General features: G+C 44.5%; 4 protein-coding genes across 4 annotated transcripts in view; 2 read left to right on the top strand and 2 right to left on the bottom strand.

Annotated features, from left to right (window-relative positions):
* The window catches only part of LOC104349772 (polypeptide N-acetylgalactosaminyltransferase 14), a 137,048-nt gene extending 124,146 nt beyond the window's left edge, over window positions 1-12,902 (bottom strand). The window contains exons 1-10 of the mRNA XM_086460667.1: window positions 12,672-12,902; window positions 10,156-10,225; window positions 9,084-9,202; window positions 8,330-8,466; window positions 7,097-7,271; window positions 6,324-6,389; window positions 4,827-4,912; window positions 3,477-3,551; window positions 2,654-2,817; window positions 1,954-2,117 (exon numbers count right to left, since the gene is read on the bottom strand). Of these exons, the coding sequence (XP_086316793.1) occupies window positions 1,954-2,117; window positions 2,654-2,817; window positions 3,477-3,551; window positions 4,827-4,912; window positions 6,324-6,389; window positions 7,097-7,271; window positions 8,330-8,466; window positions 9,084-9,202; window positions 10,156-10,225; window positions 12,672-12,902 (1,287 nt within the window). The remainder of the gene's footprint in view (window positions 1-1,953; window positions 2,118-2,653; window positions 2,818-3,476; window positions 3,552-4,826; window positions 4,913-6,323; window positions 6,390-7,096; window positions 7,272-8,329; window positions 8,467-9,083; window positions 9,203-10,155; window positions 10,226-12,671) is intronic.
* Window positions 12,903-21,259: 8,357 nt separating this feature from the next.
* Window positions 21,260-51,117, top strand: EHD3 (EH domain containing 3). The gene is made up of 6 exons (XM_009958069.2): window positions 21,260-21,507; window positions 28,380-28,556; window positions 33,498-33,595; window positions 46,077-46,489; window positions 47,364-47,528; window positions 49,035-51,117. The coding sequence occupies exons 1-6, from the start codon at window positions 21,281-21,283 to the stop codon at window positions 49,560-49,562; spliced, it is 1,608 nt and encodes a 535-aa protein (XP_009956371.1). The 5' UTR covers window positions 21,260-21,280; the 3' UTR covers window positions 49,563-51,117.
* A 25,418-nt stretch (window positions 51,118-76,535) lies between these two features.
* LOC147415928 (carbohydrate sulfotransferase 9-like) lies at window positions 76,536-78,936 on the top strand. Its single transcript, XM_086461675.1, has 2 exons — window positions 76,536-76,635; window positions 78,128-78,936. The coding sequence occupies exons 1-2, from the start codon at window positions 76,536-76,538 to the stop codon at window positions 78,934-78,936; spliced, it is 909 nt and encodes a 302-aa protein (XP_086317801.1).
* Window positions 78,937-83,482: 4,546 nt separating this feature from the next.
* XDH (xanthine dehydrogenase) lies at window positions 83,483-135,595 on the bottom strand. The gene is made up of 37 exons (XM_086460666.1): window positions 135,542-135,595; window positions 128,729-128,786; window positions 126,243-126,339; window positions 124,921-125,029; window positions 123,730-123,856; window positions 122,821-122,882; window positions 120,527-120,595; window positions 119,635-119,703; window positions 118,386-118,472; window positions 116,919-117,060; window positions 116,029-116,121; window positions 114,155-114,306; window positions 113,156-113,249; window positions 112,230-112,339; window positions 108,333-108,517; window positions 107,664-107,838; window positions 107,148-107,237; window positions 106,373-106,542; window positions 103,692-103,815; window positions 103,162-103,281; window positions 101,414-101,510; window positions 99,442-99,566; window positions 98,620-98,753; window positions 97,060-97,147; window positions 96,349-96,435; window positions 94,742-94,933; window positions 94,107-94,252; window positions 93,434-93,515; window positions 92,737-92,832; window positions 91,886-92,014; window positions 90,806-90,880; window positions 89,900-89,952; window positions 88,619-88,733; window positions 87,892-87,957; window positions 85,941-86,129; window positions 84,511-84,678; window positions 83,483-83,533 (listed from the first exon to the last, which is right to left on the bottom strand). The coding sequence occupies exons 1-37, from the start codon at window positions 135,593-135,595 to the stop codon at window positions 83,483-83,485; spliced, it is 4,080 nt and encodes a 1,359-aa protein (XP_086316792.1).
* Between the last annotated feature and the right edge of the window lie 8,237 nt (window positions 135,596-143,832).

The raw sequence follows: 143,832 nt of genomic DNA, 5'->3' as shown, positions 1-143,832 counted from the left end.
GCAGCCTCATAGTGGAAATGCTATTCCTCTTCCTTTGCCAGTATTTTTCTTACTAATAGAGCAATCTTTCTTCTGAAGGGTTCAGGGTTACTCCTCCTCATGCCCCTTATGTTAAATTCAGAGTTTTTATATTCCAGTCAATACTTTGTTGACTGTAGTTCCAATACCTCAGATGCTCTTGGCTTGCCATCTCTCTGTATTGATCCTGGCAACTGCTACAAACCTGAAATTAAAGTCCTTGCTGCCACCATACCCCTTCGGGTGCAGCACAGCAGCGTGCTAGGGCCACACTCAGACCCTCTCTGCCAGGAAGTTTAACTCACTTGTAACCCTGGCAGTGCCCAAAATATTTAAGTCAGGAAGGAGTGGCATCTTACCTCACTGTCACCATGCTGGAAATACAGTAACTGGGAACACAATTACGCTGTCCTGACCATACACCCAAACTGGTTCTTTGCCAGCCCAGATTCAAAAGGACTCTCATTTAAGAAGTGTTCTGAGTAGTAACAGAGTGGAAGATATGCCCTTTCAAGATAAAAGGACCTCAACCTGTCCCTGTTTTAAATAGACTTCTGAGGTCAGGGCCAAAATTGGGACCTACCTCAGGGTTTAACTTTCAGGGCCCTTCCCCAGGTCCCAGAGGCTCCTGGCTAAAGAAAATGCCAGAAACACAGCTGGCCTGAAGAAGTTGAAAACACCTGTAGCATCAGCTCCAGAGCATCCCCAGCCAGGAAAGAACATGAGCTCCCCAGGAGATGCCTAACTTACACGGGACATAGGCTCTGTTCCCACCTCATCCCAAGACTGGGAGGCAGCACAAAGGCAGCTCTGGCTCCCCCGAGAGCCGCAGTGAGTTCAGTTTAGACACAGCCAAGAACTGGGGCACTGTCCCACAGCTGCAGGAGGGACAAAGTGCCGATTGGGTAAACACTGATGCCACTTCTAATACTTTTGAAGACCCAGTGCAGAAGCTGAACAACTAATGCCCCCTTTTAAGGCCACTGAGCACTCCCGATATGGCTGTTTTTCAGAAAAGTCAGCAGATAACTCTGCATTAATAGTGACTTACTGTGGTGCCTCACTGAACCCAAGTACACATCTGGCAGCCAAGGAAAAATGGCAAATACAAGATGTTCAATGTTGTCATAACAGCTGCACCAGCCCAGGTCCCCCAGCAAACAGCCAGCAGTGGTGACAAGGAACTCACCTGTAGGTCCACCTGCAGGAAGAAAAGAAACAGAGCATCTGTCAGACAGGGACCTCTGGTTCTCACACAACATAGCCATATCATTGCTGGGAAGCAGCTATGTATGTCCAGCTGGGGTCCTTGCCTTCAGAAACCTCAGCCCCTCCACTACAGTCGCCTCTCCTTAACTGTGCAAACTCACAGCAACAACAAGAGCTGTGGCTCTGTTCAAGGGAGGAGAGTGGCTCTGCAAGGCACTCAGGTAAGCAGAGAATAGAGGGAAGGAAACTCTCATTCCTAGTCATGTCCACTTACCCCTGGACACACAAGGAACTAGCAGTATTCACACATGGGCAGCTGCCACGCCATGCTAGGAACACTTCTCAAGCACAATTTCATCATGGTTAGACATAACCTGAGGTCAGCAGTCTCCCTGCCCCAAAGTAAGGGGACTCCTGGCACCCTCTCCCAGCTCTTGTGCATACTCTCAGAGAGGTCAAATTAAATCCCAGTCTGCTCTGAAACAAGAGGCATTTCTCCTGCTTTGCAGGCTAACACACAGCATGCCAGAGAGGCAGCAAGCAGGGGGCACAGAGCCTGAGGGAGCCTAGCCCTGATGTGCAAGGAGACTGGGCACAGGCAAGGAGAAAAGAGCACAGATCACCCTGCACACAACAAAACTCTTGGTCTGCAAAGCTCTACAATTTACAGGGGCTGGAAGTTTTCCTGTTATTTGGTGAAAGCAAAGGCAAAGAAATTCTTCACACCTTGTAGAGTGAAAATCCAATGAAGAGGTGAGGAGTTCGGTTCCGGTGTTTGCTGCTGTGTTTCTGCATCAGGGATATAACCACATTGCAGGAACCCAGGCTTTTCTTACTGTCTTCAACTGGTAAAACATTCAGCCAGTACTGAGGGTTCATCCAAAAGGCACCTAAGCAAAAAAAAGAAAAACATTTTTATGTAATTTTTCCATCACAAAATTGGTTGCCTGCTTCCCACATGACACTCATCAAACTGAATAGGTCACAGGTTGTCTGGACCTCCAGACCCCTCAAGGATTTGATCTTAGGGTGCAGTTTACAAGTGCAACCACTACGTAAGACAGGAGGAAGGCCCAGGAACAAGGAATTACTTTTCCGCTCACCTGCAACTAAGACCTCATTTTGTTTATAAATGTATCACTATTCCCCTGTCACCTCTGGTGTATGGACTAGCTGACTTCAATTGATCCTAGGAACCTGCAGCTCATTTCATGCCATAACCAGCCCACTATGTTTGCAAGTGATGCAGCTTCTGTGATAGCAGAAGCTAGTCAAAGTCCTTCAGCTGCTTATTTCTGATGTTCGTGTGGAAGGTTAAGCAGGAAGAGCACGTTTCTGTTGTCAATTTTTTGTTAACCGGTATGAGGTGCTGGTAACTGAGTCGGCGAGCAATGTTACACCAGTCATCCAAAAGAGCACTCCTTACCATTACAGAATCCCAGACTTCCTCCTGATGTACTTCCTTTAACCCATCTCCCACTCTTCAGGGAGTACATCCACTTCTTCCCATCTTCCTGGCTCATCAGGTCTGGAGTTAATTTACAGATCATCAGATCTACAAAATGAATCTTAAAATCTCGCAGAGACATCCTGGGAAAAGAGTGCCAAGAGACATCTTGTCAGCAGTTTAGTTTAGTCCATATGGCTTATAAAAAGAAAATGGAACGGAGCAGGGAACTTCGAAGCTGCACCATTCTGTGTTACATGTGGTAATGCTCATATTTTATTAGGCAGTAAAGAAGAGAGCGTGTGCTCCAACAGCAGCATCTAGGAGCTGCAAATGCACGACTAAAATTTCAGCAAAGGATAGCAGCACAGAGATTAAATAGTATTGCCACCAAAGGGACCGCAGTGAAATGACACAGGCGACAACACTGCCACCTCGTGGCAGAAGCTGTGGAGAAACCACGAACAAATAAGGCAAGCAAGAGCTTCCCAAAGCTATCCTAAAAATAAAAGGCAGGACAAAAGCTCCTGAAAACTGCCCATGTCTCTAGCATCCCTCCGAGTCCTGGTAGCATACTGCTTCTCCCTCACTCCTGCCATTGATGAACTGTGCATCTCTTCCGTGTCAGCAGAGCTGCTGCTTCTCACATTATTGAGTGGAGGAGGAGAGTAAGAAAGCAAGCATGGGCTGTTATAAAGCAGATCACATATGGCCTCGACTTAAGTGGCAATGAGCTGCTTCATCTTCAGACACAGACCCAGAGCTACTGGCAGAGAGAGGAGAAGTGAGACTGTGCCATTACCAGAATTCTCCATCCTCCTTCTTTTTCCTCAGCAAAATCTTCTCCTTCGGGCTTAGCAGCTCCCATTTGTAAGAGCTGAGGGCAAAAACATGAGGTAACTAACCAAATGTGGCCTCAAACTGAAGGCAGAGTACATAGCTTTCCTCTATAAAAAGAGGACAAATCCCTGTCCCCACACATCTCCACATTTATCCCCCAGTAAACACAGACCCCCTATGCCTTCAGCCATGGGAGACTCTCCACAAGCACTCTGGGTCCCATGAAACGTAGCTAACCGGCTCCCATTTTCTTCATCAGAAGCCAGAAATGCTCCATTTCCATCAGCTAGTCCATTCACTTGCACACGCAGCTTCCAAGTACTTAAAAAATAAAAATCTAGACCTGTTTTGTTGGTTAATTTTCTGTCAAAGGAGACATAACAGGAAGAGTGTTTGGCGTAATGAATGAATGACTAGGACAGCACAAGAGGCAGCTGGGAGTCGTTTAAAAGGCAGGCCTACAGTATGTTGCTCATTATGCTATTCAACAGGAACAGCTGGTATGTTGTCATTATGTGACAGACACGCATCAGAGAAGTTACTGCTCTGCAGACAAGGTGAAAGTCACTCACATTCCCAACACTTCCCTATGTTCTTCCCTCCTCCCTACCCCCGAGCCTCAGCAAACAGGGTCTGTGCAGGGAATGAAGTGAAGCTCGGAAGGAAGGAACATGCTCCGCTTCAAAGAGGAACAGAACACAAGTCTACAGTTGCCTGTGGACTAGAATGCAAACGACTGTCTTTCATGGATCCCAATCAAAAAAATCAGGTAGATGCAAAGATAGAGCCCATTTGCCTCACTAGTTGCTTCCTCTGATCTCATACCAAATCGTATTCTCCCAACCAGCCAGGACAGAGGACTCCTTTGCAGCCACCCAACTCCAACATTTTGCAGCCTGTGGAGGACTTTGGACGGTCCCTCCTGTGATAAAGGGCTGCGTGCCCTGAAACATGCTGTTTGTTTAGAGCCTCCTGCGCAGCTATCTGTCACTTTGCATGCCATCCAGATCACAGTAATGTGGTCAGCGTCTCATGTTCATATTATCTTTCCTCTGGCATTCAGTGAACGGAAAAGTAAAACTGAGCTTGTTGAAGCAGCATGTGTGAAGTGAGCCCAGCTACGTGAGCACTATCTGATGGAGAAATACAAATCTATTGAGTCATTGCTTTGACACCAGAAGGTCTGTGCAAGCAACTGTTACTTATCTTAATGCTGCTCTCAGCACTAATTCATGCCTGAAGATGGCAGCATCTTTCCTCCGAGAAAACTTTCCTCCCACTCAGCATCAGACCTTCCCCTCTTTAAACTCACCTGTCACTCCAGTCTCCTTTCCATTCAATTTTTCCCCATGGATTTCTCAGTCTCACCAGGTTTTCTGGTCCATATTGACTGGTCACCTGCAGAAAACAGTAACATTGTGCTTACCAAGGTCTCAGCAGTTCGCATCTGGTTTATATCCCTATGTCAGATATTAACAAAGATTTTGTTTGTTCTCATAGATGCCAGCAAGTGTGATGACAAAAATCTATGAACGTGCAACTCAATGCCAGCACAAAGATATTAAGATGCTTTATCTTACCTTATATAACTGAAACCAGAGACCTCACAGATTCCTAATTTAGAGGCTTGACGACCGTAAATTCCTCTTCCTTTCCAACATCGTCTCATTCTGTGCTTACGTTGGGGGCAGGACTGTACTACTACTGTACTTACCTAGTGAAAGCTAAGTCCTACCCCACTGCAACGGCACAGCACTGTGCAGCCCATGGGGTGACCACACAGATCAGTGCCTCCTGAACTCAGATGCCATGGTGGGAGAAGAGGGAGCCAGGCTGACTACGGGCTTTGCTGGCAGCGTAGAGCAGAACAGATGACTTCACATCAGCTCTACATGCTTGGTCAGTCCCTTACTCCTGCCTGGCTCTTCATCCCATCAGAGGAGCTAGAGTGACATACATGTTGCTGATCCTAAGTCGCACACCTAAACCCCTCCTGCTCTGTGTGGGAGACACAGGCATGCATCATCCAGCTCATAGCATCTCTTCCAGCCTTCCTTGTATCTCTTCCGGCCTTCCTTGTATCTCCTGCTAGAGGTACTGAATGTGCTTTCACCCACATCTATATCACGTGTCCAAAGCCCCACAAAGTCCTTTGCCATCCTTGTCAACCTCCTTTTGAGGCTGGACAAGATAGTCATCTGTCAATCCAAGAGGAGAAAGCTCAAGCTTTCTCCCACTCTTTGGGACCTATTATTTTACTGTCCCTTACTCTAGACAAATATCTCTAGGGAAGTCCAAACGATACTTCTGCAGATCAGTGGGGCCCACCTGGTATTGTCTGCACAGGAGCCCAGTTCGGTTCCCCCACTTTAGCCTTGACTCATATTTTTCATGTTTTGGCCCTTATATTCAATTACCTTTACTTCTCTACGGCCTCTCCTTTGACTTCAAAGGAAGTGAGTGGCTTTCAGCACATCCTCCCAACATCCCCAAATGCCAGTCCTTTCGTCCTTAGGAGCTAAGATGCATTTGTAGGTGATGTTCTCAGCAGAGCCCTGTGAATCATTCCCACCCTTAGAGATATGCTGATCTATAACCAATGTCCTTTACATCAAGGTCACGATACTAAAACAGACACATTTGAATGTGAATCTCTAAAGCACACGGTCTTTTTTAGCCTTAGACCAAGAGAAGAGTATTGGAGGAAGAGATACCGTAGTTGCCCTGATTAAGGGTCAAACCCATGACTGCAATAAAAGCTGCAGTAACTCAAACAAACCTTGACCCAGGACAGTAGGGCTAGTCTTACCTTTCTAATACCAGTTACTGTGTAAGCATGGCCAGCAACGAGCCCATTCTTCAGGACCTTTGTTGCCTGTATACAAGGAAGAGAAACAGAAGGAAAAGAAACCTTTTGTTCTATCCCTACTTAGACAGCAGTCTCATACCAACACCAGAGACCTGTACCTGTGTAAGCAATGACTCTCAAAGCAAATACAGAATGGTTGGAACTGAAAAAAAAAAAAAAAAAAGTCTAAGCTCCTAACAGACATATTTTGCAGTATGTTTGGAATTGAAAGGTTGATTGAGACGGTCCCCGCCTAAAATGTGGCTCTTTAGATAGAGACCATCTCACTTTTTAAAAGTCCAAGAGGTCAGGTTTGGATTTTGAGAACAGTAGGGTTTCCCAACAGCCAAAGTGTTAGCCTTGGAAGTCACAATTTGCATTCATGTTCTGAACTACACACTTCTCTATCTTAGCTATAAGCTTATTCCATGTATCTCTGTGCTTCAGTGCACCATCTGTAAAAATGGAAAATTTGTTTAACAAAAATGGGAAAATGCAGTAGGTCCTTATTTAATAGAGGTTCTTTGATAGATAAAGCAGTTCCTAAATGTAACAACAGGGGACAGAGAGCAGTAGGGAATCAATCTATGCGTAAACTTTAAGAATGTGATTTCTACAGAAAGTCATGTGTAGCAGCTTTGATACTTTTTGAGTCACAACAACTAGCTGAGCAGAGGGAAACAGGTCTGGAAAGTCTTAACTGTGAAGCCATTTGATGTCACCCCAAATCTCACCCCTAAATGTGTCTGACAGCCCATTAGAGATCTACTGTAGGTTGCTCTTGTCAGGATATCCCACAGATCAGGAGGAGCTGCTGCAAGATCGATCCTTATATTAACACCACCTGTAAAATCCACCAAGGCTTCTGAAACTTGCCCAATCTGCAGATCTTCATAGGAGCCGTAGAGTCTAGCAAAAAAGACATCAATATATTCTTGGGGTTATGGTCACAGTGATAGGTTGAGGAAGGCTGTACCTCATGTTTATTTTCGGGGAATCTTTCTCATTTAGGAAGAGAGGAATCTAGCAAATTACCTCCAAGATTGGCCGTAGTCTGAAAGAGACTCTTCACTCACTATCATCCCAGTGTGAGAACAGTAGTGAGAACACGCCCATCACAACTTCTTTGGTAACTCTGCCTTAGCAAATGTCTGAATATATCACCAGACACTGATACAGTGCCTTGAGAGTTCAGTCTCCAATTTGATTTCCTTCACCACCACAGAGCAACTTTCTCCACTCTTTCTGTTCTAATGATAACTCCAAATGGAAAACACTGAACTTCTCTCCTTTGCTGTGATCTTTTTCTCACTGTTAAATAGGATTTTTTCTTGCTCTGCAGAGATTATTTCAGCACAAGATTAACAAACTCCATCAGTTATGCCTTGTTGCTTTCTTCTTAGTGCTGATAAATCACTCTAGACAAAACAGTCCGGAGAGAAGGCAGTATTCCTACAGTGCCATGTGACTTGTTGAATGCCTCAGCTTTGGGGGACCCCACAGCAGGAACTACTGTCAAAACCAAGGTACAATTTTTCAGCAGACACCCAAAATGAAACTCAGTGGAGGTTTCTCAATTTGATAATACATCAAAGGAGGCATCAGAAATCATTCACCTTTGAAAATCCCTATCTGTGGCCTTCTGCTCCTCTGCAGTATTTACAAGGAAGGCATGATCCTAGCCAATACATTCCAAACAATGACAACACTCAGAGGACAACTCCCCAAGATAGGTCTGTTTTCACAGCTACTCCTAAACCTTTGGATTTAAACTCAAGGGCCTGGATTGATAACAGCTACTGCAGGGGCAGCTTTTGCTGTGTAATAACAGAAAGATGAGAACCATTTACTACACTCCAAGTGTGGCAAGGACTAGGAGATGCATCTATAAACAAGAACAAACTGCGTAGGCACCAACCAACACATTTTAGAGAGACTATTTACATAACTTGGAATGAGTCACTTACTTAGCATATGCCTTCTCCAGAAGGGCTCCCCAGAATACATTCTTATAGACTGAGGAAACAAAGACCAGCTGCCCCGCCTCATTCACCGGCAAGCGATCATCAACCACCACGTCAACCCATTCACCGAAGTGCCAGAACTGTCAGGGGAAAGGAATAAGCTAATGTTTCCCTTGGAAGGGAGACAACCCCTTGAAACAACAAGAAAGGCAAGACAGCTTAGCTGTGGGCACAGGATGAACTGTCTTGGGGGGATGCTTTGGGTCAGTGAGATGTGCTCACTCACCCACAAAGCCTGACTCCTCAGCCCCACCCTGCCAGAGGGACAAACAAAGCATGTATCAGGTGTAAAAAGATTAAGCAGGGAAATTAGGCACAGAGAGGCTTCTGGGGAAGGAGTTCCTAACTGCAGTGTAGCAGAGTTGCAACAAGAGCTAGGTAAAGAGGCAGAAGGTTGGAGCAGATGTGCTCAAACTCTGCTGACTGTTGCCACTATGGAGGAAGACTTTTGTCTGGATTAAAATATAGGTAGGGCACAGCTTGCAAGAAGGGCCAAGCAGAGGTATATCTTCAGAGTGGCTTGTAGTTGATCCACTGCCTGCACTGCTTTGTGGGAGGGGTGATGGGCTACTCTCCAGGCCGGGATACTCTCTGGCCACTTGCTTCTGGGAAGATAATACAAACTATCTAAGGGTGTCACACAAAACGTGACTGAGGACTTCTGAAGACTGCCCGCACTCTGGGGGAGCAGGTGTACCCGGAAGTGGAAAATGCCAGCATATTTCCTCTCAAAGCTCTGGTTTTGTGGCACGACCGCAGACAAAATATCCTGGTGGAACGTCAGGGCTTCCAGGGCCGCCAGGAACCAGCAGTTCTCTGCGCCAAGACAAATGGACACATACAGTTGGCTGAAAAGTGAGAGTTGTCAGCCAAGTTCAGGAACATCACCAAGATCCCAGCAGAAGAGTTATTGTGCTGATGTCTTTGCGATTATAACAAATCATACACAGAAAATTAGATGATCCAGACGTGTGCTTTACTTAACCAAACCATGATTGGTTTACAATTGTTCTCTCATGATCTTTTCACTTGGATACTGTTTGGTTAAAAAATTTAGCAAGAAATAATTCTCAGTGGAAACATTCTGCTTTCTTACTGACATTGAATAGTTTTTTTCTTGTTCTCTGTAAAGGTGCACTATTTAAAAAAAAACAAAACTTTTCCATTTTTGTTTGAAAACATTAACTTTTCAGAACAGAAAAATAATTTCCAATGGATCTCACACGCAAGACTGTACTTATCAGACTTCGTGTTTAAGGACTTAAAGCACTTAATTAATCTAGTTGAGCCTCTACCTGTTTTGCAGATTACAATATATCCTTTTACTTTAGGTAACATGGGCATAAAAATTATTTTTCTAACTGCAAAGCTGGGAAGAGAACACACTCATACTAAGCTTCAGGTACAAAGATAGCAAAAGTCTCAGATTTTCCTTCTTCTGTGGTCTTGGTCCAATTGTCAAGCAACATTACAGTAAGAGCACAGGATCACTTCCTATGAAGTATTAGCATGCACAGAAGCAACACAGAAAGTGGCGATTTCAGCTTGTGGAGACACCTCTCACCTCTCAAATCCCACCTTGAAGCTTGCCACGTTTTTTACTGAGAACATCCCATCTTAATGGTTGCTTCAGCCACACCATGCCAAGTAAAGAAATAAGGATATGCACACCTTCTATTTCTATGCCAAGTTTTATACAGTCAAAATTCCACACAAAATGTTATCTAGTATATGAATACTTAGATATTTATACAAAGGTCCTTCCTTACCTACCAGTCCTTGGCAGAGATCAAGCTGCTTTCTGTTTGCAGTATAAAATACTGGACTTCTGTGCAAAGCCTGGGAAGCACACAACCAAAACCAGAGAGAGTCAAGTCAGTAACATGAGCTCATTTAGCTTGAAGCCAAGGACTTCCCATGTGCAGAGCTGCAATCTCATAAGATGGGAAATCCAGTGAGTTCCTAGTCTAGGGTGTAGAAACCTCATGGATGTGACACAAAACACTCTCTCCGCCTCTTCAAAGCTTTCAAAATTCTTAGGGTCACTTTGTCCCAGCAGACATTGTTCTGGTTCAGGTATAACCCTGGTGTTATCATGTGCTTTGGCTAACCTGACGCAAGCCTGGGCACACATCTGTGCTTGGTCTACACTGAATTTGGTCTACCAACATAAGCCACTGCTGCTCAGACGCATTGCCATGGGTCTCCACGAACACCTCACTGAGAAGACAACCCTTCAGACCTGCCAGTCCTGCTTCTCTGTAATTACTGAGAAGTTTCAGCCAAAAGAGGCTACAGTGACAGAGCATAACTATTCAAACTTTCAGCTAACTTGGCTGATGTCTTCACGATTTGACTGACTATCGAGCTACAGACTAACTGATGCCTGCTACAGAAGTTCCTGTTGCTGTGACAAGAGTAGGTCTGAATAATTGTTCAGAGAGAAATTATGTTCTTGTTTTTTTTCCTCTCACAAGTGCCTCTGGGGTTAAATTAATAACATAAGTGTCAAACTTATGTTTCACTCTAATGACCTACAAATTGCTCAAGCTAATTTTCACACTGTTGGCTTCCCCTGCAGGCAGCAGCAGAGAAACAGCAAACCCTCAGAAGGCAGTTACAGTGATTAGACACCAACCCCTATCCTTGCTGAATTTGGGTGTTCAGTTTGCGGGCCATCAGTCATAGATGCAGCAAGCTACAAGCCTGCAGGCTGAATGGCAGAATCTCAGCGTTTCCTCTGCAGCACAAGGACTGAAGGATACACAGCATCCATCTTCAGAGAGCCTTTGCTGGGCATTCAGAGCAAATAGGAGCCTGTTCCATGAAGCAGTTTTAGAGCAGCAGAATGGTGGACGGAGAGACAGAGGAGGTTTCAAGCCCATTCCAACATCTCTGGGGCTTTGTAGAGGCCAGGACTCATGTTGACCTTTCCCTCACAAATACCTCTCTGCTGATACAGCTGTCTCAGCTGCAGTGACCAGCACAACCCAGCTCAGGCCCCTAAGGACTGGCACTCCTCCTCCGCCTGCAGATCCTGACTTAACACAAACCACCTGCGAGACTGAATTACATATGAACCTCTGAGAACCAGGGCTGCTATTTCCAAGCCATCCTGCTTGCTTTGCAAAGGTGCTTCTACTTCCCTGGTGATTTTCATGAGTTTTGCAGAAACTCAGCCCTTCTAAGAAATTGGTTAATTCTCACAAAATATGACACTTACAAAACAACTTAGCTAGGAGATGTTATCTGTTATTACCCGGCAGAATTCCCTTACAGAAACGGTAACATAAGGAGTCAGTGCTGCTGAAATTCTCAGACAATTCTATACATTGCTTTCAGGAAGATCTAATTGTCAATATGTTGCTCAGTGGCTCAGTAAGAACAGAACTGCCATTGCAAATAACAGGCCTTATCTAACTGTGCCAGGCCCCTGTCCTGGCCTCCTAGACTTGTTATCTATCCATTTGTTATGAGAACTTGCACTGTGACCAGCCTCCTAGACTTGTTATCTATCCATTTGTTATGAGAACTTTCACTGTGACTAGCCCTTGCAACCAGGTGTCTCTTGTTGTGATATTCAGTTTAAGCACGGGGTACCAGCAAAGGCCTTGGAAATATGGGCACAAGCAGAAAACACAGGCCTCAGAACTGAAAACAACTCACTGACTGATGGTCAGTTACTGGTCATGGTAGAAGCTCAACCTTGAGAGCTTGGAAAAGACTGCTCTAAGTACAATAGACTAAATAGTTAGGCAGGAAAAAAACAGCCCAGCAAGAGGATAAGGCACCTGCTGCCGCCTGTGAAAGCAGCAGCCTCCAGCATCACAACAGTATGTGGTCCATGGGAGAGGGGTCAAAGGCTAAGAACTGTCTAGAAACTGATACCTTCTAAAAGGTCAAGATCTTGAATTTTGGGAGAAGGATCATTGCCATGAGAACTGTCATCATGGAATCACGGTGGGATTACCAGAGCTGTGAGCTCCGAGGACACCAGCTCCTCCTACTCCCTTCACCTGCTCTCCCTGCCTGTTCCGAGCATTACTGGGTATAAATCAAATGAGGCTGGTTATGATTTTGGGCAACAAATGCTTCAAAGGCAATTATTAAACTCCACGTTCCCCAGCTTTCCAAATGACAGCTGATACAGCAAGTGTAATCTCTGGAGGCATTAAAGCACACCTAAATTAAAGACTAAGAGTAGCCTGCTCAATGCTAAAACTATTTGATGGCTATCAGCTGTAATCATCCTCTTACACTACAGTATTCACTGAAAGTCACTTACATGTGGCCTCTTCCACTGTAAATTCTGGGGTAGTTTCTTCAGCAGTGCTCCTGTTCCAATAGAGCTGATGTGAGCAGGGAAGCTGTCATCTGTGAACAGACATTTGTTCTTCAAGCACGTCTCCAGCAAGGCCTGGTAGTTCTGCTGGATGGGTGCGGTGTGTTTTTGAAAGATACTCCTGGGTAAAGGCACAGGTGACTTCTTTTTTTTTAAGCATGGTAGAAAAGGCATGGCGATGTCCACAGTAATGCCAGGATAATTTTTTCCACTGAGGATTCTGCAGGGATCTTGCCCTGCACAGTCCTGCTGGTAATTCCTTGTTTCTTGGGATGAGGTGTGTCTTCTCCAGAAGAATTCCTGATCATTAAAATAAGTGTAAAAAGTCAATTTAACCATGGTTTTTAAAATTTTCTCTTTAGCTAGCGGGGGGTGGGGTGGGGTGTGTGTGGCACTCCCAGGAGAAGTGGGTGACCCATCCAATTCTAATCTAGAACATATCACTGCATTTTCAAGGCTTTGAAGCCACAGATACGGCTGTTCTCAGTCTCCCTCTAGACTATTTAGGCTTTCCAGGATATTTTCATAACATGCTGAAACATGAATGTCAGTCTTTATTCAATCACATTCTGGCATGTGGACATCTCCCTTCCCAAAAAAAAAGAAAAATAGCAAGATAAAGAAAAATGGAATACATTAGGTGTTACAAAGCCATCATTCACAACCCCCCAATGGTTATTTTGCACTTTTTGCCTCATTTTGGAGAACGTTACAATCTCCCCCAAGAGATCACATTCCATCTTGCTGATTACCACAGATCCACACATGAAATCTCATGCTGAGATATTTTTTCTTCTTCTAACATTCAAGACAGATGTTTCTCATCCCCAGCACTGAAAACAGCAAAGAGAGATTTCATAGCCCTTTTTTTTTAATATTAGCAACTATGCTAAACATTAGCAGCCATCACCTTTTGCTGCAAGAGGTGGGCTGCTGGGAGAAATCATTATTAAAATCTCAGCAGCCAAATCACACCCACCAGTGGTAACAAGGTGACCATAATCATAGCCATCTCATCACAGTGTGGACTGAAAAAATGGAACAGGATACATAGTTCAATAAATAAATCTCATGCCATAATGATACAGCATTTGGAAGGCTTCCCTGCAGAGGAGGCTCTATGAAACAAAAAGTCTCTGCCCCAGGCACCCTAGGAAACTGGTCTCAGTTAGGAACCAGTTGATTGTCACTGCATCGAAGCTGAAGGTCACTGGTGTTCCCTGTGAGAAACCATACAACTGCAGATTGTGCTGTCCTCCCACACAGAGCCCTCATTTGTTATAAAACCACTCTACTGATCCACAAGGCTTGATCCTCAAGGGCAACTAAGAGAAAACCTTAAAAATATAACCCTGGAAACTAAAATTCAATTTTCTATTGTACAGTAGACTTCAGACCTGAAAAAGGTTTTAAGTGCCTAACAACTTGCCTACTTTTTCTCCAGGTGAAAAATCTCTCCCTGCAAACCTTACCTTTTTACAGCCATTGACCTTCACGGCTAAAACAACACGAGGAACGGACAGAGAGATAGATTTAAGGGAAAAACAAGAGGAAGAAAACAGCCTGGAGACTGGCTGCACTTTATATAGACAGACAAAACACGTATGAAGAAGAATTTCTCATTTTGCTGCTCCCCAGGAAAAGAAGTGGTGAGCAACCGACATACTTTGAGCTACGTTGAAGAGCAAATACTTCAGACTTGATTTTTGGGTGTGCAGAGCATCCACAATGCCTGATAAAATCATTGTAACCTTTCACCAGTTCTCACCTCAGTCTGGCATTTATTTGAAAAAGAACTAAACTTCAGAGACAGGCCTTGAAACCCAAAGATAGTATGAAAAAAAATGCTCTCAAAAATGGAGGTTTAAATCACCTGAATACGTAGCCTTACTTTCCAGCAACTCAGCCAGCAGCCCCAACTGTAACAGTGTGTGTTGAGAGTCAATGATGCAGCTACTTCATGTGTTTTGAAAACCTCCCATCTGAACCTGCCTGTAGGTGTATTGTTTTAAACTCTTTTCCAAATTACCTGGATATCTTTGAACAAAAGATGTGATAAAGCATTTTATGTGTCATGAACAGTCACTACTTAGACAGCTACAAGGTGTTTCACCTCATGTTTTAACCTCCTGCTTGCTGCCTGGCTGCAGTCATGTGTACAAGCAGGTGCCAGACACAGCTGTATATGTCTAGCCAAGGTATACCTGGAAATCACTTGTACTCCACTCAGCAATGTTACTGAACAAGACTGAATCGGAGTGTCCCACCACGTCCTCCAGCACAGGTGGAGCAGTGTGTGCACATCTCTTCCAGCAATTAAAATTGCTAAGGGAAAGCAGCCAACTGTAGCAGACAGAGGTTAAAAGCTTTAGACTGAAGCTGTGAACAAGTAGGTTGGATGGGTTTGATTCTCTATTCTTTGCACGTTCCCCTGGTTAGTGTGTTTACCATCTGATGTAAGTCCTTCCACTGCATTAGCATCCTGTGATCTCCCCTGATCTTTCTCAACATCTTTGATGCCTCATCCTTAAGTCTTAAAATGAGAATCTGAAGAATCCACAGAAAATCCTTCACTTTTAGTATAAGTAATTGGACCACGAATTAATTCTCCGAGAGCCTCTTACTCTCTCTGCAAGAGGATTTATCTCAGGCAACGCTTGGGGCAGTGGGCAATTTGAGAGCTAAACCTGGAGCTCAGCCCAGCTCCTCTGATTTAACAAAGACAATCCGTATCTGGGCTGAGGAGTGGCTCCTGATCATGTGGAACAGAGCAAATGTTTGCATGCAAAATAATAAATTTTAGGGTGAGCAGAACAAATGATGCAGGACCATCTTTTACAACCATTCTTGTAATACAGCAGAACATTTGCTACAGAAATTAGCAGTCATTAGTCAAAATGGAAATAGGCCTGTATTAGGCTTTGTTAATCTTTATTAGTCTCTAAACACACAGTATGAAAACAGCACTTGCAGGTACAACCTCAAGTCTTTGATTAAACATAGTTGTGTATTTCAGAAATAAAAAACGAAAGCTGACTCCCACTCTTCCTGTGGGCTTTTTAGCAAATAGAAATATCCTGAAAAGAAGCATTGAACTGTGTTTTCTCACAAAATGAATGAATGTACAGGCAGGTGGACGACCTTGCCCTGAATTTCCTGTGCTTAGATTATTGGCCTAAAAATTGATGGCCACCTGGTGCTGAGATTTTCAAGGCCAAGCAGTGAACTTGCCCCAGAGTCTCCCACTGATGTTAATAAAAAGCAAAAATACTGGGATGGCTTTCAGAACTTCAAAAAATACCTCTCGGAGCAAAGATTCACTTTTCCAAGATAGTGGTTGAAAATTTAAAATACATACTCTTTGATGAGTAAATTGTCCAAGCTACATCAAAATCAGTGGAAATATGAAAATCCCATTTACTCAAGATCTGTCCTTTAGCATTTAAGTTTACAACATCGTATTCATTATCATCATCCTAATCATTAGAGATTCTGACTGCCCACAACTCCTGTTAAAGTCAGATGAAACATTTGATGTCTGCAGAATCCTTTGTGATCAAGTGTCAGCTAAACCACCCCTAAACAGCAAAACTGAGAGAATAAGGGTGCACAAAATCTGGGTTAACTAAAACACCAGCCTGTGTTCCCCACCATTTGGCAGGCAGAAGCTTTGGAGCTGTGACATGCAGGGCAGCTGACGCGGCTCATCTAGTTGCTTTACTTCACACCCATTCTCCTCATGTTTGCTGATAGGAACTTTTCCCCTTCCCCTTCAACACTTCCAGAGAAAAGTTCAGCAGCAGCTGCAGCATTCAGCATGCCCAGCAGCATCATGTAACTAATACATCTATTTGATCCTAGAGGACAGCTTCGTCTCAACACCATGCTGTGGTGACAGAGTCGCACTCCTTTCAAACCCCTGGAAAATCCTAACTCTGTGCTAGCCACAGATGACTGCTGAATGCCAGCACCAAGTCCCTCTACACAGCATTTGGCACCTGATGTCCTACCTTCTCCGGGGGTGTCCTCAGAGCGAAGGATAATTGTTCCACTGGCAGTGATGCCTGCTGCTTATAAGTAGCGTATATGTTATCTCTACCTATATGTGTATTGACGTGCGTGCTTGTATATATACGTCTTGCCTACATAACCCCGAGAGCTAGTCCTGACCTATCAAGCACTGGGGTAGACACAGGAGGCGGGGAAAAAAACCATATTGAGTAATGCCAGAAAAATTCTGAAAAGCCCAATGCAAAATATTCCACAGAAGACATGAAAGAACAGGTCAGCCCATCATACAGACTACCGTTTGACTCACCCATCGCTTCGGTGGACAGCAGCTTCCTTGTTTAGTTAGCCATTTGATTATTCAAAGCACAGAACTCTGTGTCTCCATATATAACCAACAGGGTAGAACAGGAAGATGTGTTCATCTGTGCCTTAATGCATTTTAACATGATTTCTGCTTTCAGGTAAGAAAAAGTTCAGAAAGGAAATACCCTCAAAATCCCCACATCTTCTCAGAACAGATGGGGCCATGACAGTCTCTCCACTTTGACAATCACTAAATCATAACAATTTCTAAAAAGAACATTTATTTAAGTTTGAGGGAAGTACACGTCCTATGACAGACAGTAAAAACCATCCAAGAGTTATAGAAGAAACCTCCATCCTTTGCAAGGATGGCAAAGAGCTCAGAGGATTTTTCTTTCCAGCACTATCACAGCCATCACATGGGTCAGGTACCCTACGTGTAATACAACATGCTTTCTTTGCCATACAAATTTAAGGAGTGAACTCTGGAGGCAAGCACGCTTCCCACTCACTGTATATACATTATCCAACCGCACATTCTCCATTTCTGGTGGCACTTCTGGGTTACAGCACCTTGTTCCACCCCAGGCAATGAGGAGGTAAGAGCTGCGTGGAGAGGGTAGAGAAAAGGATGGTGTGTGCATACCAAGCCACCTGAGAACAATGGTAGGAGAAACATAATGGGAAATATTTCAGAGGAATATGAAGGAGCAGTGAGGGCAGGAAAGGAAGGCAGCAGCTTGCTGAGTTGTAAAGGCAAAGCAATGAGTGAGGAAAGGGCTAGACTACGCTGGAGATGATTTTATTCCTAGGCCACATGGCAACAGCAGGTGGTCGAGAAGTTTGATCTAGCTGAATCAGAGGAAACTCTGCTTCCCTTACTTACCAAATTAGTGTATTTGGTTTAATTTTGGGGGCCTGCTGTGTCTTCCTCTCCCCTCATCCCTTTCCCACAAACCCAGTTATTCCCTGTTGAACCTATCACTACCTGAACTTTTGACACTGTCTATTTGGGTTTCTTACTTGGTAATGAACAAATAGTGACAGTAACTGCACTGGCAGGAAGTTAATCTTACTGGACTACTCTGCTCCCACAAGCTTCAAACTATCAAGGTGTTACGGTACTGACTGAGTCACCACCTTTTTTCAAACTTGGTGACCTGCTATTGTCCCCATCCTCAGATGATAGGAAGTAAACCTGTCCAACCTAAGACAGGAGATAAACAAACACACACGTCACCCTGACATGATTTCACATGAAACCAGTTATATAAAGTTGTGTTTCACCCCCTAAAATTTGGTTTCATTTTGGATACAAATACTGTCTGACTTAGTCCAGCCCCATTCACTTCCAGCAAAATAGAAATGAATCTCCTCTGGCAAAGTCTCTCTCTCCTGGTCAAGGCAAGCATTCTAGTAAGTGACTGCCAGCCATGTCACCACCAGCAGGGACATACTGAGAAACTACAGAGCTAAACGATTAATCCATCACAGCCTGAGAGAAAAAGACAAATTCTATAGTAGAAGGCAGTAGAAGACCCCCATCAGTATCAGATATGGGTATGTCCTGAGCACCTCAGTACGTTAGCTTCTGTGCAAGGCATTCAAGAGACAGATTTCACATTTGAACGGCTCAGAAACTTTCAGGAAAAACAGCCCTTCTTGCAGCAGTGACACTTTAAATGAAAAATCATTGTTTGGAAAAAAAAGATTTAATTGGTATTGTTCTTCTGTTTCAAAATTTAAAAAAATTTAAATTATTTTTCTAAAAAATATGCCTAAAGATTGCACCGTGAGACCAATCTGTCCAACAGAAAACCATCTATTAAAACATCCTTGTTTAAGAAACAAAAAGGAATAAACAATGAAAACATTAAAATTTTCATTTCAGATTCTGGCAAACAGAAAAACCTAATTATACTCTGAATTTCCTTTCCTAATTTTACTTCCTTTTGTTTTTTATAAGCTGTATAGTTCAAGGTAAAGAGAATCCTTGAGGAAGTCAGCCTTCCAGAGAAAAATGGCTAAGAAAACAGACTGAAAAAGAAATAAAATTGTGCAATGTTTTGTGAGTCACCTAAAGAAAGTCTATAACAGCTGTCAAGTTCAGTTGTGACCTGCTTCAGTGAAAAAGAACCCAAAGGGACTCTCTTCAGGCAAGACAAGGAAACATTCTTTTGGCCATCGGGTATGTACATTTATGATTAGTACTTAATGATTAATATATATACTCTTGTAAACGTGGGACAAGCGTGCCTCTGCCGTACCTGTAGCAGTTAGCTCCCGCAGCTTGCACAACAGAAACCTTGCTTTCCTCCCCCATTCACTGCATTCAGGAAGGGCATCAAGGTGGCCTGGGGAGATTTACAATCAAAGGCTTCCTGGCCTGACCTTTACTTGGCTCTGAGGATATCACAAGTAAGCACCAAAGAGACTCCATATATAGCTGTAGAAATACCAGAATGGAGCACAGCCCTTAAATGGCAGAACTGTCTAGAAGATGAAAGCGATTTTTTCCACAAAATGAGGAATTCTTGCCAAAACGTGTTGATTTCTACAGGGCCTTTCATTTTCAGGAGTTTTTGCTGGAAAGGAGTCATCAAATTTTTAAAGCCAAAAGTCTCTATTTATAATATAAACTAAAGAAACAAGGGAAATTAGTCTTAAGGAGGTTTCAAAACATTAATTCTACTTTCAGACTAGCTTTAGGCATTGGCAGGAAAGCAGAGAAGCCTGACCTTCAGAAGATATAGTCAGCTTGCTATTTTCTTCCACAAAAAGAAAACTGGTCCCTGGAGCCATCGCTCGCACCTCACGGGTCGGGCCATGCCACAGAGCGTGCAAGCGCATGGGATCACACAGCGGCCATAGCCAGGAAAATGGCTGCTCCTGCAGCCAGAGGCCTAGAAAGGGACCTGAATTGTTGTCCAGGCACGCGGGGCCCCAAGCGTCTCCGGGTATCCCCCCCCCTGCCATGAAAAACAACCCCCTTTAACTCTGCTTACGCAAGGCCCGGGTTCCTCCTGTCTGCAGATGGCTCACGGCTGGGAAAGGGCAGGAGCCTGCCACACGGTGGGACCGCTTCCAAAACTGCCTCTTGCCACATTTCTTGGACCCGCTGGACCAACTCAAGCAAAAAAGCTGTTTGGAGATATTTTAGGAAAAATTCCCTGCTCTGTCCCAGCTGCTCAATGGCGATGAGGAGAGCCCGGCAGTGGGGCATTAACAGCCGATGGCGGGCCCTGGGGACACACTGAGCCACGGGCTGCTGGAAAACCAGTGCAGCTTCAGCCTGAGCACTGCAGCCTTCACTCGGCAGCTGTCCTGTCAGCCCTAATTGCTGGAGGAATAAAGGAGTGGAGACAGCAGCTAATTTGCCTGCCTCATCTGCTTAAATGGTGCACTCTTCTGGGCACGACCAAGCCTCGTCTCTGTGAGCCCCCGAGAAGTGAGGGGTAGCAATTGTGCAACCGAGTCATGGGCTTGGGGAAGGGTTGTCACCCAGCTCGGGGTGGCAGCGTTCAGAAACAGCCGACTCCCTGTCAAATTTGCACATGCAGAGGTTTATTTTAAAGTGAGGTGAGAAGGGGACTAAAATGGCGGCTGGGCTGTAAATAGCCGCACCGGCCGCCAGGCGGCGCTGTGCCACGGCGCGCACCTCGGGGCGGGCACAGCCCCTCCCGCTTTTCCTCCCCGTCGCGCCCCGCCTCAACATGGCGCCGCCCGGCGCGGCTTCAACCCACCGTGGAGAACGGGCGGCGCCTGCCAGGAGCCGCCGACTTCCGCCGCCGGCCCATTTCCTGGAGGGCCGCCCTTAAACACCGCCCGCCGCCCTGGGAGAGCGCTGCCGCCGCCACCGCCCGCCGTTCCCGCCCTGCCTCCGCGGCATGCCCACGCCGGCAGCCGGCGGCGTGAAGGGAGGCGGCGTCCACCGTCGCCGCTCAGCTGAGGCTGCGAGGAGCAGCGGCTTTTTTAGCCTCCCGCGGGGACCGTTTTCCAACTGAAACCGCCGGCGCGGGTCGCCTGAGGGAAGGCGGCCCTCGCGGGTGGGCGCCGGAGGGGAGCGAGGCCTGCCAGGCCGTTCCCCGGGCCCCGCCGCCCGCCCGCCTGCCCGGCCTGAGGGGGTATGCGGGGGTAGCCCGCACCGGCAGCTAGCTAGCCAGCGGCGCTTCCCCTGCCTGCCGCCCCCCGCCCCAGCCTCGGTGGTCGCTGCGGAGCTGGCTTCAGGCGGCCCCAAGATGTTCAGCTGGCTGGGCACCGATGACCGCCGGAGGAAGGACCCCGAGGTGTTTCAGACGGTCAGCGAGGGCCTGAAAAAGCTCTACAAAACCAAGCTGCTCCCCTTGGAAGAGCACTACAAGTTCCACGAGTTCCACTCGCCGGCCCTGGAGGATGCCGACTTCGACAACAAGCCCATGGTGCTCCTTGTGGGGCAGTACTCTACTGGGAAGACCACCTTCATCAGGTAAAACCCGGCCATCTGCCTCCCTCCCTCCCGGGTGTGCCCACACCTTCGACGCCTGTGGGCCGCGGTGGGGCACAAGGAGCGTCTGCTACCTGTGCTATACCTGGATCCCTCCTCTGTTCCCGCCTCCGTGCCCCCGGTGCCCATCAACAATTGAAAAGCCACCTCAAGCTCTGAGAATGCTCCTTTGGAAGGACAGGGGGCTGTGAGGTGTCGTATGAAACAAACGTGGCAAAAGGTAGCCCAGGGCAGGGCTGAGGAGCGCAGGCAGGGCATTAGTGCAGAGACGTGAGTCACCCGGGGCCCTCTTGTCCGTTCAAAGTGCAGAGGCTTTGAGAAGCCTCCCGGAGGGTATCCCCGTGACTGCTTGGGTCAGAGTTGCCTCTCTGACAGCCATTCTTATAAATTTGATGTAGCTTTTGGCTGGTGGGACAACCAATGGCCTAGGGAACCTAGAAGTGGGTGCTTGGGTTTGTAATGGTCTGTTGTCTCAGCTTGTGTCTTTCTTCCTCTGCGCTGTGCCCAGAGGCAATGCTCAGAGCCTAGCCTGAGAAGCCTGTGTGCACAAGAGAGACCTGCCCATCTTCAGGGCTCCAAAAGTAAGCCTTGCTTTAACTGTCCTGCTCTGCTGAGATGCTCGGAACAGCAAGTTCGTTCCTAACTGTAAAAGAAAGGGCAGCTGCCAGCAGCAGGCTTGATGTGAAACTGTCAAAGAGAGGGTTAAACTTTTCCAGCTGGACTTGGTTGCAGGGATCTCCGTTCAGCCACGCTGCTAGTTCAACTTGCAGCAGCCTTTCTCTTGGGATCATAACCGAAGCTGCGCTGTCTGCGTTTCCTATGTGATTCATAAGCTTAGCGTTAAATTCCAGCCTTTTTCTGGTGTGGCTGTGTTGAAATCTGTGGAATTACCCCAGTGTAAATCTGGACTCAAGCCACAAGCAGCCAGCCCTTTGTTCTACCAGTATTTCTTGGTGGAGGAGAGAGCTGAGGAGAGTAGGGAGAGGTGAATTAAATTGACTGTACCTCTTAGGGAGTGACCTTGAGAAATGCAGGGGGTGCTTTTTGTGTGCTGTAATATTCCTGCTACTTAATGCCCCGGACAGGAGCCAAGAACAGAATGCGTTTCTCCTACCTTATTATGCACCTGGCAAACAAAGTTTAAGAGTAAAAAGGTTTTTCTTGTGTGAGCAGGTAAGATAGATGGTGAAGAGGAGTGGATGACCCTAAGAAGCATTTGGTACATGGTTGGAAAGGGACTTGCTCCTCTGAAAATTAGAGAGGCTAACTTGGATAGCATAGCTGTCTGGTTCCACCCCAGATCTTTGTTCTGTGACTTGGTACCAGACCTATTTGAAAGGCTTTTTCTGTACTCTGGGTTACTGACACTCGGAGCAGAACTTCCCCTGAATGCAAGGAGGTTGCTGAATATCCATTCCTGAGGTGGTTTGCTGTGTAACTAGAGCATCTCCTCCTAATGCTTCTCTGGAGTGCCAGCATTAATGTTTCCCTGCAGTCTCACCTGCATGCCTTTGTTAGAGACTTCCTGCCTTTGCGGCTTTCTGTTCAGTAAAGTCCCTTTTCTGTAAATGTGAGCTCCTTTTGCAGGAAGTTCAGATGCCTAAAGCATGTTTTGGGCAAAAGAAGATTGAGTCTCAGCCCATGTGGGCCTGCGGCAACCCCTTTGCTCTGCTGTCAGCAAGCTTATCTGAGCCTCTCTTTGACCACTGCATTTCATTCATGCTTGTGTTCTCCCAGCCTTTTCTGTGCACAGGGCTGGGATGAGCCTACCCAGAGACTATGGTCAAGCAGAAGTGACCAGAAGCTTCTGCTTTATAGGCGTACAGAATGGACCTGAGAAGGCCTTTCAAGAAGGCAGAGTCTTCTCTGTTTAAAATAGTGCATAAGAAGGTGAAAGTTGAGAACTCTTGGAGAACCCCAGGGCCTCTAATGGGAGGAGGAGTGTGAGGGTCTGTTACTCCAGTATGTTCCTGGAAATCCAAAGGCAGGAGATGCCAGAAAACTGAGCGTTGCTTGTGATAGGCTTTGCGAGCTTGCAGGCACTGGTCATTAGAGAGCTGGGATAAGCACCAGATTAGCATCCAGAGTTATTGTGGGAAGGCAAGTGGGAGCTAAAACTGAGAGCAGGGAGGAGTTAAAGGGGACTGGGGGAGGAAGTAGGAGGGGAGACAACCATTATCTCTCTTCAGTAGAGTGAAGCAAGAGAGAGCCTCTGGACATCTCTTCCATAATCTTCTCAGGATGGGGGATAATTAGCTTTATGTATCCATTCCACTCTTCTTGCATCATGCTTATACTGCCATGCAGCTTAGGAAGATGATGACTTCGTGCCAATAAACATTCATGTGGAATGAAGTTGGTCCCAGTTCACCTGGGTCCCAGTACACCATTTAAAAAAAAAAAAAGACCATAGTCACCTACCTGAGGTGGGTTTATCTCCCAAACATCATCTCTTGTTTGTGGGGAATCTGAGGTGAAACAAGGAAGAAGCGTAAGGCTCTGAAGTGCCTAAGCTGCAGCATCTTGCAGGCAGGCTGCTCTCTTGTCAGGAGCTGATGGCAGAAAGAAGGCAGTCAAGGTCAGCAGTGAGAAACATTCCTGGAGGCTGAGATGGGGGAGGAGGGAGGTGAGTTGTATAGGTCAAAGCCAGTGAAGTGAGACCAGAGCGCTAGCTTGTTTTCAGTGGAACCAGGCTGTTCACTGCTTCAGGGACTGAGAGAACGGAACCATATTTTGCTATGTGAAAAATGTAGTCTTGCTAACTGCAGCTTTTCCATTCCTGCTGTATCCTCTGCTGTTGCTCACTCCCATTTCTCCCCTCAGCATACATTTGGCTGAGACTGTGGGTCTGAAAGGCTGTGATGGTGAGGGCAAGGCAACACCTCTACCTGGGAATATCTGACAACCACAGCAGGATGTCACTGGAGCCTGCCTTTAACGTTATTACTTTTTATGTTTCCTGTAAGAGGGTGGGAGTGCTGGACAGAACATTACTCTCCTAATTAACTTGGATTGTGTGGTCTTCTCTAAAAATAATCCTGGCTTCTGTCCAGCTATCCTGCTAATAAAATAAACAAGCCTGCCAGAGTCCTACTAACTGTCAACATGGCTTGCTTTTCTGGTGTAGCCACCCCTTCCTCCTACAGCTAATCATTTACACGTCCTGGCCTCTCCAGACTGTTTGTCCCTGGCTACATGCAGAGCTCTGGTGTGACCTCCCCATGTGGCCCTGAACCTTTCATCTCTGCCTGCACCAAGCAGTTGTCACCATTTCCTCCTACTCTGCCCTTCTTCCCTTTCCTGCTCAGCATCACCTCTGCTGCCATACACAGCAGCATCCTGCACGGCTCCTGCATGACTCATCATGGGCGAACAGCCCCTTCCCCCACATCCTGCAGCACTCTTGTCCAGAGAGCCTGGGAGTTCCTTGCCTGGCTCCTATGCTGCTCCAAACCTGCCTGGGAAAGAGTACCCCAAGCCAGGCTGGCACTAATGCAGCTTTCGTGCCCTCATCCCTCACCTCCCCTCTTCACCAGAAGCAGGGACAAGCCTGAAATGGGGCAAACAGAATGATGCTCCCAGCTACATACCAACTCCAGACACGTCTCCAAAAAGCAGATTGATCATAAAAAACCCATTTACCTCTTGTCTGGTGCTCTCTGCAGGCTTCCCCAACCTGGCTGGAGGTCCCTCCCCCATGCCCTTGTAGGTGTTCAGCAACTCAGAGTAAGGTATGCTGCACTAGCAGGGGAAGTTGCTGATGGTCAGTTGGTGTTTCCCACAGCTATTGTTTGATCTTCTCTCAGAAATCCCCAAAAATGTGACAATTGCATGTGTTCTCTAGCTTACTTCTGTTAGCAGAGGCAGCCTGTGTCACTGCCTAGCAGAAGTGCCTTCCCGCTATCAGACAGTGTCAATAAATCCCCTTGTATTTGTCCTGTGCACAATGAGATTCTTGTGCTGCGGACACCCTGCTGCACAATGTACCCAAATCTCCCGGAGAAGCCTTGCTTAAAATAAATGCTATGACACTAGGCAGTGCAAATCTTCACCTATCTGATTTCATACCACTTGTTGCCTATTAAGTCAATTAACATTGGCTTGTAGCTACTTGTGTATGACAGTGCTTTTGTTGGGATTTTTGTGTGTGTCTTGTACAAGCAATAAACACAGAAATGCCTTGAAACATTAGCTGAGCGGAGCTGTGATAAAATTCTTTCAAGCAGCCTGGCTGGAGGAGGAGTGTTGCTATTATATGCAGGACTTCTGCTTAGATTTTTCTCAAAAGCTTTGTCTATAAATGACAAACCCCCAGGCTTTTTTTCCTTCTATTGCTCAAAAACTATCATATTACATGTACATCTCAAACCTGGAAAAAAAACAGGCATATTGTTATGGCAAGGCTGTGACCTGACTTTGGGAGTAAGTGGTGTTTCTCAAAAGCACTTCATTTGTTGCATTTGACAATTGTTATCGCTACTTGTTTCTTTTCCCTAGTATTTGCAAGGGGAGAACTCAAACATTTAGTTGTATGGGTTCAGTGAATACCCATCTGTATATCACTCTTAAATATCCTATGTCAGACCAAAAGCAAAATACAAAGTGGGAGCAGAGGAAAGCCAATAGCAGTGACTAGCTTCACAGCAACATCCATCAGGGGCTAACATTTTCAGATTGCCATCCAGGAGGCCTGAGCTTAGTTTCCAGAGCCTGACCAAGTGGCTTCTAACCTAGCAAATGGTTGTTTCAGTGTAAAGAGCTTTCCAGGGAATGGAGCCAAGAACATATGATAGTCTACAGAGCCCTTGGTGGGAGAACAGTGGCTCCTCCTTGTTCTCAGCTGCTTCAAGCTAGAGAGAAGTTACTGGAGCTGCCAGGAGAGGTATATTGTGATCACCAGCCAGGGAGGTGGCACACACCAGCCTTAGCTGCAGTTGCTTTTTTTTTTTTTTTAAGTAGTTACCTTCTTTTATAGGAAAGTTTGAGGGACCCCTGCATAGGCTTTAGGTAGATAGGACATATCCACCCCAGTATAGGAGTTCAGAGGGCTGTTCCCTTCCTATTATCATTCCTGGATAATTTCAATTTTTTGAGAACTGCTAAACAGCTGCTGTTTCACGTCAGAGTTGCTCCCATTAAGAGAAGTCGCTTCTCGTGGCATTCTGGTGAGAACAGGACTTTGAAATCACTTTGGATGAAAGATATAAGGAAATACATGATAAAATACCAATAAAGGAGGTGGTTAGCCCTTAAGGGAATTACGGATTTTCCTGTTGCAGCTGTTTGCTTCACTAATGTGTGCCAAGCCAGATAACTAGCACTGATTTGCAATATGTCCTGGGTGTACATTTGCCTGTTTTACCTCTAGGTCTAATTGATTTGGCCTTGCCCATTAGGAACTGAAGATGTATTTGCTGACATGGTGTCAATAAATAGCCCTACTGAACAATCACAACTTTTTTTATTCCTCAAACACTGGATGGTGACTACCTGTGTTGAAATGGTGGTGAAAGCAAGAACCTCCAAAATGTTATCACAGGCCTTCATGCCAGTGGTCCTCATGTAGGAACTTACCCTCTCTGATAAGACTCAGCAGAGTGAACCAATGCTGGTTGTTAAACACATTGTGAAAAATCCTTAGTACTTCACTTCTCCCATTTCCTTTTTCCCCATCCCTTGAATCTACTTTTAACATTGCAGCAATTCTATATTTATCCTTCTACTTTCTACCTACTAAAGATTAGGTCAAAACAGTGGAAGAGGAAGTGCCAGCTATCTGCTGGCAACAAGCAACATGGTATTATGCTAACTTCTATAACCTGGCAGTCATTATGGTCCTCATGTAGCAATCCAGAGCTTATCACCAGGTCAGGTGGTCTGACACCATCCCATACTGAGGGCTAAACCAGTTCCAGCTATCTTTTGCAAGCCATATGGACACAAAGGTCTTAGTTTTCAGCACAGGACCAGCAGGTGGGATGTTTTCTGCACCCACGGACCCTACCTCCATGATGGCATTTGGCTACTTCATGAGCCAAAGGGAACTGTCCCATGCACACCATTGACTCACCCTAAATTTGGCAGGGTAAGTCAGTATGTGCTGCCAGGGTCCTATTGAAAGTCCTACAGCCCCATGGGTGACTATCTTTCCCTGAAATTTGCCAAACCGTACTTTTGGAGAGGCTTCCAGAGGCTTAGGAAATAATAAGGGATGCTGTGCTTACTGTGCTATTTAGCTTGACGACAAACATTGGGGTATACTCTGCCACCCACGTGCTTAATGCTCAATATGCTTGAGCAGTTCGTATTGCAGGCCTGTAGCTGCATTGCAGAAGCACACAAGAAGGGAGACTTGAGCCTTCCAACAGTCAAATACAGGAGAAGTTGGCATTTGAGTGACTGATTTGAACTGGGGACTAAGCATATTAGTTGGATGAGTCTGCTGAAATGAGCAGCAGTGAAGTAATTGATATTGGCACCAAAGGCCAGTAAGGTTTCAGGATTAACTCTGTAATTGCAGTGAACTGCTGTTTTTACTTTGCTCTGCTAAATCTGTTCCAAATGTCTTGAGGATTAAAGTACACAGAATGATCAAACATGATGAGAGTCTCGTCCCAGCAGCTATAATCATCTCAATTTCTTAATCCACCTGAAATAAGAAAGCTTTAAATGTAGAGATCCTCAGTAGAAAAGCTACCACAACATTTATCAAACAATTCAGTGACAGTGCTAAAAATAGTCTCGGAAGGATCCATACTCCTGAGCCTCATAATTACACTGCAGTCTTCAGTACAACTCATTTAGGACTTAGGCAGCTCATGTCTCATGCCCACACCCTGTTTTTTTGCCTACAGGTACCTGCTGGAGCAGGATTTCCCAGGGATGAGGATTGGACCAGAGCCTACAACTGACTCCTTTATAGCAGTTATGCAAGGAGATGTGGAAGGAATCGTTCCTGGAAATGCATTGGTGGTTGATCCCAAAAAACCATTCAGGAAACTTAACGCCTTTGGCAATGCCTTTTTGAACAGGTCAGTATTCAAGAACTTAGTTGCTCTGGAGAATGAAGCTAGAACCTAATGAGCAGCATAGCAAACAGTTTAAAGGGATAAGGCATTAACCTTTTTTTCCCCATCCACATGGCTGATGCAAAGCCATTCCAGTCCTACCAGGTGCACATCAGTCACTCACTGAAGGACACATTGACAAATTTAAGTGGGACAAACCTTCATTTTACTTGAACAAACAAAACAAAAAACAGTGCAGCCTGTGAGGCTCACCCTGTAGGAGTCTAGAGATAAATCTCTTTATTACGCTTCACTCTCCCTTGCTTTTATATTCCTAGCTTCTTCCATTCTGCCATCAGTTCAGTTCCCTGAAATTAAGCAGTCCAGCCGGACACAGCCACCGAAGTTAGTAGAGAAGTGGAACTGGCACAATATGCATGTCTTTGCTTTCTTGCAATTTTAAACATTGCTTGGATATCTCCGTTGTAACAAAACCAGGGTCTCTCCATTCTGATGGCTTGTACATAGAAACTCAAGTGCAAGCTGATGACAGCACTGGTGTCTTTCCTGCAAAAAAAACTGTAGCAGGGGGTTTGGACAGTGGCTCTGTGACATGAGGAATGTCACCTTTCCATCCCCTAGCCATAGCCCAGCCATACTGAGTTTTGGATCGAGGCCTTGCAGGAAGCCAGCAGCACACACCCATATCCTAGATGAGCACAAACTGCGCTACAGCAAGCAGATGGGAACAAACTGTCTGACTACGCCCGATGTTGGCGCCTTCCCTGCTAACACAGTGTGGGAGATGCTGCAAACATGGCAGCTGCTCAGCCAAATAACCAAGAAAACTGGGCTTTGGCTCCCTTTCTAACATCCAAGCTTAGGGAGTGTCTGTCCAGAGAGTGCAGCATCTCCCACCAGCGCTGACCACAGGATTACTGTGTAGGCTGCAGCAAGACAGGGAAGCGACCTGCAGAGAAGCGTGGGGAGAAGCTCGATGAGAGAAGAGGGACGTAGCTGGAGTCACTGCTATGCAGAGAACCTCACAGTGCCTCTGAAAGCAATATCGGATCACTACACAGGCTCATCATTCAAATACATCAATCAATGTGGCCCTGCACCAGAGAGACTTCAAGACGTTTTCAATATTTCATAGGGCCCGGAACATCTGCACCTGGCCAGCAGTTAGGTCAAATGACTGCCCACTCCCTACAGCAGGGGAGGAAGGTGGTTTGCCCTAAGAAAATAACAGGTCTCCTGCCTGGAGTGTAGGGATAGTAGATGAAGAGAAAATCATCCAGAGCAGCATTGCTGTGAGAAGCAACATCAAGAGTAAGGAAGCCATGCGTGGAGGGCAAAAAAGCAAACACTCCTGAACTGGACTGGTCAATGTGACCTGAATGCAATTTGCTCCTAGTACAGCAAGGGCTCTCTGCGTCCGTTAGCCTAGTTCACTGTATCATGCTGCGCTCTTACTACTTTCCTGCTATTCTTCCTTCTCCTGTGAGGGAAGGAGTCAAGTATGTGCCTGTGAGGACAGCAGGGCAGAGGGGCACAGCAGTGATTCAGCAGCAGCAGAAGTGCGGTCCTCCTAGCAATGCAGGGAGTAGCCACAACAGCTAATTAACCCATTTTCTGCTGACAGATAAAAAAAAAAAGAATGATTTCTAAACTGACAGAGGAAGATGTACTAAGGGGGACTAGCTCAGCAGTGTGAGCATTGCAGTGCTGAAAATGCAGATGGTAATACCGAGCTAATTAGGAAATTAAGCACATGCAAGAATTGACTCAGAGGGCCAGAAGTTTAGCAGATGTAAGACAGGGTGCACCCACTGGACTGGATCAAGCCACCCACACTTACCCCTCTTACGAGCCTGGCTTCTTGGCAAGAGGCAATGCAGAGCGGTCTCTGCCTTGCACGTATCTTGCTGCTGCTCTGTGTATGCTAAAGCACTGACCTCAGCTAGGAGGCTGTGAGCAGGAAATTTGGAGAAGGGAGGTAATCTCCAGGAGCCACCCCTCTAAACTGCGATAAGAGAGTGATGGTGGGCAAGTCTGCTTTACCCGTGGGTGGTTAAAGGTAACGCTTGGCTATGGCCAGCAGTGGAAAGAAACAGAGCAGTACAAGGCAGTAGCATTTACACAGACCGTGCTGGTCTCAGCTGAAAGGTGGCAGCCCACAGCACTGTGTCCTGTGGGGTGCAGAGCCTGCTGCTCCAGGGGAGATAAGTGGGGGAGCAGAAGGAGTGTGCATCCAGCCTCAGCTGGTACTCCCTTTCCAGCAAAGACTGTGATCTGCTGCCTTCCAGGAAGCAAGGGAAGAGTGGTACAGTCAGGATTTGGCTCAGAGACAGCAGCTAATGGTGCTGCTGAGAGCCTGTCTCCTCCCTCCCTTCATTCCCAGGAGACAGAGCGCCTGCCTGTACCTTCCTGGCTAAGGGCAGAGGTAGGGCTGACAAGCTGCCTGGGGCTGAAAGGAGGATAGCAGCTCTGCCGTACCCTGTCTCTTGTCCACTTCTTACCCCAGGTGGTTCCTGGGTATTGAGAGAAGGGCTTGTTTTCCTCACTCCAGCTCTGCTGGCAGTACTCCAGCTTTGGAGGGATCCCAGCAGAGAGATTACAGGTTGAATGTCATTAGCAGGAGGACTTGTTTGGCACCAAGGCCCTGGAGCAAAATCAGGAATCTCAGCCATTACTTCCATATCACATTGGCTTGGTTGCAAGATTCCTCACATCCCCAAAGTCTGTCTTGGGAAGCTAAGGTGGAGTCAGTGCCACGTTTGTGTTGTCAATAGCGGGAGACATCATGGATAACATGTTCCTCCTTCACCCCCGTGCTCTGCCTGTAGAGGTAGTGGAAGTCTAGTTTGGCACCACATTCTTCCCTTCATATGGCCCCAGCCAGAATTAGGTCATGCTCCCTGAGGTCCTGCAGTTCTGCTGGGACAGCAGGAAGGCAGCAGCCTTGGCAACCTTGCCAACAGAGCCAGAATGCACTCACTCATGCTGGCCTCTGACCTTATATCTGAAATCTCCTGTGGAGTACTTTCCCTAGAGAAGCTGGTGGAAAATCCCCTTGCCTGAGCCATTTAATGTTAGACTGTAAGGAACGCTCAGGGCTGTAACAACGGAGAGCAAACCTGCATTGGCAGGACAAGGGAAGTAACACGACCTCAGCCTTTTGTTCTCAGCTGCTGTGCCTCGCATTCAACAGGAGAATCAAGCCAGTCCTCTGCTTCTATGGGAGGTGTACATGTTCAGAAACACTCCCTGTTGCCACCTGCCAAGCTGTGGATGTGGGAGAGCAAGGATGTAATATGTGGTCTGAAATAGCTGACAGCTTAGAAGGCACTCGTCTAACCCATGAGGGTTCATTGCTGTCGGAATCTTCTTGGGGTCATACAATTAGAAAAATTGGGGTGAGATTGTAGCATAGCCTGGAGGAGTTCATAGCTGCAGGGACTTCAGCAGAACCAGCCACTCATCATTGTGCTACAGGGCTCAACTGCATTTAGTGGCCCTTGTGCCAACCCCCGTGCTTTATGCGGTTCTGCTTCCTCCCACAGTAACACAGTTTTTATGCCTGGTTGTCACACCACCCTGTTAGTATGCACACATACATATATACACACATATTTATAGCTGCCTGGAATGCCATCACAAAAAGGCTATCTGTGAAATGCTACCGGGAGCCGTGCAAGTGGATAGGCTTTTACTGTCCTTTGCTGTTACCAGCAAATGAAATAGAGAAGCTGCAACCCACCAAGAATAAGCATAAGTTAACTCTTCTTAGGCAGTGATTTGCATAGATACAAGATGGGGAACAACTAGCTAAAGAGAAATTACACAGAAATAGAGCTGCAGAGGGGGGAGGAGTGAATTACAAACTGAATGTAAGTCCACAGTGTCGTACTGCTGTTAAAAAAGCAAACATCTTACTGAGATATATAAACAGGACTGTCATATATAAGAGGTCAGGAGCAATCCATCCACTCTGTTCACCACTGGCAAGGTCACAGCTGGAGTACCACATCAGCTTGGGGCATCACGCCTGAAGAAATATGTGGAGCTGTTTGAGAGGACCCAAAGGAAAGCTGCAGGGGTCTTCAAGGATTTAGAAATGAGCTGGAAAGGCAGCTAGAGAGAATTGAAAGAGATGGGGGGGAACAAACCATTTTCTTTAGCGGAAGGGCAACATGCCAATAGTATACATTGTGACAAGAGGGGAAAAATAAATACTTTTCCATGTCTACTGTGTTTGAGACTGAAAGGCATTGTAGCATGGGGGATTTAGACTAGACATTAAGAAAAAGAGGTTTTTGCCATAAGGATAATTAAGTAATGGAGTAGACTCCCAGCAAACGTTGGTGAGTCTGCGTCATTATGGATTTGAAGAACACCTTAGACAAACATCTGATTGATCCTGCCTTGAGGCAAGGAAGATAGACTAAGCAACGTCTTGTGATCTTATGCTGACTATGTGTTAGGATTTTCATGGTGCAAGAATAGCACACTTTCTGTCTAAGACAAGATTTGAAAGAGAACAAAAATCCTACAACATTGATTTTTTTTTTTTTTCTTTTAAACAAGTTATTTCAGTTCACTTGAGTTCAGGACTCTGCAGGGGAACGCTTAAGTGAAGAAAAACAAATACCACTTCTTGCTAAATTCTAAACAGCAGATGAAAACATTTGGATATCCACATTTTCATTAATAATTCACAATTTGGGGGCCACATAAAAAAAAACCTGTCATAGGTCATGACTGTGACCCATGTTCCAGAAGCAGCAAAATAGTCAGAGAAAGTGCTCAGTTCTGGCTTCTTTCTCATTTCTTTAAATCAACAATAGCTCCAACGGAAGACTTGTGAAATCAAAGCCTGGCTTATCCCATGCTGCCTGTGATATTCAGCATATCATAAATACCTTTTGCTTTTATTTTAAAAACACATTTATTTTCACACAGGTTTGTTTGTGCGCAGCTACCTAATCCTGTGTTAGAGAGCATCAGTGTCATTGATACGCCAGGAATCCTTTCTGGAGAAAAACAGAGAATTAGCAGAGGTAAGTCTTGAGTTCATGTCTCTTCCAAATGACAGTAGTCAAAACCAGAGGGATTCTATATGAGTTTCACCTCAAGCTGCGTGAGCTGTAGACAGAGACACTAGTAGGAGCCTCTCAGAGATACAGCGTGACTTTACCAGTGTCCCTTTGGACTTGATTTGCAATCTGCTACAGAGAATTTAAATGCTTTCAGGGAAGCTTGCTGACAAGGTCAGCAGTACCTGTGTCACAGTCCAGTATTTCCCAGTGGAACAGATTTCCATCAGAAAGAGTCAATTAATATCTATCTGCTTTGCAGAAACACTTGCTTTCAGTAACTTGTTGATGAGCCAGAGGCAAGGCTCCCATGGCAATCAACCTGGTTTCTTTCTAGTTGACCTATCAAGTTTCTTGCACTGTCCAGGCTTCCTAAATCTAGCACAGGACTGGGCTGGGCTTAAGAACTATTGGCACTCATGCTCCTCATTGCAGTGGGGAATCTAGAAATCCTGCGGACACTAAATGGATCTGATGAACAGCACAGAGTCTCCTAGTCAACTTCTGAGTGTCTCAGGCCGAGCCCCCGAAGTGGGCAACATCTTGATACTTTAAACCAAACATCTGTGGTCACTTTCTTACTCTGTAAGGCAATGGTGACATAGTTAACATTTCTTGCAGGTTCCTTAGACAAAGCTGGTAGCTATGCATCATTTCATTGGAAGAAAGCCAAGAGTAATAATCTCAGCATTCAGGTTTGAAAAAATCAGTTCTCATTCACACTGCCTATTAACAATGCACAAGTAAGTTTCAGCAGCACAGACTCCACCCAAAGTGCTGAGGCCTTTCCCATTTGTCGGTGTTCTGTCCCATAAGATTTCTGATGACTCATGGCTTTCCCACTTTTATAACACTCCTTTGCACTGAAATTGTTCTTGGAAACTTCCTTTTCTCTTTGAATTGAGCAGCCACCTTGCAGAGCCAGGTCTTGTTTGTTTTACTGGAATCTTCCACCACAGGGACCTTAGCTAAAGAAGCTTCAATAAAGCTATAAAGGACACCCAGAGTTAGTTGAAAAATCATATTAAGCTTTTTCAACATGGGTCTCTGCACTGCTAGGGGTAAATTCCTTCCAGGCAGTCTATAAAAGGTAGCAAGATCCACAAGCCTTCATCAGAAGATTGAAAAAAATGCTGTGCAAGTATTCCTCCCTTCAGCAGAAAGTGTTTAAAAGTGGAGATAAAAGTGTTGACACCATGTGATATTAATTTTTGTTTAAGTCAAAAAAAGCCACTGAAGGCGACCAGTTGTCTTGTGGAACTATCACTGTGAAGACAACTTGCTTAGGAGGAAATATTTTTGTTTTAAAAAAAAAAAATTAAAAGAAAGAAATTATGAGTCAAAACAGACCCATTTCAAGTCCCAAAAAAAGTTTCCATAGCCCTTTTCCCAAATCTCCTCACCAATTCAAATCCTGACATATTTGCAAAATTTTCCTATGTTCCAGCTATTTTCAGTACTAAAACTATCCTCCTGCAAAATATACTGGCACTTCTTGCTCCTCCTTTTAGAAAATTCCTCTATCAGCCTCCCAGTGGGCCTTGGTGCCCCATTCCTGCAGCTACTCTGACGAATACCAGAGGCGCCGGAACACGCTGGTGCACAGCTGCGCACTGTTAGGAAAGTCACTGGTGCACTGTGACCCGAGCCAGTAATGCCTCTCCCAATGAGTGGGAGCAGCTGAGGTAGTGTTCCTCATAAGCAGAGAAGTCTAAAGGGGACTCCTAATTCTCTAAGCTTTTGCACACTGTATGTATTTGTAGGACTGGAGGCCTGTCTCGGCATGTGGGGCATGTTCTTCCTGGACAACTTTTCTGCCCTTAGTGCAATTAAGTGCTCGTGCATTGGCCCTGTGACTACAGTGTGTGGTCACTCCACCCTTTTGCCAGGAGATGAGAACTCTAGATGGAGCACAGCCATCTCCTGCTCATCCTGCCATTCCAGGAATTTGCTCTGCTACACTCCGGCCAGACAAGGGGCCTGTTACAACCTGACTGTCAACTGACCTAATCACAACAGTTAAAAGTACAGGGTAGGTGGGATCTCACTATGTCACCATTTATATCCAGGACAGCCTGAACTGATTGCATGGGCCACGTCGGATGGCCTTTCAATAGCTGCAGGACAAGATCCTCATCTGGTTTAGATCCACAGAGCTTTGTTGAAGCTGGCAGAACTCCAGCAATTTCTGTCTGCAGGGGATCCAGCCCAGGGAGCAGAAAGAGTCAGAAGAGTGCTGAGGTGATTGTGTTTAGGAAGGGCTGCTGCCAGGCATTGGCTTGAGCTTATCTCAAGGAAGCTGGTGTTTGAAAGGGAGTGCTTACCTTTCAACTCCCATGGAAGAGAAATAGGAAAAAGTGGTGAGGCTGGTGCCTTTGCCACCAAGCTTATGAGCCAGCTCCCCTCATTAGAAAGTTAGTTTTGGAGGCAGATAGAGCAATAATGTGGTTTCTAGGCAGAAAACAAGACAGTGTTATAACTGCTGACACACCAAAACGCTCCTGCTCTTCTATACCTTCCCAGCCTGCTCAGATTTCGCTTGGGAATGAAGCAAGACCTGAAGGAGTCTTACAGTAGTTTCCTAAGAGACACTTCAATGTTTCTTAACTGCTGAGAACGGGGGTGCTCCTCTTACCCCCATTGTTTGCTAGTAGTAGATTTTAAGACCCTCAGACTGGAGTACCTGTGATGCAAGGTCAGGAAAAGGAGTGGCTAGTAAAGCAGCTTTGTAGCATAAATTTGAGGGGAAAAGTAAAAATGCAAAAGATGTGGCAGGCTTTCCCAGCCTGCCCATCCCATGAGAACCAGCAGTATTTCTAAAAATAGGAAATTCCTCTCACTGGGAACATCACCAGTCTGTCTCCTTTCCCATTAGATGTCAAGAGCATTAGCTAATCTATACAGTACCAGCTTAGCAGAATACCATGGTATCAAAGCTTAGCAATTCATGAGGGCCACCTTATAACCCCTGGAATTTCAAGGCAATAGCTGTTCCTGTTACTGCATCCACGTTTCAAGGAGCAGGAGCGAGGAAACTGGGTTTAACAGAATGATTCAGGCACTAAAATAAGGTTCTGAAGCTTTTAATTTGTCTGAACTCAACTCTGAATTAAATTTGCTGCCTTTTTGCTGTTGAAAAGACTAACATGACAGATAACACAATCCCTTCCCTGATGGACAGACAGTGTGCAGAAGCACCAGCACTAGTAGCAGTCAGCCTCGTGTAGCCAGCAGCAGAGCTTTGCAAACGGGCACCAAGCTTTCCTCCAAAGAATGCTTTATAATCCTGAGAAACAGAGCTCTGCCCTGGCTCTCTTCCAGGACACCACTACACGATCGTAAGAGCCACCTTCCCCCCACAGAGCAGAACATGAAGTTCCCCAGTAGCAGCCCTTCAGGTTTAGGCCTGTCAAGAGGGTGATGCAGTCTGTCATAGCTGTCCACATCCCCTTGGCATGCAGTGAGATCACCAGCACCGACACAGCTGCTGCTGCAGCTCTCAGGCTCGGGTAAAAAAAAAATGCGGCCAGGGAGCTGCCTGCAGTGGTTTGTCCTACTGAGCTCCTGTGACTCATGCACTTCATGGTGGGCACCCATGGTGTCACAGGTGTGGTAGCTAGACCCCGCAGGTTATACTGGTTTCATTTACAGGCCTGGTGGGAAGTGTTCCCAGGATGTCATGGCCTGTAGCATCCTGCCCTTCACTACTTCTGTATTGGCCTTAACTAGAGAACAGCCATTTCTCTTCTGGTCTTTTTCACATACTGAGGCATGGATCTATGTCCACATATAAAGGACTAGTCATTGCATTGCCTTGTCCCTCGCTCTGTGTCCTTCTCCTTTCTTTTCTTGTTTCCAGCTGAGCATGAGGCAACAGCAGGCTGTAGAGATGCCTATAGGTGCAGTATTTGTACCAAAGTAGCACAGTTTTGGCTGCTTTGACGAATAATAATATGGATGCTACCTATTTGCAAAACACTGTTCTGGTGTCACATAATGAGCCCAGGCCATCCTGCTGGGAGGGAAGATGAAAAAGGGATGACTGTACTGAAATAATGAGGAAAGAAGGAAGAACCACAGGTCGGGTCTTGCAGTACAGCAGAGCCAGGGCAGGAGTTAGGACTTTCTCATAATTCATAGTCTTGAGCAGTCTGCCAGGCTAAGTGAGCCACCTGGTAACAGCAACTCGTGTGCTTCAGTAGCAGTGCAGTCCCTGGGGGGCTTACACGCTCTGCTGACCATCAGTCTCAACCTACACATGCCCTGAGCTAAGTAGATCCAAGTCTGCCAAGTTCATTGATGCCCTGGCCAAGTTGTATTTGATCTCTGTTTCAGGGTAGTTCTTCCTTAATATGTCCTGAACACTTACTTCACCCTGTATATGTCACGTCCTCCCTTTCCCGCATTAGCAGTGAGCACAAGGTCCTAGCCAGGAGGTGAGGACTGGCAGCATCATTCCCCATCAGCTTTCTTTCCAGTATGCACTCTTCCAGCCTTTTTCCAGCCTTCCACCCAGTTCCATTCTGCTGGCTGCAGTACAGCCCAGGCTTCCCATAGCCAAGGAAGAAACCCACACCCTAGTCTTGCTGCATCTCCTGGGAAGGAAGAATTCCCAAATGACCAGCAGCTTCAGCACCCGGGGGTATTTAGTCATTCCTCAGCCTGACAGTGAGAAGAAAAATGCTGATTGCAACAGTGAGAGGAGTGCAGAACTCTCAGACTGACTGTGTCTCAAATAGTTGTGCTTGGAAGGGAAGAGCAAACACCAAGGGAATTCATGTTCTCCCACTTAATGCAGTGTTGTTTAGCGTACAATGGCAACAAGAAAATATTTTTTCTAGAGAGTTTTGTCACGTGTACTAGCAACAGCATGATACACAACTGAAAACATCCAGTATGAAGTCTCTAAAAGGGAGGCATTTCAAATATTTGCTATAATACTCCCCAGTGGTGATGTTTGCTTATATTTTGTATTTAACTCTGCCTGGGAGGGTGGAAGTGCGCTGCTTAGTTTTGACTTCCCAGTTCACCTCCATTATACTGCAGTGCAGTAGCTGCTCTGCCAACTTGCCTGATTTTGTCACAGTCTCACAAACGCATCCAGTGAAAGACTCAGTTCCTACAGTCACACAGTTCTGCACTTCTTCTAAGAGCAGCCCAAAGATGAGCAGAAAGTCTGCACAGTTCTCATCCTTTTTATTCATAGAAATATATGAAGCCACAAGCCTAACTCTTCTGACCTGAAAGCAGGATGCAAACAAAACCTCAAGATTATATTTGGGTTTTGGAAAGACCAAACCATTATTTTATTCAGGGAGAGGTAGGGGGAAGGGCTGTCTTCATGATTTGAGTTAGAAATACTGATATATTTTGCAGTTCCAGAACTGGAAGAGAAAAAAAATAATGCAAAAGAAGTGAGATTAAATAGTTGTACAGGTAGAAAGGGCTGTGCTTTTTTTTTCTTTTTACTCCTGTTAATGTATAGCAAGCACTTAATTTGTGTTAAACAAGTTTGATTTTTGGAACAGCTGTTCAATTTGTCAATTTTGTTGTCCACTGTGCACTCCCAAAATATCTTAAATATCTATTTCATCAAGGAAGGATAGTCATGCCCATCAGTATCACATCAATTTGCATTATTGATGCCCATCACATATTCTTTCAGCATGCTGAGTAACAATGGAGAAGGACTGTGTTTCCCAGTTACTCGTAGCTGCTATCAGTTACTGATGGCCATTTCAGGCCAGGTTTTCAAACATGATTTCTCCCCAGATTTAAGCTATGTGTACAGGAAGAATTCAGTTTGTGTTTGGACACTATAGTGAAAAGCTTCCTTGGAATTCTAGCTATGCATCGGCATAGCTGTGCACTGACCTCTCTGGAAAGCTTGGCCTATATTCAGATGTCTTTTGAGATCTCAGAGTCTGGCTAGCAACTGTTTTCAGGATTGGCCCAAGGACCAGGAAACACTCAGTCCGTCTGTCACAGACGACAGAGATAAATGCATAAAGGGTAGAGGGGACAAGTTCTGCTGTGTGTACACAGAAGCTAACCAGGAGACTTTGCTCTGGACAATGCTCTCATCAGTTTTACTCCACCCAATCTGAATATGCCTAATGAGGTTCCACTTAGGGCTCTTGCTTTATGTCAGTGGAAACTGTCAGGCTCCCAGTCTCTTCCCAACCCTGAAAGCCTTACAGTAAACAACATGAAAGCAAAAGGCCACACAGTCTGCCGCTCCAGGTACATATATGTTATTTTACGTATATAGGTACATTAATGTATATGTTAGCATTGGAAATCCACCCACCCATCTTCCCTAGCTAAGAACACAGGCAGATTTGCTGTGCTTGAGTCCTTTTGCCTTTGCTTTGGAAATCTTGAAGTCTCCAAAACGTATGTAATGTTTCCATTAGTTCTTGATACTGAGGGGGAGGAAGTGCAGAGCACTGGCTAGAGGATGGAGCTCCTAGTGCTGTGAATCAGCAGCTCCAAGACAAATTATTACCTTGAGTACAGGCAAAGGCAGAAGTGATCAGCAAGCTGAGGCCTGCTCTAGAAATTATAACATGTAACATTCATAGAAATCTTTTCATCCTGAAGGACTTTTGTCTACTTCCCAACACACTCACAGATATACATTACAGGAATCTCTTTATATTCCCTTGGAAGGCAGCTGTTTCCAGAGAGGAGTATGGCAGCTTTTTACAAAGATGGTTTCGGATGAGCTGCAGTGAGGTATATCCAATACCCATCCCTCACTTTTCATCTTCCCTTCTGTCCTCTCCTTCCTGGCACCACCAGCTCCTCACCTTGAGAGAAACTTGCCCAAATCACTGTTCTTCCACCCAGTCCCAGCTGTTTCATCTCTCATACTTTTTTGAAACCAGCACCCCCCTCTCTCAGCTGCACCATCCCTCCCTGGGTCTCACAACAGCCACCCACCCTGCTTCCTACGCACTTCATGTGTCCTCAAAGGGACTTGTCGCTTCCCTCTCCCTTCCTCCCCTCACGTTCTTCTTCTGACCATCATGTTGCCTTCCCTCTCCTTTACTTACAGCCATCTGTCACACTCGGGTAACACCTGCCCTTCCTGGCACATTGTCCCCCTCCAGTGTGGGCTGCCTCCTTGTTTTTGCCATGACATAGTCTTCTTCCCTGGGCTTTGAAGGGCTTTCAGGCAGGACATCGCTGTGACCAGTTGGGCTAAGCCTCCAAACCCTCTTATTCAATTTAAAAATTCAGATCAAGTCATTAGCTCCCTGGAATAGGCATTCATTTCATCTCCAAGAGCTGCTCCCCTCTCTAGGTAGACACTGTTTGCTATGCCAACTATCCCATCTTCCAATGCTGTCCTCAAACTCAGAGACAATTGATCCATTGACAAATAAGGACACGGCCATAAAACTGCCCTTTAGGGGGCCACAATCTAGTGAATTTTTAATCTCTGGATAACACCAGCTTTAGAAGGATGAGAAGGGAGCTCCCAGTAACTAAAATTCAGCAGGAAATAGGCGAATTGCTAAAAGCAGCAGTGCTATTTAAAGCAGTAGTGGCACCAAGCTGTGAGATACCTGGCGCAAAGCAGCAGCTTTGGGTTTTTCAGCATTTCTTGATCTTACTATTCCTGTCCCATCTCACCTGAACCACTACCACAGGGGCTGCGGCCATGGTTCCACAAGACAGGAAATCCAGTCGTGTGCATACTAGCAAAAAACAGGCAAAACAAATAAACAAAAAAATCCACCACCAAAAAGAAAACAACCAGTGAAGCTACATGGTGAGAAATGCTGAACCAGTACATACACACTCATTGCTTGCTTAAATTAGCTTAAAAATTTTACAGCCAGGCAGATTTTATGCTGGGTCAGGTATCATCCATCTTCCCCCAGTCAGCACAAAGACTGTATCATGCCTGGTCTGACTTGACAGAAGTGTAATTGCATAATCCTGCCAGATCTTAGTGGAATGCATGCTGCCAGGTATTCCACTAGTGCACAGATGAGTATTCATTAAGCCAGTCTGCCTTACGGAGTTTAGGTGGCAGAGCGTCTGCAAGAAGATAATTTTCTCTGTAGGCTGAATCCACTGACAGTCCTGCTGACTTGTCAGCTTTGTGTTAAATCTGTTGAGTCCTTTTCATGCTGTCAGAAGGAAATCTGTCCCACAAAAAAAAAAAATTCTGATAGAAGAAAGTTATTATCGTGTTCATCTCGTCCTCCTAGTACCGTATGGTTGGGGTTCTTTTTCTATTCACGTTCACCTCATCTGGAGGTTGTGAAAGAAGCTGCATTAGTGATATTGGAGAATGTTTAAATATGCATCATATTTTTTGACAGAAATGCGAGTGCAGCCACAAACAGACAGGAATTAATGAACAGAAAATTCTCCCCTTTACGTTTCTGTCTGAACATCCCTGTAATAATGGTTTTGCATTTATGCAGTTTTGGCAAGCAGATGGCTTCCCAAGTGCCCTGTAACTTCACAATAAAACTGTGCTGTGTTATGTGGATAGCTTCACCCATCACTGAAATGCTGCCAAATCAGAGATAGTAACTGGCTGCTTTTGTGCGAGGCCTTAGCAACTCTACAACAGTAAGAGAGGGCGTAAAGAGACCTAGCACATTTGCAGTGGAATGAGCAAGGGATCACTTTGAAAACTCCTAATGGGACTGTAGATCAAGAGCAGTTCTTGGTCTAAGCTCACAACTAATAAACTGCCAGAGGAAAGAGTCAGGCTCTATGCATCTGTGAAATAAAAAAGGGGTGGAGGGAAGGAAATCAAAGTGAGGCTCTAATGCTTAGGTTCAGTTACAGAACAAGCTTCATATTTTTTCAGGTGTTGAGCACTTCCAACTCTGGCTGGAATCAGGCAAAACATCCTTAGTTCTCTATGCTGTTGAAGAATCCTCTGAAAATGAAAGCTCTGAACTGAACATTAAAATATTAAGACATTTTTAAACATCTTTATTAGTAGCTTGCCCTTAGCAGGGTGACAGACAGTGTAAAACTCTATCCAAATGATTTAGTAACAATCTACTCTTTTATATTCTAAAAGCAAAACTAAAAATTCAACCCTATGAATCACCTACATAGTAATCCTCTAGGCACTTGTCTGTGTGAGAAACCACCACAGTCAGTAACTCTGAGTAGGTAGTTGTAAACAGAGGTAGGTCTGTCCCATCTGCCCTTTCCACATGTCATGCTACGTGTTAAGTAACAATACAACACTCATAATAATTTTCCTCTAAAGTGTTCTGTCACTTAAGAACAAGATACATACATTTACACCTTGGTTTTCCTGTTAAGTACCTCCATACAGGAGAATGCAGGTGTGATCAGCGCTTGTTAAACTGCACAGAGAGAGGTGTTTCTGGGCAGCAACAGGAGAGATCTCACAAGTTCCCCAGGCACAAACACAAGCAGGACATACAAGAGGAGTGAGTTGGGCTTTTGTCCCAGCATGGGATGCAGATGAATCCATGCTGTTGTGATTGCTCTGAAACATCACCAAGTGTTACTCCCCAGGGCTTTGTTCTCCCTTTAATGGAGATATGCAGGACAGCTGTCAGGACAACGTCTCCAAAGAAGCTGGGAAAGAAAGTCTGCTAATCAATCTAGACATTTAATGAAATCCGCAGGGACATTCAAAACTCACTGTATGTTACTGGAACAGCTGGGAACATACAAAATGTCTAAGCAGATAGTAGTTCCCTGTTGTTGTTGGGTAGAGCAACATTTTTATTTGTGAATAGGAAAGGGAGACTCAGAACAGATACTAAGTGCCTCTGTGGATCCAGGCTTGATACATAATAAAAATCAACAGAGCTAAGCACCTGAGGATGCTTTTGGACAAACCCTGAGATGCAGGCGGATCAAAGGGCTAAGGTCAGTCTCCCAAGTCCTCAGCTAATACCACAACTACAGTACCACCTTTCCCCCTTCCCCCCCCCCTTTTTTTTTTTGTTTTTGAGTACTCCATCCCTACTTTTACTGAAGCACAGAAAGGCAGGCTGAGTATCACACTTTCCCAACCTCATCCCAGCCCCTATTAACACAACAGAGTGCCTAACAATAGCTGTTCCTCTGAAAGAGGGAAACCATCCACAGGACATCACTGTAGCATTACAAGGTGCCCTAGAGAGCATGACTGTTTCCCCCTTGATCGCCCCAAGAAGGCGGCTGGAAGAAGTAATTGTGGTGCAATTAAAACACCTGCTAGCTGGACAAAAAATGTCAATGAGATTTGACAAGATTAAATGCACAAACATCTCCAAATAGAGTCGCCCTGACTCATTGCTTCCATGGTGAAAAAGCAAGCTGTGTAGCTCTGTGTATGAAGAATAAATTCTGCTATGCTAGATGACTTCCAGTGCAGCCCAGGCAGAACTGAGCATCAGGTGTGGGTGTGCATGCTGTGTTTAGCAGAGTTTGGGGGGCAGTGGGGGTCCCTATTTGCATATTCATTGATCTGCTTGCAGAGGGACTGCTTACAGCCTGAGTCCAGTCCAAGTGAAATGAGGTGTCAGCATTGACTTTGTCCCACTGCCAGTGCCTCCTAGTGCAATTTGGGAAAGAATCAGCATGCATAGCTTTACAGCAGGTATGCAGTTAGACACATGGAGGTGATCTCCTTGCAGTGAGAACATCCAAAGGCTAAAAGGCTGTTAATATCTTAAAGCAAGCAGAACCAAGTTTCTTTCAATTGTAAGAGGGTCCGACTCATGAGCATTATGGAGGTCAGGCACAGGGACTGCACAAGACATACAGATATCAATATAATATATTGAATGCTCAGCAGGTCTCTGTAAAGGTAGTACGAACTCTGAATTCTCTGAAGCTCTCAGCATGAAACATAGCTGAGCAGAGCCAGGCCCAGCATTGCTTGCTGCTGCTAGAGAAGCCACCAGTGTCCTAAGTGAGCAGAAGGCCACTGGTGGGACAAACATCTCTCTCTTTCACCTATGATTTCTGTAGATCCCATGGAAGAGAGCAGGGCAAGCTGTCCACATCCAGGAGCGCTTCCCCCCACCCCCTTCTTGTAAACAGCAGCATATAATTGATCAAAGCAAAACACTGCCCAGTAATAATACTTTGCAGTTGTATGGAAGTTCTCAGTGGCAAAGAGTTAGTACCAATTTATCCAGCTGAAGAGAAAGTTCACACAGGCTTTACTCCTGACTTGAGAGCCAGGATTTCACCTGTTCGCTTAGTCACAAGGGAGAAAATGCCAGTGGCAAAAACCAAGATCAGAGCTCAGCAGTCCTTCCTTCTGTAGTTCTGATGTAATGACTAGGATGCACTGGTTGCCCTCTAGGTTTTGGAGAGGACAGAAAGGAAGAAAAAAAAAAAAAAAAAAGGAAAAAAGCTGGGGGGGGGGGTGGCACTGAACTAATTATCATACATTTATTCATGAAAGCCAAGATTAAAATAGGACGTTAAAGGATTTGAATGCATATAGCATATGCTCTGTCCTGATCTCTCCTAATAGAGTGCAGCACTCTGGCAACACAGATAACCCCAGAAGTTGCACAGCATAGGAAAGCCTGACAGAACAGAGGGAGAGCACCAGTCTCGGTGAGGCTTTAAAGGTGAAAAAACCCTGTAGAGCTAGGAAGGATGGTCATTTTATTGCTGCCATTGCTGTTTTAAAAACATCTCCACACACTATCATGCCCTATATTGCCTAGAGATGGGCCCAAGTCCAACACTGTGCATCCATTATCCATAGTTCTGAGGCATGTGAAATTTGAACCTACTGTTTGTAGCTTGAGTCCACCTCTGGTGTTCACAGCAATGCTGTCTTTTAAGCATCAAGGACTTAGCAAAGTAAACATAAATCCTTTTGCTTTGTGCACATGCAGCAGGTATGACAGGATGATCGCTCAGGTAAGGCAGGTTATTTGCATCTTGGGTTTTGAATTGGATGGAACAAAGTTAAACTGGCACAACTAGACAAGACCTGAGAGTTGTTAAGCAATAGAGATATGCATCTCAAACCAGTCTGGGTGCAAGTACTGCAATTATCCAGCTTTCTACAGCCTTTGCAGGCTATGCTGATGGCCAGTAATTCAGAAACTAGACCTCTCTTGTTGCCACATGCAAGACTTCTGCTGTAGCTGTTTGAATATAGCAGTTTCCCCATGATATGTATTTGAATGAAGCATCTGTAGTTCAGGACTTCTTTGGGTCATCTCTTAATGTGGAGAAGCTGAGACCTATCCTTAACTGTGCACACTTTGGGCGTTTCAGTGTGAAGGGCACTGACTCATGTCCACCTTCTTTGGGACAAAGAATGTTTCCTGTTTCCTTTATCGAGCTACCTGATCTACTGTGGAAGCTTCATCTTTGCAAGTGTATCCTCAGATGGCATAGTTCAGGTACAGCAAGTAGGCTTCTCTACTCCCATGCATGTGCATCTCTGCTTTTCCTCCACCCCTCGCAGGTTACGACTTTGCTGCTGTACTGGAGTGGTTTGCAGAGCGGGTTGACCGCATCATTCTCCTTTTTGATGCGCACAAGCTGGACATCTCTGATGAATTCTCCGAGGTCATCAAGGCCCTGAAGAACCACGAGGACAAGATGAGAGTTGTTCTTAACAAGGCTGACCAGATAGAGACTCAACAGCTGATGCGGGTGTACGGTGCCCTCATGTGGTCCCTGGGAAAGATCGTCAACACTCCTGAGGTCATCAGGGTCTACATTGGCTCCTTCTGGTCCCATCAGTTGCTCATCCCCGACAACCGCAAGTTGTTTGAGGCAGAGGAGCAGGACCTGTTCAGGGATATCCAGAGCCTGCCCCGCAATGCAGCCCTGAGGAAGCTGAACGATCTCATCAAGCGAGCACGGCTGGCCAAGGTGGGTGTTGGCATAAAACCCCCTCAGGCATTCAGTTGAGCTGTCTGCAGTATGCAGGCTATGGGAAAGTGGGTTTGGCCAGTTCAGCTTGCAGAGCTGGTGGATCCTACTCTACTTCCATCCCATTTCACTCAAGCCCAGCATATTAGTTCTGTGCACTTCAAGGAAGAAAGCACCTCCTGTCAATCATGACAGGCCAGAGTGAGGAAGATAGCCACAGATCAAAGCAGGTAGCAAGCACTTGAAGGGATCTGGAAAGCAGTTGCTCTGTGGTAGCAACTTGAGAGTTAGGACCAATTCAGTATGTCAGAATCACACACCAAGAGAATTGGTAAGCTCTAGGTCTTTTGCCTTAAGACTTTCTTCATCAAGGGAGATACCTGGCCTAGGTGGATGCAGAGGAGGTGGAGACTCACAAGAATGGCAAATAAGCTTGCCATATCTCTGAATATTTGAAATAAGCTGAACAAAGCCCCTCAGGATACAGGGAAGAGCCCTGTATCAATTGAGGGGAAAAAAATAATCAGAAGATCCCTAAAAAGTTTTCTGTGCAAGGGTCTTCATTTCTAAAAAAAAACAACACAAAACCCACCGCACCACTCCCTCCAGGAAGCACGTGTGAGTGTTACTGTCATATGCCCAGGACTCCTACACCATCTTCACCTTGCCTCAGCGCAGCCAGAGCACACGGCTGAGCAGCGCTTAGCACTGGAGTGATAAGCAGTAGGTACAGGCAAGCTGAGGAGCTGAGCTTGCTCTTCAGCGTGGGACAAGATGGGGTTGAGTCTTAGGCACAGATACTCTTTGCTGGCAAGAATTTTCTGATGCGCTTTTTAACACTTGTCTTCACTTCATATCATTTAATGCCCTTCAGGTCCATGCCTACATCATCAGCTCCCTAAAGAAGGAAATGCCGTCAATGTTTGGCAAAGACAATAAAAAGAAAGAGCTTGTTAACAACTTGGGAGAGATTTATGCCCGGATTGAACGGGAGCATCAGATCTCACCGGGAGACTTCCCTAATCTGAGAAAGATGCAGGTAAGCAGTGGCGTCTTGGCTAAAGCACCAAGCATCCAAGGAAAGAACATTAGAGTAACTGCAGGGAATAGGACAGAAGCCACAGAGACATTGGTTATTGTTGCTTGTGGGAAAGACCTGTTGTAATGTTGAAGTGGGCCTTGAAATATGTGCAGTCTCTATCTGGGCATGAACACTTTTTGCACATAGAGCTCATGTGAAGCTACAGCTGCCTTCCTTTCTCAAATTTTTGCCTGAATAGCATTTTACAGCAAGTTATTTCTTGTATTTTTTCTGTATTTTTAATTCCAGGTTCCATCTGCAGATTTTTCAGGCCTAAGAATACTGCTAATTTATATTAAAAGGAAAGCTATATCCTGAAAAGCCTACACATGCCCTTCTCCTCAAGAGCTGTATTTTTTTTGTCTTCACTTTTTTTTCTAGAAAGAGAGAAAGGAGGCTGTGAAAACTTAAAAGCCCCTTTTCTATTTTAAGCAGAGAAGCAGGTTTTCTGTTCTGCAGAGCTGAGACCTGACCCAGTGTTCATGTAAGTCAAAGACTTCAAAGCACCTTGGATCAGAGCCTTGTATTGTATATTCAAACAATGCTGGACACTGCTACATTGCTGTGTGGCTTCAGTCCAAGCAGAAACCTGTTCCGAGTTGCTAGCTGTTGAAGTCATTACTAGCTCCCTATGGAAAACACAGCATCTGCCTCTTTTTTTTTAAGTGTATTTTCCGTGAGTTCTTGGGAATGAGATCTATGGAGTGTATCCAACAGAAGATCCCATTCACTGCTTGTTAAAATGTGTGTTTAAAAATAACTGTAGGAGTGAATACTGTGGATTTAATGAGTAGAGGGTGAAGGATAAAGCTGTAGGTCATTTTGCAGCTTTTAGAAAGAGTTAACTGCAGGCCCTGCTCAAAGCCCTTTTGCTTAGCCGTGAAAATTACAGAAACTGAGCCATGCTGTAAAGACATGCTCACCTCTCTACAGACACACTACTGTCTTTGTGGCATCTGAAAGATGCACTGCATGATGACGAGTAAAATAGTCTTTTGCCAGAGTGGCATCTCCTTCCCAAAGTGCAGAGGGGGAGGGAATGCAGAGCACTGGCTGGAGGACGTAGCAAGAGCTGCACAACCAGTTTGCCTTGAACAATTTGGTCTTCAAGGAGATTCCTTCTATGTGACTTGAAAAGAAAGAGTCTTATTTGCATATGGCCATCATCTGGGCCTTTGAGTAAACCACTTCCCCTCTCTGTCCCATGTCAGCCCCTCTTTATAAGCTGAGAAGATCATTTTTTGTAGGGCTTAAAAAGTATTCAAGTAAGAGCAAGGCCAGCTAGAGAGACCCCATCACATGCTGAGGAGCAGGGCTATCAGAGGAGGGAACGCTGAGCTCCCCATACTTGCCCTGCAGTAGCTTTTTTTTGAGCCGAACAGCAGACAGGCATCCCACTCCACACCGTTACTGCACTGTGCATGGTCATGTCACTCACCTCTTGCTATGTTGTCCCACTTAAAGGATCAGTTGCAAGCCCAGGATTTTAGCAAGTTCCAGCCTCTGAAGAGCAAGCTGCTGGAGACCGTGGAAGACATGCTGGCCAATGACATCGCCCAGCTCATGGTGCTCGTACGCCAGGAAGAGTCACAGCGGCCAACCCAGATGGTGAAGGGAGGAGCCTTCGAGGGCACCTTGCATGGTCCGTTCGGCCATGGCTATGGCGAAGGCGCTGGTGAAGGGATCGATGATGCCGAGTGGGTGGTGGCCAGGGACAAGCCCATGTACGATGAGATCTTCTACACACTCTCGCCTGTCGATGGTAAAATAACTGGTGCCAATGCAAAGAAGGAGATGGTAAGGTCTAAGCTGCCCAACACGGTGCTGGGCAAGATATGGAAACTGGCTGACATCGACAAAGATGGCATGCTGGATGATGAGGAGTTTGCCTTGGCGAATCATCTCATTAAAGTCAAGTTGGAGGGTCATGAGCTGCCAAATGAGCTCCCTTCCCATCTCCTCCCTCCATCCAAAAGGAAAATAACAGAGTGAAAGGAAGGTTACAGGGGAGAGGGAAAGGGAGGGGGAAAAAAAAAAAGATCTAGAAAAACATGTTTACTTAAATTATACCTTTAGATGTGAGATCACCTTTGGATTTATACCTATTTTGCTGTATAAAGAAAAAAAAAGAACCAACCTAAAGCAGAACAAAAAAGTCCAACCCTTCTTCATGATAATATGCGATTAACTCTTCCAGTGTAACGTCCCTGCTGTCTAATGTGTAGTCTGTAAATATGAAGGTAAAGAAAGGATGTTGAGACTAGGAGAATCTGGTTAGCAGAAGTAGAAGAAAACCTGAAGTGGGCTGCATTTTCGGAGAGTGGAATAGGCACTAATAGAAATCTGCTAATTGTCAATATCACTCCTGAGCTTTGGCTGCACCTTCTGCTGTTTAATGGGTCTCGCAAACTTCAGGAGACTGAGACCTTGATAGTAAAGAGGAAGCCACAAGGTCTCCAAGCTATTGGCCAGACTAAAGAGCACCTCCTAATTAACTGAAGCCCACACTAAAATACTAGATACTAAACCCAGAGTTAAGAATTTTAGGAACCTTCATTCACTGTTAGATGCAAATTTTACAAGCATTTCACTGTCCTTAAAGAAAAAAGTATAAATAAAATCTGAAACAGCTCTGAACTGGACAGCTGGAGTTCCTCATTGTTCGCTGTGGGGCAGGCACTAAGAATTCCAATCACCTCTACCTCCCACATTCAGTCCTCAGGGGAGACTTGTTCTGCAGATGTGGCCAAGAGAACCACCCCCCGCAAGGAAACAGAAGGAGGAGGCACTAGAGGCAGACTTCAGGTGGGTTGGAAGGGAGGAAGACCACTCCCAGGCTCACTGAACATTTCACAACCAGTGGATAGTGTTTTCTCTTTGAACAGTGGTGGTGTTTATCATTCCTGTCAAGTGGTATGTTTACTCTCATCGTGCACAGTGAAAGCTACTAGGTCCCATTCTTACTGTAAAGCTAAGAACCCCACACTGTCAGGTAGATGGTCCATCATAAGAGCAGAGAACACAGCAGGGCAGTGGGCAGAGCTTGCTCTGCTGCCTGTGCCCTCACAAATATAGCCAAGACGTTGACAGCCTTCACCCACCCTCTTCCTCACCACACAGTAACACTTGATCCCCTCGAGAACCTCTACCCTGAGCCAAGAGACCTTCCCCCCCGCCTCTTTCACACTATGAAATTTTTGTTTTCAAGACCTGATTTTGGCAGAAATCCATCAATTTGCTCTTTTGTTTCCCAAACACACACACACACACACACACGCAGGCACTCTCCTGGGTTTTGTTGTTGCTTTGGAGCAGTGTGTTGTTCCAATTCCTTTTGTCACTTTATATAAGCTGAGCTCCTACTGTGATGAAAAACCAAGACAAGTATAACTTATTTTATATCTCTGTGTTCATATTATATAGAGAAATATATTCTGTGTATGTAGGATGTGCTTATTGCAGTACATTTATCACTTGTCTTAAAAATTAATGCATTAACCTTTTTTTTGTACCCTGGTCCTAAAACATTATTAAAAAAGAAAGGCCAGATCCGTCTATTTCTTTACGTAGCAAAATGAAATGCAACTGAAAAAAAAAAGCGCTAATTTCGATGTGCAACAACGAGGCAGTCATCCTTAGCACATTCCCAAACATGCATGTACAGGTCAGTCCCACCAGACGCGGGTGTGCACTGCCAAACGACTGGTTAACGTCTGCAACGTCTCCGTCACTTCTGGCGGTCTAATCACAACCTTGATACTTGCTGAAGCAGGTGGAATTGTACCCACAAATCACCTTGTTCAACATAGAGGAGAGGAAACAACCAAGTAAATACTTCATTACGAAAAGGCATACGTTGAAAGAGTTTCCTCCTGCCAGTCACAGATGAGAATGCTACAGATTTATCACTATCTGGAAAGGACACAAAAGACCTTAGTCTTAAATCTTGCTGGCTCTGGTTTTACTTCTGTCTTCATTGGCTTTTCTTTACATGTCCATCACAGCGACCATTATCCCCAGAACAGGACAGCAAGACGCACTGAGTGAGACAGTGAGAGCAGTTAGGATAGCGCTGGGGAAGCACTCGGGGAGAGGGTGTGAGCCATAGTGATTGTCGGAGTTTCCATTTGGCATTTGTACAGGGTGAGAGAGAGGGGAGAGGAAGTCATAGGGCGGAGAGCAAGAAGCAATAAATGCAAACTTAGAGAGAAGTCAGCAGACTCTATGTCACTCCAGTTCAACTACCCAGTAACCCCCAGTTTAACCATCATTGCAGCATGCACATCTGCTAAGGCTGTCCATTGGCATATTCTGGGGAATTTACATCCATCTGACTCCAGGACAAGGTTGAGGCTGAGCAAAGCGCCCTGAATCGGCCCTACCTCTATGCAGGCATGATCTTCTGATGGCCTCTCGTACAGCACACTGCTTGTGCCCATCGTGTCACACTGAAACGTAACACTCCCTTAAAAAGCGGCAGATCACTGCTGCTCTCCAGGCGGAGGGGAGAAGGTGAAGTCTATTAGTCTTTTTCCAGCATACACCAGCAGGGTGCTCAGGTAGGCCAAAAATTAATTGTAATAGGTGTTGAATGGCTTTCAGGGCTCAAAGCCTTTTGTGTTTGATTCGGCATACGTGTTCACAAACCAAACCACTAGCCTGTTCTTGAAACACATGTAGCAGATTTCATTGCTTTGACCATGGTTGTGCTTTAGCCATTTCAAAAATTAAAAAAAAAAAAAAAAAGCGCTTGCTGTTCAACAGAAAAGAGCAAGAGGTGTTCTGTGTCTCTGGTAGCAGCAGTCACGCCACACACCACAGCTAGGGCGTGCCAGTGCTGCAGCGCATGCTCCTGCCTCTCGTGCAGGGTCTCCTGCTCTTTACATCCCCATGCCAGCCTCTCCCTCCCCTCATGTTTCAGCAGGAGTCACTCGGGAGGGACAGCGGCACAAAGAGCTCTGCCAGCACAGGTCAAGTGCACAGAACACCACCACAGCACTACAGCGTGGGGTTTCTCTTTCAACACTCACTCAGAAGCCACTTGCGCTGTCAGAGTGCAACTTCCCCTGTCGCGTTGGAGGGGAAAAACCAACACAAGCATTTTGGCCACAAATATGCGGTTACTGAATGTGATTGCACCATGGTTCAGCAGCAAGGCAGGAGACGAAGCAACCCTCTTACAGAGAGGGAACAGGACGGCAACTTGGGAGGCTGTCTCTCCAGTCAGGCAGCTTACAAATGGCCCTTCATACTCAGTGGAGTTTATCCAGCACATTTCACTTTTGCTAAGCTCTTCAGGAAATTTTTAACAGACAAAAAACAACACAAACCAGCACACCATACCAAGCCTCAAGCACCCCGAGATTCTCTATACAAAAATAAGTGCAATCCTGTCTCTCCAGCATGGCCACAAAAAGATGCATATATTTCTCCGTCCCCTTCCCACAGAAAGCAGCTGCACGTGCACACCCACCCACCCCACCCCACCCTTTTTTTTTTCCTTTTCCCTTCAGTTACAGCTATTTGGGCAGTCCCAGCCACATGTGTTGTTTCTCACATCTGTGGCAAGGACACGATTTCCCAAGCCCACCAGGACCCCAGGCTCTGCACACAGCCCTCCAGCCCGTACGTGTTCTTGCCAGTTCACGGAGCCATGCTCCCAAAAGCAGTTATCTGTGTCCAACAGCCCTTTCTGCTCTGAAGAGCAGTTCTCAATTACTGAACAAGGTTTCCCCAGCAAGTTACACAGAGCAACCTATTCATCTGCTTGTGTCTGTGGGTGGGGGATTCTATCACATGAACGTACCGGCATCACTTGCTTCTCTGATCCTCTCATGCCCCTCTATACCCATCCTTGGGCAGAAGAGCTTCCACAAGGTCAGAAGAACAAAGAGGTCCTTCTTCTTTCTCCGAGTAGGAACTGCTTTTGCTTTTTCTTTATGTTCCTTTCTGGGAAGGATTTAGAGAAGAAAAATCTGTACCTACATGCTATATGGGCTAATATATGGATTTCTTGAAAATTAAGTTCTCTCTACTGTGGAACATGACAGGCAGATTGGATCAACAGCACTACACAACCATTTATTTGAAGAGAAGAATAGTAATTACACCAAGCTCCCTGAATAAGATTTCACAGGAGGTGTGTAGTTTAGCAAAAGGCAATTAGTTCTGTGAGCTGGAATTTAGCCAGCATGCTGGAGTTCAGAGGGATTTTTAATCAAACAAAAGGTTAGAATCAATTTTTCCATCATCTTAAGTTCTAAACTAAATTTCATACAACAATGAAATTGAGATTTAGGTCTGGAAACTGTTCTTTTAACTTGCTCTCCTTATGCCTTAATGCTTTGTCCATATGACAGTAACCTGTGGTTGGGGAACACAGAGTTACTGGCCATTTGACCTTACGTAGAGTGACAGTGTTCCTACAAGCCCAGCAGGAACCGGGGACAAGCTTCTCCGGAATTCACCTCAGAACATGCTACACCTCTTGCATCATTGATAGCTTTCTCCTCTGCTATTGTTTATCTCAGTTTCTCTTATTATAGGGACAAGCTGTGGGAAGAGGGACTAGGTGACTCCACTTTTAGGCTTTGGCAAATCAAGGGACATGATAGACTACTCAACCCCTTCCTAGGCTCAGAAGTCCTCAAGTCCTCCAAAGCTTGACGGATGACTGGAAACAGTCATGTAGAACGACGTTGAGTTATTCCAGAGGAGCAGCCTGACTATAACATCCAAGTTATTTTTGTGGAGTTTTCATAATACAGCATCTATTATTTTCTGGTCTTTCCCTTTCCTTCCTTGTGCTTCTGAGCCTTTCCCTCCTCTTCCCGATCTGTGCAAGGGTGAGGGAAAACAAGGCTTAGTTTGGAAACTTGACATGCTGAGAAGTTCAAGGCTAGTGCAGGCAAGTCAGTCATGTAGCTTTCCAACTCCTTCAGGCACTGCAGATAGGGTAACGAAGCCAGTGTTTAAAGCAGGATGAACATGCTTTGAAATGATTCCTCTCTGCCTGAAGGGAGAGAAATTCCTGGCGAGTGTGGCACACATTCTCCACAGTGTGCCCATTCCACCGATCCCTTCACTGGTCAAGAGCACGTCAAACACTGTACAAGTTGCTAGGTTTAAAACAGGCTCTTCTCCAGCTAGTTACATGTTGTGTAAACAAGCGTCAGCAAGGACTCCATTAGTATCTTCTGAAGACATGGAAGATATTTATAGACCTTGGATTATATCATCCTCCTTGCCTGTGCCGTTGCGCAGACAAACAAAGGGCATATGTGTGGAATTCCTCTCCTTACGCCTCACAAGTTCACTCTAAGCAAATGCCAACTAAAACTCTCTAAATAGCTTTTACCCACCACTCAGTCTATCACCCTACGCATTTATCAGCAAGATGAGAATCACAGAAGCTCCTTATAAGGTGATGGCAGCACAGAGGCCAGAAGGAAGCGCAGCTCCCAGGGTAAGCTGCTTTCTGGTCACTTCTCTTACCTCCTTCAACTGTTAGTTTTCAAGGCAGAGTTTTAGCAGCTTTTTTCCTAAAGACTGTAGAAATGTATCAAAGCAAGAGCTCACTGCCTGTCTGCCTACTGCATTTAAGCCATTCACAAAATGGACGAGGGCAAATTATCCGCATCCAACCATCTTTAAAGCTTGCATGTCACACAACACAAGTGTCTCCAGTTCATATCGTAACTGCGTAGCTGGAGTCCCAGCTGGCAGCTAACAGGTATGTTAAATTCTCAAAGGCAGATTAGGATGGAAGGACCCAATCCCTCAAAATAAAGAGTTCCTTCATATGCCAATCAGGAGTTTTAATTCCTCTCTGTATGTAGAAAGGTCATAAGCAGCTTAAGCATCCATAATAGCTAACTAGCACCCGTCAATCCAGTTCTAGCATGGAGCAAGCCCTGGGCAAACTAGAGAACTCGCACCATTTGCCACAAAGGAAGGTTAGTTTTCTAATATCGTAGTCTTTGATGACTCATCCTGCCAAAGGGATAAAAGCAGACCAATGACCACCCTCTCCACCAAGAAATCACAGCTTGCAAACTGAACTATAAAAAGACGGTGACGTGCTTCTCAGGGTCCCACAGCAGTCACCAACACACATCAGCAAAGCATACCTAGATCCTTTCTTCCTTCTGAGCCATGTGAGACCTGATTCTTCTGAAATTGGCAGACTTGAAAGGGGAAAAGAGGAAAGGAGATGAGCTAGTAGTTGCCATTTAGGGCTAGTCGGCAGCTTTGTAGGCTGCTCAGGGGCAATAGATAATCCAGCAACTGGAAGACCAATTGAGAGAGAAGTTTTACTGCCCAGAGATGTCCCATGTGCACGGGAGCGGACAGAGATCTTCACAGAACAAGAGTTACACAAGTAGTGAACGTCAGCTCCAGGTCTCACAGGGAGCCTTCATCAAAAAACCCACTATGGATCAAGTACTGATGATACACTGGGACCTAGTGTTTAAGCTCTGGTTCAAACCTGCTCCAGCCTGAGGCAGGCAGTACGCGCTATAACCAACAATTAGCTGTTGACAGAGCTACGCGTGTACTTTGCCTTACCAGCTGCAGCCATCAAGTATAGCAATGCTATGCAAGGAAAGTGGTTGAATGCCTCAAGCGCTGAGGCTCATAGCAACCAAACTGTAGCCCATGGACCGCTGACGTGTCTGTCTGTGCAGCCATGTGATGTTTATGTGAGCGGATTTTTTGGGTGGTTTTTGTCATGCCCCCCCCTCCCCCCCAGTAAACACTTTGCAGGAATGGTGACTGACAAGGCAGCAAGATTTGGCAACAGCACTTTCCTTTAAGCTCTGCTGGTTCAATTGCTCCAGCCCTTTGCCTGCAGTACTTTCCCAGCCTTGCAAGCTGTGTTCCCCATGTCTATGAGGGGAGGAGACTGCCAAGCCTTGAGGACAGTACTTCAGCAGAACAGCACAGAGAAGAGACCACATGCTGCCTATGAAATGGCAAAGCCTAGGCTTGAAGAGCTTTTCCCTCCTCCTCCATCCTCTACACAGCTCAGTCAAACCCCAGAAGCACCCCATCATCTCAGCCTTGGCAGCATTTCAGTACAGACCCAAGGTCAGAGTTTCACATCTTGTGAGAACCTGGAAGGGGCAGTTACAGGGGTTTTTGGGTGGTTTTTCATAGCAATTCCTCTTCTCAAGGCCACTCTCTGTCCTTCTTCCCCTCCCACTAGGGCTTTGGGGAAGTACAGATCTCCATCCAACCTGCACAGTGGGAGAGGGGAAGAAAAGTGCTTGTCCTGAAACCTCAAAGACCTCCAAGATGGGCAAGAGTGATGGCCCTTGTCCTGCAGCCCCCTGGAGAAAGCCAGTCCATGCCAGGTCCCAGAACAACACAGCAGAGGTGGCTTCCCAGCCCAGATATCAGGAGAAGCTGGGAAAGGCACAAAGAGAGCCCCAGGGGTTCAGAAGTGGGACCAGGGGACAGCAGGAAGCCTGGAAGCTGGCCAGGGTGCCATGTCCATGCAGCCAGGGCAGGTTAGTGCAAGCAGAACGTGTTAGAAGCAGGTCATGCCTACACAGAGGGTTGGTCCAGACATCCTGGAGCAGCTACCCTCCACCCAGCAGGAAACATAGATATCTCCTTCATGGAGAAATAAGCCCTGCAGAGAAGGACATGATAAACTGCTAACGTGACAGATGAGGGCACGTTGCCCTTTCCAGCTGCCTCTCTCCCCGCCCTGTAGGGATCACGTAAGGTCACAAGTATTTCTAACGATCTGCTTCCGATGGGTCGCCTCACTCATTTCACTCTGTTTCACAGAAATAAAGGCAGGCTGGCGGCCTTTCACCACTTCCTTTCAGGAGGACAGTTACGAACAAAAGCTGGCACAGTCCTGCTGAGAGACACGAGCCAGTGTGGGAGCCCGAGAGGCACACGCCGGCTGCAGCCCTTCCCCTTTCCCCAGGAGGATATTTGCTCGTCCAGCTTCTCACTGCACATGTGAATGTCAGAGCTGCGATTTACACGGGAAGGCTGCTAAAGTGGAGACAACCCAGGACTTGTGGGCTCACCTTAGCCACTTTGAGACCCCTGGGGAAAAAAGATGCTCAGACCTGACTTCCCACCATCTCCAGAGCTGGTCAGACCTGTTCACAGCCCATTTTTCCCCCCTCTAGGACAGCAAATGCCTTTCAAGGACCCCACCACCCTGGTTGAGGGTTTGCAATTAAGCCACCAGACCTGCTAGTGAGCTTACAGCATTAATTATTCTTGATGCACCTCAAAGCATCAGATGTAACCTCATCGCCTGCCCCAAAGTCCTTCACCAGAGGGGCAAGGGAGACGAGCACCTCCCAGCCTTGCAAGCAACTGCTGACTCCAGCAAGAGAGAACAGGCCAAGAGGCCATTTCCAGGAGAGGCAGGCTGCTGTTATCAGCTCCCTGAAGATGAGTGTGCAAAATACCAGCATATTATACCCCTTGGATCATTTGTGTTCAATTGTATAGCCAAGAGGGAAGGGGAGGGGGGAAAGAAAGAGACTCTTGACTTCTGCCCAGGAAGATGAGATAAGGTACAAGGAGAGGAAGAGCGATTTTTACAGTCCCAGCAAATAACTATTTACTTCCTAACGAAGTGCAAGTGCAAACACTGAACGTAGTCCAAGGGGAGGAAGAGGCCACTGATTACTGGATTTTAGACAAATGTCTTCGAATACCCTTTAGAATGAGAAAAGCATATTAAAGAGAAAAATGGTTTCACACATGAATGCAGGTACGTCGTACCTCTGTGTATCAACTACACTTGGCCAAAGACTTCAAGCAATCATGGAACAACCCTGTTTCCTAGAAGCACTGAATGCCAGCACACTGAACCTCTTTGCACAGAGTGCTCTGGGTTTAAGATCATAATTTAAAAACTGGGGGGGGGGGGAAATTGATCTTTGTATTTAAAGATCTGTTTCAGAGAGGGATATCAGACCAGAAGCCAATAAGCACAGTTGGGTTTCAAAGTGCTCGTTATCTGTTAGGAGATGGAAGGATAGAGATCTTTAGCCTCTCTGGTGTTGGTTTCACAGGGACTCCTCCAGCTGAGAGGGACCTCAAGCCACACTGAGAAATGCATTCCTCCCAAAAAGAGCATCGCTGCCCACTCTCCTGAAAACTGGTCATGCCATGGTGTATTTCTAAATGCCAGGTCGGAGCCCAAGAGCGCATGGAAACACACTCTGCGTCACTGGTGGCACTCAGCAAGCTTAACGAGGATGTCATCCCAGCTCCTCTGCATGGCCCTGCTGCCTAACTGCCTGTAAGAGAGCTGGTCGTGGGTTGCATGCTCAGAAATTCTTTTTCCTTCGCAGTTCAGAAGCTCAGCTTTCCATACAACAGTTGAATTCTTATTTTTAAGCAAAAGATATTTCCCAGCACAAATTAAAAGATAAACAAGCCGTTTAGTCAGCAGTCAACGTGACAAACATGATAACCTGGCAGCAGCATTGCGCTTCCTTCTTCACGTCGTGCCTGCCCAGTACAGCTCACAGGACACAAAATAGCTCTGTTGGAAAGACTGCCATGGTGTTGGGTGACTACAGGGATGACAGCAATCCACAAAGCACTCAAACAAATACACCAAGGGACAAAAAAAAGCAAAATAAAAGGAAATACTGGGCAAGGAGCCAGCACTGTTCAAAACTACCTAGCAGATTTGAATTGAAAGTTCCCAATCTCTATACATAGAGCGCGCACACACACATACAGTGAGCTTTTGGATACATTTTAGTACATTGCATACCACTTTTGTTTTAAAATCCAGACACACTTTGGAGGAATGCTATTTTTAAAGAAATTACTTGAGACATGAACAAGCTTTCCACGATAAGATGGGCACACCAAAACCAGGGCATGAAAAAGAACCAGCCAACCCCGTGACAAGTTTTAATAGCTTTAAAGCACACAGAATTTCCTAAGGCAATAATTTAGAAATTCCACTGCCAAGAAGTTTCATATCATCTCAAGTCCCTCGATTACTTCTGCTGAATAACAGTCACTGAAGACTAAGCCTGTGCATTTTTTGAAGACGTAGGTTTGTTGTTTCCTGATCTGATTCCTGAACAAAAACAGAATCATATTTTACCATGGAAGACAATGAAAATCTTATCGTTGTAAATATATGTAGTAAGATAATACAAATCCTGTTCCTTGGTATTTCCCCTCCACCCTCCGCTCCTACCACTACCCTTTCCAGCTTTAGGGCCTCTCCCCTGCTTGCATGGAAGATTGACGCCCATCTTAAAGCCATAAATTACTCACAAACAGCTACTGAAAGTAGCAATGACCGTAGGGCAACACTTCCACAAAGCAATAGAGCTTCCTGGCAAGCTGATAAGAGTTTCCTGTTTTGAGTTTTGTGTTGATTTTTTGGTTTCTTTTTTTCTGATAAAAATTGACTCTCTCAAACGTCTCAGAAGGGAAGGACCAACAGTTTGGGTTGCCCCCCCCCAGGCATGTTGTGTTGCAAAATATGCTCTGTTTTACTGATTGTGAAATGGGGACCATGTCCAAGAAACCCGAACGCATCAGCTGAGGCAGCAGATGAGAGGAGCGCATTGCTTGCATCACCACTTAAGGATGATGGATCGGCTTCAGCACACACCTTTGGTCCTGCCCTGCTCTCTCTCCTCTCAAGTTCTGCATTTTGCACTGCCTCTGGCAACACTCGCAGTTTCTAGTGTGGGGTAAAAAAAAAAAAAAAAAAAAAAAAAAAAAAAAAAAAGACAAAATCTCCAGGGGCACAAGCTCTGCATTTACCTATCTTATTGGGGGTGGCATGACCTCCGTTACACCTGGGTCCATATGCATGCTTGAGGAGAGCCACCGGGTGGACAGCTATTTCTGCTTACTGCTGACCTGCCCTGCGTTCACGTGGGGGATCTCAGACACAGATTTTTTACTTGAAACCTCAGAGTCACCAGCAAGCACTCCTGCGCAGGTCACCCTGTGTTCACAGCAGCCCAGGGATCCTGATGGCCTCCATGGGTAGCCCTGTCCTTTCCATCACAGCAGTGCAAATCCTCAACCCGCTGTTCCTAATTACTGGGATCAGGCCGTAGGTCCTATACCTGAGCCAAACGGGCTGTATCAGAGAAAGGAGTACCTCTCAGTTGCGCCTTCCCTGTAAAAGCTACCCTGCCCAAGGGGGTTTTGGGGGAGGATTTGCCCCTCCCCAACAGTCCCAGCCCCAAGGCGTTCACATGCACCTCTGTTTTCTCTGGCCCCACAAGCCTCTCTTCTTCAAATGGAAGAGAAAAATCGTTGCACATGCTTGATTCAACATCACATATGGATACACAATATTCCCCAGGAGCACCAGATTCCCACGCAGGGGGGATTTAATCCCCCAAATAACCTCTTATTAAAAGACAAATAGCCCGCTAAGAATTCATTCCACTCCAGAAGTAAAAATAACTTTAAATGCTCTGTTTGTCCTCTGGTATGTAGCCCCTACTATTAGGAAGGCAAATGCAAGGGCAGAGCACCCCAGCTTCTCCAGCGCAGGAGCAGTCTGACAGTCATGACAATTATTTCAAGGAGGCAAAACATCAAGGTGATATTTTGCAAAGCAAAACCTTTGATGCACAAGCAAGATAATTTTACAGGCTAAAGTTCAAAATAGAGTGCACCCCACAGAGGAAGAGCAGCCCTCTGATCAGTGTTTTTTCCAAAGTAGGCTACGCACCATTTCACATCACTTCTCCTTTAAGCCAAATTTCACCACTTCATCTTACAGTAAAAGACAGATGTGAGAAGTACTTACACAACATAGCAGAGATCACAGACTTGCATTTTTGTGGGCTTTCAGACATTCATTTTTCACTCTATGTGAGCCAGACACAGTCATTCACAAACAAGATTGCCCAACATGATTTAACTTCTTGCCCGTATTAGCTAGCAAGGCTAACAGTGGCTCTTCCCACACACCCACTTCAGAGCACAAGAAGAAAGGCGAAGCAAGTCATGCTACAACATTAAATTTCAATACATGCAGCTGACCAGCCACAAACAGCTAAAGTGATGAATTCTGCAAATGCTACCATCTCCCAAAATCAAAAACCATCTTCCAAAAATGACACTATGGCTGAACAAACAACCCAGGAAGCTCCCTCCAACCCTAGGCATCCAAGAGCATCCAAAACCAGCACCAAATGCTTTCTCATCAATTCATCCTGCTTTTCCTACCTGTTCTCCAAAAGCTGGTCCCTTCACATAACGTGGCTCTCAACAACAACCCAACACTGCCCTTCTCTCACCAGCCTTTCAAACCATTAACTAGGGGGAGACCAGATCAGGTGAAAGAAATTCTACTCTCAAACTCCTGTGCACCTGGCAAGCCAAATCTCTGCTAAAGCATAGCCTGGTTATCTCAGGCTGCCCCACTCAATTTTTCTGGGCTTCCCTCTCCTGATGAAGGCTGCAAATGCTTTCAAGCGCTTCTTCCAAGCAAACAACCTTTCAGGGTATATTCTGCAGCCAAAAGCTCAGAGAGAAGCTCTGCTGTAGAAAAAGGTCATCACATGCTTTTGCTTTATCCCCTCTCAGAATAGGCAACTCAGAGGAGTTATTGGGTCAAGTTTGTGCAGGGTCAGCCTGGGCAGAGCTGGTGGTGGGACCCCCAGGTCTCCATTGCTCCTATCGAGCTTCCAAACATTCAACTTTCCTATGTGGTTTATCATCTCTGACTGCCATTTGCATTCCTCTTGCCACCTTTTGGAGACTCGCTGCTTTTCTGGGCTGTGTCAACCTTAGGCTGTGCTCCTGTGCTGCTCGTCCTCCGAACCCTAAAACACCTGTCCCTGGCCATGCATCAGTAAAGCGAGCTGCAGCCACCCTGCTGCCTCTGCAACCCCCAAGCAGTCCTCTGCAGGGTTTGGGCATCTCTCACACAGCTGGAAACCCTGTTGTGGTGCAAAGAGCTCCCACCTGAGCTCAAAAGCCCTTCTGATTTCCATGGACATTTGAAAGGGACTTTTGCCAGGTGGGGGGTAGATTGTACCTATACGTATGTATATCCACACACACATCTAAAATGTCAGTGTGGTCTGTCAGGAGACCTGCACCTTGTGCATTCGTTTTACTGGGTGACTTTTCTAGATACATTTTAATTGCAAGCTGCAAGTCATGCAAAAAACCTTTTGGTCCAAGGTCCGATACAGGTAAGCCTGAAATGAGCTGCCTGACAGAACTGCTGACAAGGTGCCATCAGGGCCACCTTCGTGCCTGGTGGTCCTTGTGGGACTTATCCCAGTTCCACATTGCCCACAGAGCTGATAAAGCTGGTGCAGCTCAGAGGAAAGTCCCCAGCATGGCTTCAGCTGGCAGAGCCCTGACATGCTGAAGAACAAAAGTGTGGCCACAAATGGGTTGCATAGATTACAGTGGTAATGAAGATACACAGCCACAGCACTATTTTGGCAGCTGTTTTTCAGTGTTGGACTGCAGGAAAGAAGACATTTGGGGATTGTGGCTCAGGGCTTGTTTCATTGCTACAGATCCCAAAAAACTTTGTAAGGCAATGCTTGAAATCCAGACCAGATGTGCCAGTCCATCCCTTGCAAGGGAGAAGATCCAAAGCTGGCAACAATGGAGTCACCTGGGCAAGCCAAACTGTCATGATGCATCAGTACGTGATGTCGGACCACCTGGATGCAGAAATTTTGGTCAGAGAAAGGCTTGGGCTGGACGTAGGTCAGGGCAGCTCATGGGGCAGTCAGAAACTGAAACCTTTGGCTCAGAAATACTGCAAGGAGCCACATGAAGAAGATTCAAAAGAGCCTCTTTCTGCTTGCCCAGGACACAGGCCTTGGCCACAGCAGTGATCTAAGGTGTTTTATTTAAGCCACACTCATAAAGCTCACTGGGAGGAGAAAAGGACTGCAGCAGTGCAAATCCCACCAAGAGCAGCCAGTGACAGCCGGCTCCTTCTTGGCATTCGCCATCGGTTTCTCAACCAGGCGAGCAGCAGGAACCAGCCATCAGGGGAGCAGCTCAAGGTTTAATTTTAGCCCTCACCCGTGGTGCCTATCTTTCCCTTTTATTTTTAATCTGAACTTCATGTAAAAATAGAATTTCCTGCCGCCCGATAAGGCATTCCTGTTTTTGCAGCAAGTCTGCCTTCTTGGGAAGCCGGTGCCTATGGGGTTACTGATGGGCGCTTCAAAGCACTGCAGCACGGCAGCTCGCCTTAGGGAAAAAAAAAATAAAGCAGTTGTTCACCCCCTCCTTCAATGAATCGCCACCAAGTTTAGCATTTCCGGAACTCTGTTTTGGAAAATCTCTGTTTGCCTGAATATTTTTAGTAGCGGGATTTGGGTTTGCATCCTTCCCAGGTAGATGTTTGTGAGTTTGCTGAGCTCCAGAGAGGCGTATCCTGCCTTTTGAGCCTGGTCATCAATGAGGAGATAAATATAAGTGGAGGAGGACAGTCATTCCTCCCATCCTTCCCCCTCCCCCATGACACGGCACCCACGGTCCCTGACAGACTACTACCCACACTCCCCAACACAGTTCCCGGAACTACGGGGAGGAGCAGTACCTATGTGCCTGCCTCGGGGGATTGCTCCCCACTTTTGCCTACTCTCTGCAGGACACAGAAGTACCACAATTTCAGGACTGGATGTCTCAAGCCTGAATGCCAACGATTTTCAGTCTCTTGCAACGCAAAAGCATCACACTTCTTAGCTATGTCTGTGCTGGGCAGGTGCTCACACACTGAAACCTTGTTCCAAAGCCACCCATGTCACTAGCTTCGATTATGAAAGGAAAACGCTGGCAAGGGCTCTGCTGCCCACCGCCTCCTACTCTTTTCTTGCCTGCTTTTCTCCACGACCAGGGAAGAAATCCTCAAGTGCTAAAAGGAGATGCGCCAAGAAGAATGTGAAGAGGAATTCACGCGTTTTCTTCTCGAACAGAAGCTTCCCCCAACCCCCAGCAAGCCATTCCTCCTGGCAAGCAAGTACAAGGGAGTGAGAGTTTTCCCTGAGAAGAGGAAAAGTGCATGTATTTTTTCCTTTTAAGAATAAGCCTTGATTCTCTCACTGGGGCTGGGGATGTAGAAAATGTGGCACTCGGGACTGAAAGCATCCTTTAACATTGCAGGGGGCTGTAAGAGACATGCAGGCGAGGCTTTCCTTCTCCTCACATGGGTTTGAATCTGACAGGGCCATTCCTGGGGACTTGGCCTCACCATGTGAAAAGGCTCAGAACGTCAATCTGGGCATAAAAATTGTCCCTTTAGGTCATCCTGAGGAATACTGCTGCTGCTATTCCCCAGGTTGGGGAGAGTGAGGGAGGCGAGAGCTGCCTTCAGCCCGATGCTGCTGGGGAAGCTCAAGCCTTTGAAATGGAAAGATGTTTCCTGCAACCATGGGAAGCTTAGTGCTGACTCCTCCCCAAAGTAGTGAAACAAAGACCCGCAGATGTGACCCCAACACACCAACATGTAACCCCTGCTCCCAGGCATATTGCCACGGAGCCTGCAGTGCTTTTGCGCGCACGCATGTCTTAGTTTGCTTTCTAAAAACAATTTATCCTGGTACAAAAATTAAAACAGTTGACTTAAGTAAGAGCAAGGGAATAGAAATGTTGCAGTACCAGAAAACCACCATTGCATCGCTTTATTAATCAACTGAAAATCGAAACGTGAGCCTTCTAACAAGACATTAATAGCCGTTTTCTTGTGGCAGTGCTCACAGCCTGCAAGTTCCCAGCCCAGCACCCTGCAACACGGTGATCAGAGGCAGGGCTGTGCCTGCCAGGGACTGAGTTCTCTGAATTTATAACAGGAGTATTTATAGAGGCAGCTGGCACTGGCAGCTCTCCTGGGACACCAGCACGGTCTTCCGCAAAGGGGCTGCCGAGGAAGGAGTAACGGAGTGGGAATGTGCTGGAGCAACACCAGATCACGAGCCAAAGGTCTAAAAAAGCCTCAGGAGGACCTGAGAGCCAGGTCTCAGGGGCTTTTCAGTGCTCCACTCCAGTTAAACCCCAAGGGCTAGGGCAGCACTCCCACATCGACCTCGACAGCAATGCCAGTGCCCACCAGTCAGGAGCTGAGGCATGATGTCTGCAGCATCTTCCCACCCCTTCCCTGCTGTCTTACCCTCCTCGGGGGCTGAAGCAAGCGATGGATGCCTGCCTGTGGGTGTCTTTCCCAAGGGAGCTACCTCTCCTGTGGACAAATGCTAGGCTTGTAAGGTTTGCCTTAAGTAAAGTAAAGCAACGCATTTATCGTGCCCTGGATAGAGCAAGGACAAGAGCTGAGCAACTTGCTTATCTGGTAAAAAAAGAGCAAAAAGGTTAAGAATGCTGGTATCTGTTTTTCCCTTCTACAAACCTTGTGAGGGGAGATAACAGCTGAAAGAGGGAGCCTTGCAGAGGCAGTTCTGTTTTGGCTAAAGAGTGAGGAACCAAGCAAAAAAACATTTTCAGCACAAAACTTTGAAGGCTACAATACCTGGAGTGAAACCTTTGCTTAATTACCTAGAAAATCAATATTATGGTTAACACCCCTGCTTCTATTAATCAGAATTATAGACATCATTTTGTATGTGTATATATATATATATAAAAGACACTCTCCACCTAAATGATGCTATACATAACCCGTGGGAGGGGAAACAAAGAATTGGAGAATAAAAAGAGGAGAATAAGAGGTAAAAATTGGGAGAAAGGGACTGAAGATCTAGAAGAGATAGCGGAGGGGCTGTGCTCCTCTTCCTCCACCCAAGATTGGTGGTGGGTAAGAATTGGTAAGAACCTTCTTGGTAAGAATTGTGCCTTCATCCCTGGCAAAGAATATCCGGGAAAACTTGACCAGCATTACTATGGTATATTAGTGCTATTGCAATAAGTGTGTTTATCAACAGCAATTCCGTACTTGTTATACCTGTCACCTTAATAAACTATCTATATCTGCAGCTTTGCGAAACTGTTTCAGTGAAGTCCCTGGGAGGGCCCTGACAGGCAAATGTCACATCCTTACTGTTAAAGCGACACTCTCCATGACCCATCTTACAGACTCATAGAATGGTTTGGAAGGGACCTCAAATATCACCTAGTTCCAACCCCCCTGTCATGGTAGGGACACCTCTCACTAGACCAGGTTGCTCAAGGCTCCATCCAACCTGGCCTTGAACACTTCCACAGGGGGGACATCCACAACTCCTTTAGGCAACCTGTTCCAGTGTCTCACCACCCTCAGGATGAAGAACTTCTTCCTTGTATCTTCTTTGCCTCCTTCTTCATCTTCACCAGGAGAATCAGCTAAGGATGCTCAATCAGGGTGCAGCTGACTGTTTGGGGTCAGGAACTCCCAGAGGCAAAACCTGCTGCAAGTTCTTAGGTAATGTTAGCAATGTTGCATCTGAAATCTCTGCTTCCACAGAGCTCCCAAAATGTGATTTGTTCCCTCATGCCACATTCAGCGGAAACAGGGCTAGGGGAAGACGAAGGCTCGTAGAGTCAGGTGGCTGCTGGGGTGAAACAGCTCTTCACCCCTCCTGGCCCTCTCCTTCAGGGACAGAGGTCTCTGGTTCTCCATTTTGTGCTTTTTTTTTGCCCTGTTAGTTAAGAGTTTCATTGCCTGCTTTTGAATTCAGCACACAGGGCAGGCAGAGCACCAGAGCGTGACTTTTAACAGCTGCTGCGTTTTATGCTCTGCACTAGGAAGCATAGCTGAAATCCTTTGGGCTTTTTCAGACTGAAACTGCCTCAGCTCCAGGATCTGCTGCTTCTTTAATCGTGGCTGTGTGTGAAAGGATGGTGATTTGTTCATTTGCATAATTTTTCTTCTCAAGTGATTTTTTAGTGTTTCCAGGCCCTTTCATTTGTAACATTGTGGGTTTGTTCTGCAGAAACATGGTGCTGCAGGTGACAAGACGCCACTTCCCTTGTCTCCAGCCTGTTTGGAAAGATTTGCACCTCAGCACCTGCAGGGAGATAAATGCAATCCCACTGAATAATATTGTCACAACTGTTTGAGAACAAACATTTGAAGGGGGGGGTGGGGCAGGAATCAGATTTAAATCAATGTAATTTAACACATTACATTGCCATGCTGCAATCACTGCACCCCAAAATGGAGGGACAGCCCCAAGGAGGAGATTATGTGCCATTTTCAGTAGCAAGGCTGGTCACCAAAACCAATGTCCTTCACAGAGCAGTGGAGGTGGCTAGGAGGGTGGTAGGTAGCAGGGTGATGGAAGATTTTGCGATGAGGCAATCCTTGTCAACCGAGATACTCATGTCTTCATCTGTACAAACAGGAGTGACAGAAGTGCGGGGCTCTTACATCCCCATCTCCTCAAACACCCCCAGATGGGTCCATCAAAGTCCTGAGCTCGTGGAGAGCATGTCCCTCAACCTGTATCTGCCATATAGGCTCCTCAGAGAGGAGAGGCAGGGAATGGGTTTTTTTTTTCACAGAACGAAGATGTCTGCAGAAATGCCCAATTTACAGACAGTTAGGTGAGGTTTACTAATTAAAGTAAAATAATGGGAGAAGGTGGCACTTTTTGGCTGTGTTTTCCAGCTTTGAATGAGGGAGGAAAGTCATTTCCCCTCTTCCTCCTTACAAAAACTCTGGGACAAAAACAATAGGAACAGAAATTTCTCTTTTCTTCACTTTTAGATAAAAATAACCCCGAGAAATTTTTTTTAAAAAAAAATTCTGACTAATTTTGAGATCAAGGAGGAGGATGTTGGACCCAGCTGGAGCTACGGACTGTGGTGGAACTGTGAACTCCTGGCGCTTTCTCAAAGCTCCTGCCTCAAGGTGAAGCTGGCAGAGCCGCCCCAGGAGCTGCCGAGGCTCCGTGTGGGTAAAACAGGCTCTTGATACCCCAGCCAAGAAAATTCCTCTCCCCTGACGTGTCTCAGCACCAGTGGTGCTGTGGGGACTTGGGGTCATGTGTTTTTCCCTCTGCCTGACCTTTCCCTGTTGGGCAAGCATCTAGTGCTCTCCACAAGAGGGTAATTTAAAAAATAAGTTAAAAAAAGAAAAATGTTTTGGGATTGTTTTTATAACCTTCCTGTTTGTGCCTAGCCATGAAGGGCTGCCCAGCTCCTGTGAAAACATCTCAGATATGCGTTGGTTTGCAGGAGCGTGCCAGCATAGTGAGGAGGGCAGAGCATCCCTCGGCTCTGTGCAGCTGGACGGGGGAGGGAGGCTCCCACACCCATGCGACCCGGCCCCAGGAAGGTATCAGTCACCAAGAGGGACCCCATATCTCATGTACCCCCAAGTGAACCCTGCAGTCGCTCATGCTCAGACAAAGCTTGCATGGAGCAAGGGGCTCCGCGAGCCGGCTGCACAGACCCTCACTGGCTCAGTCCTGGCTTTGCTGCTGGTCCTGTTTGCAGCAGCTAAACCCTGTTAGCCGTGGGAAGGTGGGAGGCTCCGGGCCAGCGAGGGATGGGGGCACACAGGTGTGATGAGCTGGGTGTCCCCAGGTGGGGTCAGGTGCCCATTGCCCAGGGAGGGGATGGCGAAAGCCAGGCAGAGCCAGCCCACAGCCCTGCAGCTGAACCCTCCGTGATGGCTCCTGTCCTTTCCCCACACAGCACCATGCTGGGAGGGGCTGCGCTTTTGGGAAAAACGCAGGACAGCAAGATTTCACTTTGTGATTCACATCCCGCAGACCCCAAAACCAACTTTTTGGATGGGAAGACTGATGAGGCCACCTCCCAGTGTCCACAGCCCCACATCCTGCAGGAGCTGATGGGAGAGGAGGAGGAGACAGCAGCATGGGGCTGGCACTGGGGGCCAAGCTCTGCCCTTCATGTGCATCTGCCCCCAACCTTAATGCCACCAATGGGGAAAACCAGGCATTCAGACCCCTGTCGTGCTCTCCCCATCTGGACCAAAGCACCCAGGCCACCCTGTGCATCACATGAGTGGCATCAAGAGCCTTCAGCAGCGATGCCTGCCTGCAGCCGGGTCCATTTGTCCCACACCGTCTCTCCCCAGCAGAAGTAGATGTGTCATTTTCCTTTCACAGGACGCAGAGCAGCCTTATCCAAATATAAACAACCTGGGAGTATTTGCTGGCTTATTGTCTGGACAAAAAAGCAAAACAAACAGACCTTAAACCCTTTTCCCCCTGCCACTTCTGGTACAGTAAAACAGTTGGGACCAGAGACTCCAGGGTTCCCGAAAACCTCGCTCATCAGAAATAACATCTCACAAAGCCAGGTGTGGAGGAGGTAGCCCAAGCAAGCCATGCTGCTGTCTCCTCTAAAAGTCACTCAAAAAAAGTCAGAGATGTCTGAATATTTAAAGAGCTCCTATATGAATAACGGAAACAACCAGCAACCAAGAAAATGTGATAGCCAGCAGCGTAACGTGGCAGCGCTCCCTTGGGAGAGGCCAGGAGCGATAGGCAGATGTCTGGGTGCGCCCTCAAACAAGCTCACCTTTCAGGAAGCATCAGCAAAAGCCAGTCCCTGGGCCAAAAGCTGCCTGAGAATCCATTCCCCCACATCCAGCAACAGACGTGTGCAAGAGCCTTCCTTGCCTGCCCAGGCAGCAGCACAAAAAAATGAGGCAAAAAGGGGAAAATGCTGACATAAACATAAAGCAAAAGCACTTCCCCCTGCCAAATGGGGCAGGCACAGGGTGTGAAACCTGGGGAGAGGGGCCCCATTTTGCAGTGAGGGAGCTGAGGCTCAGGAAAAGAGGACCCATGGGAGACACGAGCCCAAAGCCCATGACATCCCATCTTGCTTTGCCCGTCTCCCCCCAGCCCACACTTTGCTCTCCCTTCAGGTACCACAGGAGAGAGATCAAACTCTGACTCCAGCGAGTGATGTTTTGTGCCCAAGGTTTCCTTCCCACCATCGCAACATTTTTCACCACACCACTTCTTTTCCAGGAGGTCCTGAGATGTCTCAGACCCAAATCTCCTCTGTGCAGCCCCCAGCAGTGCCACTGTGGCCACCCAAGAAATAAAAGGGCAATTTCCATGGAGCTAGGGGTCAAGCATAGGCTTTGTCCCCATGTCGCTGGAGTGGAGGAATGGATCCCAAGGGTGCTTTGGTTATCCCCCTTTTACTCTGGTCCCAAAGAGAACAGTGGTGCAAAGAGGAGAAGTGTCTGGATGGAATAAATAAGCATCTGCCTACGCTAATTGCTTGCAGTCAGGGCCCTAAAACATAAAGGGTAGTTGAGAGTCACACCCTAAAGCACATGTTGTTATGGAGCATAACAGCCAAGACAAGACTTGCTTCGTATTAAAAATAAAAGAGAAAGAAATGGTGAAGGAATAGATTTTCCAAATTACTACACCTGCATAGGCACTGCCTGGTTTGTCTGTGAGTAGTTCAGGTTTCTCCCTGTGGTGCTACTATGTTTGGACAGTCAGAGGAAGAGAGAGGAAGGCCAGGAGGACCTAGGAGGTGCTTGGGAGGCAACGCAAGACTGAGATCTGGTTAGAAAAATGCTTGGCAGTAAAAGGTCCTGCACTGGTTGGGTGGCACCATGAAGCTCCATGAAGAGCTGCTTGGATGGAGGTAATGGCTTCTAGTCCCATGGGCATCCAGGGACCAGCTGGATGGAGGAGCTACTGGGATTGAGGTGATGGCCACTAGTCACATGAGCATCCTTCGCCTGCATGTGTGGATCCAAACACATGCTTTTTTTTTTTTCTCCCCATGGGATTCCCATCTGCTACTGCAGAGGCCAGAATCCCCTTAGTTTTTAAGACATTCAGGCTCATTGAGTCCCCTGGTCCTCCTCTCCCAGGAGAACGCCCTTGTCCCTAATAAAGCGGGGAGAGAGGGGTCCACTGAGCGGGCATGGGGCAGAGGTTGCACGGCTGCCTCAGCCTCTCTGCACCACGGTTATGTGTTCATGTTGATGCAGGCCTGGATGAGTGAATGCGAAGTTTAGCAGCTGACATAGCAATTAAGCAAAGCCTCTCAATATAGCATCACTAAATACATGAATCCTCCCTAAATTGCCAATAGTTCATGACACCATGTAAAATCCTTGTGTAATAGCCTTAGAAAAAAATTACACTCAGTGCTGGCGGTAAGCCACGCAGCCTGCATGGCAATTGCAAAGCACTTTGAATGTTTATGAGCCTTTTTAAAAAAAAATAATTTAAAAAAAATATCTAAAATGTACATTTCCCCCAATGACTCCGCTCTGGGGAGTATTAAAAGCAGCACCTTGACTCAGCCTACCACATAAACATCCTGCTGCCCCCGGACAGCCCGATACTGTCTTCCTCCCAGGATGAGGAGCTGAATAAGAAGTGACAATCACAGCTCCTGCCCACGGGAAAACAGGAAGCACCAGAGTTGTACAACCACTCCAAACATTGTCCTACCTGCTCCGCTCCTTGGGTGCAATGTGAACTTGCTTTCCTTTCCTTTCCTTTCCGCCTTGCGTAACTATTTCTGGTCAGCACTGGCCAGTCCTGGGATGCTGCTGCATGGGGCAGGCCCTGCAGCCTCTAGCTTCTCCCTGCCTGCCTAAAGCCACCCTGGTGCTCTCTGTCCAACGCAGAAGGACAAACTTTCTAACCCACCATCAACACCAACAGCTCAGTGGCAGGGCTGAATACAAGCGCTGGAGGAGATGGAGACAGGCTCAGGGGGCTGGGCAGATTGGCTCACCCCACAGCTGTCCACGTCTGGCAGGAGTAGATAGAAGAAAATCCCAAATCCTCCCTACCAAGAAGCAGCCAAGAACAGACACTTTTGGCCAAATCTTTTAAATGACCATGAGACTAAAGGAGCCAATGTTTACAGATGTGCTCTGGTTCACACATTAAAGTGCTAAACCTCCTCCCGAGCTGCCCTTTTAACTAAGACACTTGTGCGGGCGATGGGGTAAGTGTGTGCCCTGGTGTTGAAGCATGCTGGGCAGCCAAGCTTCTTCACAGGCACACAAAGAGGAGCTCGGAGAATCAGGAGTTGTGATGGAGAAGAGGCCACCCATTCATCTTGCAGCACCCCCCAGTTCATCGACAAATACCCACTCCCTCTGTCGACTTTTTGGTGTGATTTTGAGGAATCCCCCTTCACTCAGTGCAACACACCCCCAGCCGGCAGCCCTGCTCTCAGGACCATCCTTCCTGAAGGCAAGAGACTCTTTCCACATTAAGTGATGCTCTGGGTGCAGGGCAGCTCGTTCCTCCTCCAGCTGCTCCCACGTTTCTGCTAAATGATGGACCCAACTTCGCATGCAAAATGTAGACATCATATCAAAGTTTTCAAACAAGAAGTGGGAGAAGAAGGTGGTTTCCTACCCACTCTTCCTCTACTTACAATGTAAAAACATCCCTCGCTGAATGAAGCAGCGTTTGCCATCACTTTGCAAAGTTCACATTCCCACAAGTGCAGACAGGCGCGAGGAGGAACAAGGGGGGGAACCAGCACACCAGCACCCGCGGGTCATGGTCACACAAGACAATACTTTGCAAAATTTGGAACTGTGGGAGGAATGCGGGAAGGCTGAAGATGAGGATGTTTATTAATATATAAGAATATCTCCAAAGCGTTTGCGTCCTATGAGGAAAAAAAAGGGAGCCTGAGGCAATCCAGTTTGAGGCACCAGTAGGGCTAAATCTGGAAATCTTTATTCAGGCAACCCTATTGCTGGTGTGAAGAAAAAGAGAATAGCTTTTTCTCACATTCACAGCAGTAAAAGTTTCCCGAAGTAAGGTGAAGCTTCAGATGAATTCCCTAATTAATTCCCATGTGTGATTGCATTAAACCGGAGGATGTGAGTGCGCTTCCACGCCTGGATCAGCTTCTGTGCCCAAAAAGGGTGCTGCCTCCCTACAGCATAGAGCAAGAAGCCTTTCAGTACAAGAAGTGCAGTCTCAGCCTTGTTGACCACTTCTGAGCAGTCAATGGAAGATGGGCAGGGAAAGCCTAGCAGTAAGTTTAAATCTAAAGTGTCTAAAGTGTCTACAAACACTTGAGAAAAAGTCTCAGCACCAAAAAAAAAAACCAAAAAACTGGAAAAAAAATCACTGTATTAACCATTTGAATGGCAGATACAAGTTAAAGAGAGAGAGAGGAGAGGTCCTCTGCTTCCCTTCCCTGTACCCACCTCCACAGCAGTCTTGGGTGTATTTGGGAGGTGGCTCTGTGGCCACAGGGTAACACCAGCTGTGTGAGGTCCTTGCACCCCCCGGCCCGCGAGCACTGCTGTTGATTAGGAGGAAGATGGAGACCACCACGCGGGTTTCACAGGTTCATCTGATCAGTGACACGAAAACCCACGAGGCCCCGTGAGGCGTCACTGACCAGCGGGGCTTAGTGCAGCCCCAGCACTGCCTGACACCCAGAGGGAGCTTGACCTCCATCTAACAAACTTAACCCGTGGTGCTCTGTTAACGAAGGGAAATCTGCATTTGGGGCACTAGCTCCCTCAGCCGAGGCAGCCACAGCAAAGCAGCTGCTCCCCCAAACCAGCCCCAAGCAGCTCAGGAGCAGTTTCCCCCTTTTGCAAGTCATGAAGCCATGGCAGACTCTGTATCTCACCTCCTCTGAAGAAACCCGTATTGATAAAACTTTGTAAATGCTGTTTCCTTGCAATGCAAAGCAAAGAGGGCTTTTCACTATTTTTTCTGCCCCTCAGACAGAGAACATCTCTTTGCTTTCACCTTATGACTGTAAAATAAAAATAAACTGCATTTCTACCTACCAGTTTCAGCTGTGCTTTCGCTCACTGGGGCTGTGGTTGGGACAGTCCCTGCTGAAATGGTATATTTTAATGCAGGAAGGCACGTGCTGGTGCCACCTGCTTAACTAACAGAACTTGCAGGGTTCCTTCTGCCCTTTTATTTACTAACCTTACTGCAGACCATTAATAAAAAGGACCTCCTTGTGCTCCAGCTGGGTCTGCTGGCAGCTGGACAGGCTCTTGCTGCGGCCGCCGCAGGGCTCTGCTGCTCAGGCATGTGGCCAGGCCATGGATGCTGCTGCCCAGCTGCCTAAGAGCAGCTTTGGAAGCTGCAGAGGAGAAGGGCTGCTGAGCACCAGTTTGGTGGCCTGGAGCAGGGAGGGTGAACAGCGCTGCTCTCCCCACCCGCTAACCTGCGCTAGGGAAAAAGCAGGGTCTGCTGCCTTGCACAGGGCCCTGCACTGCAGTCATTTCCCAATGATCATACAGGACTTGCCGTGTGGTCAGCCCTACAGGAACACAAAAAACACTTATGTTCAGTTAATATTTGTCCTTAGTTCAGGCACCCTCCTGCCCTAAGACCTATCAGGATGGGAGGAGTAAGAATGATGCTGCAGCTCAAAGTAAAATGCATGTCTTCTACTGGAAAGGGAAGTGAAGGGTGGCCACTCCTGCCCCCGTGCACTCCAACCTGGGGCTGTACCGTGCTTCTCCTGGATTTGGGGGACAGGTTGCATGGACATGTGCAGCTGGGTCCGGCTGCAAGACCTGACCTCCCAACATGGGGATCCCATCATCTAGAGAAAACACGTCCTCCTCACTGAGAGATGAAAAGCATTTCACAGCCTGTCCAAGCAGCTTTCCCAAGGCTCGAAGGAGACCCAGCAGATTTCAAAAGTCACAAATGTGCTCATGACAGCCGTGAAGTTCTTTAAACCGCAGCGGGGAAGCGTTGTGTACAGCCCAACCCATTGCAGCCCGGAGACAGGCAGGGGTTCCTCGGGCGTGGAGCACCCTCTGGTGGGAAAATCACAGTTGTCCAAACGAGAGCAAATGCACCCGTGGCACAAGACTGGGCTCTGCCAAGACCTTCTGGGACGTGAGTTTCCACCGAACAGAGTTGCTTCGCTGGCAGGCCCCCGTGCAACACACCCTGGCGCCCACACCAGCTGGGCACTGCCTGGCTCGGTACCCTGCCGCAGTCCCTGTGCCCAGCATGCCCACTTGCTCTCCCCGAGCTTCAAGGCAGCCATCCCTTCTCCTTTGGCCACTATAGCCCCTCACAGATGCAGGGTCTTTGAGCCATACCGTGTCCCTGCCACGTGCCAGCCCATGGCCTGGCTGCTGAAGGGACGCTGCTGCTGGCAGGCGGCAACTCTCACGATGAAAAGGCAATTTGTAAATAATCACTCCCTGATTTTGAAGTCTTTGTAGCCGTGATAAGCCTGGGGCTGGACGGGAGCGGGTCACGCTCCCCAGGCCGCTGTAATTCCCCTTTGCCTTCGTCTTCAGGGTTGTCATACTCCCCGGTTGGACTGTGACTCCTTAGGGAAGGGGAAGAACAGCATGTGCGCCTGCCTGCATGCATGTGCACCCCTTTTCAGTGTAAGGGGACCTCTGCTCTGCCTGGAGTCTCCAGCTGCTCTCACAAAACAAGCAGCAGTCAGAAATTTTAAGCAGCCCCCAGCGAAAAGGGCACGGGCAGCAGTTCAGCACTTCCAGTCCCCGGTTAATCATGGACCGGTCACATGACACTGGATGTTCCCCATCACATCACCTCCCCTACCACAGCTTCTATCTTAAAAGACTCACCAGCACCACAGAGGTAGGACCCACCACCCAGCACTCACTTCAGCTCCAGTCCCGGGACATGCCACTCCTTGCAGCAGCGTTCCACAGAGCAACAAAGCCAGCAAAGAACAGGGTGCATCAGGAGACTGGGGACGTCTCCCCCCACCTGGCTCTGCAGGACCCTGCACAGGGCTGTGGGTGTAGGGCTTGTTTATCACAGGGACCACAGTCATCTGGCGTGGACGAGTGCTGAGGATGGCATGGACATAAAAAGGCAGATTCTGCCTCAAAAGCTCATGTAGTAAACACAGGGCAGGAGGCACCTTTTGTGCCTCAGGCCATTTCCCTGCCTCTAGCCAAGTTGCTGCCCAAACAGTACTTTAACCCAGCTCTGGGCGTGTTTTCTCTTAAATAAACACAGGAGGCTCTCCAACACCCTTCCTCCGGGTCCTCACCTGCTTGCCAGCACGGCATTCGGCTCCCAGCACTGCAGAGGCACCTGAGAAATGCGTTTCCTTCCCCGGTTTGTCATTTCAGCTGCCCTGGGCATTGCCACCTTCCTGAGCTGGAGGCTGCTTCTCCGGATCCCGGCCACTGGCCAAGGAGGTAACACCTGGGCACTGTGGGGTTTCTTCATGACTGGCAGCATTTCTGTACCACAGGGGAAAATGACCTGGAGCTTTTTTTGGAGATTCTTGGTGGGTAGATGTCTACAGCATGGAAAACACTGTTTGCACAGCCCCGTTGGTAGGACAATCTCCAGAGAAAACCCTTGCTGTGGAGCCCTGCAGCCTTTATGTCCTTAGTGGGGTCACTGATCTCAGGTGTGGTGGGGAAACCAGGTGTCAAACTGCTGCAAGCAATTCCCAAAACCTTTGCTGGGAAGGGTGAGATGCTGTAGGGGAGGCAGCAGGGAGCAGGGGCAGGGAAATCAGTGATTATTTCCTCTCTTGCCTAAAAGAATGCACTCCTCCCCTCCAGTCCTTGTCAATGCAGGGCAAAGTCATCACTAGATTTTGCAGACATTGTCAGTCTGGGCCTGGGTGGGTCGAAGAGCAGCCCAGGATGGCTTCAGGCAAGGCTGTGTTTCTTCCTGCATACCCGGTGTCCTTTCCCTAATTTTAACTGTGCTTTTCTTCCCTGTGCAACAGCCTCCCCGAATCAGCAGGAAATATTTAACTTCCCAAGGACCCAGGAGAAACCATCAAACTAACTGTCTCCCCACAGCTGACAAATGCCTACACTGAGTAGAGGAGGCAGGTGTGCTGCTGCTAAAAAAAAAATGAAGTAGCAAGGCAGGCATTCATTCTCTGCATTCAAACCCACTATGCCCTCTTCACATCAAAAATAGGAAGACAAAGAGTAAAAAGCAAAGCTGAAATTTGAGAAATTAAACTGATTGTCACAGAGTCTTTTTATTTGCTTTTGCCTTTTGTATTTACTTTGTTGTCTTCCCGCTTCTGTTTTCTTTTTTGCTTTGAATTTGCCTTTGCCTTTTTGTCTAGAGGAGAAAAAATTTACATATGGAAGTGATGCAAGGAGTTACTTCATTTGGATCCCTAAATAACCACAAGCCATTAAGAATAATCTCTTGCTTTCACATATATTTGATAGCTGATGTTAACCAATTAACAGATGCAAAAGGGTTTGCAGGGGGCCATGTATTTGTAGCTAAAAACCAATTTACTACTCAGTCTCTCAGAGTATTTCTCTCTTTGGTAAACTTGCCTCAGGTAAGCTGAGTTGAAAACCAGGAGTTAAAAGCAAAAATTATGATTTAGTGGAGAACAGGGTCCGCAGCATAAAGCTACAGTCAAGATCAGTGCTCACACACGGCAGTTTGGGGAAAGTGAGGTCTGGGTGTCCACAATCTCACACATTCATGGGGACAGAAATCAATTTCCCAGCAAAACCGAGCTCTTCGCCAGGCAGAGCTGGTCTCCCCTCTCCTACCCATCTTCTTCATTCCTGCTATATCCTGTCCACACTGGGATAACTGGTAAAGAGCCTGCCACAGCATGCTGTGCTGGGATGCCAGCTCAGGGGTGAGTTCCTCTATGGACTTTCCTAACTCCTGTCTTCAAATGGTGTTTCCTAGGTGACCTGGCGCTCAAGGTGGAGGAGGGCTTCACTTTGACACTAGACACCTTCCTTCACGTTCAGCAGCTCAGGAAGAAGAGACTGAGAGCTTTCTGCAGCCGATCAGGCAAAGTCACCACGCTGCCAAGGAGCCAGGAGGAGAGAGCCCGCCTGCTCTCGAGTTTGCGGGTAAACACCAAGCTGGACCTCCTCTACTGCCAAGTGCCATCGACAGGGATGGAAGAATGGCAGCAGCTTTTGGAGAAGCTAGAGGAGAAGGAAAACACGATGCTCCCAGTGCCACTTCCCTACCCTCGGCGGCACACTCTGGAGACACAGCTGGGTGAGTTCAACCTGACAGAGACAAAGACCATGTTAGGGTCTTACATCAAAGTGCTCTTTGTCAGGGACCCTTTCCAGAGGCTGATCTCCACGTTTATGCAAGGCACGGGCAGCAGCCCTTCCTTCAGCAGCTTTGTTCAGGACATTTTAGATAGCGGACAGCACAACGCCAGCATGGCTTGGAAACCACTCGTCAGCCTCTGCCAGCCCTGTCTCATCCAGTATGACTATGTGGTGATGTTTGGCTTCCTCAGGCAGGAGCTGGGTCATCTGCTGCAGCGGGCTGGGCTGCCCACGGACAGCCTCCACCCTGAGTTCACCGATGCCCAAGTGCGGTGGACCTACAGCTGGTTATCAGAGCAGATGTTCAGTGAGCTGTCCCTCCAACAAAAGAAGCAACTATCTCATTTCTACCGCTGGGACCTTGCTGCTTTCCCTTTTTCTAGCAGTTTTCTGTCAGACCTCCTCAGCACCCCGGAGACCTAACAGAAATACCCCAGCTGGAGGGACTGTTTCAGAAAGCGTTAATCCAAATGCAAGCGCTTTGAGATACTGGCTGGGTCATAGACAGGTCCTTGCTCCATGCAGCACACTGGTCTGGGTCACAGCTCCAAAAGGCACGTCAGAGAGCTGAGATGGACCACTGCCAGGGAATCGAGGCTCTTTACACAGCTGAATTGCATTTAAATATGGCAAGAGAAGGCACTAGGGAAGCACTTGGCATTGGGGCTTGAAAACTGCATGAACTGAACTGTAAACGGGGGTAAACGGCTCTCAGCAAACCCAGCATTTTTGGGTAGGGTGGCTTGGACCTGCTGCAAACCACAGCAGCATCCGCACATGCTCTGACATTTCATATTCTGAGCTCCCTTGTGGGCCAAGAGGATTGTCAATGGCTTGTTTGTGACAAATCTCCCCCCACAGATACAAGAAGCAACATGTCACCTGGAGTCTGTCTACTCTGCACAAGTAGGTGAGATACAACACAGGGTGGCACACCCTCCTGGGGAGCCACTGGTGATGCTCCCAATCCTTTTGTGCTCAGTGAAGGCCAGGCCAGGCCTGGCCCGACCCATCATTTGATCTTATCTGTTCTGCGTGAAGTGTTCCTGTTTTACCACTCACATCTCCTGCATGTTTAGGCTCAAGAGAGCCCTGGGGATATGACATGATGCTTACTCCATTTGCAAGTTTTGAGTGAGGTTCCCCCCTTTACAGAGATGACTCAAATGAGCCAAGCCTAGCTTTCAGCTCTATGCACTAGCAATGAGACAAGGATATGGCAGTCTGGACCAGGTACCAGCCACACCACACAGAGAGACAGCCTTCCACCTGGCCTCAGCAGCTGGTAGGCCCAGTGGAGGTGGCTAGAAGCATCAAGATGCATCACTTGGCTGCTGTGGAAAACACAATGTGACTACTGTAAGCTCCTTCTGGCAGAGAAGTGTGAGGACTGACTTTGTTTTCTTTCTGACTTGGCTGCCAGCGTGACCAAGTGGAGGCCCAGGCTCCCCAGCTGGCTCACCTTCTGCATCCGGCTCAGTAGCCTGGAGCAACCACACACCCTCTCCCAGCCTTGGCCACTGAGCTGATCTGCCTTGCAGCCTCTGGGAAGGGTCCACCCTTGCCAAACACCAAAAGTTGTCCAGCTTTCAAATCGTGACAAGACCATGGCATACTAGTTTCCAGAATATTTTTAAGCTTTATTTGGCAGTGTTGTGACATTCACAGAGAATTCCACATAGATTGATGTGACAAAGACACCAATTTGACAAGGCTCGTTAAAGAATGATTGTGAAAGCGGTTGATCAGACCTGACCTAAAACAATTACAGAAAATTTGTCCTCCCTCCCTCATCGAGGGACATGCGATTAATAGCTTTAAGACATCAGATCAGATGTCCTCCTTTCACTCTCACAAACTGTCCAGCTACAGCAGTTATTACTTGTGTCGTTATTGTGCGTAATACTTTGCAGTCTAGCAAGATGGCGTAGTTCCTCTTCTGAGGATACAGTTCTGAAAGGAGAGAAGCAGCAAATTTCCAATTATAGGTAACATTAGTCATGCATCCATGCTGTATTTCCCTGAAAAGTACTAGGAAAGGGATATTTTTCTCTTTGTAAGTAGCATTCCCTTCAGCGATTGCAAGCTGAAATCCCCTGCAGCGAGATGTGTGCGAGGAGATCTGACACAGCGCCTAGCAGAGGACAGTGCTGTGCATTCACAACAGGAGAGCTCTTCTCAGGCAGCTTTGTAGTGCAGACCACATTTTAAGTCAGGCTGTCCTACAGCAGTATCATCTCTTCTTGCCACCCCCTGCAGCAGGTCCCAGTCCTTCCCTAAGGTGCCTGGCACTCCGTTCCACGGGAAGGCAATGTATGAAATGTTAAGGCACCGAGAGGTGAAATGAAAATCTCAGCTGCATGTTCCTTAGGGTCCCTGTCTCACCCACAGCCCAGACGGGTATTATAATGATCTCTCTGTAATTTCCTACCAGTCTCCAAGCTTCCCTTTTCCCTACGCCCTCGAAACAAAACAAGTTACTGCAATTACTTTGCAATCTTGATTTTATACCATTGAGTCCCCCTGCCCCTTGGTGTTTTCTGTCATTTACATTCAATTCTAGTGCACCCCAAAAGGAAGGCGTTTCCTCCTTCCATCAGCGAGTGTCTGTGGAAGGGTAATAAGAGGGCCCTGAGCTGGGGTGGGCTTGAGGGCAAGGACTGGTGCCTGAGAAGCAGCGGCTCACTGATGCTGCAGCAAAAATGGCTCCACAGGCTAAGGTCTGCACTGAACCAGACTGCGCTGACCATCACGTGTACAGATAACTTGGCAAATATGCTTCAAATTAACACACAAAGTGAATAACAAAGGAGACTTACATCTAATTTAAAAAATTTCACCTGACCAGGCAGTCACTGTGGCTATGTGAGACACCTCAAACCCATTCTGAAATGATGAAGAAGGTGCTCCCAGACCCACAAGGAATAAAGAGCACTTACTCATCTTGCTAGTGACATCCCCTCACCGCCCAGGACCCTCACAGGGAGCAGGCCTCTCATGAATGCTGGTGGCTTTCCCCTGAGGCAACGCTGGAAGCTCCTTGATACCACACTCTTTGCCTGTAGCTCCCTGTGTTCTGCATTATCACACATTACATTCCCTTTGTACTTCTTCTATGCCTGGTCTGAATGAGTATGTCCAGCAACTCCTCGAGGTGGATGCCGCAGCAACAGTGCTGATACCAATCTACCTTACAGGCTCTGTATTTTGCATCCCTTCGACACCGGAGAACATGAATACACAGCCTCCAATAGCTGTTCTTGCACACAAATAGTCACATTCTCTTCTCCAAGAGGTTTTTTTACATATCGTCAGCTTTCAGGAGAAAACAAAAATGTGTTCTTGCCCAGTACCTCAGAGGTTAAGAAACACCAGTATCGTATTTCAATTAAAACAATTACATAGCAAGCCCATCAGGCACAAAATACTTTCTGCAACTCACATATACAAATGCCCTTCTTCTAGATGGTAGAACCATAATATTTTAAACCGAGAAATAAATCTACATGTTTCCAAGCTATATACTCTGGAGTGCTTCAAAATCATATTTCAGACTGTGAATACATTGTTAAATCCTAAGATGGAGGCCAATTTTAAGCAGTTTGTATGTGAGCAAAATTTTATGTTAGGCAATGGAGTTATATCCTCTTGCACCATATTTTTTTGATGGCCCTAGGAGTGCAAAAATGGAAAAAGGACATTTTCATAACGCTGTGGGCCAGAGAAACGGATAAAAGTTCACACATGGTAAGCAGGTACAGTACATGGCTGACATCATCTGGAGATAACATGATGCTACAGTGTTAAATCTGACAGTGGCAAAACCTGTGAATCAGGATGCCCAGCATTAAACCCAACATGAAAAATGCATTCAACTCAGAAGGCATGAGGTCACCACATAGTCAGCACATTTTTAGACAAGTAGTCCCTGTAGCAAAACATACCCATTCTCTTACATTCAGCAAAACTAAGAGTTGTCTTGAAACAAGGCAGGGCCATAGCATGACAGCAAGGGACTGACCCAAGGGCACCCAGAGCCAACTAATCCCCAGCTGTGCCCATCTTCCTGCTGTCACTTGCCTGGGCTGGTATAAATTGCCTTGGGAACAACGATGAGTAACTTTCTCTGTTACTCCAAGGTGCCTGACGTCCTTTGCTATTTAAAAGATGGGGAAAGATGTAGAGGTGTGGGGTGGGAAAAGGCTGTGTCAAACAAAGTAGCATCTTGCTGGAAGTCCTCTTGGTATCTCTGGTTTTTATCTTTAATCAGAGAAGACAAGGTAGCACATGAAGAATTCATTAAAGCCCCAGTGCAGACAAAGCAATCGTCATTTAACTTAGGATAAATCAGCTATAAAATGATCACATTTTAGGGTTTTCCTCCAAACCACTTTTGTTACATAGGTAAGACCATCTTAGTTAGCTAACATCAGAACTCCTCCTCATCTTCCTCTAGCATATATCTGACTTTGTGTGCAGAGGGGACACAACAGGGTCCAGCCCTCAGCGCCTCTCACACCTTCCCCCACCTCAGCTAGAGGACTGTTTGTCTGGGTTCAATGCCTTTAAGTCCTTCTTGGCATAGCATCACAAGGTCATCCATCTTCTCCCCATAGTAGGAAAAAAAAAAACTAACCAACAACCCTGACATTTCACATTGGCTGGTAATAAGCCTGTCTCCCATCCTTGCAGCAATTTTAAATGAAACCTGTAAGATTTTTCAATTATACCTGGATAACATCACCTTCCACTTACTCTTCATTTAAATTTACATCACAGCTATAATCTGGCAGCAATTCCCTCTCCTGGAGAAAACAATGATTGGACAATTAAGTGTGAAAGCTCCATGAATCAGTGGATGAGCCACATGAACATAGATTATTTTTTTTCCATTATAGTCCTACTGCCTTGTGGTCATTCTGGTGTAAGCTCAGTTTCACGAGGAGGGTTTGCTCCTCAGACTTCCCTTTTACACACGCACAGACCATGGCTTAAAGGTCCCTGGCTCGGCAGAAGGGCACTGTAAAGAGAAAAAAAAGTTAAGTTAGCAACAAACGAGGGTCCTGGCCTGGGTTCAGCATTCCCATTGTGCTCCCTTTGAGGTGGCTGGCTTTGTACCGCTGAAGATCTGAGCTCGCATCCCAGTTCTTCAAAGCACAGAAATGTCTGTCTCATGGTACTTCTGTTACAGGCTGTGCTTGGCTCTAGCTGAAGGCCTGATGGTCACCAGTTTGAGCAAATTCTCAAAACCATTTCTGAGTCCTTCTCCCCAGACAGTGATGCAGGTGAAAAGGATTAAGATATCTAGGTTTTGCTCTTAACCACAATGGGGTTCAAGCTGACAAAGCATGGAGGATGCCCACATGGACAGATAGCTGTGTTTTCTGAGTCACACAGGAATCAGCAGGAGTCTGTGCAGGGACCCACTTCTACACAGCCCTGTCACAGCACTGTAACAGAGGAGGAGCCCATGAAGAGACAGTGACAGGGTTAACTCCTGCACTCCTTCAGATCAAGCCCACAGCCTCTAAGGAGACTCCTATTGTCATAACATTCAGGAGAAATGATCGTTTTCAGTAACACTTTCCTCTCCCTCCCTTCCTGAGGGACGCCACTAAATCACAGAGTGGAGCTGCAAGATATGTTAGTGGCAGTGATCCCCTAAGAGATTATAGTCAGGAGCATCGGGACAAGAAGTCAATGCCTTTGTTCTACAGACAGCTCATGGAGGATGGAGGGATGAACTGCAACTTCATTGATACTGTATGGCAGCCCTTCCTGCAATGGGAGCCCCAGCAATGCTGGTCTGTGGATTTGTCTCATTTGTTGACATGTTAAATGAAGGATAACACCCACAAAATAAAAGCCATCTACTTAAGCAGGGCCACAGCCTCCCCATCCTGCACTAATCCCCAACCATGGCTGATGTGACCAGCACACACACTCCGTGTGGGGTGGGCTGGCTAGGGAGCAAAGTGTGAAACCAGGAGCTGTTACCATTTTGGTGAAGATGTCCACACAAGAATTGCGGATCCTCTCTGGCGTGGCAGGGCTGTCCAGCCTGAATGGTTCCGTCAGACCAGAGTCCTTCCTTGCTGAGTAGATGGCATCTTTAATGGCATAAAACACTGAGGCAGACAGGAACAGAGGTGGCTCTCCCACAGCCTAGACCGAGCACAAGCAAGGGTGAAGCTGCAGCACAAAACAGTCCTGGCTCTGGAAAGACTAATGGGGCTAACAAAGATGAGCAAGCCCTACATGACAATCAGGAATTGTTTGCATTCCTCATTCCTTCTTTGTAACTTCTCAGTCTCCCAGATGTAATCAGGAAGGAAAGACCAAGCCAAAACAGCCTCTTGCCTTCCAGTTGTGAACCTCAGTCTACTAGATGTGATCAGCGAGGAAACATGAAGCTAAAACAGCCTCCAGTCTACCAGGTGTGATCAGTGAGGAAAGACTGAGCTAAAATAACTCCCAGTCCACTTAAAGAAGAGACAGTAGGAAAACACAAGCTTTCTGACACAGCAAGGCTGCTATGAAGGCAAAAGGGACTAACCTGTTCCCATAACCTTTTGGATGGTGCTAAATTGCAGCAAAGGGAATTCAGATAAGGCAGTGGTGAGTTGTCTGGGCAGAGAGTATGATGCTCCATCACTGGAGGCCCTTGCAAACCAGCAGGAATGCCTCCCTCCACGATTACACAAGTGTTATCTAGTACTGAGGTCCCTACCAGCCCCTTTTTTCTTAATAATTCTGTCATCAGCACTAATCACCCAAAAAGTTGTCCTCATTGATGAAGATGTTCCTGTGGATGGAGGGGAAATGGGAAACTGTAAGGAGGCAGACCAGGCATATACAGATAAGGATGATGGGTGGCCTCTCTAAATGCTCTGTTGAACCATAAGTAAAGCAAATCATTGATGCTGTACATCCAGCACTGACTGCAGTGGAAACAGCTGAAGGACACATGGATTAATAATGGACCTTTAAGGGTAACATAAGCACTGTGAAACAAAGAAAGCAAAACATGAAAACTCAGACACAAGATCTTGGTATATCAGATCTGAGGAAATGACACTGCTGGAAATGTTATCCACAGTGGTGGCTGTGGTGCCAGGGAAAGGCAACCAGGGAAAGCTGACATGCAAGGGGAGGCCGGCAGCCTCTGTTACACCAGAACTGGCACAGCAAAGCCACTTCAGTTCTCTCTAATGGACAATCAGGGCAGCACTGTACAGGTTATTTCAGTTCTTCCTAACTATAAAGGATAGTATACGTATTTCTGGTAAGGAACAGGAAAACATCCTGACCCCAGATAAAGCCAGCGTAATACAATTAACTATTCAGACACATGCATCATTACTTTATCACACTCAGCCTCACAGAATTACAGAGAAGTAAGAGGCCTGCGGATCTCGCAGGTGTACCTTGGATGAATAAACCGCCTTGCTGTTTGGACAGTCACGGAGAAGTGAGACATAGAATTCTGTTGGGATGTCTCCAAACGCTGGGATTTTGTACATCCCAGGCCCTCGAGTGTACAAGTTCCCTTCAGGAGAATAGCGCAGTTCCTCCATGGTGAAAAGCCCAAGGCCTTGGACAAATGCCCCTTCTATCTACAAACACATCCAACAAGGTTACGTTTTGTTGTTGTTCTTGTTCTTCTCTGCACAAGAACAAACAGTGATTATTTCCACCATTTTCAGCCCTCCCCTCCTGACTAATTTCCCACTCTTCATCTTTAAACCCTTGTCCTTTCTACCAAGTACAGCTTGGGACCTTTGTACAATTCCTGTGTTCCCATACAGATGTGGCTGCATTTCTCTGGCAGGTGAAGCAATTTACAAATACACGCAAAAGGTATGCTGTACACATAGGACAGGAATTTTCTGATGAAGCAAGGAAAAAAAAAAAAAAAATCAATGCCAAAATATTGATTCTTTACAGGCAGATTAACACTGAATGAGTTGTACTAGCTGATAATTGAAAGGACAAGAAGACTAAAAGGACTGAAGACAATATATATGAAGACAAATTATTTTACACTATTTCAGTATAAATACTTCCCTAAGTACTGCATATTCTCAGGTCCCCAGCACAGACACCTGCAAAACCACTCCCATATCCATTCAAGTACTAACAACTTCTTTGCATAATTGTTCTACTGTAAATTTTAGGAGGGAAAAAAAAAAAAAAAAAGAAGGGGAGCAGCTATGAGAGGAGGATATGCTTGAACAGCCCTACATGAAGAAGCTCTGCTCTCTGTGCTCACAGAGGGATCTGACAGGCAGACCAGTCTAAAGATTTGGCGCAAACTTGCATTAACCCAGCTCTGTGTACTTGTGTTCCTGCAGTCATACAATATCCTTTCTGTCCTGTGCCCCCAGATCCTCTGCAGCAATTCATGGAAGGACACTGGAAATTGAGATCTCTTTGACAGACTCTGTATAGCCCATCTCTCTGCTCCCAGACCCAAACTGATAGGCTGTGAAGACAGAAAGGCTCCTTCTCCCCTTGGCCACTTCCAGAAAGTCTCTTTCAGAAAAAATGTCGCTTTCAAAGAAATTTCATTTTAGATGTAGCAGAGGTCTGCAACTCGTGGTCTCCTGTAAACTCCAAATCCTGCAGCAGTTTCACTGGAGTTACACTTTATCAACATCTAGAGTTAGCAAGGGAGCTAAGATGGCTAGATGGGCGTGTGCAAATGCCTAACAATCCGTCTCTTGGTATATCAAACAACCCTGTGTTACCTTTGTTTGCTGGGAGGTATCACTGTGATTATTACTGCACAAAATACGGAAGTTAGCTTGTCCCTGCCCAAGAAATAGGCAAGCTAAGGGACTGATCCAGCTTCCTATGGAGATTCCTACACAGCAGTAGCTGGAGGACAGAACCTACGACCCTAACTCTTTATTCACAGCAGAATTTTCACTGAATAAAATGGGACATGATCCTGACAGATAGGAGTATAAAATTCAGGTGTAGGATTTTGTCTCGCATGCCACATTGCAGAAAGTAAGCCTGGGATGAATTTGTTCCATCATATTAGTATTATCTGGATTCATTCCTTTAGGCAAGGCAGAGGCTGAAAAGCATCAGTATGGTAGTAACTGGAGAATATCCTGTAATCTTGATATCCAAGACAAAAAAAAAAAAAAACCACAACAGGGTATTTCCCTACATAGTTCTGTGCCTATTGCATAGTTAAGTGTAGGTCCAACTGGTTTTCATAGCCTACAATGCCTCACTGGATACCCGAGTTTAAAATGCTCTGTTTGCAAAGGTACAACTTGGAGAGGGGTAATGGCTCATCTAGAAAAGCCTGAGAGTAGTGTGATCGCTTTAACATGGTGGAAATAGCAACACTATTTCACTTACCTGTCCTATATCTATGGCTGGGTTCAGGCTGGTACCAACATCCATTACGATGTCTGTGCGAATGTTCTAAAATGCAGAAATAAAGAATAAATCAGCACAGACCATTGAAAATGGTACACCATAGTCTTGTTCGAGGAGAAGTAATGTAACCAGCCACTTCCCACACTTGGCCACTGTTCAACAATCCATCTCAGCTCAACTCTTCATACTGACTTTTAATCTGAGTTCACCCCTAAAGTAAATCAAAGGAACTCAGTGCAGTTTCCCCCAGAGATCAAATGGACCCAATTTACATCAGTTCCAAGCTGCTAGCGTCACTGCTCTGTACCTGAGCATAACCAACTAGGTCAGATTCTGATGAAAACGTTTTTCTTTTTTCCTTCTTTCTAAAAGTCTCTTCAGTGCTATTTTTAATTATTAACTCAATTCCAGTATGTTGCTGTTCTTTTGCACTAACACAGTGCTGCTATCTCTTACTTAAGCAAATCCAATAACTTTTGCAATCATTCATTAAGCCTCCTAATATCCCCACAGGGTAGATAATTATTGTTTTATTATACTTTACGGATTATTGCACTGTGAACAGAAGAGTTAAGAAATTTACTGAAGGTCACACCAGACCAATGACAGAGCTAGGAAGAGGCTGACACCCAGTATTTGCTCTAACTCCCTGTGAGTGTTTCCTTCACCTAAACACAGAGGGCTATTTCACTGCTGACCCCCTCACCTTGTGGTCACCTGTCAGGCAATCTATCTCAACCTCAGAGCAAGCAACGCCGTAACTGAAGTAGCAGAATGGTTTCCCTTCATTCTTTTCAAAGTCGTAGCCAAGGTCAGGGATTCTTGATACAAAGAAAAAAAAACACCACATTTCATTCCATGAACAGTCAAAATTAATACAAACACATTGCAACTTATTGAAATCCTTATTCATTTTTGTTTCATCTCTTCCATCAAGCCTATTCAGAAATGAAAAGTGTAAACAACTATAAATAGAAATCTCCTAAAGCCACTCTGTATTCCAAGACCTGACTGAAACTATCAAACTATTTTGGCCATCTGTACTTTCACATGAATCTCAGGGCTTATGATTACTATTATGAACTCATTCCCACCAATCCAGTAGCAAATCTTTTGCTTTTAAAGTGTAGTTGAACATTTCTTGGAGGTCATTAAACTTCAGAGCATAATCAAGTTGAACCAGTAACTGGATTAAGCCAAGAACTGATTTTAAGCACAGTTCATGGCAAACTTTGTATCTGGCTACTTATGCTTTATCTGAAAACTTGTTTATTAAAGTACTGAGAGCCACTTGATTCAGAGAAAAACACATTTCAGAGATGCAACAGAAATGAGGTTATATTGTATTTTGGCCCTAAATAGGCTCTTCTCAACATTGTGTTTAGTTTTTTACGTCAACCCCTCTGCCTCAAAGATGATGGATCTCCGTTTTCCTCCAGCAGTAGAGCTAACTAAGAAGAGTGTCTCATTTCAGAACTGCACAGGAACCAGCAAAACTTTAAAGTGGGAGAATGAAATTGGAAACACTGGTATCTGCTCATGCCACAACAGACAGGATACCACTCCAGCCAATTGCCGTAAGTAGCTTTGTCCTCAAGGACAACACCTGCCCCCTTTTTTCCCTGCATGATGGTTCTAGTGCAACACTAAGTCACAAGGCTGACACAGAGCAGAGCCCCAGACAAAGCTCTGATTTCATTTATGCCTCCTCAGACCTAGGCCAGCTAGAGTGACGTTAGATCTGCTTCAGATTTACATGATATCTGAACTTGGCCCCAAGAGCTGTGCTCCATCAGGAACCAATTCTTCCCAGCCAGGACAGTGGTAACCTCAGCTTAGCATTTCTAGGCAGGAAAGAGAATCCAGCCCTAAGCAAGAGTAGTGACAGGGTAATGAATAGGGGCTGCAAATCCTCCCAGAATTTCCCTGGATGCAATCCATGCAAGCAAGCAAGACATGTGCCTCTGCAGGGTGAATATTCGCTCACCTGTAAAATCCTGTGGCCGACAGGCTAACACAGTTCTCATAGGCAGCTTTAATCTGGTAAAGTGAACAAGAGTTTGAAAACAGTAATTGTCCAACCAGTCCCTGCAAAATAGCTATCCCAAACGCATTTCCAGGAAAGCATGAATAGAAGGTGTCCAGTGACAGACAGCTGTCCTGCTACCCAGGACCAGCAGTGCCAAGGGAAACATCATGATGCAGCTGCTTCCCCAAATAGCCCTGTCAGCAGCTACCAAGGGGCAGAACTTGCCCACTGGCAAAGGGATACAACTTGCTGTTGTTTGTTCGGCTCTCAGCTACAAGTTAGACTTTCAACCTCGGAGACAAAGGTTAAACTGACAGTCATCTTGACTTCAGCGAGGCTGGAGGAAATCTTATCCTCACTTCCAAATCACAAAGTCAAAGCTTCTCCCATGAAGAGAAGAGCTTGGATCTGAAAATGGCCCGAGAGCCTTACAGCACATCAATCTCTTATTATTGAGGGTACAGAGATATTGCAGGCAAGGAGCACTACAGGAGGTGGATGGCAGCTCAGCAGAGAGTCATCTTTGTCACAGAATCCCTTCACTACAAATCAGGTTTTGTCCTGTCCAAGACTGCAGCCTGACTAGAAAAATGTATGTAACCACTCAAGACTTTTATTTCGTCAAGTTTGTCGTAGGCAGGCCCCAGGATCTGGAGAAATCTCAGTATTAACGTCATAACTGATGTTTTGAGAATGATCTCTTGCAAGCTGTGGTTACTTCCCTTGCCAGGTTTCCGTTTCACTGTCTTTGCTCAAATATTTGCTAGCGAGGCACAGAAGGCCTGAAGGATATACCTGCATACAGGGTTTGCCAGTTAAAACAGTCTCTGACAATGCCCATTTGTCTCATGACAAACCGCTTACCCAGTCTTCCCAGGATCCTTTGGGATTAGACTGTTTGATCGGCTCAAGTCTTTTTAAGATAGTCTGACATGCATTCTGGAAACAAAGAGAGAGAAGCAATATTTTAAGATTTGAGAAGTCAGCTTATAGTATTAAGAGCCCTATAAGAATCTCAAAGAACCTTTTGTTTAAATCAATATTGCCTTTAGGACTTTGGCATATCATAAAAAAGAACAAAGTTCACTAACAGATGTCTTGGTATATAGGAAGAAATGTTGACTGAAAAGGATTTTAAAGCAGATGGTGTGTGCCGATAGCAGAAGGGAATCCCAAATACAGCACAGAACTTTCTGGACCATGACACAAAATATCAGAAGTCCACCCATTTATACAGTAACTTTATCTGTACCAAGTCATAGCAGGACATCTTAGTATATCTAGAAGATGATCCTATAACAGAAAAAAAAAATATTCTTACCAAAATTCAACCTACTCAGACAAATTGTGCAGAGAATAAAAACAGCCTGACAATTTTACTTTACAAGTTACACCTCCCCTTTCCTTTAAACCTGAGAATGACCAGTAATAAATTTCTTTTTTCAATGGAAAAGTCACACACCCTGCAAATATATGCATTGGTAGCTCCATCATGTCAGAGACAGTCACAACCATGTCATTGTTACAGAAGGATATTTGCTCTCAGTATATTGACACTCAGAGGTCTTTGGTTCTGGAGCACAGCCCACAAACCATCTGCTATTGATATTTGCAGCACAATTATTTGTTATAGATGAGACTGTGTTAATGACTAAGCAGCTAGCTATTTAAAAGGATGCTTTGTTCTGTTCATTTTGAGTAATCACAAACACTCAATTTTAGAACTACAAAAGTACTGAAGGAGAGTTTCAAACAACTTGAAAAAATACAGTCATTCGTCATCTAACACTGCTGGTAGCTATAGCAGGTAAAGAAGTGATGAGATATCCTTATCCTGGAATTGCCTTTGGATGGTTATGTTTTCCTTAAGCAATAGAAAAATACACATCAACTTTTCATCTTCTAGCTTATAACCCAGTAGTTTAAATAACTCAGTTTCCATACATGGACGGCCATTCCATTGATGTCTGCACTGACAGACGCAGCTGTCGGGGAGGTATTTGGGACAGTGTTTGTGCTGGTCTCACTGATGTGAATTTTGGAGGTGGGGATTCCCAGTGACCTGCTAGCAACCTGCAGAGCAAAGGTAAACAATTAGTAAGCAGCTCTTCTTATATGGGAGCTTTATCATTCATTGCTTACACTGCTAGGATCCACACTGCAACCTCTGCCCTCTCCCATCCTAAATTTCATTTTTCTTGAAGACTCAGCTGATTCAGTGAGAGTTAGCCAGAACGTTATTAAATTTGCCCTTCAGAGACTGAATGTGTGCAAGCACGTACACGTACGCTTTTGCCACAATGACAGACATTCAATTCACTATTGTGAGACTAAATTCTTCTCTCAACAATTGTAAGAATTGGAGGATAAAGAGCCCTATTAGATTTCTGTTTCATTTCCCTGCCAAAGCAATGTTGCTCCCTTAGGCCTTTTTAACTACAAAGGCGTTAGCACGTGGAGATAAATGTTTGCAATATGACTAACTTTTTATAAAATATATGTAAACTGCAGTTTTATGGGATGAAATTAAATTGCCAGAGAAGATAGATTGTAAGCATAACCTGCATTATCTACATAATCAGAGTTAAGATGATGAATCTAATTCCCACACTCAATTGTGATAATATTGTGGAAATCTAGCACCACTGCTGAAACAATTAAAAGGAATTAGTCATGATTTGTTACCCTACGCATGCACATAGAAGAAGTGTCAAGCTGTCTGAGGCAATACCATAGAGCGAGTGTAATTTTCCTGAAAAGATGTCTTATTCAGTTAAGTCCAAACTCATTATTACCTGAATCATTTTGGTATGAAGTCCTTGACCCATCTCAGTCCCACCATGTGTAAGTAACACAGAGCCATCTGTATATACATGGAGCAGAGCTCCAGCCTGTAAAAGGGAACGTTAATCCAAGAATTACTGTAAATGAACTAGTGAAGTATTTTGCAGATCTCAGTTAAAAACTACTGAGAGAATTAATTTGGAACTAGATCAAATGTTGTTCTTTGGTGTAATTAAAGCCACTAGTTTACACTTGAGGTGAGTTTGATTTAGTCTCACCAATTCACTAGAAGTTCCAATGACATAACAAACTTCAGTCAGTATTTTCAGCTCAGAAAGCAGGTGAAGTAACCCAAACCTGACCCTATGAAACAGAGATGCACCCTTCATCTGAACTTGCTACCACCACTGACAGTCCATCAAGTCAGGTCAAACACAGGAACAGTGTTTCAACTATTGAGGAAGAGGGAATAGGCAGGGAAATTAACATGACACAATACCATGGAAACACAGCTGCATTGTGGTGTCTTTTGGACAGTATAAATTGGTAACTGCCATATTGCTCATTTTGGTTTGAAAAGCGTGTGTTCTTTCTTAACTAATTTACTGCTTCTCTGAATAGCTCCAGTTTGGTACAAACGGAGGAGGGCCTAGGGGAGGCTTCATACATCTAGCTTCTCTGCTGAAAAGACGAATGACACTTACGAACCTGGTTCAGAAATGGAATGGTGAAACTGATGCCAAATTTGGTAGGAATGATGCACATGCCTCTCTTCTTCCAGCGATTCTGCCTGCAAGGAAAGAACATTATTCACATACTCATGAGGCTTTCATTGCAACTCAATACTACGCTTCCTTCCAACAGCTTGGGCATCAAAACGGAAATTAAATACCTGAATGCGATATAAGCTGAAGTTAATCAGTAGTTTTTATGAAAGATTGGCTTTGGTTTTGGGTCCCGAAGAAGAAATCTGAACTGAAGACACTCCCCCATAGATTATAAAAGCAATTGTCTGGACTATTAACTATCCAGTTGTATATACAAGCCAATTGGAAAAGACCATAAGGCAGTGGAAAGCCTAAACAAATTGCCTTGTTAGCCATTTCAAAAGCCTAGCTGGACCTAACAGACCCCCTCTCCCTTGGTACATTTCCCTTACAAAATCAGGTCATGCTAGGTCTCGTTTGTGACTTATTTAAGCTAACAGCTCATTGATAGAGATTTCTTCCCACAGTGAGGATGAAGTAACTTCAAAAAGAGACATTTTCAGAAGTCACTCTGCAAATACAAGGTCTGACTTCACATGACTCTCACTAAAAGAACTTCAGAAGTTAGTAGGCAACAGGTGCACCCAGTAACAAGACAGCTCCAGAACACCTACTTGTTGAATTCTTCAATTAGTTTCTTCCTGGCATGATAGCTAGAGCTTGACAAACATTCATCCCAGCATCTTCGTAGAGTAAATCCCTCCAGCTTTTGGTTAAAATGAGTCAGATCTCCTTCATGATAAAGATTGAGCTTCCGCACCTTCCCAAAGAGACATATAAAGGACATGTCAAGTTTAATGCTTCAGACTAGGTCTTTTTCATGGATGACATCAAAAGCATGTTGATTCCTAGTTTTACTCCTCTGCTTACTCTACAGAACAATAGGATTAATAGACATATATCTTGTTTATGGGAAAATGGGGACTAAGACATTAAGGCTGGGAATTTTCAAAAGCTTGGGATTTAAGTGCATTGTTAGTAAGATTAAGGTGCCTAGTGCCTTTGGACTTTTTTTTTAATATCTACCCTTCAAGGAGGTGTTACACAATTGAGGCTACTGAGGGAATTTAATGAAGCAGAAGATAATCCATGCTATAATGTGGCTGTCATACAGGAAGTTTGAGATGTTGCTAGTGGCTTAGCAAAAATGGAGCAAAAGTTCTTATACTTATTAATTTTCTGTGGTTCTGCCCAGTTCTCAGTTTGTTCAAAGGCAGCACCACCCTGAAATGTGACAGTGGATCCGTACCTCCTCAGGTGGCAGGCCACACTTCCGAGCAAGGTCGCTCATCCAGCACTCAGCAATCATCATTCCTTGGGGCCCTCCAAAGCCACGGAAGGCTGTGTTGGAAGGCAAGTTGGTCTTGCAAACAATGCCCACGCTGCTGACATTGGGGATGTTGTAGGAGTTATCCAAATGTAACAGGGCTCTGTCTAAAACCTGGTGAAGAGAAGGAATGGGGGTGGACACATTTTACATGAATCATATACCAGACTTCTCTACTAGCTGCCAAAGCCAGGCTGGAAAGCTCTGAAGCTGATTTACAACCACCAGCACTTTCTCTTGCACCCTGCTGGATGAGCATTGAGGTGCAGCTCCACTTGCAATGGAGCATCAAGCAGTTCCTCCTGAAGTGCAGGACAATAAGCACACTTCTCTGTTGATGCTTATGACCCTGGGACAGATTGAGCTTCAAAGTCCTTTGTTGGCCCTGGGCTCATGCTGAGCCAAACTGCTACTAAATGCCATTACCCACCTGGAAAAAACAGAATCTTCTTTTAATTATGCTGAGTAATATCTCATTGGAAAAGAAGGCTTGCTGACATCAAGAGACTCAACAGCCGGGCTATGGCAGTAAGGGCAACTATATGAAATAAAGATTTTCAACAGCTACATCTAAACAGCAAGATCTGAGATCTTTGGCCACTAATTGTCCAAACTGGGAAAGAGCCAGAGCTTCTTTCTGACTTGTGTTCCCAGACTGCCCTTCCAGCAGCAAGGGAGAAGACTACACACATACCAACCTTATTTCAACATGGAGCTCTTCCCAGTCCCCTGGTTCAGACAAAGTAAAAAAGACAATTCACATAAATGTACTCTCAATCAGGCCCTTAGTTTATGCAAAGACACTTGCCTGCCTGCCATTCTGCTCTGCACAGCACCAACCACATTGCTAACATCAAATGCAGCTTTGGTAGGGAGCTCGTGCAGTTCTCTCCCACCAAAATGGATTAATTTTCACAGAAAATTATCAAAGACTCAGTGGACTAGAGAGAGTAAGCTGGAATAAACATGACTGACACTAGGCTATTGGGTTGGTGACTCACATGACAGAAAAGTAGAGGTTTTTAATCATCAGCACAAAAATCCTTGGAGATGAATTCAGAACTCAGGCCCATTCTTGTCCTTAGTGCTTGTGAACCCAATGTTAGCTTTAGACAGCCCTTAACAAGCTTGTTGATTTAGGCACTCTGCCCTGATCACCGTGTTGACTTGGATATTTCTTATTCCAAGGAACTAGCTTTCCCCAAAGCTGAGGAACTATCAGTCATCTTGCATTGTGCAACAAGTTTCCCATGGTAGCCCTCCGTAATGCAAAGCAAACTTTCTTGACCCTTTTGCCTAATCCAAGTTATTACAGCATCAATAAGAATTATGTGGCACATGCCAAGGCAGGTCAGTTGGCTCAGCGAGCCGTTGTAGAAACTCCAAAAACCCCTCAAGGTCTGTTTTCAGTCATGTCAGAGAGCAGGATGTGCAAGCAGTGCTGTAGACAACAATTCCCTGAAGTCAGAGCAGAAGGCTGCACTGGGAAATGTCTTCAGCCTAGTTAGCCACCAGAAAATTTTACTTACACCGTAAGAGAGGTCTACAGAGTTGCCCCCATTGCTGTAGTATGACACCTCCAGACTCTTGACTTTCCCATTCTTCATGAAACCAACCTGTCAAGAGAGTCGCCTCAGTAACTGGTTTTCTAAAATACACTCTGTTTTGTGCTTCACTCCAAAAACTGAATGGACCTCATACAGGCAAAAGGCTGACTGTCCTCTGCTGAAGCATAAGACAAGCACAGGCAGCAACTGAGGAAGGTTTCCAGCAAAGGGTCCATGTATGCATCTTAATTTTGCTCCAGAGAACTCTTCTAAAATAAGTGCTAGCCACTTGTCACAGCCACACATTCTTTAACAGGTTTTTGCTTTGAAAAGCAGAAACAGTTGGATGGGAATTGAAGAGTAAAGGAAGTTAACAAAACAAACAGTAGTACAATACTGTAAACAAATGGGGGAGCATCTAAGATCAATGTAATTGCCATCAGGGGTAAAGTCTTTGTTGCAAGGAAAGGGGAAGTATTCATGCTGAGGCCACAAGAAGGGAATCATCTGAGCCAAAAGAACGTCTGCAGAACTTTAACAGGAAAAATGCTATAACTCAGCTGACCTGATCCATTTGTAGCAGGGGAGATCAGCAGTGAAACAGCAGCAATTTTTTCACAGTATCTTACTACTCGCTGATGTTTCAGGTGACAACACTGAGACAGCATGCATTCATTTCATTTGTAGGCATACCTTGTACCTCCCCAGGAAGGGATGTCTCCCACCACTTATCAGCATGTCCTCATCTCGATCCAGCATGCATCTTACTGGGCAGCCAGTTCTGGTAAAGGATACACATATCAGGCAAAGCCTGAAACGCTCAACACAGTTCCTATAGAGCAAGACTCTCCTCTTTTTGGTGGGCATTATCTTTTCAGAGTGGCAACTGGAAGTTAGGGTTAAACTGCTTGGTTTATATACCTTTCTCTTAAGAAAATTGGCAAGATTGAGTAAAAAAAAATTTTAAATCTTAGAAGTTGGAACCTGTTCATGAAAACTCTTGTGGAGTTATATTAAAAAGGAGGATATTTTCTCACAGAGACACATGCTACAACTGAACAATCACTGATTTTCAGACTTTCTCAAGGCACACTCTTGGCTTTGCAAGAGCGAATGCCCTATGAATTACATAATAACGCTATGTAAAGTACTAAGTAGCCTTCAATTTGACCTTGTTTCTTACTTAGTTATTTATTATCCAAGGAAGAAAACAAGGAAAGGAGGAGTTGTTCTTCATATTCCACAATTCTGCCTTTCCAGTGCCTCTCTTCAGGTTGTAAAAATTTCTATGGAATGCCACAGATGTTATTTCATAACCTCTAGGAAATAAAACAGTGGTTTGGCTGGCAGAGATAAAGGAAAGAAAAAATGCACATATATTACTGATTAATTAGAGAGAGAATGTGGTTTGCTCAGAACAGGAAAAATAAAGTTAATTTAAGTACAGGAGCTTCATTTTGGCTGTTCTCTTCCAAAGGTATTTTATCAAATTACTGCTGCATTGCAAGATCCATCTAGCATTGCCAGCAGAGTGCATCCTCACCTACAAGGGCAGCATTGGGAAGGGCAGTGTTACACACAGCACAGAAGTGTCATCTCAGAGGCCATGATCACTCACAACCACAGAAACTTGCACAGTTATAGATGAGCCCATATCAAAATTCCCAAAACCAGAAGCACATTTCCAATCTATGCTTCACAAATGGTTACAGTCTAGGTTCATTCCCTGATCTTTTAGGGGTTTGAAAAGTGTCGGTTTCTGTTGAGTGGCCTGCCGCTCTTCCTAGGGAAAAATCCAGAGAGAGAGTTTGCAGAAGAGCAGGGAAACAGTGGTACAAGGCTGGTGTAGTAGAGTTTTGAGCAAGGAAAAGACACTACAATTCTATTATACAAAACAACAAGCATAGTTAGTGCTGGATTTTGAAAGGGTTTGGGGTGAAGGGGAGAGGCAGATAATTCGAGATACAAGAGTTTTTAGAGAGTACCAAAGGAACAGCAGAGTAAAGGGGCTTTCCCCTTCCTATTAAAAGCTAACATTCCTGCGTAAGCTTAGCCCTCTGAGCAAGTTCAACTCCTCCTACTAGCTAAGAGCACATTAGACACCTCCTTTGGGAAAATCCCAGGCTTGCTATAAGCTGTACGATAACAAGACATGAAGAGTGTTGAAAGTGCTCCAGTGCAATGGTGCTCCAGAAAGAGGCAGGCTGGGACAGTCTGTAAGGAAAAAGCCCTGTTTCCCGCACTCAAACTTACTTGAAGGCTGCGACAGCCACCACAGTTGTCAAAATAGTATTCCTAGTCTCCTTTCCTCCAAATCCTCCTCCCATTCTTTTCACTCGAACCACAACACGATTTGAAGGGACTCCCAATGCATTAGCAGCAAATTCCTAAAGAAAAACGGAACACCAGAACACGTGCGGAGCTGAGCTGGTGTTGAGAACTAGATATTCACACATTGCCTTTCTGCAACCACTGCAAGAGTGCAAATACTCTGTTACACTGCAGGTCCTATTGGTCCTGCAATTGGGTTTGATGCAATTGGAACCAATAAGCCAAGTATTTAATCTCTGAGGTGGGAAGGCACTCAGTGCTTCAGCAGACAGCACCAGATTCAGGAAGAAACTGACATGAGATGAGTAAACCAAGACATAGGTCTCATTTAGCACAGGGTTTGACATCTGTACCACTCTGTCCATTCTCCTCACTCTATCATGAGATCTTTGGACAGTCCTCTTCGTAGCCCTCTGCTGGACTCTCTCCAATAGTTGTCTGTCTCTTGAGCTGGGGAGCCCAGAACTGAATGCAGTACTCCAGATGTGGCCTCACCAGGGCAGAGTAGACGTGGAGGATAATCCCTGGTGACAAAGATGTGCTGCCAACAGAAACATCTCTGTCATCTGGAAGTGGATTCAGGACACCAGTAGGATGGATATGGACTTTAGAACCCACACCCAGCTCTAAGCCTACGTGGTTTTTTTATTCAAGACAAGATGGGACCAATGGTAAAACAACCATTTCTCTAGTCTGCAACTGAGAAACAAATGCCTTTTAGGTAGCAGGTCAAGGAGACAGTACCTGTGTCTTCATTAGGTTTTGGGTCGACACAAAGAGTTCCATCTCACCATCTTCCCCCTTTGGCACAGCCACAGTACAGTGAGTTTCCAGATAGAAATGCTCTTGCCCACCAAGGTACATCTCTCCTAGAAAATCGAAAGAAATGCCCCAAAGACAGGGTGTCCCTGGTGTTACAAGGTGTCTCCCATCATGTGCTGCCTGCAATCTACTGCCCTTTTGACATGTGTTAAATGACAATCTTTTGCACTGCCCAGCACTGGATACCCCATGCCCCGCTCCACTTTCTAGAAATCTTCAGTCCAAAACACAAGTGGCTAGCATTTCAAAAATAAGCCCGCACACCATGCCATTGACCCAGCATCCCTTAAGATACAGTGTTTGGTGCCTTTCAGACTGCCCTGATAACACCACTGAGATAAAAATAAATCAAGTATGGTCTAGTCGAGCAGGTCAAATACAAGGTTACCCACTTTGAAACAGGGGAACAAAAATAGAAACCCAAAATGCCTTAAGAAGATCTAACTAGGAATCAATTCTCTGTCATTGTATGTGGCTCTTTCCCAGGACATCTTATCTGACAGGGCTGAGGGTACCATTTCCAGTCATGCTACACACTATTAAATGTCAGAATCAACCTCCTCTCAGTCATGGCCCTGGTCTATCCAGCTGCCAGAAAAATTAATATTCAGAGCAGTTCTCAAAATCCTGTTCCTCTCTTCGTTTTATTCAATTCAGCAACAACAAAACAGCTGCCTTCATTAGGTAGATCAGTGAGAAATGCACATTTGTGTGAGACAACGCCTACTCTGATATGTAGCAGGGGCCTTTCTCTTGTTTCCTTGAGGGGGTTGGCCTGGCATTCATACAATATTACGGCCTTTTAAATAACGTATTCTTCTAGCTCAGAACAATATCTGCCTTGCCTAGCACAGAGTTTTCATTTTGTATAGTATAGTACACTATAAGAAACAGTTAACAATACCTTATGGCACCTTTGAAGTGCCAGCACAAATAGCTGACTGCAGAGGAAAGTCTCAGCAATGCATACCAAAATATAAGAAATTACAGACCTGGAAATGGGTGTTTCAGTTAAATAACCTCCCTTCGCCCACAGGGAGGTAGGGGGGGGGGGGGGGGGGGGGGCGGCAGAAGGGAGGGGAGCGTGCTTCTCTCTGATTTCCAAAAATAATCCCTTCATACCAGGCTTTGTGTCTGTAACTGGTTTAACTTCCCTCTCAGATCTGTAAGAGGGATACAGGACCCTCTTATCAATATAGTTCTCCAAAGGTCTGATGTTTGAGACTCTCTCAGGAGGTATTGATTGATGATACATACACCAAGCAACAACATGGGTCTGACACAGTATTCCAGTTCACAGCTCTGAGACTCTTCCCTCCAAACTCATAGGGGTTTTAAGAAATTGTTGATAATTGCCAAGTTTACACATCTCCACAACCTGCTTGGCAGACTCCAACTGAATGAAACCAAGCAGCACACCAAAAAAAACCCCATCCTCAAAGACAGACCAACAATCAACGATGAGAAAGTGTTACAGGGCAGTGCCATGTGCTTCAAGACAGCTACAGCCACCAGTGTTCATGGATTGGATTTTCAGATGCATGTATGACTGTAAGATTCAAACCACTCTGTCTGAAGAGGGAAAAGCTCCTATATGGATAAATTTCAGGGGCAGAGGGGAAATCACTTTGTAGAATATCTGCTTAAGAAAAATGTGTCCTCACGTTGGGAGAGAGTGTTTACAGGGGTACAGCTGGGACCATCCAGTTTGAAACTGAAATTAAATCTTTCACAAGCTATTTGTATATAAAGTTAGTTGAAACTTAATATGAAATGAATTTAGCCCTGCAAGCCTTACTTTCATGAGTTCAGTATCATATGCATAAAATGGAGGCTTGACTTCTTCTGTCACAAACTATCCTATTTTAAAAAATGTATTAATGCTTATTCTCACCTTCCAAAATGTGATCAGATTCTTCAAATCCTTTCTTCACGTCTCCCTTATTAATCCTCTTTATAGACTTAAGAAAGGACTGTTTCTCAATAGCTTCCTACAAAACATAATGACATAATGAAATTTTTGTGGAAGTGGAGTGAAAACAAAGCTTCCTCTGACTGAAGAAGAATTATCCAAGATAAAAAGCACGAGAACTTATCAGACACTAACTATGGTAACAGCTGAGTGACTTGACTTAAAGCAGTACAAAATTTTTGGCAATACAGCAATTTCACAATAGACACCATAATTGGACAATCTTAGATAGCTCCTTGTGACGCAGTTTACGTTACAGACCCAGAACTTCAAGGTCTGTAGCCACCAGAGCTATGACTTACAACTTATGTTAACTACAGTCTGTGGCCCAGAAGGGGGGGAAAAAGGGGAAGGGAAAAAAAAAAAAAAAAAAAAAAAGAGAGATAAAAAGAAAAGAGACAGAAGCAGAAAATGAAATCTCTCAGACAGGATGGGAACTTCTGCAGAAATAGTTCACTTCTGAGCTAATATACATTAGTCTGTCCTGGAAAATTTTACAAACACTTTTCACTTTTGCCAAAACTGAAACTTTCCATAATGGGGAAAAAAAAAAAATAACACACAACCCAAAAAAAAAACCCAAAAAAACCCCCGAAAAAAACACAACACCAAAAAACCCCAATAACACAGAATGATCAAACAACAAAAAAATCAGCACATTTTTGGCTCCACTCTCATCTTTACTGGTTGAATAAACAACTAGAAGCCTCAGAAAACAAAAAGATTTGGCATGTTGTTTGTGAACCCACAAAACATACAAAACCTCTGTCCACAGATGACAGTACCAATGTCTGTACCAGACAACGCACGGACTCTTTGTATTTGGCATTGATACAATTCACATTAAAAAACACATGGCATGAAATACTGACCATTAAAAGAAATTAATTAGAATCCCCTAGTTCTAATTTCTCCCCAATAAGAATGGTTTCGTATACTTTTTTGCTCATTTCTAGATGTGAATGCACTATCAGATATTATCATTTGCTTTTACTGTCACCTAAGGAAATCCTGTCAACAAGTCTTTTAGTCAAAAAAAAAAAAAAAAGAGGCATGAAATGATCACAAATTGTTGACATTAATTTCTTCAGCTTTGAGAAAAGACACCTAAGGGCATGTCCATACAGTCAGTGAAAATGTTCACAGTGGAGAGTGAATTCCGGAAAATTAATTTCATCAGCTTAGAAACTAGACAAGTGGTCTGCAGAAATCTCAAAGAAGCGGTGCAGTAACAGAGCTAGAAGAGACATTTTCACACCCTATTATTGAGTGTTACAAATCTGAGAATGAAGAATGAATGAATGCCAATGAAGCCAGCAGGGTCATAGCAGAGAATATTGAAAGAAAGCACCTGTGGGTAAGGATGTAACTCACAGTAATCTTTTAATTTAAACGAATTTGTGCTGAGCACAATATATCTACCAGAGTTTGGTTCATTTGTTTTAGCTTTAAATAACACAGAACAAGTTATTGTATTCCCAACCAGTACTACATCAAAGGTGTGTTCTCTTTAAATATAAATATACAAATTATTTCTTCTATCTATATCTTGCTGGACCCACAAACACTAATAACACATGTGGCTAAATAACGACATGTGTGAGAATAGAAGTTAACTAGACGTCAAGGGGTTCTAAGCTAACTGCAGAAGCAGGTCTGAGCTACCTTACCTGAATTGTGACAATAGGTTTGAGTTCTTCATACTTAATCTTCACAGCTTTAGCTGCTCTTCTGGAATGTTCTTGTGTGTCCGCAAGAACTGCACCGATGATGTGACCAACACAAGTGACCTACAGGCAAGATTAGGACCCAACATCATTTGGTATGTATACACACAGTAACCGAGAGGCTCATGATAATTCTCTTCATCTATTCCTTTTGTGCCGTTTTTCATCTGTTCATTCAGACTGGTCTATTAAAACCAGTCAAGGGAAAATGATCACAAGAAAATTTGGACAGTAACTGCGTGAGTGAACCTGTCCTACTGGTCTGCAGCTTAGAGAATAATGCAGATAACAGAGGAGAGGGGCATAGGGCAAAAGGACTCAGGCCTTATGGAATTTAGCACCAAGATTTCTATTGACTCCAGCACAGTTAGGATTTATATATCACTGTATAAGGTAGAGTACTTCACTGGACAATATGCGAAATCTTATCTCCTGAGCAGTGTGATTGAAAAAGGCTATTTTTAAGCACATACCACATCCTCAGCAAAGACAGTCTCATCATTAGCGATTCCAGTGATGTTACTGCCAGGAACATCCTTGGCGGAGACAAAACACACAAACCCAGGAACACTCTGGGCTTCAGAGGCATCTACAGAACTAAAGAAAGAAAGAAGGAGAGGCAGTATTATTATTTGTCATTTTTCTTTTTTTCTCAGCACTTACAAGATACCAATACATTTTCAGGTCTGATTCCCTGAAGTCTGGCTATGCAAAAGAGGAGGCGTTTGTCACATGAATAGTGTGTGAGAGCAATGCAGAAAGGGCAACATATTAGACTGAAATAATTTAGTATCTATATGATAATCTGAATCCTGACTGTGATTCTGATCACCAGTCTGCTTCTTTGGACTGTACTGTATCATACACCTTTTCCCTAAGACATATCTGAACTTGATTCAATGCCACATGTAAATATCCCTTGACACCCTTTACCAAAGACAGATTAGTGTTAGTGATTGTGTGCCTCCACTGTCTTCTTAGCTGCCATGATTCTGTGAAGGCAAGATTCTTCGCTGTCTATTGATAAACATGAAATTTTACTGCAGACACATATCACCTACCGTGGGTTCACCTCTAGAGAAAAACGTGGCTGTGAGTCAGGGAGAAGTTGTTGTGTATCAGTCACAAAAAAGCTGCAGGGTATTTAAAAGAATGCAAAAGAAACAATGCTCCAAAAGACAAAAAGTTTCATGAAAAGCTTTCTTTGGTAGTCAGCAAAAGTAGTATCTAACCAAAATGCTTGTCTGCTTGAATCATAGAGAGATTTAAAACTAAGTGACGAGCAGGACAGAAAGTCAGCAGAAAAGTGCAATTTAATTTCACTTTTATATAGAACAGTTCATTAAAAAAATGTATTACAAAAATCTTTCAAGCTCCTTTTGCAATATTTTGTACACTGGCTATGTAAATGGCTTGCTTTACAAGGGAACTGTCGAGAATAGAAAAGCTGTGGCTTTGTTTCTGCTAGCTGAAAGATTTATTGTCTTCTGTAAATTGCTGCAATTTTTTCAGCATGCTTGTTTAGATTCCTGAAACTCTGATACAAACTGTGCCTGAAAGTAGATGTTTATGCATCCCAGTGAACTACAGACTTTTTTAAAAAGACATTAAATGTATGAATGAACTTTCTCACATGAACTCTCAGCAGGAACTGAAGACAATGCTATTTTTCTTTGGAAAGTTCACTTTCCCGTGCTTCTGCAGCAATGCCCCAGAAACAATCCCCTAACAGTTTCCCTCAATTAGAAATACAGAGTTGGATGATTTCTAATGTACACTTGGTGGTCAAAATCTGACTTGGGTGAAGTGGAAGTTTTCAGAGCCAGTATTTTGACCAACAAACCCATAGGCCGAGATACTTCTGTCACTTGATGAAATGTTCTGCTTCCTCCTCTACAGAACAATACAGGCTTACAGCTTGAAATGTGAATGAGCAATGCAAATACAAGAGAAGGTGTACAGCAACCTATAGAAAATACTGCATATTGTGGTCACAGGCATAGATCTGATGCTTCCTCTACTGCCCCATCTGCGCTAGCAGTAGTAACAACGCTTATGTATTTGCAGCACTCTTCAACGACCACGTTGCAACACTTAAGATTTAAATACAATGACAGAGCAATTTCTTTCATAACCTGGGAGTCAACTAGGACATCTGTGCATCCATGACCACCATGCTGCCTGTCCCGTGTTAGACCACTGTGGGAAACCTCTGGACAGGAAGCCTACATAAATAGGAAGTATTGCCTGAGTAGGAGCAAACAGCACATTGCAAGGCTACTGGAGATGACATGAGGCAACGTAACACAGAGTGTCCTCCATCAAAGTGGTTGAGGGCAGATGAGAGCTTGCAGGGCCACCACAACGTAAGCACAATTAGCAACTGTGGGGGACAGTGAGTCCCACAGTATAACAGCGTTAAAACTCATATGAGAGTGTAGATGGCATTACCTGCCAGGATAGGCCTTTCAGAGTTGGTTAGTCACTATTGTTGTAAATTATGCATCAGTCATGCCTTGCATGATGTTTTCAGAGACAGCTGCACACCCAAATACTGACTTATCCACCTTTTTACAGCACAAACAGGTCTACATCTAATAGCTGAAGCTAACTCACACAGGACTGTTATGCAAAGGGCTTGATCAAAGCCAGTGCAAGCAAACACCACGCAAGGCAAAAACCAGAAGACAGTAGACACACAGCTGACTCACCAGCAGAAGTGCTGTGGTGGAACTGCACGTTACAACCTACAATTTTTTAGGCAGATAGGAAAGAGAATGTTCAAGCTGCATGCTCTGGTTAGTGATTAAAATTACATCTCCTCAGGCATTGTGGTGCTCTCCTACTCTGCTCCTTTTTAATCATGCGTGTTTGAGTGTAAGAGATGGGACTAGCAAGAAGGTTGCCTAGGGCCGAGGGCTTTGTGCTTCAGCAAAGCTCCAAGTTTGGTTTTAATTCCCTCATATTCTCACCAACACAGACTTGCAAGGCAGCTGTAACACATAGAGATCACCTCCATGTAACAACATACAATGACCTGGAGTTCCCACAAATGCGAAAACCTTTCCCTCACCTGCAACTTGGCAGGTCAACGTTTTCTAAGCCACCAGGCACTGGATGCTTCCAATATCTGAAACTCAGAAGCAACACTTACAGGATCTTAGCGTGGGCTTTGGTGCTGGTCACCAGAGTTAGATACAGCTCATTCTCATAGTGAGGGATGTCATCACAGTAAACAGCTTCTCCACACGCTTGTTTGGCTGCTGAAACGTGCATCAAAGGCCGGCCCACCATATCTTCAACTGCCTGCCCCCTGGGTACTTCCTGGAGTAAAACACACGACTGACTACTGCTGCTTAGATTGTAGGGGACAGAAGCATTGATGGGAGAACAAAAGGCACCTTGAGACATTCTAGTGAGACAGGGAATGGGCTGGGGGCTGCAAAGTGAAAGGGATTTGGGGTTTGAAACTGCTATGGAAGAGAAGGGTTTCACGTGACGCCTTGTGTAAAAGGTTCCAGTTCTGAAGCTAGCTTCTACTCTCAAAGCTGAAGAGAACAGGTCATTAACAGAGAAACAAGGAAGAAGGCAACATCCTGAATCTGAATCCTGAGAGATGCAAAGAAAGGCAGGCTGTAACTGCAGAAAGCAGAAGGGCAATTTCAGTTTGAATATGGAGCTGGCTGCAGGAGGAAAGTGCTACCCACAGGGATTTTATGAAGCTGTAGGTGTCAGGAACAGTCTTGGGCAAGGACAGGAAAGAACATTGTATCCTAAAGCAAGGAAGGGACTAAGACCCAAATACAAGCCTCAGGAATGGCATTAGATAAATTCATGTATTGCCCATACTCAGGGAGACAACAACATAAGAAGCACAGTTTGAGATACAGAAAAGTTTGGGTCTATATCATGCAGGCACTGCTACTTACTTGGAAGAGCTGGGCATTTGCAATGGGATCTTTGTGAAACAGCTCTGTAGCACTGACATAGTTCAAGGGGACAGGCTCACACAGGTTGTTCTGCCAGAGACATATTAAAGAACAATCATCTTCCCTGCCCGTCCCTTTCCCACGTTCACCAGTGGCCCAGGATATTCTTCCTTCTCCATCCTCCAGTGAATATAATTCATCTTTTACTGGGTAAAAGGCAAACAGGGTTCAAAATAATAGCCACAGACCCACACTAGCAGTTGTACTGCAACAAAGGGGATAAGTCCAGGAATCCTCCTGTGAACCCACATATCAGCATCCTTCCACAGCAAGGTGGGGATGCCACGAGGAAGCAAATGGGAAGACAGTCACTGTCGTGCAGGTAAGGAATAGAGTAGCTCTGGTAGCTATTGCAACACAGTTTGTTATCACATACAACTGCTTGAATCTGACCCCTCGCCATGCCTTCCCCACCAAGACAGCACATATAGGTCCTGCTTCCCCGGCAGCACTCACATTGCCATTGTGGTTCTTGCTCAGTTTCTGAAGGACCGTCAGGTAGAACTTGAAGAAGAAGCTGAGTGTGAGTGTGCGTCGGAAATCCACCATCCCGCCAGGTGCAGAAGGGGACAGATCCATCTCGCCTGCCAGTAAGCGGCAGGCATCCTGCAGCAGCTTCTCATTCCAGTCTCTGCAAGGGAACAAAGGTAACACAAAGCCCTGGCTCAGCCCTAGATATCACTGGGGCAGACTAACTCTTCCAAGGTAGCAGCCTCATAAACTCTCAAGAAACAGCCACCTGTTCTGTCTACGTTTACAGTACGTGTGTCAGCTCTGCTCTCATCTTGGGCTCCTGTCAACTTTTCTAAAGATGTGGCAAAGCTATTAAATGATAAGAGCACAGATCTCTTGGTCCATTTTGGAAGAAAATCCGTTTCGTAGGTCTTGCCCACTTCAATAGATGAGTGAATTTAGCAAGGAAATGGCTCTCTGAATGAGACTGACATAGATCTTCGAGGGTAAGGAGTACTGGAGGAAACAAGGCATCAGACAAAATGCAGACTACTGCAAAAGCATAACTACACTTCTTCCCCTTTCTCCTTTTGTGTGCTATCAGAGAGGATTTAGGGTATTTGAACAGCACCGTTCCATTAGACTGCCTTTCCATCACACAAAAATTCTTACCTGCCAGTGAGCTCCTTGCAGGTTTTTAGTGCCAGGACAGTTGTAGGAGCCATTCCCCCATAGCTTAGTTTTATCTCCTCCACTCGGCTAGTGCCATCTTGGAACAGGACTCTCATCCCACAGGTCACAATGGCAATGTCATCCTCCCGACGAGAAGCCTGCTTGAAAGCTGAGAAGTATTCACCCTGGAAGACAGGAAAATATTTCCTTATTCTGTACCATGGCATGCTCTGGAGTACAAATATGGACAAGCTGTTAAGCTGTCTCTACATGGGTGAGCTGTTCCAGGGAACTGTATCTAGTTGATTCATCTTGCAGGGCCAAGCAGGACATGTTTGTTCAGGCAGCACTGTATATTTTCACACGATTCAAAGATTAATTCTAATGTATTAGATCAGTGGTTATTAGCCAACCTAGGACTGTGTGGGAAATGAGCTTTGACAGAGATCTGCTCATACCTGTCACATTTTTTCCATAACTTGAGAGGAAGAACCAGGACAGATTTTTTGGTATATAAACAAGCTCACAGTTCCTCATCAACTTTCTTTCTCCCAGGCTGCTAAGCTGGAAGCCTAATCAGTAAAACTCATATCCTAAACCCCTTCCCTTCACAGGTCTTTGAACTCTGCAAGAACTGAAATCAATAATCACAAATGTCTCTCAGTTGTAGAATAGACCAGACTAAGTAACATAAGACAATTTCAATCTGTTACTGCAAATACACTTCTCAGTAACTATCCTGAATCCTCTGCTGGCCTCCACAGAGCAAGGAAATTCTTTTAAACGTACCAGCAACTACAATTCACAAAATTCAGCAGCTCTCCTGTGAAAAGCAGCAGTGAATATGAGATTAACACTCTACCAGTATACACTGAGTGATGGTGTCACCCTGAGGTTACAGTACAGTCAGTTTTTCCCCTTGCCTGTCCTGCAGATTATGACAAATTGCTGTTCAGGCATCCTGCAGACTAAGAGAGGAATCAGATCCGATGTCTTCGCACAGCCCTTCTGGAGAGTTTTCTGCCAAGTTTCTTCTCTAATAGCTTAGCCAAGTGACTCTGCACAGCAATCTGTTCCATTAATTTTTTCTAATCAGAAGTGGACAGCGATTCTTTCATTATCATAAAGAACAATTCCTCTATTGTTGGCAGTGAGAACAGTTTCACAAGAGGCCCCTTTTTCATGTGTCAAGAACTCGTTACTGGAGATATAACTGAAGGGTGTGTTTCATTTCCTGAATTCAAGTAGTCAGTGGGCAGCCAGCAGATAATAGCAGAGGAGCATCAATAGCATCCTCCCAATGACGACATTCTGCAACTCTGTTAAACCAATTAGCTTTCAAAGAGGAGTGAAAGAAGCCTCTTCTCTTACTGTGCACTTCAGAGAAGATTTCCAATAACATGATTGCAACAAAAGGGTACATTTGCCTTCATTCCTCACAAGACACCTTAGTTTTCTTGGTACAGAGTCTTGTGGGAGAAAAGGCGCTCGCTATTTTTCCTCACTAGGAGTGTAGGTAACATAACCATCACACCAGCTGCCCATGTCTGCCCTACCTCTTCGTAAAACAAGAGAGCACATTCCCTCTCAACCATCACAGCGAAAGTTTCTAGGTGTTAGTTATTCTCACAGGGAAACCAAGAAACCCTTTCTCTTAAGGGCTGAATATTAGACATCTAGATTAGTTTCCCCTTCTGGACAAGATGCAATATGAGGCAGGAGCACATTAAGAAATCCACAAGCTCTGAAATATTCATAAGCAATATTCACAATTGCAAAAATATTGTTTCCGTGTCAATTTTTTTAGTCCACCACCACAAAATATAGAGATCAATAGTGGATGAAGGTTGGAGGACACTAATTTAAGGGCTGAAGCAAGACTTCACAACAGCTTCATGTCTCTTCAGCAGAGCAAAAAATTGTTATACTATGAGCCTCTGATGGCAATACTGAGCAAACAGTTAAGATTGTTTTCCAAAGATAGAAATACATAGGCACTGTGTTGCCAGGCTTTTTCTCTTTGAAAACCAGTAAATATCTATGTGATACAGAATATTATTATCATAAAAAATAAGTAACAGTGACAAATGTGACAGAGAAAGATGTGTGCAAGGGAAAGGACATGAAAAACTGATGGTCACTAAGTGAGTAATAATGCAAGTGGTGCATAATGGTTGTGAACGTTATCTGGAACACAAGGAATGATTTTACAGTCCAGAAGGGAAAGAGGGTTGTTAAATAAACAAAATATCCTGTTCTAGGAATGCCTTGTTATATACAAAAAGCTAAGCAGTATTCTTTTCTGGAACCTGTTCATATTTTATCTTTAATTCACCGAGCTGTTTCCTTTTCTAAATACTGTCTTTGCTCAGCTGCAATCCCCTTACAAAAAATCTTGATTCCCGGAATATCTTAAATATCTGACACACAAACTAGTAGGAGAAAAAGGTGTTACCTCTGCTCCCTTAACAGTCGCTCCATGAGAAAGCCTATCCTGAGCTCAGTCCCCACAGAGTAACACTGAACCATCAAACCGCTGAACTACTTTAGTCTAATTCTTCCTGTTGTTTGGCCAGTCTTACCCTTGGTGTGACAAGTCACACCAATCCAAGAGGTAACATCAGTTTTAGACAAATGTAAAAGAAAAAATTCAGTCTAGCTGTGTGCTGACACAACCCTGCTTCCAGTTGTGAGGAAATCACAGTTCCAGAAGACTTTGCCTCCCACATGCCAGCACCTTCAGACATCCCATGAAGAACTTTAGTCTCCCTGACTTCATGTTTGTGAGCAAAGATCAGCCAAGAAACCATGAAGTAGAGAGTTCAAAAGTTGTTTTAGTTTTTCAGGTCAATGAGCTGCATATAACCTAGGGATGAAGCCATTGCCCGCTGGTAAACATTTGTTTTGTGAAATTGCCCTATGACTGTCATATTGATGGAGGAATATGATGTTTTCCATTGACTACCTCAAGCATGCTTTTCGTTTTGGCAAAAAGCAATGCTTCCTGCAATTATCACAAGATCAAAGAAGAATCACTCAGATGGAAAAACACCGTAAATAAAATAGCTGTGTTCCCTTAATAGTTAGGTACAAAAATCAGAGAGGATAGACAAAGGTTTTCATGATTCTGTCCCGTAACATGATGGCATTTCAAGTAAATCACTGTTTTCCATTTATAAAGAAAATGTGTCACTACACTGTGAATCCTTGCATCTTGTAACTTGTAGCCTCAAGCCCTAAAAAAGTAAATACCTTCACAGCCATAAAATTAGAGTCTGATGTTCCCAGCCCTAAAGGGAAAAAAAAGAGAGTTTTACCTCTTAGACACTAAATCAGTTATGGTTCATGCTGCTACAGAAGAGAACTGTTCATTGTTCTATTAAAAGGAAGTTTTGCAGGCTCATTTGACGTTGCAAGTTCACATTGACAAAAGGCCCTAATAATCAGTCCTTGTGGACGCAGGAAAGCAGGATAAGACGCTTCCTTATGAAGCAGGAACCTTGGGAACCTTAACTTCGCTTTGCTTCAGGAACAGCTAGCATCTTTGCTGTACTATTTTGCAAACAGAACCTAGATCTCTGGGAACATCACTCTTTCACCTTTCACCATTACCGAATGCACTCAAAAAGCTCCAGACAAAGTGAAATTTGTATTTCTTGCACTAGAAAACTTCTTTGGCTTACTGTACTTTATCAGAGAGCGTACCTCCCCTCACTTGTTAAAAAGTGTATCTTGCTAGATTTTTATCAAATAATTTACTTGCTTCCTTGTCCGCTTGGGACCACGTAAGCACGTGGAGGTCAGTCTCCAAGGAAATCAGTGCCTAACATTGAAAACTACACTCAAATAACATCATTTTAGCTCCATGGACATTGAAGTCTTTTCCTACAAGCTTACCTTCTTGCTGTAGGGTATTTCAACAGAGAGAAGTATTTCTTCGGGCTTAACTATTGTCTTTCTGTATCCAGTGAAAAACTTCTCATCCATCATGATAGTCCTTTTGCCCTCTGTAGAGCAAAAAGAGATCAATGGTGGATGAATGAATAACTCAGATGAGGAATGTCAATAATACGCGTGAATGATCCTTCAGCCTACACAAATAACTTTCGATACGATATCAGTTTTCATTTTTCCACCCTCTTGCACCAAATCAGGAAGGATTTTCACAGATTTACTTTGGTCCTTATGGAACCTATGACAGCTTCTGCCTACACGTGAAGTTTTATTTGCACAGAAACTGATCAAAGAGACCTCCCTCCTCCTTCATCTAATTAAAGCTGAGCCTCCAGGTGAACTAGTTTCCAACATCCCCATGTAATTTCTGCTTTCCCATTTCATTTGCCTGCACACAAACCAGTACAAGAGAAAGTCACTGATCAGACAGTCCACTTACTCCAAGGATCCTATTTCAAAAATATTCTTCCTAACAGTAAATACAAATTCAGACATTTGGCTTTCTTCATAGGAAACAAAACATGTTTCAATCTTTATGTGTAAAATCCACAAGGATCAAAGTATGATACTGACAGAAACAATTACTGTTTCTCATGAATAGACATCTTCAACCAGCTCCTCACAAGACATACACAGTACTAGAGACTCATTCTGGCACAGCAGTTCAAAATTCTTTAGGAAGCCAACCTTAGGCCTAGCCTTAAGACTTCAGCCTCAAAAAGGGCAAAATCCCTGAAGACTCAGACTAAGCCTATTTTACGTAGTGTTAACTTCCATTTTCAAGTTCTGACCTGACCTAACAATCCATGGCAGAAGACTGTTGACTATCCCACTCTCCTCAGCATTACAAGAAAATGTACGTAACTCACCATTTGATATCAGAGTCAGTTTGCTTCCACTTGCCATTAACACAGGATTTAAGTCAGAAATCGGGCTTGCTGTCATTATGTTCCCACCAAGAGCCTAGAGTGATAATATATGCATCAGATACATATTAAAAAAACCTGAAGATATAGCCAAAGCATCTTGTAATCCTGCATTACTCCATACTCTGTGCACTACAGGTTAGCTCTGCTTGAGTTTGGTTTGATAAATCCTTTTTTCTCACCCAGCAACTTTAGGCCTTTAATGAAATGGGTAAATGTAAAACCCATGAAATCAATTGCTGTCCCAGTCAATACTAATGTTTGCCTGAAATAGTTTTAGGAACAGTCTTTGGGTAATGCATCAAAACTACGTTATGCTCAAACCACATATGCCCAACAATGCCAAAATTCAATTGCTGCAATTAAGGGAAAATCCATGAAAGTATGGAGTATCTTTTCAGTAACATTCAGGAACCCAAGTTTTTAGGCTGTGTTTGGCAGGTTGGTTCATCTGCTTGCTTGATATTCCTTTCTTTTAGTATATGGAGTTTGAACACACTGAACTCACCTCCTCTTTCCTTTAAAAGTAGAGGAAAATTTGCCAGGTCTCATGCCTTAACACTATGATACCGTAGTTGTGCTGGAAAAAATCTACACACCTGTTTCATTGAAGTTTGTCCAGCACTCTAAATACATGTTTTGTTAAATTAGTCAAATCTCACTACAGATTTCCCCACTTATCCTGATAACAGCAATTCAAGACGTGGACAACTGCCATGTTTCCCTTCCTTGCTAAATCTGTGGTACCAGTGTAGCACAGACACCAGCTGAGACCAACGTTGCTATCAGTTCCTGGGGTTGGTTTATGTGTACTAGCTTCTTTGCCTAGGTTTGCAAATGTTCTCGTGTGAGAAGCACAAGGCACACCAACACTGGATGAGGCAGGCCAGGTCCTCAGACTGAGGTTTCAAATCCAGTCCCTGATGCTCCCGAGTCACTTACAGCAACATTCCTGATCTGTGGCCCTGCGAACCACCGCAGCTGTTCTAGGACAGCCTGGAAGACCTCTGTTTTGTGAGGAGGAAGCTCTGCAACCACTTTTCTCAGCACCTCCTCTACTGAACTCAGGGTACAGGCAGCACCAAAGGTGACTCCTGTAAACAAAGAAATGAAAAGAATCATTGTTCTCCCAAACATCAAGGTGCAGGAGGATGGTTATAACTGTATCTACAAAGCTTAGATGCCACTGAGTGTAACGGGTCTGCGTGGCAAGGTTTTGGTGGTGAGGGGTTACAGGGATGGCTTCTGTATGAAGTTGCTAGAAGTTTCCCCTATGTTGGACATAGCCAATGCCAGCCGGCTTTAAGATGGACCCACTGCTGGCCAAGGCCGAGCCCATCAACAACAGCGTTTTTCACCTCTGTGATAACGTATCTAAGAGAGTGAAAAAGTTGTTGCGCAGCAGGAATTGCAGCGAGTGAGAGGAGTGAGAATGTGTGAGAGAAACATCCCGCAGACACCAAGGTCAGTGCAGAAGGAGGGGGAGGAGATGCTCCAGGCGCCGGAGCAGCGATTCCCCTGCGGCCTGTGGTGAAGACCATGGTGAGGCAGGCTGTCCCCCTGCAGCCCATGGGCGGTGGAGCAGATGACTGCCTACACCCCATGGAGGGCCCCCACGCCGGAGTAGGTGGATGCCTGAAGGAAGCTGTGACCCTGTGGGAAGCCTGCACAGGAGCAGGCTCCTGGCAGGACCTGTGGCCTGTGGAGAGAGAAGCCCACGCTGGAGCAGGTTTGCTGCCAGAGACCACATGAGGGGGCTCACGCTGGAGCAGTCGGTTCCTGAAGGACTGCACACCATGGAGGAGACCCACGCTGGAGCAGTTCGTGGAGAACTGAACCTGTGGGAAGACTCACATTGGAGAAGTCATGGAGGACTTTCTCCCATGAGGGGACCCCACATTGGAGCAGGGGAAACGTGTGAGGAATCCTCCCCCTGAGGAGGAAGAAGCAGCAGAAAACAACAGTGTGATGAACTGACACCAACCCCCATTCCCTGTTTTCCCCCCTGTGCTGCTGGGGGGGAGGAGGGAGGAAAATTGGGATCAAAGTTACACCCGTGAAAGAAGGGAGGGGTGGGGGGAAGGTGTTTTAAGATTTGGTTTTATTTCTCATTACTCCTCTCTGAGTTAATTGGTAATAAATTACGTTTCCCTTCAGTTGAGTCTGTTTTGCCCGTGATGGTAAATGCTGAGTGATCTCCCTGTCCTTATCTCAACCCTACAAGCCTGTTGTTCTTTTTTTTCCTCTCCTCTCTCCTGTCCAGTTAAGGAAGGGGAGTGATAGAGGGGCTTTGGTGGGCACCTGGCATTTTGGCCAGGGTCAACCCGCCACACTGAGTTTAATTAGACAGCAGGGTTTAGAGAAGATATTTGGTCACACTAGATTATTTTGTGTGCACCGCGTGTAAACTTTTTTACAGTTTAATTTTTTACAGTTTTACAGTTTAAAATTACATCCTCAGAACAAAATTCACCCTTAAATCACAGCTCATGGTGATACTGTCTCTCACATGACAGTAAACCATGGCCCTTTTGCCTCTTTCGAAATAAAAAGATTGCCCACTGAAACCCATTAATAACCCAGTTAATACACTTAAAACAACATGCAAAGAGATAAAATGCCTAATACATCCTCTACTGAAGGCCCTCTTTGATTCATAAATTATTTTAATGTATCAGTCGATTCCCTGCATGGGAGAGGCATTAATACATAAGGAAAGCAGGTTTTGATCTGGGGATTTTCCTTCATATCCTCTTTATTACTCTGTGAAGAAGTTCCTCCATACTTCACAGGCATTCTGCCTCTTTTTTGCTCACCTGTTTCAGTGTGCTGAACGACATTCATTTCAGAGATCCATGCTGGTGCTATTATCACTGGATACAACATATTCTTCAATCTCATCTCAATACCTTAAGGAAAAGTAAGACTCCTTCAGTTACACACAGGTGACAGACAGTCTAAGTTAACTGTTTGACAATGAGATGGCAGCAGGCCTATTAAAAAGTCAGTTCATTGACCATCTGTTACACAGATTATATAAGGTCACAGAGATACCGAACTGTTTTCCTCTAATACAAGAATTCTCTAGGGAAGTTTTAGAGACTCTTTTCTAGGCTTACAATAACCTAAATACACTGTTTAGTACTTGTGTAACCAGGCTATTGTTGTACATAATCCTTCAGGAAAGAACAACAAATACAATGAACCATACAAAGTTTAGGGATCATCTCCTGAACCAGTTGCTCAGGACAACAGATTTACTAAATGCATCTGAACTCTCCTCCTCAGCACTTATATTTGCAGGAGTATATATTTTTGGGGAAAAAAACAGTAAGATTTCAAGTCTTGAGAGTTTACTCACTGAAAAATCTTTCAAAATGGAGGTTTCACAGTTGAATTAATTTGATTATGAGGACGTTTACACTGTGACACTCTCCTCTTCTCAAAATTCCACGAAACTAGCACAAAAGCTCAGAGGTCTAGATAAGCATTTTTTCCCCAAACACAGCAAAGAACAGGGGAAAACGTTCACTGTGAGATTAATCTACCTCAGAGGAAAATTTGTTCCTACATACAACCTGAAGATCAAACAGCTATTTATTTAACAGCAATGGCATGAAGGAGGTTTACATTTGCACTATTCTCACAAAATACTCCATGGAAAGTTTTCCAACTGCTCATAATGAGCATCAGCTTTTCCTCTTACCCACTTCTGTGTTCCCCACAACGAGCCTGGCATTGGGGTACTGGGATTTGAGAGCCACCAATTGCTTGAGAGTTGTAGGCTGGATCCACATCACGCGTTCGCCTTTGAAACACAGCTGTTTCTGCTGTCTGTTACTCTGAGTCTGCAAAAGTGAATTCAGATAGAGCTCAGGCCCTACATCAAGCCAAGAATCCTTGCTCACATCCTTCCCATATGCTGCTCATGCCTATGCCAGGCCAGGCTCCGTCTTAGTCAAGTTACTGACAGGTGACTGTGATATCCACACCATTGCTGGCTGTTCACCATTCCCCATCCTTCTGCTAGCAGTGACGAGAGTCTTTTTCATGCTGACAAGTTTTCCCTTCCTGATATTGCCAGGTGCATCCTGCTGCCACAACTCCCTAGCAAGACCTCTGCCACAAAGCTCCATCTGACAAAAGTTCCAGGAGATGCCCATGGTTTCAGCCATCTCAGAAGTAATGGGGTTTGCATTCTCATCTCACTGCAAAAATATCAGTCTTTAGCACTGCTGAATTTGAGTTACCAGCTGTAAGGCCAGATTCTGGTTCCCTTTTTGATTCCTTCATCCAGTGACTGAAGAAAACAGACTAACATGGCTGCCTCCCAGCAGCATCAGATCAACCCTTAGGTAGGAGAATGTCATAGAGAAGAAACAGAGGGAACCCATCTCAAGCTAAATATATATTATGCTATGTTCTATGAGAACTTATTCATGCTGTAGCTCATGACACATTTAGGCTGGGTGCAGCAGCAGAACTAACGTTTGAATTTCAGTTGTTTGTTAAATGTGAAGGAAGCTGTAAACATGTCATGGGCTGGACTGGATTCCCGGATGCAACACATTTGCTTAGGGGAAAACTACTCCAAAAAAGACAGGAATGAAATATGGAGAGAAACTAATCTCACCTGACTTTTGATGTCAGTGTGAGCCAGCCAGCTTCCACTCCTGCTACACTAAGTGGAGAGAAGCTGGTGCTTTCAGGAAGTCATCTAGTTGAAACATATTTAGCTACATCTCATAGCTCGTACTCATCTTCCTACACTATAAAGGGAGCACAGGCAGTTAGCTCAGTTATAGCTGTATTTAATGTAGAAGTTCACAGCTGACCTAGCAAATTGAAATCTAGACATCAGCAGCTGTTCCACCCGTGGATAGGCAATGACACGAAAGAAAGGCAACCCAAGAGCAGGCATATATGGTGAGAAACAGAGAGGAAAGCCAGCCAGATGAGGCAGAGATTCGGCCTGCATATCTTTCAAGCCACCTGGCTTAAAAGCCTTCCCTTTACAAAACAGGGAAGCATTCATGTCCATACTGCTTCTTTTATCAGCAGCCATCCCTTGCACTGCCGTTCCCTCAGGGCAGAGACACCAAAGACCACTCAAACCCTGTGCAGAACAACAAAACCAATGACCAACGTACTATTTATTTTTGAATGAACTTACCATTAACTCTGGTGGGAAGATTGGCTCCTGTGTAGGGTCTAATGGCTGGAACTCAGAAGAATTGAACAGGCTGGAAGACATCATTGTCTATGACAGAGAAAATGCAAATGGCTGGGCAGCAGAGAAGAAAGCTATCTACATACAACCCTAAGTCGTTCCTCTTTCCAGTTCACTGTTTTATGGAGCAAAGAATGGCAGACACAGTGAAAAGTTGCCACCTGATCCAGCATTTCAGGTTCTTCAGTTATATTTTTCTGATCACAATGCATGTCTGGTCAGAAATGTAAACCTGAACACATTAAGAGGTTTTCACCAATCAAGTGACATCACTTTCACATTGGCACGTTAAATTACATCAAAGGTACTTTTTCTGAGGTAAGATCAGCATAAAACATAAACTAGACTAAATGGTGTGGAGAAATGCTAGGCTTCTAAGGTCGTTATGCCCTGGACAGAGCAAGGACGAGAGCTGAGCAACTTGTTCATCTGGCAAAAAAAAACAGCGAAAGGATAAGATTGCTGTTATCTGCTTCTCCCTTCCACAAACCTTGTCAGGGGAGATAACAGCTGAAAGAAGGAACCTTGTGGTGGCAAGACGGCTCTGTTTTGGCACAAAACTCTGAAGGCTACAATGCCCTGGAGTGAAACGTTTGCTTAATTATCTAGAAAATTAGTATTACAGTTAACACCCCTGCTTATTTCTATATGTATATGACTATGTCACTCAACTCTCCACCTAAATCATGCTATATGTAACCCATGGGAGAGGAAACAAAGAATTAGAGAATAAAAAGAGGAAAGTAAGGGGTAAAAATTGGGAGAAACGGACTGAAGATCTGGAAGAGACGGTCAGTGGGCTGTGCCCCTCTTCCTCCACCCAACATAGGGACGCCTTCTTGGTAAGAATTGCACCTTCACTCCTGGCAAAGAATACCCAGGAAAATTTGGCCAGCATTATTATAGCACATTAGCACTATTGCAGTAAGTGCATTTATCAACTGCAATTCTGCACCTGTTCTATCTGTCACCTTAACAAATTACCTGTACTTGCAACTTTGCAAAACTGCTTCAGTGAAAGTCCTTGAGAGGGCTCTGACAGGCAAACATCACATCCTTACTCTTAACACGAAAATGGCTTTGCATAAACACAGCTAAACTAAAAGCATTGGGCTTCAGCACAGAGGAGCCAGAGGTAAGTCTTCAAAACATCAGAAACAGAGGAAAAACTAATAGTTGAGAGGCATCTTACCACATTGTCTTCTTTTCCATTCATGCAGCAGCCTGGACCATTGGCTTTTCCTCCACAGCAGCCTCCATTCTGAAGAAGAAACAAGCACGCTTCAGCTACTCTACACAAAGTCAGAACATCCCAACTTTTACAGGATATATTCCTGCACTTTCATCAAGCCCTGGATCACAGAAATTTACAGTAACATTTTTCGTTAATAAACTACTTTGACAAAATGACTCCAAGCAGTCTTAATTGCTGGAGTATTCTGCGCAACACTGGGTGCTTCCTAACGCAGAATCCACAGGAATTAACTGGAATTTCCCAGCAAAGAATTTCATTATATTCTCCCTTTCCTAAATTCATTTTATACTGACACTACCTTATGTCCTAATTCCTTGGGTTTGTCCCTCCCTTGCTTGTATCTCAACTGGTATATAAAATGCAATTAACTTTTTTCCTCCAGATATTCCAAAAGGTTCCAATTGTACAATTTATTAGAATGGTGATTAAATTATTTAATTCATCATTGGACTGCAAAGTTTAGGAAGGATCATGCTGGGGAATTAACTTGGTTTTAGATCTGTTTTCACAGAAAGATGGATCACTTCATCAATATACCAGAAGCTGGTAAGACATTGCTTACAGCTGTCACCATGCTATTTCACAGAAGTGTTGTAACTCACAGATTCAGAAGGGACATACCTAGCTCACTACTGTAAAACCTGTGTCATGATAGCTAGTCATGCTAACCAGGACATACGCAGTCACAGTGTTTTACAAGACAGACATTCAAACCAGCTCAGACAGCTCTGAATATCTGCACCACAGCAGAGCTAGAGAGGTGACTAATGCATCAAAACTCTAATACTATCTTGCAAGTTGAGGTTATGGCTTTTAAAATTCAGCTTACCATGCTATTTTCCCTCTCACTACGACAGCATCCAGTACCATTGGCTACTCTGCCACAGCAATTCAAATCCTGTGGGGATAAAAACTGTTCTGAGAAAAACATGAAGATTCTGAGGAAATTAAGTAGACTTGATTCCCTTTTAAGAGAAATTGATCACGCATTTATTATCTCCAAAGTAGAAATAGGAGATGGAAGGTGCCAAGCAAGCAGATGTTTCCCTTGCCAACAGAAGGCAGTATCCTGCAGTGTGATGGCTAGGTCATGTCCAGCCTACTGATAGACCTCTTGTTCTGGTTTAGAGCTACTCTGACCATTCAGCCAGGATCTCTGGTCCAGCTGGAGCTGTGAAGAGATACCCAGAAGAAAGGGACAGCACATACAATACCTAGTACCCTACCTGCATCCAACTGCATTCAGCTCAGGGAAGTACCTTGGCCCAGTGTCATTTCTGTCTCTTTAGTAACACTCAGTAGCGCTCCATCCAAGTACCTGTTCAGCCTGCTCAGAGCTTGTGTAAGTTTTGGTGCCCACAACATGCTTTGGTGAGTTCTGCAGGTCAGTTACCTGGTACATGGCAGATCTTCTGTGTTTGTTTTCAACCTGACTCCTACTAGTTTAATTTCTTGACACCTTGCTCTTGTATTGGAAGAGGCAGCAAACAGCACATGCCTGTCCACATTCCACCTGCCAGTCACAATTTTGTAGATCTCTATCAGAGGTCAACACAAACCACTATACGGACTATGTAGAGCCCCTTCGCCTCCCTGACATCTTTTTTCCAGGCTGACATGTCCCAGCCTACTCAGTGCTTCCTGAAGCCACATTCCCACAGATGTAATCCTCATTCCATTTCTCTGAATCTTTTCCTATTCTGCTATGCCCTGTTAGAGACAGGAGGACCAGAACTGCAGACTAAAGTGTAGGAAGAGCCATGATGCAGACAATGGCACAGCAGTGTTTTCTGTTTTGTTCTCTACGCTTTGAAGAGATGTTTTGCCTGCCAGTAAGCATTGAGCTGATGCTTCCATGGAACTGTCTACCACACCTCCAAGATCATCTTCCTGTTACCATGTATAGTAACAGGAAGATGATCTTATGTCTGCTCACAGCCTATCATTTTATATGTGAAATGAGGACTGCCTTTCACTTTGGAAATTGCTTTGCATTTATTTGCCCTGAATTTTGCATCCCAATCTATTCTCCAGTCTCTCAGGTTCATAAAGTCTTTTTAAAATTTCTCAAAGTCTGTACCTGTCATCACTACCCAGACAAACTTGATACCAGTTAACTTACTTTCTCACATCACTGCTCACTTTTTTTTCCACCTCATTTAGGGATATGTTGAACAGCCTTGCTCTCACCGCAGGTCCAGCAGAACTCTACCAGTGACCTTCCTTCATTGCAAAAATACACCGTTTTCTCTTACCTGCCATTTCCTGACTTTTAACCAACTTTCATCCATACAGAAATCTTCCCTCCTACCCCATGGCTGCTTATTGTCTTTAAAAGCCTTTAGTGAGACACTGTTGAAAGCCTGATGGAAATCCAAGTAGACTATATTGGCTGGGTTTATCAACGACTCCTGCTTATATTCTTTTTTGTTGACCGTAAATCTGGATAATAAAATTAAATTAGTGGGCAGCATTCTAAATTCCTTACTTTTGATATTTAATACCAGCATAGCCCTATTAAGTGTCTAGTAATCACTGAAGTACCTAATGACCTACTTTCCTTCACAGCCTCCAGCAGTCTTTCAGGAACAAAGGGACTAGAGAAAACTTATGGCAAAGCTTTGTGCCTTACCCAAACCAGCAGATGAGTTCTGGGCAAGAGCTATACAGTAGTGACTTCAACTTCTTTCTAGAGTTATTACAGCTCCACAGCTGATCTTTCAAGAAAGCGACTTTCTCAGATTCCCCCAGAGTATGTCCCTATTCCTGCACCATACCTTTAAACTTTTTCCACATGAGGGATCATCTGCAAGCTGTATTATGCAGAGATGCCAAGTTTTTCAGAGACTTACAGAAAAGAATTGCAGTCTGATTACCTGTGATCCAAAAACAGACCACCAGGTGGACCTTAAAGTACTCCATTTCCAGCAACTGGAATAAGTAAAAGAGTTGGTCTTCCTGCAATATTAATGCATGAAGCACATACAAATGGATTAACAGCTGGAGCTGGGTTGTTGTAGCATGCATATTTCCTTCCTCCCCATTTCAGATCACGGTTTATTTTAATAAGAGAAAGACAGCCAGCCTTCCAAATTTTTTTAAACATCACTTGAAGCCACTTACTTTAGCAAATGTCCTGTATCCTTCCAGAATGGGTCTGTACCCTGTACACCGACACAAGTTCCCTGCATTGCAGAGGAAAAGGATAAAGATTTAGTGTCACCTGGCTGAGAACTTCTCCTCTTTTAGAAGATTTTATGTTTTCTCACAAAAGCTTGACAAATCTAGATAAAGCTAATGAAAAAACTGGGAGCAGGAAAATTTCATTAGTAATCTTGCGACAATCCTACCATCCTTTATTGTTAAATTTTTAAATTGAAATTAAGTTAGCGGAAAAAAAAAAAGTCCGTCTGCCTTATTCAGTGTTTATTTACCTCAATTGTGTGAGTCTAATTGGTATAACAACTATCCAGTCTCCTGAATTACAAAGAGGTTGCTTTCTCCTGCATCCGATTTCCTCTTGGGTCACTGCCGGAAGCATCGTAACAGCTCTAACCTCAGCCATAACAGCAGCCTCTCAGATGATTTACACGGTTGGATTCTGCCCCACTCCATCATGTATATTGCTGTCTTGGTCCTTTTCTTGAGGTTGGCTGGCCCAGATGCTTTCTATCACCTCTGCAGGCTCTTGTAACAGCAATGAATAAACAAGGAGATGTGGAGACTCTTATAAGCCTCCCAGGGACAGGCCACGTTTTGTTCTGTGTTAAGCTTAGTGGGGTCCTAATCCAAGACTAAGGCCACTTGTCCCTGCTTCAGGACAAACCATAAGCTTCTGTGAGATTTTCCACAGGTCATTTTTGTTCAGTTCATAGCACCTGGCCAGTATCCCAGTGGAAAAGCTAGTTCTTAACTTCATAACAACTACCTTTAACAAAATGCATTAAACAAAGGTGAATCTCCATCTCATTTGATGAAGCAGATGTAACAAAAGCAGAAAAGGTTGCATCTCTGCAGAGCTACAAGTATTACCTTGGAAAGCATCTTCTATGTCCTCCATTTTGGGCTCCGGTTTGTTCCGAAGCAATGTATACATGGACATGACAATGCCTGGAGTGCAAAAGCCACATTGGGACCCATGACTCTTTGCTATTCTCTCCTGAGAAAAAGTAACAACAACCATCAGCTCATAATATCAATGTGAGTTAATTGTTGTGCTTGTTTCTGTAACAATCTCACCACAGGAGCCAAGACTATCATCAGATGTTCTCTGATGAGATGGTCAATTAATCTGTGAAGCAGACTTCAAAGAAGAGAACACTGAAGTTTGCATCTAGGCTTTGAACTCCCACTGTAACTGAAGGCAACTAGAAGCCTCAGTGAGATCAGGAGTTCTTCAGATTTACCATGTTAGAAAGGCTGGGGCTACCTGCACAGACCTGAGTTTGAATTTCAAAGCTTAGCTGTTACAGTCTTCAGGGGAGGCAGGGAAAAAAAGTCAAGCAAACAAAGGTCAGACTAGCTGTCATCCATTCATGCGTGCCTAACTTATTTTTCACTTTGTTGTTTACTGTCTCAGATATTGGCACAAGTCCTACCTACTGTACCAACTGAGATGAATCATAGTTTCCCTTAAAGAAACAGTATCTCTGACAAAGCTAAGGCAAGCCTTCTTCCATAAAAGTACATTATAACACCTTGCTAGAAGAGCAAGGCTTCACATTCGTGTCACTCCTCCTCACCAAGAATATTTTGGGACTCCTGAAACATTGCTGAACCAAACCTTACTGCAGGGAGGGTTCCTAACTATGCAGGATGAGAAACCAAGGTCATTCATGGAAGGCCATAAGAGATCCAAAACCCAACTGAGATTTTCTGGCTCCAAGTCATCGCATAGGCTTTCACCGCATCAGTCTTCCCAGTTCCTGGGCTTTGGTCCAGGATGTGGACCAAATACAGCTACATAGCCTTAGAACAAAAGCATTAGCAATTCAGCCAGGATAGCACCAGTTAACTTGTTAGGGTATAACAGAGCTGCATTATTGACCTCGGAGTTTGATTCCATCACTTAGTCATTCCTGCAAGTAAAGACTACTCATGTAGAAAGCCAGAGTCCCAGCTTTAATGTTATGATGGTGGTCCAAACACCATGGAACAGGATTAACTGATGTACGAAGAAAACATGAATAGAGGGTTTTAAAATTACCAGTATTAATAGCTTACCTGGGCTGGGTGCAGCCTGGATTTTGTGCTTCCTATGCCTTCAACAGTAGTTACAGCTACATGATGCAGGGCACAGACAGGGAAGAGGCAAGCATTGGCAGTGTGGTGGCTAAAATAATAAATTAAGGTCATTTCATTTGACAGTGCTGCTCAACAAAGGAAAAAGGGAACAGGAGGACTGAAGAGTACTCAGAAACTGTAGCAGTGGAGACAATAGAAGAAGTTATATAGCTGTGATACAGGTATTAGTTACAAGCCAAATCCCACAGCAGCTACTCAGCCGAAGTTCTCAGCAGCTTCACTTGAAGTTTAAATTGAGTATGCATCATAGGATTTGACCTAGGAATAACAACTTTAAACACCCTTGTTGCATGTTAAGCTACCAAACCCATGTAAGTAATTTGTAGGAGCAGACTACAAATACCAAGATGTTATACAGCTGGCCTGGCCCAGTCGTGAAGTTACATAAAAGCACAGAGTTCTTGGCCTTTTACCTAGGAAACCGTTTCTAGATGGTACACATCGGGAAAAAGTCCAAGCTGAAGGTAAAAATTGAATAATGTTGCCAAAATTCTTATAGGAACTAGCTACTTTATTTCATTTCTATCAAGACAGAATAACAACCCTAAAGATATCCTACCATGTTACTAACCAGAACCACTAAGTTAGATGAACCTAAGTATTGCCAAGCATTATTCCAAATATATCCAAGATTTCAGTGCTTTCTATTCCCCACAGTAAAAATAAACTGGGGCCTGTCCCTCTGCCTCATCTTCTCTCTCCATCCCCCTTTTTTGTCTGATTTCATTGCTTCACCCTTCAATTAATTAAAGACAGAACAGGAGGAAAGTTTTTGTCTCAGGAAATCCCGAAAGTTACAACAGAAACAGAGAAAAAATTAGTATCTGCTGGAATACAGAAACAAGATTACTGTAGCAATACAATTGCAATAAATATTTTATCACAGTAATCAAAATTTGGGTCATCACAACAAAAAGTTATATTACATTGCAAGAAAGGAACATAATGGTTTTCTAAATTGGGAAAAGGCAGGTAGCCTGTGTGCTACAGTCAGTGCAGATATTTCAGGGTACAATGAAAGTTCCCTATCAGCACTGTGCAATGCTGTAGGAAAAAAATACCCTCTTGTCTTAGCCTTCTGATTTTATGTTCTGAAAGTGAAAAATTATGTTTTGGCAGAAACATACATTATATAACCTCTTTTTTTTTTTTTTTTAAATAGTACCATGTCAGGAATGTCAAGAACCTGGATCTGTCCCCATTTCATTTCTCTGTTGAAGAGTTCAGATTGCAAAGGATACAGGATTTTCTTCCGAAAGGGATCATACTTGGATATCATAACAGTGCAAGCACCACATCCACCTTCTCCACAGCCTAGTTTGGTCCCACATAGGCCCACTGAGAGAACAGGAATCAAGGAAAACACGAAGAGTGTTGGCAGAAGCCCACTCAAACAGTTGTCAATCAAGGCTTAGCAACAAGTTCTTGCTGGAAAGTAAGCACTCATTTTTTTCTGCTTAATAACTTAATTTAACATAAGCAAAGTTTCAAATGCTGGCATGTAAGCTTTGAGATCAACACCCAAAGCCCTAATAAGGATGCAGTCCACGATCCAATAGACTCTTAGAATAAACAAAAAATTTCTGAACTTCAACAGTTCCCACTTTCCATTAGACTCAGAAAACGAAATGACATAAGAAAACAAAGCCCTCGGCAGTTGCTGAGCGGGAGCTGTTCAGGCATGCAGCCACATCCCTGAGATGTATGGTGACATCTCCTTCAGCACCTCTCACCAGTGGTGGTTGAATTCTTCCTACACCTGGTGATTCCTGCCACCTAGAAGGCACCCAGGCAAGGCAGTCACACAGTGCTACAAGTCACACAGTTTAAGCACTGACATGGGAGCTGCACTTGAACTGCTTACAAAATACCCGCATCTCAAGAGTCATTGTCTGGCTACCCAGACTCTCTTGGCCCCGTTTATGATGACTTCCCCATTGCTAGGGACAAAACCAGCCAAGCACACTCCCCAGTAGCCTGTTTCCCATAAAGCCACAGCAGAGAGCCAGAAGTAGTGGAGATTCACAGAACCACTGCACAGACACTTGGGAACTCACAAAGCGTACGGACTGACCTAAGCAGATTCCTCCACAGGCTGCAGAATGCATGTCTGAACTTTACAATCAGGCATCACATCAAATGTTCTGCAAAGATATTTCAGGAAAGAATTCCTCGAATCACTTTGCATTCCTTAACTCACCAGTATGTAATTAGACACTGTAACTTATTGTGAAGAGGACTGGCCAATGCTGAGAGACTTTTAGTCGGGAGAAAAACAGCTTTGGCAATGGACACATGCCTGTGTTGAGATAATCAGTTTAGGCCTGTGGAAAAGCAACAGGCATCATGATATAGGGAACTCAAATCATCTTTGCCTTTACTGCAAAGATTCTGAACTATTTTCATAGAAATCATAGAATCATTTAGGATGGAAAAGACCTGTAAGATCATCAAGTCCAACAGTAAACCTAACACTGCCAAGTCCACCACTAAACCAAACCATGTCCCTAAGCACCATGTCTACTTTTCATACAATCACGTGCCTGCTTCAGGAGAAATATAGCTTTCCTGTGCCATTCAATGTTTCTCTTGACAACAGTGCTAATCTGCCTCAATAAAACATGTTTCTCAAAGTATTTGTCTGATCCTAACCAGACATCTACAAAATGAGTTCACCAGAATGTTCAGGCAGAAGATCAGAAGGTTTTGAAGAGCTCCAGTTATCTCTTTACAAAGCTATTTGCATCAGATATTAACAAGATTAAACATAAAAGGTCTAGTGGTAAGAAGTGCACTCAGGCACAAGAGTCATGCCACTTATTTTTCCTTTTAAACTTTATCCACCCAAGGCACAGTCAGACAGAATAGGGCTGTTGACAGTTCTGCTGGAAACCCCAAAGAGAAATGTGATTTATATCCCCCTACTTCTTTCAGATCCCAGACAAATAGAACATGACAGTATGGTGAAATAAGTATGCATGATTCTTTTTAAGGAATACACCAACACAGATGTGAACTGTTTGGCATATGTACACACCCAGCTGGTCAGACAAAAACTCAGAAAACATGGAATGACACAACCTCGTATAGCCAGCCTGGTCATCACAGTAATAGCTACCCAGCTCCTGCAGCTAATCTGACTCATGTGTTGACCAGTTTCAAATAGGAGTGAAACGTGACTTCTTGCATCCACTCATGTAAACATGCCCGCAGTATGTGGTAGGAACGCTGCTTCTGAGTTTGCACCCCTGGGTCATCTGATAAACAGGCCACAGGATAATCAAGTTATTGGATATTAACTATCTAGTAATATCCAAATTATTGGATGATACAGCAAGCAGCTCAAGGGACTATAATCTTTTGGCCAGAAAATTCTTCACAATTTGTGTGGAACAAACCTAAATTTCCTTCAATTTTATTGTCGTTTCAATATTGTTTTCTTTCCATCATACGCTAATCCCTAGCAATTCTGAGAGTTTTCCCTTTAAAGTATTAATAAATTATTTACAGTTTATTTATAGTATATTATTTAAAATTTGCTACTGTTTAAGCTTGGAATACCAACTGTAATCTTTGCCAGCAAGAAATACCAGACTATGCAGAGCACTCCCTCTCATGCTCTGTGCACAAGCTCTGCCTAGCACTCAAGTGACAGGGAGAACAGTAAACAATTATGAAATGCTGTAGGCATTTAAAGCCTTCTGCAGTTCCTTCTGACACTGGATACATTTTCTTCGTAGATAGGTTAGCAGAGTTGTTTCTGGGTCCACATCTTTTTCCACCACCTGCAAGAAAGGAAATGTACTGTTACATACAGAGTGCTTTACAACACAGATACTTTAGTTGGAAGAAGAATGTTTGGACTTTCTGCAACTTCTTTTCCAAATCAGGGAGCAGAACCACTGGTTAACTCCCCTTACTAGGTTCAGCGATGTTGGTCATGTATCAAGACATAACGTTTCCTTGAATTTATTGTGACAGAGAAAAGTATATGCGTTACATGCGTCAGAGTTTTTCAGCCATGGCACACTGAGGCAAATCTTTAAAAAGCCTTCATCAAAAATGACAAACAGAATTAGTAGTCAGCAGAGAGAGAAAGAACTGTGTTTTGTACTCGAGTTTTGAATTCCTGACATGTCCTCAAATTGCATCTCATCTTTATTGATCATGCATAACCGACCTCTGTCGCTTGTCCTTCTTACTATTAGAAGAGACAGAGAAAATGAGTAGATAAACAGAATGACAGAAACAGCATCGGTAATAGACTTTGCAGAGGAAAAAAAACAACAGTGGAAACCCTAACATGCCCAACACAGGTGCTGCAGGACAGACAGCAAGTACCAGTCATCTTGAAGTTTCTCTTTCATCCCCACTAATGTTAAATCAATCGGTGTCACTTTAGTAGCCTTCCAAAATACGGGAATATGAAATTCCACCAAGGAGAAATTTTCTCTGCACATGTTGAGTCAGCTCCACCTATTAGCGAACAACACTATTAGCAGTTATCTATTAGACATAAAATTAGATTTTACTTCAACCTCTGCCCAACGGTCAGAAACCAAAGTTCTGCCCTTGCCTCCAAATGGCTGCAGAGCTTTTTCTGTTATTAATAGAGTGTCAAGAAACTTTTCCAAATTCATTGCGTGCCAGAATGTAATCATGTGTTCTTGGCTCTTATATTGTGCAAGTCCTAAGTACAATAGTTACAGTTTATTTAAATTAATCACTCCCGGTTTGAAGGGCAAATTGAAAAAGAGGTCATTTCTGTAAGCCTTTTTTCTTACCGATAAGAAACCTTCACAACCTCTGTACTGCTTTTTTATGCCTTTAACACGTGACAGGGTTATTCTAAAGAGACAAGGTTCATACTTCTTATTTGAGTCCATGTTTTTAGAGCTATCCGATGAAGTTGCTGCAAAAGAACGTAACTGGTCATCTTTTGCACATCTAATTCCTGCACTGGGGGTAACCTAGAAGGAAACGGAATTGACTCTTCTAGCTTGGGGATGTCTTACTGTAAATCTTGCAGTACTCATATTGCTGCTATTCAGAGCAGAGCACTCCTGTTCCCTCACCTTCTCGATGCATAGAAACAAGTAAGAGCATACAGTGGTGCTCTCATGTTCATTTTGTTCAAAGGAAGCACATATAGTTTGGTAAACAGACAGACATGACCAGATAATTCCAAAAATGCCTGTGACTACGAGTGTCCCAAGGACAAAAGGCATTTCACAGCCAAAAAGCCTTCCCCAGCAACTTTCTTCTCCAGAGATGTGCCAATTGCCATTGCAAACCCTTCAAAAGCAGCTTCCAAGGTAGCCAGGTACAGAGAAAAAAGCTTCAGAATATTTTTCCAGATGGTTAAAGACTACTGAGATCATTCTATGCTTAGATCAAGGAAATGTCTGAAGATGTTTTCTTGAAAGAATCCAAGAAGCCCTCCATTATGTACTTAAACCAAGCAATTAAAAGTTTGGCCCAATAGTTCCTCTTCAGGAAGTTAAGTAAGAAATAAAACATGGGCCTAAGCCTTCATTCAGCAAAGTATTTAGCTACTCAGCTCCACACACTTTTAGTGAAGTACTTAAGCATGTATTATGTCCCAAAGCTAAACCTTTGCTCAACTTTATCAGAAGGTGGCTCCCACTGTGCAGTAGAACATGTCCTGAACAATCCACTCTCATCATGTTCAAAACAATATCCCAGGACTCCTACTTCAGTCACTTCGAACTACTCCCACTGTAGTTGCGCATCCGCAATGCTGGCAGACACAGGATCAGAGGGAGATAAGGGGTAAAAGTTTGGAGGACATTCTGTGCTAAACCAAATCTCACACGTCAAAGCAAGGAGACATTTCTTTGTACTCAGATTCCTGGTGAGGGGATGCTTGTTTATGAGTCTCTCTTGCTGGCCACAGTGTTAAGACCTTTTTACTGTTCCTGCATTTTGTTCACTGGCATCGATGCTGGTTTTGTCCTCCAACATGTCATTCCTCCAGTGGTTTGTTACAGTTACCTGCTGTGATTTGTTCTTAAAATATTTTAAAACCCTGTGGGTGAGATAACATCTTCTCTTGTCTGATGCCCAGAACAATATGATTCACAGCTCAATATCTTACCCATCAAAACAATTCTTGCTCACCTCCCCCATGTCCTTGTACAGAAGGAAACTGAATTACCTTCACTGTCTTCAGTGGGAGTAGATCATCCTACTTAGATATTGCAATTAAAGAAACATTTCCTTTTCTCTCAGTTAATGTTTTTTAGGTTTTTTTTTTGTTTTTAAACCAAACATCATATTGCCAGATACATCAGATTGATGACTACATTTTGACAGATTCGAAACTGTGGAATTTAACACATGTCGTAGCTTAAGTATTAATCAAATGCAGAAAGAAACTTTGTTAGAAATGTTAGGATGGCACTGGCAGTCAAATGACTCCCAACGAATTTGCTCTGTACTGCTGTGTTTGTACTACACATCTATTTGTCTACTGATTCATGAACCTTAAATACTCAGATCACTTCAGCAGCAGGGAGCCCAGCCTGGCCCTACAGTTCTTCAAGCTTTAAGTACTACACAGAACAAGTTCCTAAGCAGAACTCTATACTCAGAACTCTGGGTTGGTCCAGAGAGGTGTTGAGCTCACTTCCCCATGATTTCATGTACAACACTTGGAGCTCAATAAATATTTTGTTTGCTGTCTTTTGTACCTGCCTTTCACTAACTCAGATAACTTTGCCTTTGCAACATAAAGCATCATATTTAAACTAATATTCCCAAAAAGTTAAATAAAGGATTTTTTCAGTTTAGAAGAACAGTAATCGATCAAGGGAAACAGAGGAACAAAAATGAAAAGAAAACAGAAACTTTCCTAGTTTACCAAACAACATGCTAAGCTTGCCATCATCTAGGGTCTTTAAATGAGAAACAGATGCTTTTCTGAAAAAGCTTCCATTCAATCACTAGTCCCTAGTCACTCAATTAGTTGCAACAACAGAAGGTGAAAAGTTTTAACCAGACTGCCATGCAGCAAGTCAGACTGGTCAATGGTAAAGGTCCCACAGGACCTTAAAAATTGGTGAATGTGTATTCCTGAAGTCAATGAGAGATTTCAATTTCATTTACTAGGGAAAAGGATTAGAACACAGATGAACAAACTGAATATAACCACACAATGTAAATCTGCTATTGGTCATGAGAACATTTTGTTCTGCTTCGAACCAGCACACTGAAAACTTGTAATTCACTGTTTATGTAGGACCCAGAGGGTCCCAAAGCTCAAAAAGATCCTGTATTTTGTCTGGTCCCATCTGCAATCAAACATCCGCAGGCTTTGGAAGAGGTCTGATGTGGCTTCCAGCATAGACCCCCTCTTAACATTCAGGACAGAAATAGGAATATTGGCTCCATGTGTTTGAAATGAAATTACATGCTACATATGCAAGAGACAGACTTGTCAGCTGAGGAAAACAAAATTGCCACTATTAGCTTTAAATTGTGTCTGTTGTTTTCCATGATAGTCTAGGCAGACTATAAAGATAACTGTGCTAGTTGTGTGCCAAGCTTCATGCCCAGCGAAGTAAACAGGTGCTTAAAATAAACAATCCTGAATGTGAAGTATGTTCAGCTGTTCTGAGGAGACTTTTTCTTGACAACGTTGCAGACTGGGCTAATGCAAGAGAGAAGGATTTGCTGCCACAAAAGTCCCTATCTTATCAACCACCTCTTATCATGCCGTTTTGTACTGTGGCAGAATATCAGCAGCCCATTAGCAATGTCAACCTGTCATGAATGCACACAGCAGTAATCTTTCCCACTGGCCATGCTATCACATTCTTTGCAGCAAATAGACTGGAATATTTAGTCAGGACTCCAGATGGATGGAGCCATATCCTAACTTGCTACCGGCTGTTTCAGCAGCATTGCCCAGGCACTTACCACCACCCCTTCCATCACATAACCTTTCATATGCAGAAATGTCCCAACAAACTCCACATTTATTGCCACAGATCAGATTCCCTCCCCGCCCCCCCGAGTCCAATTCTCACTCTCAAACCTGCATTTGGTGGGTGTAACTCAAGCCACTTTGGCAGCACACCCAAAAAGGAAATAGAAAAACAATGTCACTGGAGGCTCTGGGTAGAGCACAACCCAGGAAGCCCTCTCTGTGATCAAGCAGAACTTGCTCCTTTGCTAGCATCACCAGTTCCCTGAGCCACCAGAGAAGGATGCTGAGACAGCCTTCACACATGGAACACGTAGTGTTAATCGTTCCCTGGTGGGTTTTTTTTAGCCAACAGCTCTCAAGATCACACTGTGATAAACCCCTTCACACATGCACAGGTCAGCTCCAAGGTGTGGCTTTTGTAAACAGGAACTGCAGTTCCATAAAAATTGCTGAAATGCACCAAGGGCAATGCCATTCACAGCATGTTCGTCAGCTCCAGGACATCGCAACAATAGACTGCAGATACAAAAGGCACTGGTTGTCTTCTGCTGCTGGCCTTCAGGATCTAGGCTTCACTTCCCCCCCTTCTCTGTCTCACCCCACATACATACAAGACAGTCCCACAGAACCAGTTCTGTACAGCTCAGTCTTTTCTCTTGCTTCGGCTAATACACATTCGGAAGAAGTGTTTTCTACCAATTTCCACAGAGCAATTTTCCTGTAATACTTGAGCACCAACCCATGCTGAAGCACCTATAAATGTATACAGGAATTGTTTATAACCTCTTCATACCTACCACGAGTGGCATATTGGTTTTGAACCTTAGCTGGTCTGGCACCAGTACTACAATTCTTTCATTAGAGCATACCAGAAAAATAAAAGACGACAGTACACTTGACCCATATCAGGGTCTGGATTGCCCAACATGGTTGTGGCAACCTCTTACTGCAAGACTCAAAAATCTCTCAATTCACCCTCGAAAAACTGGGGTTCACAGAAGAGGGATCTGAAGTCACTAAAACCTTTACAGAGCAAGAAGACTACAAGTTAATGGTATACCACCTGTGCCCATCATAGCAGAAAATTCATCAGATGGAATTCACAGATCATCCTGTGCCACTGCTTCACAATCTCAGTTACCAGACTCAATTAGCTGGTCATGATTATCTTGGAGCTTCAAGTTTTTATCTTCCTCTAGAAACAATGAATGGCTGATATGTCAATTAACGTTGACATATGAACTATTACTGATGTGTGTGAGCAAAGCTTCAGTTGTCATCCTTCTATATAACACCTCAGAAACAGGGCTGGGTTCTACACCAGTATGGCATTCAAGAGCTCTTTGACTAACTTATAATCCTTACTAGGTAAACTTAATTCTTCACCTAACTATTGATACTTAGATAAAACAAAACTTTATATCAAATGCTCTAGTACCTTGGAAAGTTCAAATTCCAATCCAGTTCGGGATCTAAATTCATAACTAAAACACCCTAATTGAGGCAACACTCTCATACACATTTACACTTGATCAAATTAGCACAAAAGATCAATAAAAGCAAAATTGATAGTAATCCTGCGCCAGTCTGTAGGGCAGGGCATAGAGCTTTTTAACCAACTAAGAATATTGTGCAATCCCTCAAGAGATTAAAAAATTAATTCTCTCTCCCAGACTCGGTGCTGCACATGATTTACCCCTCAGCAGTGCACAGGAAAGGTCCACAAACTCTCAGCTCCACAGTATACAGTGGACGGGCAACCCTCCTCCCTCCCTCAGTTTCCCAGCTGGAAGCTGCTTTGGCACAACTTTCCCTGCCCGAGTATCAAGGTGAGGAGAAGGTGGCAAGGCAAAATTAGCATCGAGCTGAGCTCAGAAATAGAACTAACTTGATCTCACAGTCCAAAAAAGAGGCAGCCTTGACTTGTTACAAGTTTTTGAAGAGTGAAGGCTGCAATGCTAGCCAGGAGAAGTCCAAACTGAGAAAGGTGGCTCTGGGACAAACTATTCAAAGGTGTCAGCATGTGCAAGGACCACCCCACCCTCCTCTGCGAGAATGTCACTTCTTAGGTAATTGTCAGCAGTTGATCTAGGAAACAGCATCAGTTAATGGGCTTTGATTTTAAAGAGTATTCTAGCTTCTTAAATGGAAATGGAATGAACATTTTACTTAAACCTTTTTAAAAATCAAATGTCAGAATTACTTACTGAACACATGAATTATATATGGATGCTTACACTTGAGTTACATTTTCCAGATCTGTTATAAGTACTGAAATTATTTCTAGTGTAAATGCCTATATTAAGTCAGTGTACCTTTACTTAAAGTAGTTACCTCAGAATCACAATAAATTATTGCCAACAAATCTAAAGTATAAAAGGAACATTATACAGTTGTTCACAAGGTAAAGTCAAAGAAAAGAAAAAGCCACTTAGCAAAGAAATAAATAGTCTTCACAATTTAATATTTAAGTCATGGCAATTGTGCTGGTACTAGAAAACTTCAGGAGAGGAAAAAGATGTCTAGAAAAACAAGTAATCAAGCCACAATCCAGGAACAAGCTGGACAGAAAGCTGGAATCTTCCTTACCTTTTTACCATTCACAAAGAAAACAAGTTCATCCCTTGCCTCGTTTGGAGCCATCCTGCACACGTTCCAAAATTCACTCAAACAGGGCCACAGATCACCCTTCTGAGAGCAGCCCTACACCCCACAGTGAAAGGAGCACCAGCAATACAACAAGTAATATGAGTCCGCCTCTAGAATGTTTGACTTTATTTCTACATCAGTGCCCTGTGAAACCCCATATTATATAAGAGTCAACGAAGAGGCGTGCCAGCTGCGTTTGGTTGGTGCCTCTGCAGCAGTAATGACAGAAAAGGAGCTGAACGAGCAGAGTGACCCGCCCCCTTTTATATAGCAATAGATCACAATTCAACTGCATTCCCTTTAGATTATACTGCCAGGCTTGGGGCACTCAGAGTGTGCCACTGCAACGGCTGCCAGGAATTCACAGTATTTTGCAATAAAACGCAAACTCGGGGGGGGGGGGGCAGGGGGGGAGGTTCTCCCAACTATCCCTCACTGAATATTGACAAGAAAAATCTGTTTCCCTTGCTCAGTGCATACCCATCCACCTGGCATTCACCACGCAGATGAGAGCACCTGCTTATTTAAAAATTCCTCAATACATGAACAGCATCTAGTAGACTGACTGCAAGACTATTTCACTATTTTTCCTTACAGTTTTAAAGCTACAGTACCCACCACCTGCAAGGACACAATTTAAACAGGTAAGTATTTGTCCACATAAAAGCGATTCTAGAGAACTGACACTCAAAAGAGGTGCTGGGCTAAGACCATAATGTTTTCACTGGGCTCTTAAAGCATTTAGGCTTACATTTTTTGGCTTAATCCCCACATCCTGGATCTTAGGGGCATGTTGCCACTGAAACATAGAGGAAAATCAATCCTTTGAAGAATTTTTTGGCTTTCATTTCTTTGGTGGTGGTATCTTCTGGTTTCTCCACTATATAACCATACAATTTACATTCTTTAACTCTTCCTGCTTTTTTCTTCCAAAGTTGTCACAGAATTGACTGCAGACCCTAGATATGACATGTGTTGGTTTCATGAACAAGATATGTAAACCTCCTAGTTCCAGTTTAAAATACCTTCCCAAAACAGCATGATTCCAAAGTCTCATGGAAGTTTCCTAGCACTATACTTAATCCTGTCTATTCCATTCTGATTCTTGTGACTTTGCTTTTCTTCTTCAGCACACCAGGCTTACTAGTTTTGATTAGGCTTTCTTGGTTTTCTTAAAACCAAGCACATCATGTGGGAAAGCACATCGAAGTCTCCCTCCCAGGAACCTCTCTGAACAATTCACCAAACAAGAAAATCTAATTAAATTACCATTTTCAGAAAGCATCTTTCCTTCAGTATTTTGGAAATATATCAGAGTGAATACAATACATACATTATTCTTACCAGCTTTTATCTTCTGACTCACGTATCCCACTGCCCAGTCTATCCCCTAGAAATGCTATTTTGTAACAAGTATCAAACATTGCCTCAATACTTCTTTACAGGCATTCAGTTTGCTGAAAGTATACTTCATAGCAAACTTGTGCTTAACGCCAGCTGCCTTAATCTACATTTGCAGTGAAGTTGAGCATAGCTGAGCCAGTGCTGACACCTATTGTCTGGCACCTCCCAATTGGTAATAGAAAAGTATTAGAAAAATGACACTTTTCTCTGAGAAAACTTCATCTCTGTTGCTCTATATCTATATGCAAATTTACACAAGTACTACCCTCACGTAGCAAGCATCAATCTCAAAATTAGTGTACACAAGCTTAGTACTCGTAAATAGTTTTGTAATATTTTAAATAACAGTTATTACTCATAACCACAGGTAACATGTTACGGCAATCTTAAAGCAACTAGCCATTACAGCATTAACACCAAAATCAAACACACTTAGTTCCTTAATCTGTGTTTTCCATAATGCACAATATTTTTAGGTTTAAAGAACACTTGTAATCATGTCATCTCTTTTTTAATGAATCCCATGCACAAGTTTTTACCTTACCAACAGTGTCACCTATCACACAACACCAAATTCATAGTGTATTGCTATACCTATTTCACAGGCAGAGAACCAAGACACCTAGAACAGGAATTTTTCCAAGTCCTCTAAATATCTCTGGAGCATGAGAGTTTATGTTATTTGAGTCTCTTAGCCATTTTTAGAAATCCCACCCCAAACAGAACAGAGGATTACCAGAAATGACAGAGAAGAAAGTGAGGAGGAAAAAAAAACCCCAAAACCAAACCAACTCTCAGTAAACTTCTATAACATAAGAACACCTCTGTTAGCATAGAACTCCCTTAAGTAAGCTAAAATTAAAAACTTTGTCAATCAAACACGAATTGGTTATGAGACAAAGCATTCTGACTTACCTTAGCAGGTTTTCCATTTTAGAAGTCATCCCTTTGCCCATTCATAACTCAGAGATGAGTATGTTTTAGAAGTTCAAAATTCCCTGCAGTCTCAGTCAGGGAGCAAAAGCAGTAGATACTAGTAAAGAATAAAAATAAAATAAAATTTTTTAAAAAGCAGCTGGCTTTCCTTGTTCTGACTCGTTAATCCTGCAGACCTGGCTCTTGCAATCGTAATGATAATCTGTTCTGCAAATGATCATACATGTAGCTCAATAAATACAGAGAAATTTACAGAAAAAACATTCCTGCCTAAGGAGTGTACCACTAGAATTAGGTAAGTGCATGAAAGTACAACAACAAACCAATGCTAGAGGTAATAAAATAAAAGGTGTAAACCAAACAAAGATGATAAGGTTTGTGGTTTTGTTCTCATGTTCCTCTTGCGGGAAACGGGAGGGAAGAAAGTACAGGCAGCTCTGAAGAATATTCTGTGGAGGGATTTCTGAGGAGAAGCTTGGTAAAGCAGATGGTAAAGAAAAAAAAAGTCCCAAGTCTTTAATGCAGTACCCCATCTATTGAGCTCCCAGTGTTTTCACATTAACTCTGCGTGCCTGCTGCCCCTCTCGTAGCTGGACTACTTCTACAAATTTGTGAAGTAACTGCTGTTGCTAAAACGCTTGGACAGGATCTTTCAGCTGAATTCCAGCTCAAATGGAAACAACTTGTTTGCTTTAGATCTGGAGATCCCTCTTCAGTTGGCACAGATATCCTTTCGGGGAGCATGCACTGGCCCTCTTTTCAGGGATCTCAAGAAGCCTTCACCTGTCAAAATCAGGGTCAGCTACGAGGGCATACCAGGTCAGTTAGAGCTTTACATACTCTATCTTACTCAGAGCATAAACTATTGGTGGTTTGTTGCTTTGTGGTGAGTGTTCTCTGCACAAGTTAAAAAAAAAAAAAAATCAATCACACAGTACTGATTACAGACTGTGAATGTGAAGGCAGAGTGTTGCCTGAGGATGTCTGTTGTTCTCCTTGGCATACCTATTGACCTCTACTGAAGACAGGCTCCAAAATAAGTGGACTTCTTATCTGACTGGATAGGGACATTCATACTTTATTGGTAATGTCTCCCAAATGATCTCAAATAAATTGAACCTTTTCAGGATCCTAACACAGGCAGTAAACTTATTACTTTGCAATAACAAAAAAAATTCTATAAAAATGCCATATGACTATGAAAGAAAGCATTGCTTATGTTTTCAAAGGCATTTCTCAGAGTAAAAAAAAAAATAATCACAAGTTTCATACATTTTCTTATGAGGTGTCTAAATTTCTTTCTGGTTACAGACACAGGTTTGAAAAAGATTATGGACACAAAGCAAATATAAATTGGGTCTCCTCACTGAGGTTTGTAAGTGGATAAGAGCTCGTTATTCATGAATCACTAATCATTCAGTGTCCAGCTTATAATTGTATGAATATTGTCTACTTGTATGGATTCATTTCATGAATTATGATCTCTTCACCTGCATTTGAAGATGGGTGGAGTTTAATTATAGTTCTTTTCCTAGTCCTGTCACCTGGCTTCCTCTGACAGCAAGAAGAAACGAACAAAGTTAGTTAATTCTGCCTTCTGTTGAGAAGTACTGGCTGTCACTAGTCTTCAGAGCAATTAGCAAAGCAAGACTTTTGTTTCAATTCATTTGCAGTTTTTCTTTCATTATCTAGTTTCAGTGGCCCAAACAAAAGGTGTTTCAGATATCTGACCTGAAAAGCAACTTCTTTTCAAGCAGACTTTTTAATATGTGTTCCTGGCCTTCAGCAGCAGCTAACTTGACACCTATCAGTTGTTGTCCTGTCCATTCATTAGTGGCTAGCCCAGCCCTAACCCATGACATTTTTTTTACTTGCTTCCAAGGTATCATGAGAGAGAAACTTCAGACACCTGTCTTGATAGTCTATCTCAATAAAATCAGTAAGGTATTTTAATCTTTATTCTTGGCTTTTGTTTCTCCTCATCTGCTGACATTCTAGAATTATCTTTTGTATTTAGCCATTATAACTGCCCCAGGATGCACCAGAAGGAAGCAGAGTCCCTTTGCAGAGACTGGCTGCTGTGTTTATCACAGGTGGAAGCATTGTCTCCAGTGAAGGTTTCAAGGAGGAAAGGGAAGGGGGGCAGCTGCAACAACAATGTAGAGCTCTTCAGTCTTCTGAACAGCCGCTTTCTGGCATCAAATACCACCACAATATACCAAGATCCCTGAGCAGGCAAGTAGGAGCTTCTGGGCCGGTCTAAATATGTAGAAGCTAGCTCCCATACCTAGCTTACATAGCACATGACTAATTTTCCACTGCTTTTCTTCGCAGTAGACAGTCCCTACACAAAGGTCTGCCTTGCATGTTTTCTTCTGCCCCTGTGAAGGTAGGGCAATGAAGCTGGTGAGGGGTCTAGAAAACATGTCTTATGAGGAGCACCTGAGGGAACTGGGATTGTTTAGCCTAGTGAAGAGAAGGCTGAGAGGAGACCTTCTTGCTCTCTACAACTACCTGAAAGGAGGTTGTAGTGAGGTGGTTGTTGGTCTCTTCTCCCAAGTAACTAATGACAAGACAAGAGGTAACGGCCTCAAGTTGCACCGGGGGAGATTTAGATTTGATGTTAGGAAGAATTTCCCTACTGAAAGAACAGTCAAACATTGGAAGAGGCTGCCCAAGGAGGTAGTAGAGTCACCATCCCTGGAGGTGTTTAAAAAATACGTAGATGTGGTGCTCAGGGACGTGGTTTAGTGGTGGGCTGGGTAGTGTTAGGGTAACGGTTGGACTTGATGATCTTAAAGGTCTTTGCCAACCAAAATGATTCTATGAATTTCGCTTAGGAGATCATTAAATCTGGTTTTCTCTTGTTTATACAGCAGATGCTGTCTAGCATATGGCTCCTTGTCAAAACTCTGATACCAGCTATATGATGTAGATTTCTATTTAATATACTGTTCTAAACCTGTCTGGATATCTACACCAGTCCTCTGGCTTCCCTGTGTATCTCACTGCTAACCACCTTCTCATTTCAGAATGCAGTATTTTGGTGGACAATTTTTTTGAAAGACAAGAAATCCTCCACAGCTGCTTCTGCTAATGAGAAAAGGCTTCCTGAATCGACCTGACATTTGACTGTTCTGCCTAGGAAAGATTTGTATGCCAAAAGCTTTTAAGTATACTCCAATTACTTACATTTGTCTAAGAAAAAGACTGCCTCTCTTCACAGACCCTGCCTAAATAGACCTGTACATCTTTGTACCTTTTACTATGATTCCCTTCTAGCTCCCAACCAGCTTCTACCATTAAGATGACTGACAGTTGTCAAAAGTAAACCTAGACTGGACAAGTATGGTGAGATCCCCAGAGAATTTCAGAAGAGCTTTGTTACCAGAACAACGCAGGAGAGAAGATGCCATCATTATCACTGAGACAAGCTAGTTGTCTCAAGTTACAGCCATCATAGTCACCTTGTAACCCCCAGACTGTCTTGATTTCTCTTCAAAACAAACTCATTCTAAGTAATTTGCCACTAAATAATAGTAACAGCCAATAAACATCAGGCAGGAAAGAAAAAGCCCCACTGGAAAATCATGGACAGTGCCAGCTCAAGAGCAATTGCTATAAACTCAGCATGAATCATTTAAGGTGAAAATTAGAAAAGCAATAAACATTACAGCTGTAACACTGAAGAACACCCTTCCAATAGAATTAACCTTGAACAGCCTACAAACTGGATAATGTGTTATGCATATATTACAAGAGTGGAAACTTAAATTACTTCAGGTCCTGTGTTTCCCCTCCAATCCTACCTCATACCCAAAACAGATTTTTCTTAAGTCATGTTCCTGATATCCTACAGTCTCAACCTGAAATAAAAAAGCCTTCATATTCCCAAAGTTATTTTATTAAGAATTGACAGGGAAGAGAGCTGACGCCTGGAATGATGTATATCAAATACATATGAATCCCTGACTACTCAGAAGATATATTCTTAATTACATGGATTATTTTCAAACATAAGTACCTGATAGTCAGGCTTACTGCTTTCAATGATGGACTTTATGCCCAAGTATGGACTCCTAAAGGCACTGAACAGAATCCTTACACATTCATCATTCCTGAAGCTTTCCAATGCATGAAAAATAAGTTACCTCCACTTTTCAAGAATTGACTTGGAAACCAGTTAAAGAGAGATTAATTTATTCCTTCCATGACACTTCTTTCCGTATTTGCATAACAAACTTACAGATCCCAAAAATTTCTGATTATTTACCCTTTGTAAATGCCCTTTGTACAACCTGATGACAAAACCAAACAGTTCTCATCTCCCTTTTGAATTGGAGTGGCTTCCTTTTTTAATAAAGCTGTTTTCCACTGCTGTTCTTTTGCATGCTGTATTATTTTATACCTGAATACAAAAGAGCTGACAGTTTTCATGGGTTGGCAGGAGGTTACTTTGCAGAATTCAAGCAGGCAAAATGAGGTTGAGACATTTACCAACAATTGAATTACAGAGCTGTTGCAATAAAATATCCAGTATGACTAATGCAGACACCTCCGCTAAAGTGGAGATATACCTGTACTTTCAGGATAATGTTGCTGATGCATCTTGATGTAAACACAATTAACCACCTTGTTAAATTAAGATGATAAGATAGGGTTTAACCAAACAGCTTAGAAAAATACTTGAGAAAGATTATGAAAGAGTAAGATATGTTATAAAGATGTGTGTATATAGGAATGCTCAAAGCTGCTCTTCCCAGGACAAGGTAAGTGTGCCCTAATGGTCAACGAGGTTGAGATTGTAGAAATTGATAACAGACTGTTAGTTGTTTTCTGCTTTCTGTTATCTCTATTACTAGCAACACAGGCATGTCCAATCACACCTCTGTCTGGCTTCTGCTGAGTAAACCCACAGTTTCCTTGCAAAGATCCTTTCAGGAGATAAATCAGATCTAGACAAATCATCTCAAGTTAAGTGGTCAGAGTAGCCAACAGTACTCACTTTATTAAAGACACAAAGATTTTATCCCCTTGAACACGGTATAAGCTATTCAATATAAATAAAAATACAGTGGAGTTGAATACAGAATTTCAAATTAATCTCCCTTGAAGACTATGATGCTTCCAATCCTAAATTGGATTGCATACATAAAAGCTCTGACAGTCCTGTCCCAGGAGAGTTGCAGCAGTGGTCCTATAATATTGTTTGGTTTATTACCACCATAGAATACTTCCAATAAGAGGGAGAGATTTCAGTTTCTGTTCCACAAAGCTTACAAGCTAAAACAAAAGCCTGTGAAGGGAAAAAAATAGGCTGAGGGAGCCCAGAGGAAAGACCTAGTTCTGTTATCATTTTTATGATGGCGATTACTGCAGCAGGTAATAGATTTTAGGAGAGACTAGTGTGAAGCCTGTAACATGGATATTCCATGCTGCATGTTCCATGTGTTGCAGAATATTGAGCACAAAAATATAAACAGTACCCTGCAGTGAAAGCTGAAATAATACAAGAACTGACAGGATTCTAGCATCATCGACACCATCCGAAGGAACTTCAGTGGTCATCTGAATTAATCTTTTTTCCATCCGAAGGAACTTCAGTGGTCATCTGAATTAATCTTTTTTTCCATCATCACATCATCCCATATCACAGCTGTGCATGGCAGAAGCAATTTTTTTTACCTTTGTTTACAGTTCACAGCACTGATTCTCAGCAAAAGGATGCAAAGTCAAAGTAAGATCAATTCAAACAAAAGTAAACATATTGGACTGCTTTCCCACAATGACCTGAAAAGCATGAAAGCAACATAAGCTTGAAGAATAACGCAAGTACTACCAATTTTCCTGGAAGGGTTCTGTTTTGTTTTCTGCAATAAGAAACAACTATA

This window comes from Leptosomus discolor, chromosome 2 (genome assembly GCF_034619465.1).
Source record: "Leptosomus discolor isolate bLepDis1 chromosome 2, bLepDis1.hap2, whole genome shotgun sequence".
In the NCBI taxonomy this organism is placed as follows: domain Eukaryota; kingdom Metazoa; phylum Chordata; class Aves; order Leptosomiformes; family Leptosomidae; genus Leptosomus; species Leptosomus discolor.
Note: the sequence above shows the minus strand (reverse complement) of the source record. Positions and strands in the feature narration are given on the sequence as shown.

Coding starts and splice junctions, on each gene's coding strand:
- EHD3 (XM_009958069.2), top strand. CDS start 21,281: ATGTTCAGCTGGCTGGGCACCGATGACCGCCGGAGGAAGGACCCCGAG. Junction 21,508..28,379: donor GGGAAGACCACCTTCATCAG/GTAAAACCCGGC, acceptor TTTTGCCTACAG/GTACCTGCTGGAGCAGGATT. Junction 47,529..49,034: donor CTAATCTGAGAAAGATGCAG/GTAAGCAGTGGC, acceptor TCCCACTTAAAG/GATCAGTTGCAAGCCCAGGA.
- LOC147415928 (XM_086461675.1), top strand. CDS start 76,536: ATGCGTTTCCTTCCCCGGTTTGTCATTTCAGCTGCCCTGGGCATTGCC. Junction 76,636..78,127: donor CCCGGCCACTGGCCAAGGAG/GTAACACCTGGG, acceptor GGTGTTTCCTAG/GTGACCTGGCGCTCAAGGTG.
- XDH (XM_086460666.1), bottom strand. CDS start 135,595: ATGGCTCCAAACGAGGCAAGGGATGAACTTGTTTTCTTTGTGAATGGT. Junction 98,754..99,441: donor AAAACCTAATGAAGACACAG/GTACTGTCTCCT, acceptor GTTTTTCTTTAG/GAATTTGCTGCTAATGCATT. Junction 86,130..87,891: donor CAGCCATAGATATAGGACAG/GTAAGTGAAATA, acceptor ATGTGTTTGTAG/ATAGAAGGGGCATTTGTCCA.